Raw genomic sequence first — 141,829 nt, 5'->3', positions numbered from 1 at the left:
TTCCTTGTTGTAGCAGTGTCGCAGATGAAAGTATTGACACGGTAATGGTTTAGTAAAACATCTAGGTTTATTAATAACTAACAGCAATTTATTATTACAAAATAATTCAGAAATACTGAAAGAAAGAAAAGCGACTTATTCACAGATTCTAAAATGACAAGATTCGCACTAACTTACTTAAGGGTACCTTAATTTATATATATATATATATGCACATACACAAAGGGGACAAACACACGGCAACAGAGGTGTTTGGATTCAGTAGAATAAACACACAAGAGTTTCAATTCCAAAAGGAATTTTAAGCTGTCTCAGGGAAACAATGTTGACAAAGACTGAATATGAAGGAACTCGAGCTACTTGTGGTGGGGCAATTCTTACCCCCCCCCCGCCCCTCCTTGTTGTGCTGCTGGGTGCTCCGTGTGATTGCACTCACAGCCCCGAGCTCCACCCCAGTCTGTGGAGATAAGGACTGATAACGGTAACGAGCCGGCTCTGCCCTCCCTTGTTCCAGCCTTATCTCTCTGTGCTCGGAATTGATGCCTTTCTGTAGCACTGAAAATAAAAATGTCCGCCCCCCTGTTCCAGCCCCGCACAAAGCCACCAGTGCTGTGATTGCTCCTGTGGCACTTTGCTGGAGGCACCAATGGCATGTAGCACTGTGGGGAGAGGTGACTGCACTCTGCGACAGGCCGGAGGAGCGGAGGGAGCTGTAACCCAGCGGGGACAGGGCTGGTGTTCAGAAGCTGTCTGGGCACAGTCCTGGGCAGGAGCTCGAGGGAGCCCTTCTTGAGCAGGGGGTTGGCCAAGATGATTTCCTGAGGTCCCTTCCAGCCTCCACCATTCTGTGTTTCTGTGGCGTGCCAGAGTCTTACATGTGTACGGGGGCCTCTGAACACAGAGGAGAGGGAGAGCTCAGGGAGCATTTCGGGAGAAAGTACCAGCTTCTCAGGATTTCTCCTGCAGACCAGGAATGCCTGTGCTGCAAAGTGACAGTGATGTGGCCGTGCAGCCCTCGCACCAGCTCATCCAAGCAGGCCGTCCGTGGCTCCATTCTTTGGCGTGAGCTGTTCCCAGGACTGCGCAGGCTTGGAGAAGTTCTGAAGCACCAACTGCTCGGGCATCTGCCATGGGGCACAGGTAGGACCAGGCTGGCGTTGAGCTCAGCCTCATAGGAAGGCTTTGCAGTTAAGAATGCACAACAAGAGTGAGACCCTTTGCACTCAGATCTGTGGGGTGGTTCCTGCTGCACTGTGGTGTCTCCCGAGCCCCAAGGACTCTGTAACCACGGTGGAACTGCAGCGATTTGGTGGTTTCTATCACTGCCTCCTTTTGCATTCCAGCACACAGAGTACATGACCTGCTTTACTTTGTGCAGCAAAGTTTAAACAGTAATAGTGTGTGGTACATCTTCACTGATCAGCGGGACTGATGTTTGAGAGAGAGTCTGGCTCCTGTGATGACAGCAGAGAACCTGCTGTGCTGAGGTTCCCTGAGGTGATTCCCCTGTGAGATCCGTACGGGAGCAGGATGCCTTGTGTGTTGTATGTGTGTGTGTCTGTATCTGTGCGTGTATTTGCAGGCTCTAGCTGTGGACAGCCCTTAATGCTACCAAGATTTTTCTAGTATGAAGATGTTATAAATGTTCTTGAACATCACTGAGATTTTAAAATTAACACTCGCAGCTTAAGTTCTTATGCGGGTTTTATAAGTTCTGTGGCATCACTGAGCAGGAAAAGGCTTCTTAGCTGTGTGTTTAGATGCCCACGGACAGTGAATGAGGAGATGAAATTAGCAAATATCCTTTTAGTCTTCATTAATTGTTATCCTGATTCTTCATGTTGTGCACAAGCTGATCCTGGTTTTAAGATGTGGAAGAGATAATGTAGCCCCTGTTGTATCATGAGGCAGTTTTCTTAGTTGTAAAATTTGTGCATGTGTTACCGAAAAACTCGGAATAAAACTTATCAACACCAATTTGATGTAGATAAGCAGACACTTCTTTATTGACGGCCGGGTGCGCGGGTGAATCACCAACGACGCACACCATGCACCAAAATCATACATCTTATATAGAACTCATTCATACATACTTATTATGTATTCATGCATAAACATAACAATTCCTGGAAATCATTATCATACTCTCCTCCTATTTCCGATTCTGCGCCGTAGAGTCCAGAAACACCTGGAAATGGGTCTGGGGTGTAATGTGAGTCGGTGGGTAATGAGTCGGTGGTCGCGATCTCCCCCTGTCGGAATTACCTATTGCCTGAGGACACTGTTTCTTGGCTTAAACTTACATGTTGCTTCAGCCGATTTCCCCATTTTTCCATTAATTTAGATTCTGACATCTCTCTGCATTCTTTCAGGTTATTAAATACCTTATAAGTAAAAGTTATATATATAAATCATCTTGAATCTTAAGCCTGTTATCTAGTTCTAAATGTTCCTACTAGGTGATTCTGACCAATTCTTTCGGCCTTGGTACAGGGCTGTACAAGGGAGTTCGTAGTAGCCTTGGTTCCTGTATAGAGTGCAAATGCAGCATAGGATTTTTACTAAATATCTTCTATATTCCTATTAAAACTAAACAAATTAATACTAATCTATATTAAATCAATAACATATCAAATCAGTAACATTTCCCCCCTTTGAAAGTGTTGAAAATCATTTCAATACTTTCACATCATCTTGCAGCACTCTAAACTGCAGTATTTGCTTCAGTATACCTTGGTGGTGGACTAGGACTATATTCTGGTAGAATAGTCGGAACCTCTCTCATGATCATGCGATTAACTGCAATTTTATTGGCAAACTGTTTCTTTAAGCAGTTATAAAGCAGCATGATCATCAGAAAGACAATTAGTAACAGAAACAGGGTTTTAATTATAGATTGTAGCCAATAACTCAGATTCCATCCTAGCCCTTTAAAAAGTTTTCCCAGCCAATCTTCTGACATATCTTCTCGGATCTTTTCTGCTTCCTTTTCAATTTTACCTAGCAAATCTAAATCGTGTTCTACATCCTGAGTGACATTTGGGATGTGAATACAGCAGTGGTCTACAGTGTCCTTGAGATATCCACATACTCCATGTTCTTTAAGTAAGAGCATGTCTAGTGCCATCCTATTTTGTAAAGTCATTCTAGAAGTTGCCTGCAGCTGCATGTTTAATTCCTTGAACCCCTTCCTTGTAACATTTGCCAATTTTTCTACCTGTCCTGTCAATTGATACAGCCATTCCCTATTTCTATACGAGGCTATGGGATTCGAAAGAGATTCAAGAGCCCAACCAATTCTTACTCCTGTTGATGGCTCATTCTATACATCATCATCATCTGTCTCAGATCTCTTGGTTCGTTTTAATTTTAGATTTTCCAAGGGTCCCCTAAATGGTGATTTCTTCCAAATTGGGCACAAGGTAGGCATGCCTAAAGTAACCTGTCTCACCTTACCATCTAATGGTAGCTGAGTTGTCCAGGTTCCGTCACTCAATGCCCAAACTAGATGTCCCGGACTTTGAAGGGTAGTTTTCCTGCAACTGAACAAGGTTCCTCTTCTAGGTGTGTATGCACTGGTTAAATTAAGATTATTTTTAAGACCTCGACAATAACAGCCAAATTTTAAAGCCGCTGCCAAAGGAGGAATTCTCTGAATTAGTGAATTAGTACTGCTGCAATCATACACCTTTTCACACTTCCACCATGACACTAGTTTGTCTTCTCTTGTCCTCAGTGAAGTGCTTTTATCGTTCACTGAGGGTAGGACTGCGAATTCTTTTCCCTCCCAAATAAAACACCAAGGGGTTCTAGCCATATACTGAAACTGAGAAAATATAGACATAGACCATACCAAGTCCCACTGCTCCTCCTTCTGTGTATCTTGTCCCGGTTTGTTACACTGCCATTCCATAATACTTTTGCTTTCATTGGTTTTAATCTGTACGTCATAAGAGCACCACCCTAACAACCCCTGCTCTGGACCTACTCTCAACCCTAATCCTAAAAGAGACATTGGTGTAAACCGATGATTCAATAATTTTAGGCACTCTGCCTCTCTACCTATTGTTTTCCATTGTTTTCTGATAACCTTTATTTGCTCAGACCATTGAGTCACTGGCCTTTGCTCACAGTAAGTGGATTCGTTTTTATGTTCCAGGTTGGTCAAATTCATAGTTAAGATTCCCCAAGGAATAGATTCACCTGCCGCTCTCGGTATTGGTAAACAAGCAGTAATCTGTGTGACATTCTGCAAATTGGCAAATCCCTTAATCAATCCTAACATCAAATTTTCTTCAGGGGTTTTTCTGGGAACATTAATCAATTGTTCTGTTTCTATTTGTCTTTTGTTCCTCACCACCAAACCAGTCCACACCAGTACTACCTGCCAAGCTAATACAAAGAGAATAATCACAAACTGATATGAAAAATTAGACATTCTTCAGAGTCAGCTTTAAAGTCTCTGGGTCGCGGTTAATAACCCTCCATGAAGTAGGTGCCGCCTTCACCCGAGTATAGTGTATCCAAGCATCTGATTCTGCAATCTTAACAGCAGTAAAGGTAGTCAACAGTATCTGGAAAGGTCCCTTCCAGCGTTCTTGCAGAGGTTCGGAAGTCCACGTCTTCACATAGACATAGTCTCCTGGTTGAAAGTCATGCACAGGATTTTCAAGAGATAATGGTCTGTTCCACACTATCGCGCTCCGAATTGCGGTCAAAGTTTTTCCTAAGGAAAGTAAATAGTTATACACATCTTGTTTCCCTTTTACATGCATGTTTGGATTTGGTTCTGGGGATTCATAAGGCTTTCCATACAATAATTCATAAGGACTGACTGAGGTACCACTCTTTGGTTGTACCCTAATTCGCAATAATGCCAATGGAAGTGCCTGAGGCCATTTCAAATTAGTTTCTTGACAGATTTTACTTATTTGTCTCTTTAAGGTCTGATTCATTCTTTCTACTTTTCCACTGGATTGTGGCCTCCATGAAGTATGTAAGTCCCAAGTGATACCCAAAAGTTTGCTAACATTTTGAACTATTTCAGCAACAAAGTGTGGTCCTCTGTCAGAGGAAATTCCAATGGGAACCCCAAACCTTGGAATTATTTCTCGTAGTAACCACTTTACTACCTCTTTTGCTTGTGTGGTGCGACAGGGAAAAGCTTCCGGCCATCCTGTAAAAGTGTCAACCCCCACCAGAATGTATCGATATCCGTTCTGCTTGGGTAATTCTGAAAAATCCACTTGCCAATAATCTCCAGGTTCAGTACCAGATCTTAGTCTACCCATTTGAACCCTTTTCTTGACCACTGGATTATTTTTCAAACACACCTCACATTTTGCAGTTATCATTTTAGCCAAACTTAACATCTTAACTGATACCACTTGTTTTTGTAAAGAAGTCACTAATGCTTCTGCTCCCCAATGACATTCTTGATGTCTGGTTTGAACTATTTCTCTCATTAGAAAGGGTGGAACTACTACTTGTCTAGTAGGGGTTACCCACCACCCAGCTAAATTTTTCTTAGCATTTAATAATTGACCCAACCTGTCATCTTCCTCCGAATATTTTGGTTGTTCCCTAGGAAGGGTTATTGTTTTGGACGGAATTAGTGCCATCTGAAATGCTCGCTCCTTTGCTATTTTTCTTGCTGTTCGATCGGCAAAATTATTTCCGGCAATTTCCTTCGTGTTTCCAACTTGATGTGCTTTACAGTGCATGATTGCTACCTGTTCTGGTTTTTGAACTGCTTGTAATAATTGTAAGATTTCATTTTGGTGCTTAATATTTGATCCCTGAGAGGACAATAATCCTCTTTCTTTCCACAGAGCTCCATGGACATGTACTACCCCAAAAGCATATTTAGAGTCTGTCCAAATATTTACTTTCTTTTCTTCACTTAGTTCTAGAGCTCGAATTAAAGCAATAAGTTCTGCTTTCTGAGCTGATGTAGTACTAGCCAATGCTCTTGCTTCTATAACTGTGGTGTCTGTTGTTACCGCATATCCAGCGTATCGGACTCCTTGTTCCATAAAGCTGCTGCCGTCTGTAAACAATTCCCAGTCTGGTTGTTCCAATGGTACATCCTTCAAATCTTCTCGGCTGGAATAAACATACTCGATAGTAGCCAAGCAGTCATGTTCCAGCTGTCCTTCTTCCTGTGTGGAACTTAAAAACACTGCAGGATTTACCAGGTTAGTTGTTTTTAAGATCACGTCATCTTGTTCAGTCAGCACTACCTGGTATTTCATCATCCGGCTCGGAGATAACCAATGTCCCCCCTTTTGTTCTAAAACAGTTATCACCATGTGTGGGACATAGACTGTTATCGTTCTTCCCAAAGTCAATTTCCGAGCTTCTTGTATGAGCATTACTGCTGCAGCTACTGCTCGGAGGCAGTTTGGCCCCCCTTTACTCACTGTGTCCAGTTGTTTGGAAAAGTATCCGACTGGTCATTTCCAGCTTCCTATCTTCTGAGTTAGCACCCCCAGTGCTAGGCGTTGTCTCTCGTGAACAAACAACTGAAAATCTTTGGTTAGGTCCGGGAGTCCTAAAGCAGGTGCAGACATTAAGGCACGCTTTAACTCTGTAAAAGCCCTTTGTTGTTGTGGGCCCCACACAAAAGGAGAGTTCTTTTGGGCCTCATACAACAGCTTAGCTATTAGTCCATTGTTCAGGATCCAGAGACGACACCACCCTGTCATTCCTAAAAATGCTCTGAGCTCATGGCTATTTTTCGGCTCAGGTATACTGCAAATGGCTTCTTTACGATCTTTTCCTAATTGCCGCTGTCCTTTTGAAACCTCAAAGCCCAAGTATATGACAGTCTGGCATGCTATTTGGGCTTTCTTTCTGGATACTTTGTACCCATTCAGTCCCAGAAAATTCAAAAGGTCAATAGTTACCTGTATGCAGGTAAACCTCTCTTCTGTAGCAATCAGTATGTCATCCACATATTGTAGAAGTAAATATCCAGGCCTTGGTTTGTCCTGTTTCCAGATCTCAAGCTCTCTTGCCAGCTGATTTCCAAAGATTGTAGGGCTATTTTTAAATCCTTGGGGTAGTCTTGTCCATGTTAACTGCATCTTTCGCCCAGTTTGTGGATTCTCCCATTCAAAGGCAAACAGTTTTCTGCTTTCCTTCTCCAAAGGTATACAAAAGAAGGCATCTTTCAAATCAAGCACTGTAAACCACTGATGAGTCTCCTTTAATGCTGTTAACAAGGTATAAGGATTTGCCACTACAGGATATATGTCCTTGACTATTTGATTTACTGCTCTCAAGTCTTGCACCAATCTATATTCACCTGAGGGTTTTCTGATTGGTAAAATAGGAGTGTTATACTCAGATTCACACTCCTCCAAAATTTTATACTCTAAAAATTTATCAATCAGCTTCTTCAGCTCCTGTCTAACCTCTGGTTTGATTGGATATTGTTTAATTTTTACTGTCCCTGCATCTTCCTTTAAATCTATTTTTACAGGCTCTGCTAATTTTGATTTACCAGGGATGCCTGTGTCCCATACTGTAGGGATTACTGCCGAATCCACCTCTGGTGGAATTTCTTGCTCCTTCACCTTTTCTTGTATCATTAAGATCTCTCCTGTTTTCGACTCAGGTATTTTCAAGAAAAGTTCTCCTTCCTCAAAAACAATTTGTGCATTCAATTTAGATAACAAATCCCGTCCTAACAAGGGTATCGGACATTCTGGTACATACAGGAATTCATGTGTAATTATTTTATTTCCAAACTTCAAATCCAGGGGTTGCAGGAATGGCCTATTTTCTTCTCTCCCTGTTGCTCCTACTATATTTGCTGTTTTGGTTCCAATTTTTCCTTTACAAGTATTAAGCACCGAGAACGTCGCTCCCGTATCCACTAAAAATTTAACTTCTTTTTCTCCCAGCTTTATTACAACCAGAGGTTCAGCTGGGCTCCCCTCCAGTCCCCGTCAGTCGTCTAAAACCATTGTCCTGGCTATCTCCTGGTGAATATTCCCATTTTTAGGACACTCTCTTTTCCAATGTCCTTCCTCTCTGCACAAGGCACATTGATTCACTCCCAAGGGGGTGTTAAAATTCCGATTGCCAAAATTCATAAATCCTCCCCTTCCACTGGCTCCTCGTCCTCTCCTTCTACCTCTTCCTCTGCCTGCTGTTCCTGTCATTACAGCCAATAATCTATTTTCTCTGGTTTTTCTTTCCTCTTTTTCCCTGTTGTTATATACTTTCCATGCTGCCTCAAGCATTTTATTCAGACTTCTCGAGTCCTCTCCCTCAAGCTTTTGAAGTTTCTTTCTTATATCTGGTGCCGATTGTCCCATAAAGATCAGAGCCAGTTGTATTTGAGCTGCCTCTGTCTCTACCCTCAAATCAGTGTATTTTCTGGCTGCCTCTTTCAGTCTCTCCAGGAATGCAGAGGGAGATTCATTCTTATCTTGTCTCACCTCATATAATTTGGACCAGTTCAAAGATTTAGGCATAGCATGTTTAACCCCATATAAAACCCATTTCTGATACCGGCTCAGTCTTTCTCTGTGTTCCACAAGATTTGGATTCCACTGCGGGTCCCCAGACGGAAAATTCTGCTCTTAACAGCCACTTCTGCCTGTGCTTTGCCAGCCTTTAATACCATTTGTTTTTCTGTATCATCCAGCAAGTTATCCAGGATCACCTGCAAATCACTCCAATCTGGATTCTGCGTCCTAATTATAGTGTCTACCACTCTGCCTACCCGTTCAGGATCTTCTCGATATATCCCTGCTGCCTGCTTCCAAGCCATCAAGTCTGTGACCGAAAAAGGCACTTTCACATATACTGGCCCATCATTTCCAACTCCCTGCCGCAGAGGAGCGATTGTTTGTGTTTGTTGTCGGGTCCTCCGAGAAATAGGGGTATACATTACAATGTCTGACGGTCCTTCCCCCACATCCTCTATTCCGCTACTATCTGGTTCCCCCACCTGTTCCCTATTCTCTTGGCTCTGATTCCTTTCTCTCTTAAGAGGGGATATATCTAACTCTGGTCCTTCATCCTCTCTGGGAGTTATTTTCTTTAAACACTCCTTTTCATGGGTACATTCAGAACAACACTTTTTCACCTTCTTATTATCAGAAGTCATGGACATTACCAAATTATCTTTACTAGTTATCTTACATTCTTCCTGCCAATCTATTCTTCGCCTTAAATAAAAGAATAAATCTACATATGGTACTTCACTCCATTTTCCTTCTTTCCTGCAAAACAGCATTAACTGCAGAATGGTGTCATAATTCAATGTCCCATGCACAGGCCATTTCTCCTGACTTTCCAGTGTATACAAAGGCCACCAATGATTACAATATTCAATCATCTGACTTTTTCGTAAATCCTCATGTAAATCTCCCCAGTGTGCCAATAAACATCCTAACGGGGAGTTTTTTGGAATTTTATCATTTACAGCCAAATTGCCCACACTTTTACTCTTAAACAAATGAGTTAACTTAGATGCCATGGTTACTCACTTCACAGTATAATATACAATCACTCAAATCTGCCGCTTCGTTCTTCTCCAGCTGCACCTCTCACAGGATAACAAAACCGCAGATCCGAACTCCACACTCGCTCCGTACTTATTTGTCCGTCTCAAGCTCACACACACCCCCTCACAATTATTACTTTAAACACAGGAATATAACATACCACTATACAACCATTAATCTTAACCCGGTATACTATTAAACAAACATAAAATTCCGCAACTCGAGTCCTTATCATATCATCGAAAACACTATAGCATATAGGTTTTCATTACTCCAAATCCCATATATTCCACTATTGTCCGACCCTGCAATAGCTTTCGCTTATGTCTTACGGGCAGACGCCTAGGCTTCCAATTCCACTAGGATCCTTTAGTCCAACCCTGCGCAGGTTTCACTGCGTCTGACAGGCAGACTTATACAGTGGGACTCTAACCCACTCCCGAGTGGGACTCTAACCCACTTTCCAAGGGTGGGACTCTAACCCACTCCTAGTACAAAAGAAGTGTCTTACCAAAATCCAGGGAACGTCGCGAAGAGCCTTACGGATCGGGGATCGATGGGTATCCCCGAGAAATCCTCGGTGCCGGCTGGAACCAATCAGGTCCCCGACTCCTCCGGTCTCTCTCAGCGAGGTCCCATCTGGGTCGCCAGAAACTGTTACCGAAAAACTCGGAATAAAACTTATCAACACCAATTTGATGTAGATAAGCAGACACTTCTTTATTGACGGCCGGGTGCGCGGGTGAATCCTTTCACCAACGACGCACACCATGCACCAAAATCATACATCTTATATAGAACTCTTTCATACATACTCATTATGTATTCATGCATAAACATAACAATTCCTGGAAATCATTATCATACTCTCCTCCTATTTCCGATTCTGCGCCGTAGAGTCCAGAAACACCTGGAAATGGGTCTGGGGTGTAATGTGAGTCGGTGGGTAATGAGTCGGTGGTCGCGATCTCCCCCTGTCGGAATTACCTATTGCCTGAGGACACTGTTTCTTGGCTTAAACTTACATGTTGCTTCAGCCGATTTCCCCATTTTCCCATTAATTTGGATTCTGACATCTCTCTGCATTCTTTCAGGTTATTAAATACCTTATAAGTAAAAGTTATATATATAAATCATCTTGAATCTTAAGCCTGTTATCTAGTTCTAAATGTTCCTACTAGGTGATTCTGACCAATTCTTTCGGCCTTGGTACAGGGCTGTACAAGGGAGTTCGTAGTAGCCTTGGTTCCTGTATAGAGTGCAAATGCAGCATAGGATTTTTACTAAATATCTTCTATATTCCTATTAAAACTAAACAAATTAATACTAATCTATATTAAATCAATAACATATCAAATCAGTAACACATGGAGGAAAAAACCATGGCACAGCTAGCACAGGGCACAAATGGGGCCAACCCAGTGTGGTGCACGGCACTGCCTGCAGGGCATGGCTGGCTTGCTGCCTTTGGGGAGTTGAAGGATGGCACTGACTTTTTTCCCAGTGTGCTTTTTCTTCAGCTACTTCAAGTGCAGTAATGATTACGTAGCATGTTTTTAATGCCCTTGTGGAGAAAAGCAGACATAATTGCATGGCCCAAAAGAGCTTAGCATGTACGTACTGATGAGTAATAATATCTCTTGGCTCAGAACTGATTTTCTGGGGGGGGCATTGTCAAGAGGAAGAGGGCAACATGTGCTTCAAGCCACACTCAAACACAGTGGCTTCTGAAATATGACATAGAAGGATCTGGTCCCTAGTTACCTCCCCTCTTTCTTGGGATAAAATTATGTACTTTAAATCCTTTTCTCTTGTACTCCAAAACTGGCCTAAATGAAGGAACTGAGGCAGAGGTCTTCTTATTCCTTCCTCATGCTTGGAGTCCCATGGAAGTGACTCTAACCAGATGGAGAAATAGTGGTTCCCCCTACACCTCTACTGCCACACATAGACAAATGTTCATGCCTGGACCTGTGTAAAGAATTCTGACAACTTTGAAAAACATGCTTGGGATGGTGATGGACTTTTCCCTCTGAGTGGTGAAGTATCACATGGATTCACTATAGATTCCTGGTGCTGTTCAGGCTTTCTTGTAGTGCAGGCAATAGTGTCTTCACAATTGCAGAATTTAAGAACTGTACTTTCTTCCTTTGCTTAGCTGATTAGAAAAATGTAAAAGCGGCCGACAGCTGCAGAAGGCAGACAGCCTGTCAGCCACCAGACGCTTACTCTTATTATCGAGCTGTGGCTACGTAGCAAGGGATGAAGCATTCGAATGTACAGACAATGTTTTCTCACTAACAAGGTGCAGAAGAGATCTTAATTCTGTTTAAGCATTTGATTTTCTGTCTTGTCTTCCTGATGCAGTCTCCCAGAAAATGGATCCTGAGAAGAGATGCAAGTGGCTCTGAACTCAGGTGTTGCGGCTGACATGACGAATCTCATTTACTGACGTTATTTCAAGTCCAGTCCTGATGCATTTGGCTATTTCAGTTCATGTTTTCATACTAGTGGAGCTGTGGGATTCTGAGTGCCCTGAAAGGGCTTTTCACTTACAAGAATGTCTGGGAACTTGCATGTCACTTTGAAGGCCAGCTTGCTTGATGTCAGTGAGCATTGCCGTTTGCAATTGCCTGCTGAGCCAAGGATACATCTTTATTACTTACTCTAGTAGAGGCACTAGGAGAAGCCCTGATTGCTTTCCAACGGCTTTTACTTGGATTTCTCTAAATGATTTCTTTTGAGCCTGCTTTTGGTATAGCTGTGTTAAAAGGGCTGAGACTCATCCCACCTCCCTGAGGCATTTCAGTTGGGACTAGAGCTGCCCCAGATACAGTGCGCTCCTGTGTTAATGCCAGAGGGCTGAACTGAGAAATGGAGACTCTGTTACACTGGGCAATGTCAGAGGAATGGTTTCACTAGGAGAAGGAACTTGTTACCTAGGTAAATGCAGCAATATGATTTAGCTGCTTAGGCATTCCTATCTTGGACAGCTTGCATGCATTTAGCACAGCTCCGCTGCCTCTGCCTACTTGTCAGAACAGCTTGGAAAGCTGCCCTAGCAACATTTTGTACCTATGGCAGACATGTAATCCTCTTGTACAGACTGGGTGAACGCTGAGTATATTGTTCTTCAATCAAAGAAAGCTTAACAGAATTTTGGACGAAGCTACGGCAGTGGTGGGGTATATGCACGTATCAGCTGATCTAATTAGTGCTAATATTTTGCCAGACATGTCAAAGTCACTTTCCTAAAGCATTACTAAAAAATAGAAATCCGCTTCTGTTGCATTCATTTCGTTTGCTGGATTTGCATCATCTGTAAGCTAAATCGGATGCCTCAGCTGTGCCACTTTAATCTTTGAGGAAAAGCAGTGTTCAACCGTGTGCCCACCAAAGCAAGAGAGACATCCATTTGGAACTGATACAGCTGAGGCACTGCTGAAGAATTCTGTATTAATGCTTAGCCTGTCATAGCCACAGCGTGTCTGGAGGCTGTAAGTCGGTCAAGCAGTGCTCTGTTTGAAAATAATGTCCTAAAATCAGGTACTGCTAAAAAGCAGTTCTGTAACGTTCCAGAATCAGACAGTTGAAGGAAGGACACAAGCTGAATAGGGAGCTCTTCTCCCTCGACCCTGCTGATGTGATTGTTCAGACTGATCTGTGAGTGAGAGACTGTATTGAGAACAAGGTGGAGCTGCTGTTAGACAAAATTCAACTTCCATTGCAGCAAGAATAGCACAGTTGGAATTGAACTTTCTTACCAGCAAAACCCATATTGATCATTGTCTTGAATATAATTGTAAATACCTTTGAGCAGCTGTGAAGGGCCAGTGAAGCAATGGGCACTTGTTTTGCTCTAATGCGAAAATGCAGAAAGTGATATTTGATATCCCTTGAGACTTAAAATGCGACAGAAACTGAAAATAAAGAATTCCTTAGGAATAGTTGCAGTACAGGGTTGTCTTTAATTTACAATTAGCAAAGTGTTCTTTAGTAAAGGCAGTTTTCTGGAGCAGTCTGGTATTCAGCTGAGTTTGCCAGTGTATCCCTACCGTGTGGTGTTACCAAGGTAAAAGCCAGCACTGCAGTGCTGTGCTAGGGCCCCTGCACAAGGCACAGTCACTCGGTTGAACGCTGCTGAAATGAACACAGCTTAGGGAGGCGTGTAAAGCGATGGCCACGCTGGGGCCACAACTGCATCGCTTGGAAATGCCTGGAGCTGGGCTGCCTTGTGACTGTGTTTTGATGACTGTCGTGTGAATAAGTGATGAAAAGAGTGGTGGACCAGATAGGTTGAGTCTTCAGTCAGTGCTTTCACATGAAGGGGAGTTCCCAAAGCTTTTTTCCTGCAGGAGGAGTTGGGTTGGAATGACCTACTCCTCTTTGAATTTCCTGTCCTTTGTATTTATCATACTCAAATATAATTTGCCAAACAGTAACCCGAGGTCTCGGTATCGGTGTGATACTGTGCTCCAGACTGTTTAAACTTCGCTTTTCCATTTTTAGCTGCCCATCTCTTCTCTCTACAGTTCTTTACGACTGATGCCAAGTGACACCCTATGAGCCATGAGGCAATTTTGAAATAGAAATTTATTGTTGGGATTGACAAGGGCCTGTTCTTGCTGCTTTGTGGTTTTTTTTGACTTCTGATAATGTCAAGAATCAATTCAGCTTGGAACCTGGAAATAGCTTGTATGACTGTGGGTAACTTGTTTTAGCTGGCTTTTTGCTTCTGCTTTCTATCTTCTCCCTTTGGGGCAGCTGATGATGGGAACCACAACTGGAAACTGGGAATCACAGTAATATCCATCATCCAATGACATTCATCTTGCAGAAAGTACCAGGAAGAGTAATGTCAGAAATAAATTCAGTTTCATATCACCTGAAGGACAGTTAGAAGCTTCATTATGATTTAAAAGGACATCTTTTTTTACTGGAATCTTTTTGCACTCTATTCTTTTGTAGTCAGTGGTGGTTTCTTTTGATACAGTCAGTAGTGGTTTCTTCTGATAGTATCGTGTCTTATTCTCTGGGATGGGAATGCATTAGGGGATGTGGTATCCCATGGCAGTCAGCTCCAGGTAATAGGCACACTAACTTCGGAAGTCCTTGTTAATTAACAGAGTCTTGCTGCGGAAGCTGAGGAAAGCTGTTCCTGTGGATTGTACTGCAGTGCACAGCAGGCCTCTTGCTGGCCCTTACTGCAGTGTGCTGGTGACAGCTGCTGCTGGAGTTGCTTTTCCAAGTTTAGCTTCATGTTCGGGAATGTCATGCATGTGCGTGACATCAAAGCAGCCTGTAGGAGTGACTGCTGAAGGCTACATGCATCACACCGTTATTCACACTAGAGGTGAGACCTCGTGTGAAAGCTGTTTCAGTCAGTTAGCCAGGTGAGAGCTGGTGGACTTTTTAACCCTTGCTGGCAGTTTTTGGGCAGAACTGGGAGTTAACAGTTCATGGGACATGGAAAAATTATAAACCAAGTCTCTCCTATGAACTTGGTAATATCAGTTGTGCTGGTATTGTAGGAGTTACTAGGAGACTATGGAAACACTCAAATGCCTGCACTACGCTGTTGTTCCTTTGCTTGCAGCATCAGCTTGTCTTGTTCAGCTGCCGTTCACCAGCTTCAGCTGCTGAATTCCACTACACCTCGAGCTAAGTGCTTGGCTGCCTGTTTTATTTTTCTTGTGTTTGGGTCAACTATAGAAAAGATGTCTGAAGACATGACATATGCAGGAAACAGCGGCACAGAAGGATGATGTAAGTTGCATATAAAATCTGAGAGCTGAACCTTTAGCAGGTCACATCATCACAGGGTGCTCGAGGTCCGCTGCAGCCATTTGTACGGCCGTTAGGAAATACCATGGAATGGGTCTAGAACATTGGAGACTTGGTGTGATTTGCCTCAAGGTTGCATTTTCTAGTGTCTTTTCCTTTCCTGCACCTTCCTGACATAATGCGTTGTGCCAGGGCTGCAGTGTCTTCTTTGTAGTGCTGCTCTTAGGAGAGCACTGAATTGCTTTTAATTTGTGTCCTGATGAAAGGTGCCAGACAGGTAGTTCTGGAAGGAGAAGTTACTTTTTAAGTAGGGGAAATTCCCTGTCTATCCCAAAGGCACCCTAGACAGAGAGCTACCCCCAAGTTGTTCTACACGTGTCCTCATTTTCTTGCTTTCTTTCCTGCCTTTCCTTTGCAGTTGCTTGGGTCTTGTACACTGAACTGACACTCATGAGGTTCTGGGTTTTGTGCATATAAATTTTTCTTAATACCTGTTCCTATTTTCCACGATAGTCGTTGTCTCTCTGTCTGCCTCTTTACGGTGGAGTTTCATGTTGCCAAGGCACGTGGCCTGTTTGACTACTCTGCACTGGAGACTTCATCCAGCCTCACAGTGTGCTGGACACTCGAGACCAGAGGTGGATTTATATGCCTGATGGTGTGACCTCTCTGCTCCTGCCAGGCTGATGCTCAGCCCTGTCTGGTGAGAGGTAGGTGCCATCTGCTGCAGCTGCTTAAGTGGGATGTGGGAGTGATGTGGAAGACTTCTGACACGTACTGGATTGTCTCCAGTTAATGCTAGTGTCTTTGAGAATACTTGTCTTCTGGGATCTGGCCTAGGATTCCAGCACTCACTCTGCACAGCATGCTAGAGAGACAGCAGATGGTGATGCCTTCTGTGCCATTCTAATCTGCTGTGAGCTTGGGCCAGTGACCTAGAAGGGATGGGCTCTGGGATGGTTTGCCTGCTGTCTGTGGCAATCTACCCACAAGTGCCCTTCTATCGCTGTGGAGAAAGTCTCATTGAAGAGATTACATGGATTTCACAATGGGTGATACCTGATACAGTGTTACTGGCCTAAGAGGGAGAGGGTTTAGACTGCTTTGAAACGAGCAGGCTTTGAAGGCAAACCATCTGTGTGTCTGCATAGCTCTAACCTTCCCAACTGCAGCTTAGTTTCTAGTATATACACAAGCTTTCAAAAGCATCTTTGATTAATACATTAAACATCCTGGGGACCTGTCCAAATTCAAACTATTTAATGGCAACTATCATCACAGGGCTTCTTCCTCCTTTTTTTCCTTCCAGTTTACCCCTCAACTTTCCCCTGGGGCGTAAAGCAGAGCTGGCAAGCTTTGGAGAGGCTGGAACAGTGGCAGGTTCTCCTTGCAGCACAACCTGCTGCTGTTGGCATGAAACTTGGAAGTAGATGTGGCTCTGATATGGCTGCAGGATCACGTTACTACTTGGGTTCATTTGTAGTGTATCAGCCCTTGGCTGCTTATCAGCTTCATGCTTTAAAATGTTGGAGACACAGAGGGAAGGAAAAACAAATACTGCAAAGTGTGTTGCAATAACTGTGTAAAGAATAGCTGGTCACACACAGGAAATAAAACAAGTTGTCTGATCCAGTTAAGCCTCTGGTTGGTTGCCACATCTGCAGTGACTTATAGTGCTAAGGGACATGATTAGGTGTTTAGAAATACTCGCTTTAAAGTCACTAGAGCAGAAAATAAAAGGATTTTACTAGAATTGCACAGATTCATGCACCTTGTCCCTCTACATTCCTTTTAGCTGCCCAGGCGCAGGAGTAATGCCTTGTAAGGATGCAAAGCAGCATTGCCCAGAGGCCGCCTCTGTGACTACCCGGAGGTTTAGTTCTGCTTGCTGCAATTGTGCAGGCAGTCTGGGGAGCTGCTGCGTGATGCCTCGGTCTGCGTTATCCCCACAGTGGGTGTGCAGGCTAGTTTGTGCCAAAGAACAGCCATGAGTCCAGGCCTAGGAACAGGTTTCCCCTTAGCAGTGAAGCCAAGTGGGTACATTTGAATGTCTGTCTGAAACCAGCAGGCTTACAGGTTTGTGTGCACATATTAGTGGGTTTCCTCCTCCTTCCATTGAACTCTTTGAACGATTGGGTGGCGGAAAGGAAAAGTGGAGAGGGCACTGCACCTTGGGTGGGAGGGGAAAAAAAATCCAAGGCATCCTTGTTTTCTGATGCTCAATCAGTATAAATCATGATCTGCCAATGCTCTGGCCCTGTGTACATTAGTTTCGAACTCAACTCACCTTCAAGGTTAAGCACGAAGATGAACACACGGAAAAGATAGATAGCATGCTGAGTAACAAACATGCTTCTGGTAGGGGTATTCAGATCATGCTATCGGACAAAATGTTGTTGTCAGTGTTTCTCAGCATATGAATGCTGCTCAGTATAAAGAGCAGCTCGTACTGTTACTGGTGGTGTGATATGGGAACCACTGGTGCAAGTTCTGGTAAACAGCAGCAGAATTGGTGTTAAAGACTAAGGCAAGGAACGAGACTTTGGTTAGGCGTGCAAGATACAGATACTGTAAAACTACATGCTTTTTGTGATTGCCTGTGCCTTCTGACTCAGAAATAGGGAACTGGATAGTAGCAGTGAAAGAGTTCTGCAATGGATCTCTCTTGTGGGGTCAATAGGCTGTAAGGTCTGTGTTCCACTGCTTGGCAAGGCAGCGACACGGAATGCTGAGAAAGCAGGAGGGAGCTGAGCACTGCAGAGCTGAGCTTCAGGGACTTCTCTGCTGGCATACAAGGCGTAGGGCTGGCAGGTTTGTCTGGGTGGTGACAGGAAGGCTGGGATCCGAGAGCAGCAGTGGCTGTGCTGGCTGTTAGATGGCATTTGCCTCTGTTACAGCAGTGTCCCAGGTTTGAAGGGATGGATGCCTTCCTGACAGACCTTGTTCTCCCTGCTTTAACAAAAGCGAGTTGCCTGCTCCTTTCTGGCTATAAAAGATATTGGGGCTGCTGTTTGTACCTACTTAAAGTTTATCTTGTGCTTTTAGTCTCATCACATTAGTAAGTTGTTAGAGCAAGGCACAGAAGAAAAGAGGGGGAGGGGGAGGTCTGTGGAAAGAGAAGTAAGTAGGAAACAGCCAGAATTCCATTTCAGTTCTTTAGCTAAAAGTTTTGTGGGCCTGGTAGTTTGGAATGAGCTTCTGATCCATGTGAGCAGTCGCTGTGTTAGTCGTAGTGCCAGAGGGCTGAGCAGTGCTTCCTGCTGCTGAGGCCTGGACAAACAGACCGGTGGAACTCCTGCCAGCCAGTGGCTTGGAGCGCTTTGTGCTTGCTGCAGGACCTCAGCCAGGTCAGAGCTCACCGGTGCTTTGAGTGGGGACACTGGGAAACTGAATACCATCATGTTGTTTTTCTGTGTTGGGATATCTAAAACAAATTCAGATCTGGGGGAAAAAAGTCTCAATGGGCTACTTGAAACATCATCCTCTCTTTTTGGGTAAAGCATTTTGGCTTTGAAATAAGGCCTTAGTATAGTAGTTTACGTACGCATAGCTGGAGGAGGTTTGTCCCAGGGCGAGGAGTGCTGGCCATAGATAGATAGATAGATAGCAGTGTTTGTAGAAGGATGTGAGTGCACGTATGTCAGTAGTTAATTTCACTTTGGTTTTAACCTGTTTTTTTGATACTTAAGAGCATAAATCCCCCAGAAAGTCTTACCTGGAGGTCTTTCAGGGCTGAGCAGGACACACTGTATTAAATTTACTGCTGGAACTTTCTTAGATGTTTCTCCTGAATGGTGTTTGCTGATTTTACTGGGTACCTACTGTGACAAACACATCAGGCTGCCTTGATATTCCACAAGTTTGGCTTGTGTGTTCTTTTTCTGCTCTAGGCCCATGGCCAAAAGAGCTAACATTTGTGTTGTGCCCAAGTGGAAAATCAGTACCCTTAAGGCAATGGTTCAACTATGCTGTGGCATAACTCATCCTGCAGAGAGAACAGCCCGCTGGAATGATTCCCGGACTTCCTGACAGGTTGGCAGTGGCCTCAGGGCGTCTTGTAATCACTGATCTCTCTCCTTGCTGCCAGAGGGGTGAATTTCTGGATGAATGGCCACCTTTTCAGTGAAACCCTGTCCCACCCACCATGGGAACACGACATTTCTGCAGTGACTTAGCTCTCACCGCTGTGCTGATCTCTTGCCAAACAAATCACCTGCAAGTGGAATTGCCTGGGGTTGGCACCTACCAGGCACAGAGAGAAGGTTTTTCTGCGCTGGCTTTTTTTCTGTTTGACAAGTGTTAATACTTAAGTTTGTATGCTCTACACAAAGCACAAGTATCCCTAGCATTAAAGTATTTCTTGAAGGTCCATACTCAGTGTTTATGGTGAAATAATCTTTTGGCTACCCTGTTTGACAGGGAAAAGTATAAACATTCTTTAGGATGCCTGCTGTCATCAAACACTCAGCACGCTTCTAACAAGTTATTCAAGTACATCTTTTCCTAAGAAGTTATAAGAACAGAAGATGCATTAAGACAATAAAGGAGGTGAAGAGGTAAGGGATTAGTTTATCAAAGAGACTTGGGAGAGAGGTGTTGCTATTAATTGTCATTATTGCTTGTATTGCTGAAGAAAACTCAGAAATCGAATGAGTCCTGTGTGTTAAACTCTTTTTGATGATGAGGCTTGTTTTACTTGCTATGTTCAAAATGAAGTTCTGAAGAAATTAAAGCCTAAGAAAATGCTGATGTCAGTTGTAAATCCTGTTCTTAGGGCTGTTTGCTTGCTGTGTAAGAGTTGTGTGGTTTGAGTCGTGCTGCAGGCAAGCATGCTAGAAAGCTAGGTATTTATAGATAATTTGCCAACATGCAAAGTGTCTTCCTGTTCAGTCTGTTGGGTGAGCATGAAGGTCAGGATGAGAGGGCCTGTGGAGTTTCCTAGTGCAAGGATGGGAAGAAGAGAAATCTGCAGATGACAGTGGTGCAGGAAGTGCTAATGGAGAACTCAGTTCAGCAAAGTCCTCCCCAGAGTAGGCAGGACATGTGCCAAGAAGGGAGGGAATAGGGGTGGAAAGCGACTCTACCTAGAAGGTCATTACAGAAGCAGGTGAAGATAATAGTTGTGTACTGAAGAGTTTTGAAGAGAGGAATCTAAGAAGATTCACTTCACTTTCAGAAGTGAAATGAGTTCTTCATGCGCTATAAAACTGGAAAGGCTGTAACCTAGTCTGTAGAGCGTGTGGGCCAAAAGATACCTGGAAATTAATTTGTTTTTACAGTAGCATTTTTAGTTTAGAAAGCCATCTAATCTTCACCGTATCTTTTGGCAGTGGTGGGCGTTCACGTTATTCGAGTTTTAAGTTGTGCTGCTGTAAACCCAGTGAAATCTAGACCCAGGGCATTTGTATGTCTTAGTTCCAAAGTCCATCAAGGAAATTCATGGTGACAAAACCTGGACACAGGTAGATTGGGCAAAATTAGATGGATCTTTGGTCTCCTGGCCAAAGGTATGAGACTTTGAGCACTTGGACCTATGAACAGAAGCAAATGAGGTTCTGTTCCTACTGACCCCTTTGTTGTTATTGCTGTGTTTGTGATAAACCGGTGGCTTCTTTTGCCAGAAGGGTGGTGGTGATCTGATTTCTGTGGTGGGCAACTGATGTTGCAGGGCTGCACAGGGAAATATGTTCAGTGTTTGTGTGCAGTTTGCCTCTAGGCAATGGTGTGGGGTTTTTTCTTGAACTGCTTTAAGAACTGTAAACATCTGTTGTACTGTGAAAATGCATGTAGGAAGTAAACTTGAAATCCTTGTGATCTTCACTTTTTTCCTTGTGTCTGGAAAATTTGTTGCTCATATGGACGTGGTGGTTAAATACCATTTACATCCTACTGTGACAGTAACATAAGTATCATGGCAACAAAATGTGCTCCGGGCATATTAAGGGAACGGTATAAAGGTGGCAAACTTTAGAAAATAACGGATCTTCTGTGCACTATTTCTGCTTGCTGTTTAACTGTTGCAAGGCAATCCATAGCTTTGGAGTCATTGCTTTGGTCAATAGTCGAGAGCCATGCGAGGGCCTGGTGGTAAAAAAAAAAAAAAAAAAAAACAAAAACAAAAAACAACAAACCAATTCTGTTAGCTCAGCCAGCTCCTCATGAGCACTTTGTGCCCTGCTTTCCACTCGCTCTTCATGGCTGTATTGCTACTGGGGAGAAGGGGTATGTGAAAGATGTCTTTGAAAACAACCCACAAACTTAGTAAAGCTGCGGCTGCTTCCCAGCAGTGAAGTGGGGCAGGTTGTTGGGAGCAGAAGAGGGTTCGTTTTGGTTCTCTGCTCTTTTATTGTTCTTTCAGCAGTCTGGTTTCAATGCATCACTTACATTACTTCACTCCTGTTGTGACCAGGAACTGGTGCTTCAGTGGCAATCACAAATACTGGATCTTTTCGATCTGTTTGCACAATAAATTGTGCCGGGTTGAATAGGCAGTGTTAGAATTGGTGCTTGGGAGAATCAACTTGAAAATGAAGTTTATTGCATGTGTGAGTATCTGAACAGTCAATTCTTGCTCAGTTTGAACAAAAGCGTATTTTGTTTTCTACTTGGAAGTTCAAAGCATGGAGCCTTGGAGTTCAGCACTAGAGTCACTGAAGCTGCTTCCCCTGCCCCAAGCCCCTGTATGTGTTTTTACCTGGATCTTTCATCCCTGCTTGGAAGCTTGTGGGCTTACAGGTGAGAAATCTAGCCTTATGCTCTGACAGCCCTCTGGGTTTTGAACGGAGCTGAACAAGTCCAGATGCAGAGCATTTGCTTACAGCAGAGGGAGTAGACTGCCAATTAATGCAAAACTTGCCTGGTGTGGTCAGTAGTCTACTGTTATGCAAAGCATAGTTATGCTTGGGGGCATCCCTTTGTTTGAATGAATGTTGTTTGAGTAACCAAAGAGGTAAGGGATGGTGTATGCTAAAGGGGATTTATGAGACTGTAAGACTCAGGAATGAGTTCAGGTGCTGAATTCGGACAGCCATACATTGGGAGGTAGCCAGGGTGCAGTTTTACTTGCCCTCTCTTAGGTGAGATGGTGCGTGCACCCTTAAACCCACTGTAGTGTTGTGCTATGGAATGTGTTTTGTAGATAATATTTTCCTGACGGAACCAGTTAGGAAAGATGGAAGGAAAAAAGCTTCTACATGATTCTTTTCTGTTCCATCTGCTGTTTCACTGTGTATATGGCCAAAATGGTTTGTACTGATGTTAGAGACTTCTCTCGTGAGCCACTGGTGATAGAGGATGGGTCAGCGAACCAAGCTAACAGCTGGTCCTGCAGCTGGTACTGCAGCATCACTATTACTGGCTTTGTAATTCTTATTACTATTTTTTATTTGGTAATATAATGGGCATGTATGAACCCTGACTGAGATCAGGCATGTTCTCCAAACGGACGGTGGAGAATTAGCCCTCAGTTTAGATAAGACAACAGCTTTCAGCAGAGGCTGCCTTTAGTTGCTTTGGAACTTGGCAAATTTGAAGGCTGAAATTTTTCTTGCTAAATGTCCAGATTATCTTAAAATTTATATTTTCTAACTCTGGAAGTTTAACTTTGTGTCTTTGTTCTTATTTATTGTAGCTTCTAAGTATCATTTCTGTGTAGTGCTTGAGTGGTATCTGAGGGCCTGTGTCAGGTACTGTCATATTCTATGCAGTGCTGTAGGTCAGGGGTTACAGGTGCTTCTTTGGAGAAGTAGTGGCGGAATGAACAGTGATTTATAAAAATAAGGGAGATCAAATTGTTCACTAAGTTGGGTGATCTGAACAGCTCACAGATGTTAAACTCTTTTGCGGCAGTTTACAAATCAGTACATTAATTAACACAATGTTGTTTGTCTAATTTTTAAGAATCTCTAGATTCATTCTGAATGCCCAGAGATGATTTCCTGTGCAGCCACTTGGAGCTTTCCATTTTGTAACTGCTGTTCAAAGGGAAGCTAATTGAAGAGGTGACTGAAATTGCTCCCATTCCTCTTTACACAAATGAGTTTTATAAAGTATGTGCTACTTATTATATTTTCTCAGCATGAAGACGTTAGAGAGACATTTCCTCCCTGGATAAGAAGGTCCGTTATATAAACCTCACTTACTACCTGAACTGTAGAAGGGTTTACATTTTTAATAGAAAAGTTATTGAACCTTTGTCTCAAATGACAGAACAGACTCTGCTGATTACTTATTTCTTTACAGCAGGTGTTGCAGAGTGTTCCCAGAAGTCATCTGTTGAAAAATCGCTGCCATACCGAAGGGAAATCTGGCCTGATTTCTGTGCTCTTGGCTGCTCTCCTCGGACTTCTGTGTCCTTCCTGCCAAAGCACTTACCCCAGGGTACAGTGAATTAGGTTTGGATATTGCTTATTTTTACTTTTGGGACGTCCTGGATTGTGACCGGCTTTTGCGTTGAACCATCGGTGTGCAGTCTGCTTCCAAGATGAGCACACAGCACACACTTGATTGCATTGTGAGGTGCCTGTTGTCTTAAAAGTACTTGTTTTCACATGCTCCGTGAAAATACTGATAGAAAGGTCTGATGCCTCTGAAGAACCCAACTGCAAATACTGCTGGTTCCAGTGTATTGGGAGCACCCACGGAGGGAGTTGCTGCTCTGGTTAAGGTGAGGTGCAGCAGCCTGAGAAGGGCTGGGGCAGGCAAGTAGTCAGGTGCTAATGAAGGTCCATTTCTTCCTTTGATTAAACCCTTTATGCCATCTCTCCCTTCTCCTGAGCAATGCTGTTGAACCACAGATAAGCAGGAACGGGGCAGGTACTTTGTTTTGTAAGCAGCTTGTATGGTTTTGTCCTCTGCTCCTGGTTGTCCCCTGTGTTTGGTTTTTTCTCAGTTGTGATTTATCTCTCTGACACTCCCCCACCTCCCTGCCTTCCCCCGAGTGGCAAATAGCAGTGTCACTGGTTGGATCACCTAGGCAGCATTTCAGGGAGCAGAACTCTTGTACCTGAATACTGCATTCAGGTTAAGCACCAAGGGCTGTTCCCAGGTACAGTTTATGAGGCATCTAAAGGAGGAGCCTGCTCAGGCTCCTTGTTAAAAAGGAGACTGTGGTTCAGCTCAGAGCTACAGCCTCTCTCTGACCTCTGGGTGTGTCATCTTGTTACAGTTCAACATATAACTGAGTTTCTGAAACAACACTTGTGAATGCTGGGAAGTGAGTTCTCTCTTTAGTCTTCTGAGCTTTCTGTTACAGGGCTGCATCCTGGTTTTAGTGCTGAGGAGCGCTCTGGCTCATGGGACAGGCTGTTTCCCTACATGTGTGCATTTCTGAATTCATACATTCTTCAGTGTTGACACTGATTCTTACCAGTGGTCTCTCGGACAGCTTTTTGATGCCAGCAGTAAATGATGGAAAAGCCCCAGTATTTTTGCTCCCAGTTGATATTCCTTTAAAAGACCACTTACAGCGGGAGTCCTCTTCACCCCATTCTTGGCTAAAGCCCTGCTTTTATTTTTGCTCATCAGGGCATTGAAAACAGGGCAGGAGTTGCTGTCTTGAGCAGTGTTTCTCACTGAAGAGGTTAACCTGAGCAGCTTTTTTTTGAAAAAGAGCTTAAAGCTGAGGGGTCCTACATACAACAGCAGCCTCCTGAATGGTGTTGACAAAATCGGGCTATTAAGTCTGGTTCTGAAAACTTCAGCTTCTCATGTGATTATTGCTTGGAATAATCCTGAAATAATAATCTCGCTTGGAAATCCTGCAGGTTCAACAGTGAAAAGAGAGTGGGACAGGGATCCTGTACTTGTACACATATTCCAAATCCATACAGTTCTAAAGATCACTGTACAAATTTTGTGGAGGAAGTAACTTGTTAGGATGAGTGAGATCAGGTTTGGGAATACTGTTTTATTTGTCAGACCCTTTTTAGTATGCCCTGTAGATGCACAGAGGTATCTCTGATGTAAATGGACAGGGTGAGGGGCTGGTGGCATACAGTGCTAGGAAAGAGCACTGAAGTTCATGGGCTAACGCTTCTCTAAAAAACTATTAGAAAGCATTTATAGTTGGCTTGATGTAGGCGTCTGGTTGTGGACGAGTTGCTGGTGCTGGCACTAGGGCATTAGTTTCCTGCTTTTTTTCTTTAAGGAAGTGGGGCTGCTCTCTGGGTGTTAGAATATCATATAAACACAAGGAGAGAAGATGTGAAATGGCACGAGATGTGGGAAAACCCTGGACAAGTAATAAACTTTGCAATTTCCTGGGCAAGCCTGTATCTGCTTTTTGGCTCCAATTCAGAAGGAAGGGATCTGGAGTCTGGGAGCTTTGTAATATTATATAATGCTCAAGAGTAAAATGCTGAGGCTCAGATTTCTGTCTCTCTTGTGGTTAAAATGGTTTAGGAGGCTTTGGCCCTGATTCAGCAAAGCACTTAAGTCTATGTGCTGCCTTATCTTATTAGTCTCAGTGGAACTATTCATGTGAATCGGACTAAGCCAGAGCTTGCTGACCTTTCTGGACCAGAGGCTTTATGATAGGTGTGGAGATGAAATGGTCAATCCTAAAACAGCTGTTGATGTAATAGTTGTACAGAAATTGAAGTATAAGCAGCGCTGAAAGCCTGGAGAGAGGATATGGTTTGATCTGTCTTGTGTGTCACCCTAGGCTAGCTTTAGAAACTTCTGACAAATGTATTTCTTGAGTTCTTAATGCTCTCTATAGAGGGAAGACAGCATAGACTCCTCCTCCAAAGTGGTGAGAAGTCAGTGCTCCAGCACTGAATCTGTTTCTAAGCACATGAAGTGACACTGTGTAGAGGAAGATCAAGTTCTCAGTTGGAGATACCGTGTGGGCTGCTGCATCTCTGGCAATGGTGTTGCCAACTTTGCTACCAGGAGTTGCCCAGTGTTAGACAACTGAATGCACTGTTGGTACCTGACCAAGAGTTTGGCTGTACTGGGTGGCCGCGTGTCTGCAGACAGCACTATTTCATACTGAGGAACGGAATGTGCATCTCCTGGTTGTGCTGGACAGTCTGCATTGAGGCTCGTGTGTTACTCAGGAGCCCCCCAAGCTCAGGGTGAATAAACTCCTGTGCTAGGTGCTAAGGGCAGCAAAACCAGCCTGCATTGTCTCCTCGAGGAAATGGGTAACTGAATTCAACGATTTATTTGGTAACTGCTTGTCATCTTTTACATGTATTTCTGCTGATGGACTCTCTGGGAAAATCATAAAAAGACCTATTTAAAATGGCAACTCACAAGACCCGTGCTTTTTTCCTAATTTGTGCTACTGATGGTATCAGAGCAACAAATGAAGAGCATCTTAGCAGTTCATGAAATGAGTGCTTTCACCTACAGAAACAGTATAGTTTTTCAAAGCAGTTACTTAACTATCAGCTTGCAGCCTGACAACAGAAGTATCTTGGTTGAGCTTTCCAACCTGTCACATGGAAACTTTCAACTGCTGTTGCTTTCCAGCTCGCTTTCCGGGGTGCTCTGGGCAAGCATGTTCTGCCGCAGGTTCCCCATGGTCAGTGTCTGCCCTCATGGATAGCAACATGTGTCTGAGGGCAGAAATGCTGCCTGCCTTCAACCCTTTCACTCAAAATCCTGTGCCTTGGATTCCTCCCTTTGAAGGTGCGGCCCTGCTTAATCTGTTTATTTAAGAGGTAGGGCATTTAGCTCTGAATTCAGATTCAGAATGGGAAAAGATGTGCTGTTCTGCCTTTTCCAGATGTATCAGGAAGCTAAGGAAAGGAGAAGAGGTGCAGCTCTGTATTCTTGTGTATTCCAGCATCCTTCTTCTTGTCTTTATAGCTGATGAGTAACAATTACTGCCCTAGTGCTCAAACTACCACATCTGTCTCCAAATGCTGTTCTTTATTTCAAGGGGTCTGACAGCACTGACAATGCAGTTGAAACCTTCATTATGCAGAAGAGCAAAGCAGATGTTAGACTTGACTTGCCCAAAGCAGTGTTTTGAACCAAAGAGAGTCGAATGATCCCAGTGAACAATTAGTCTTATTTATTGTGTATTCAAGAATAGGGCAAAAATTACTTCACTGATGTCTGCCAGCAAGTAAATGGCTGGTATGGAATTGACTTTATAGAAGGGGATAACCATTTTGGAGAGGGAAGTAGCAGCAGATGATACTACAGCAGTTACTTGTTTTGTTGTCATTCTGCTGATGTCTGGCTTGGACTGGCAGCTTTACAGCAGCCTAGCTCATTGCCAGATGCCATTATACTGCTGTAATAGTGAGGTGCAGCAGTGGTGAGGTGAGACCTCCGTGTTTCTTTAATGGCCATGGCAGGGGTGTTTTAGTACATTGGAGTTGGGAAATGACCCATTTTGAAGCCGTCTTGTCTTGGCATCCCTTCTTTCCTTCTGAGATCCTTATTTATGGCTTGCTTTGACATATGCTCATTGTAGACATAATCTGATTTTTGTAAATAAATTGTAAATCAGAGGTCTGATTGGATTGTCTCTGCTTGGAAACCCCATGGGATTAAGCATTCACCTGCCTGAACTGCTTCTTAGGTTCTTGGTTGTGTGGCACAGCTCTAAAGTTAGGTTTGGAAAACGCGTCTCTGGTTGTAGCACCTGTCATCAGACCTTCACCTACCTCACGGTAACACTGAGGCCTAGAGCACAGTAACAATTTACAGGTTCTGTCTGGATTCTCCTTGTGTCCTGGGGTTACTCACCCGTTCCAAGGCCTGAACTACATGTTCCCCTGGACAAGGAAGAAAGGGAAAGAGGAAGGAGTCTGCCCATGCTTTTTGAGTGCCAGAAGTGTGGTGTCAGGTGTGTCGCTAATCCTGATCTGGGAACGTGAAAGAAGTAGGTTGTACTCTTCTTCCAAGATCAGATTGAATTTGCAGTCCTTGAGTACTGAACTGCCATGAGACTGAGAAACCGTGTCAAGCTGATGTGAAAACTGAAGAGATTAATAAGGAACTCCAGGAGACGTGTGTTCCATTTCTCTGGATGGGAAGGCACTATGCTTTCTGAGTGCCAAAGGCGATATAAATCAGACCCAGTGGGCTGTTAAATGGTGGAGGCATGGTACAGCAGAAGAACATAACAAGTTAAATCAGCTTCCTCTTCCCTCCACCCGTTAATGCTGTTCCTTGTATCTGTATATGATGCCATCTACAGCACTCAGCTTTGTTTCTGTAAATCAGCATAACTTCTGTGCATTTTATAAATGGATTGAAAAGGTGTGCCTCTTGACAGGGTGTTTATATATCCAAAGTGAAGGACCAGTGTTACCCCTGTCCTTTTTTCGAGTAAGGTACTGTAGCTTTCCTGGTAACTTGGCTTGTGCACTGCCCTCTGCATCTGGAAGGCCTGAAAGGAACGTGCACTGAAAGCGTAGCTGGGCTTACAGCTGTTTGAGAGCTGGGAAGATCATATTGACTGATTTAGATCTATAGAGTGATATGAAGTACATGTTTTAGGTACTGGATACTAAAGGAAGTAGTCAGTACAGCAAAAACTATGAAATCTTCTGTGTAAAATAATAATGAAAGTAAACCTTTACTCAGACGTATCTTCCCAGTGTTATTTGTAATTTATCAGGTCTTAAGTCATAGAATCATAGAATGGTTTGGGCTGGAACCTTAAAAATCATCTAGTTCCAACCCCCCTGCCCTGAGCAGGGACACCTTGCACTAGCCCAGGTTGCCCAAATCCCCGTCCAACCTGGCCTTGAACCCTTCCAGGGAGGGGGCAGCCACAGCTTCTCTGGGCAACCTGTGCCAGGGCCTCCCCACCCTCACAGGGAAGAATTTCTTCCTTAGATCTAACCTAAATCTGCCCTCTTTCAGTTTAAATATGATACCCCTCACCCTATCCCTACACTCCGTGACAAAGTCCCTCCCCATCTTTCCTGTAGCCCCTTTAAGTCCTGGAAGGCCACTATCAGGTGTCCCCGAGCCTTCTCTTCTCCAGCTGAACCCCCCCAACTCTCTCAGCCTGTCCTCACAGGGGGGTGCTCCAACCCCCCGAGCATCTTCGTGGCCTCCTCTGGCCCCACTCGAGCAGGTCCGTGTCCTTCTGATGTGGAGGCCCCAGAGCTGGGCCCAGCACTGCAGGGGTGGGGTCTCACAAGAGTGCATCCCCTCGCCTGACCTGATGGTCATGCTTCTTTTCATGCAGCCCAGGATACAGTTGGCTTTCTGGGCTGCGAGCACATTTAGAATGCACTTTGATTTCAGACGTCTCATGTAAGATTTTGTAAGATGACCATCTCTGCTGCTTTAAAGTAACTTTTCTTTACGCTTGTTTCTTGGGCTTTAACAGGCCTTAAGAGCTACCACTGCTTATCCCAGGATTTAGTAATAGTATGTGGGAAATGAGGGTAACCCTGTCAAACTGAGACACTGTTGTCACGTTGGGGTGACGTGGGAGGGTGTTTATTCTGTCAGGTACCTTCCTGTGAATGTCACTTCTGAAAACACCACCACACCCGTTGGGCTGAGCTTTTCTTTAGTTTTGACCATTAAGATAATCCTCTAAAGCCCATTCCCTTCTAAATTACTGTCTCCCTGGCTAACAAGAAATGCAGAAAGCTGCTACAGTCTAGGGGAAGCTGATGCCATTCCTTCTGCACGGTCTGTGGGGTCTGTGTACATGGCACTGATACCACAAAACTGAAGAACTCAAATTACCTTTTTTTGTACTAGTTTATGCTGAGGCTTGGTAACTACCATTTTTAAATGATGTATTTTAGAGAATGGTTATTGGGTGAGTAATAAGGAAAAACAAGACCACAGGGTTCTGACAGCTCACCTTAAGAAAGTAATGGGAAAGCCTTGCTCTGAAAACGCTGCTGCAATTGTGCTTCTAGGTTATACTCTGAAGCACTGCGTGTTACCGACGGGAATTACTTGAGACCCCTAGTTTAGGTTTGACAAGGTCAGTGTCACCCACACAAAAGACAGGATTTGAGCTTTCCTTCCGTGTAAGATAAGCAGAGAACAGTACTAAAGCTACAAAAGTAATAAAGCTACTCGAAAATAAACCACTAATTTTTCTTGATTAGTCTGGCATGTTCTTGGGTAAAGGTCGTTGCCTGCTCTTTTTTTGAACCAGAGAAGACAGTTCTGAGTAGTTACAGGTTTCTTGCCTATAAGCAGTGCCTTTTGCATGTCTGGTTTGTCTTTCCACATGTCACAGATTTCCTGTTTATCTTGTGTTCTGCTGTTGCAGTGGGAAGGAAATCCAAATTCTAAAGATTTTTTTCTTTGACATGAGCTATCAAAGTTAGGACTAGAAGTCAAAACAATGAACTGTTCTTCATCTGCTAGTTATTGATAAACAGAAGAGGTCAACAGCAATGGGGCAGAATTTGCAAGTGACATGCCATTATATGTTAGCAAAAACTAGAAAAGAGTTTGCAGTGCGTTGGCAGGACCTTGTGGAGCTGCAGAGATTTGAAGAATCAGAGCAGATGAGGTTAAATTCAAACCAGTACCAGACTGCACATGTTGGAAGTAAGAATTATAGCACTGATGTGGTTGACTTTATTGTGAGCAGCCAGGAAGAAGAGCAAGGTTTTAATGTTAACAGTTCAATGAAAACAGATGTGCATTGCATAGCAGGAGTTAGAAAATTGCATATTTATACAGTTCAAAAGATGGTCCCCAGTTCCAAAGCATGAGGTGCTCTAGGGATGTGTAAAGAAGTTGTGCACTTAGGTTTCTGGCAGTAGAGATCCTTCTAGGGACCCAGCTGTGCTTTCTTAACTTGGGCAGGTTATTCCTCTGACACACGACAAGAGTACAAGGTCATCAGACTGGGAGCATCACCATCGGACCCAGAGTTGGCAAATCCTGTGTCTTCGTCTGAAATCGTACGACGTGCTACCTGCAGTGGTTAGGACAGAGTCATGGCAAGAAAAGATTTGGTTTCTGAATAGAGGAGCAAAGAGTTTGGTGTTAAAATCTTCCTTGAAGTTTAGAGCAGCAACATGCAAACAAGCTGAGGTCTGGACATGGCTGAGATGAAAGGAAGAGAGGAGGGAATCCTAAACTTTGCAGTTGACCTGGTTGGTTTGTTTTAAACGCTTTCTCCTAGTATTGGCAGTATAGCGCCACCTATGTATCAGGCACTTGGGTCACTGGACTAAATTGTGCAATGCTTGCTTTCTCTTTTGGTGCACAGTACTGTGTGTGCAGGATGAGATAGTGGCTGAGGCCTATTTCTGGAGGATCAGCGTGTATAATTTCTGTAGTGGATGATGTTGTTATCCTTCTGCTGGCAAACCAGTAGAAAAGCATTATGTAGGCAATAAATACCTGTTTGACTTGATGTCTTGCTTCACTGGTTGGTGATTTCCAGCTAATTCTTAAGTATAAGATCAGTTTTCATCCTCCTGCTTCCTTGGATTCATAATAACTCTTCTAAAACTTCTGCATCTTGTCTTGGAAGTTTTCTGTGTTAGGTGAGATTGTTGTTGAACTTGCTGAGAGGAGGGGGCCTTGGAATGTAGGGCTGAGCTTCAGAGAACTGAGTTTGTGGTGTTTTGTAGCATGAGCTACTGTTTTTGTAAACAGTGAAACTGCTCCTTGCTCCCAAAGAATAACTACCCATCCTCTGCCATGTGTGTGGTTCAGCAGCATGTGTTTAAAGGCATAAAATCCCAGTTTTTCCGTTCAGCCTATTAACAAGGGAGATGGGGAAGAGGGGAGAGGACTGATGGAGCTCTGAGCGTTGTTTGTGTTCAAAGTATATCAGACTAGGACACGGGGGGAGAAGAAGGGGAGACAGGAGGAGAGGCAGCTGAATGAGAACAGAAAGGGGAGATGTACAGGAGCAGCATATAAGGAATGTGAAATGCAAAATAATTAGAAATGTGGCAAATACTTGACATGAGTTTATATTCTTACTAGGGAGTATTTATTGCTGTGACCCTCTTCAGGTCACCTCTCTTCCGGAGAGAGACAAAGGTGAATGCTTGGGTCATTCCCACCTGCAGGGAGGGCTGGTGGGAGGTAGGACCTGTCCAGCCAAGGCAGTAGCTCCTTGTCCAGTCACATTCCTTACCCTGAACCCCCTTGCTTCCACCGCTGCCTTCCCCTGCCCTGCTCTCACAGTAGCCCAGCTCCAGGCTATGGGCATGTAGGAGCTGGTGACTAGTACAATCCAAGACAAGGCACATTAATGATGGCTGAGCGAGACAGGAGATGCATTACATGAAAAAGAAGAATCCCCGCAGTACAGCTCTTAGGTTGCCCTCACTAAGCATCACACTTTCAGTTAAACTTCCGTAGTGTCCTGAGCTGCCATTCATCTCCAGGTTTTATTAACTGGCAGATTCCCAAAGAGCCAGACAACCCTGGTGACTGAAACAGGCTTTCTGACCTCCCACACTTACGTGGCAGGTGTTTGCTGATTTATCTTGCTGTTCTGATATATATTCCCCACCCAGAGGGCAGGTTGTTTGAAGAAAAGTCCCAGCTTGCTTGGGAGTCCTCTTTTTTGCAGTGTTACCAGTGTCGTGTGTGTTTGGTGGTGTCTGCTGGGCTTCTCTTGAACAGCTGCAGGTTGCTGTGGCACAGCTCTGCTTGGCCTCCGACTGCCCCAGAGCTCGGGCAGCTGCTGCGAGGGTGAAGGGCTAAGGGGCTGTTGAGGGGCAATTTAATTTTTTTTTTCCCCCTCCTCCAACTCTTTTCAAACATGGACTTTCAAGCCCAAGTCCAGGCCAGGTTTCCACACTCTCTGGCAGATGTAGCGGAGCTCTTAGAAACCATTGTCTGCTTCTGAGGAGTTGGCAGTTCTGTGCATGTAGCATAAAGCTCTGAACTCATGATTGAGTTATTTTTTTTATTGTAAAAAAATCTGGTGTTTCAGTTGAAAAGAGATATACCTAGTAATGGAAACTGGCAAAACATTAGTACAGTAGCCCAGGGTCCAGGTCCACTCATTTAACCCAAAATGCTGCACACTTCCACTTCAGCTGCTTTTTATCACATACCATAGTTTTATGCCTAGAGCTCTTACTGTAATTGATATTTATTCCTGCTAAGTTCATTTCAGTTCATACATTGATTAATGCTAGAATTGGTTTTCAACTGTTAAGTTTCAAAGGAAAATATTCAGGTTTTACGTTCAGTTTTATACGGGTACAGTACAGGTTTCCAGTTTCACCCTTCGCATTCTGAGTAAACGTATGAGCTCCCTCCTGGCAGGTGGCCTGGATCAGCTGGAGCTGCAGAAGCTGTTGGTCTGATTGCCACCTTAGATGGTATCTCTGTAGCAGTTGGAGTGCCTAGGCAGAGGGAGGGAATACAGCTTACACATTCAGCTCATAACCTTTTGTGGCAGTACTGAGGCTACAATTCTTCTTTTGTAACATCTGATTGACTTTGTGGATCCATGTGAACACCGCTGATGGGTAAAGGTAGGGTTTGAGTGTTGTGGCTCCTCATATTCAATGTCCTTCACGCTTTCATGCATGGAATTTGCATTCCCCAACTGGTCTGACATCCCTCCCCACCCCTCTTTCCCTTCTAGATGTCCTGAGGGTATATTATAGAGAGAGTTTTGGTGATTATATTAAATGTGATATGAAGCTGTTAAAGTCAAGGCAAACCACTTCCAAGGTGTTGATGTTCAGATTCTATGGCAGTGAGGCCTGGTGATTTCTCCTTCTTGCTCTGTGTGCACTGTGAGAAGAAGTGGAATCATTTCTTTCACTAGTTACTTTCTGAATGGTTTTTGGTAGCAAAGCTATTGCACACCTACACACTTTGCACGGGAGCAAAATGACAGCTGTCCTGATCGTGGGGCTGCTGAGGCCAACCCAACAGGGAATGCATGAACCATGAAAATTGCCTTTCCAGATTATATCTCTGTGTTCTCAGGAACACCAGGAAAATGTGCACTGAAGTCTGACTTTATTCTGTTTGCATAACCCATTATTTAGCAACATGTAGATGTGACCTTTCTCTCATTTCAAGTTACCCCGTGTTTGTGTGGTGACACAGGCAGCCTTGCCCTTTTCTTCTATGAGTAATTTGGGATGTTTGCATATGTCCAGAACAGTCATTTGTTTTACGTGAATCTTCATTGCTTGTAGGGAAGCATAGGAAAGAATTGTACGTGCAGACAAGAGCAGCTGTGATGGACACAGCACATGGTATGGGTGTAGAGTCTGGATCAGTACAAAAAAATGTATCTGATCGAGATGGTCTTTCTCCATACAGGGGCAGACCCAAGATGGCTGTAGTCCACAGCCTGTCCACTAACCATTTAGTGGCCAACATATACACACACAGAGAGCGATAAAAATGGGGCATGCTTAGGCGAGACTTGCCCCAACTGCTTTCTGCTCTTTGAAGTATATTCAGTATGTGGCTTTTTCTCAGCTAGATGTGGATTTCTCTTCCATGAAATTGTTCACTCTCCTTTTGAACTTAGGTCAGCTTTTAGGACCCACAGTCATCTTCTACAGTGAATTCCACACGTGTCATGTTCTGTTGATTTTCAACCTGGCTCCTGGTAGTTTGATTGACAGCCCAGTAGTTCTTGTTTGTGAACAGTCTAACCAGCCAGATCTGCTGGTTGGATCTGCTGTCTCACATAGCTGCAGTCTTTGAGGTTCCTGCACAGAAAACCTGTACAGGCAGTCTCTTGAGGACAAACCTAGTGACTTAGAGGGGGCATGCAGTTTTGGAAGGGTCCATTCAGCTGGGTGGATTTGTAGGAGGAGCCTTTAAATACACTCTGGCTCTTTGGCTCATTTCAAACTGCTCTTCTTACTCCGTCATCAGCAATTCTGATTTTTTTTTTTTTTTCTAAAAATCTGATTCGAATACATTTTTTCCTGCTCTCCAAATGTGATAATGATAAGTTTCAGTGTAAATGTGCAGCTCTTTTCTGAAAATATCTTTATAAAGTTGTAGCTTTTTAGTCCTCTGATAACTTGATTGTATGTTCAGGTGTAGTACTCAGTGTTGGCTTGGCAGAACTTGGAGACCATGACCTGACCTTTCTACTTTCTGATGGCTGTTAAGTAAAAGCCTGATTCAAACCCACTGAAATAAACGTGTTGCCTTTGGATCCAATCCATGGTTCCTGACTTCATGCATAACCTCTTTATGGTACCCAAGAGATGATCCCCAGTCTCATGAATCTTAGTGTGACCTCAGTCACAGAAACCTCCCGCTTAACAAAGAGGAGGGAGGAAAGAGGTGGGACAGCACTGAGTTTGTGTGATGGACTTGAAGAAGTAACCTCAGTTCTTGTAACCCCTCATTATGACCAACATCATGAAATGCACAATTATGTGGTGAACACAGAAGTACCTCTGTTGTTCAGATACCAAGTCATCCGCTACGGTACTGCAGTAGTGTTGTGTCTCTTATTTCAGTCTCAGTAATACCTGACAAATCGATTTGGGTTTTTTGTTCATGGCCAATAGTCTTGTGATGTGAGAGCTCATACTAAAAATCTGAGCAGTCACTCAGCTGTGGAACCCCCTTTCTGCAATAACAATTTTAATCAAACAGGCCACTTGAGAAGGTTACCAGAGGTCAAAGCGTCACAGTGGTTTGTTTTCAGAAGGGCCGTGCATCTGGCAGCTGCCGCTGACATCAGAGGAAGCTTCCTGGTGCTCAGATCTCTTGAATACATTGTGTAAGTGTCACCCTGTCAGGAGAGTGACTTCTTAATGTTGTTTCAAATGCCTGGTATCTCTCAGGTCCCAGAGACAGCTGCAGCTGTCAAGAGGCTGTATTTGCTTTCTTAATTTCTGTGCAGTTATCGCTAGTTTTTAATAACTGCGTGTGCCTTGAATTTCATTTGAACATCTCAAGACCTCTAAAATAAGATATTAATGAAGATAAAGTTGGAGATTTATTGGGTTTTCCTACAGGGTCAGTGAATGAATGATGGTTTTGAATGGACTGCAGCAGGATTCTGTCCTTTATGGAGTTGAAGACTGATGGGGATATTTAGCTCAGGAAGTTTCCTGGGAACTGAATACTCTGGAATACAGACGAATAGGTTGTTACCCGAACACACAAATACGGACGCATGATTTTAGGAGACATAGGGTTATGTTTGTTGGGTTCAACTAAGAATTATCAGGATGTTGCTGGGGTCGTGTGGGAAGGGGAGAAAATGATTTATCAGGCCAGGAACAAGGAGGGATCGATGGACTTAGGACAGCTGAAAAATGCGTAGGAATTGTTGTCAACTGAATTTCCTTTGGGATGTTGTGGTGGTTTAGCCCCTGCCGGGGTCTGAGACCACGCGGCCGCTACCCCTCCCCCACAAAGGGAGTGAAATACAAAGCCCCAAGACTGAAATAAGGAAAGGTTTAATACAACAATGCAATAGCAACACAACAAATAACAACAATAACAGTAACAGTAATAGTGATAGCAATGAACAGAGCAAAATAGCTACCAAATACAGCAGTTTGAAGCGCGATGTACAAAACCACGAGTGCACCGCGCTCCGCGCCAGGAAAATGTGACCTGCCAGGATGTGACCTCCGCATGGTATCTGAATAACCCGGCTAGAGCTCCCCCCCAATGCTGGGGAAACTTAACCCTATCCTGGTTAAACCAGGACAGATGTTCAGCAAGCAGAGTGAAAAGGCACGTGTTTGGGGATGGTGTGGTTTCCTCTGTTCTGAGTTTTCCCACAGACTTGTAGGCCTGAGGCAGCACAGTCAAGGTTCAGATTGCCCCAGAGCTTTTAAATGTGGAGTATGCAGAGAAGGAATTTCATATCTTGCATTCGCGTCTGCAGCTTGGAATGGCTCCTGTGAAGACGAAAAAGGTGAAGTTGTTCTTGGACACGTAACCAGTTTCACGGAGGACGAGAAGTTGTGGCCTCTCCAGAGGTTGTCAGAATCGGGCTGTGTGTGTTTCTCAAATGGCATTTCACATTTTCTCTGCTTTATTGATCAGAAGCCCTGGTTTCCCTCTCTGCATAATACCCCAGGCTCTTAGGGCAAACAACGCTGTATCTTTGCTCTACCTTCCTTTCTGTTTTAGCCTCATTCTGCAGTGATTGGAAAGGAGACCAAAACTCTCATCCTCTTCCTCTGTTGGTCTGTTTTTCCCCTCCCTGCTGTATTCCTGACTCCTGAATACAGGATGCTAGCAGTCTTACTCAAGTAGGTTGTAGGCACAGGAGTAACCATATATATATAATTTTTTTTTTATTGGGGGGTAGGTTGTGTCCTGGTTTCAGCTGGGATAGAGCTAATTTTTTTTTCCTTCTGAGTAGCTAGAATAGTGCTGTGTTTTGGATTCAGTATGGGATTTGATATGAGAAGAATGTTAGTTGTAGCTAAGGAATCAAGGACTTTTCAACTTCCCATGTCCTGCTAATGCACAGGTACACAACAAGCTGGGAGAGAGCATAGCAAAGCGACAGACCCAAACTGGCCAATGGAATATTCCACGTCATATAACGTCACGCTCAGTATATAGATAAGGGTTAATCAGGAAGCTCACTCTGGCTTCTGGGGTTGTGCTTTCAGGATTCACTCTTCTCTGGGATCGCTGCTGGGAAGGGGCTGGGCATGGGTCAGTGGGTGGTGAGCAATCACATGGTGCATTACTCGTATTTCCTAGTATTGCTATTATTATTATCATTATTATTTTAATTTTATTTCAATTATTAAATTGTTTTTATCTCACTCTACAACTCTCCTTACTCTTACCCCTCCAATTCTAGTTCCAACCCCCCTGCCATGGGCAGGGACACCTTCCACTAGCCCAGATTGCTCAAAGGCCCGTCCAGCCTGGCCTTGAACCCTTCCAGGGAGGGAACAACTTCTCTGGGCAGCTTGTTCTAGTGTCTCACATTACCTTCACATTAAAGAATTTCTTCCTTATATCTAATCTAAATCTTCCCTCTTTCAGTTTAAAACCATTACCCCTCATCCTATCCCTACACTCCCTGATAGTCCCTCCCCACCTTTCCTGTAGCCCCTTTAAGCCCTGGGAGACTGCTCTAAGGTCTCCCCGGAGCCTTCTCTTCTCCAGCTGAACCCCCCCAACTCTCCCAGTCTGTCCTCACAGGGGGGTGCTCCAGCCCCCTGATCATCTTCGTGGCCTCCTCTGGACCTGCTTGAACAGGTCTGTGTCCTTCTGATGTTGGTGCCCCCAGAGCTGGACCCAGCACTGCAGGGGGGTCTCAGGAGGGCAGAGTAGAGGGGGAGAATCCCCTCTCTCACCCTGCTGCCCACACTGCTCTGGATGCAGCCCAGCACACGGTTGGCTTTTTGGGCTGCGAGCGCACATTGCTGGCTCACATCAGTTTTCCATTCACCATCACCCCCCAAGTCCTTCTCTGCAGGGCTGCTCTCCATCCACTCCTCACCCAGCCTGTATTTGTGCTTGGGATTGCCCTGACCCATGTGCAGGACCTTGCACTTGGCCTTGTTGAACTTCATGAGGTTTGCCCAGCCCCACCTCTCCAGCCTGCCCAGGTCCCTCTGGATGGCACATCCCTGCCCTCCAGCGTGTGACCGCACCACACAGCTTGGTGTTGTTGGCAAACTTGCTGAGGGTGCCTCGATCCCAGTGTCCATGTCACCGACAAAGATGTTTAACAGCACCAGTCCCAGCACCCACCCCTGAGGAATGCCACTCATCGCTTCTCTCCGCTTGGACATGGAGCCCTAAACACACACTTTGTGACACATTCCGTGTTAGTGTCACATTGCTAAACTGTGTCATGGAATAAAGGTGAAATTTTACAAGGAGTACCATGAAGCCACATAAATGTACTTAGAGCTCTTAGATGCTCCGAGCTGAACAGTTTTTTCTCAAACTCCTCCATATAAGCTCAATTTATTGGATCACTAGAAAGTTTCCTGCTGGCTCTCCAGTTGGTGAAACTACTTATGTCTCTACATGATTTTTTTTTCTGAACGTGTTAAGAGACCACAGGCAGGCATTAAGTAGGAAAGTGTGAATGACGGAAGATCTGCTGAATTTTCATTTCCTTCACTGAGTACTTGCCTTAATTCCCAATTCTAGCTCCATCTTCCTCTGGCGATGCTCATACTTGTATTTTCTGCAAAGTTTTTGGAGCTCTATTGTATATGATCTATCTTCTCCATGTTAGGCTTTAACTTCTGTGCTTCCCAGAAATTTTGGGAACTGAATTCACAACCAGAAGTTTCTAATCTGATTTTAGGTTGCTGTCTTCCGAACAATGCCAAAGGTTTTCTTTACCTTCATATTTTGAATGGTCATCCATCTAATTTGTTCCGTTTGATCTGAACGGAGCCTTTCAGACAAATTTCCACACTTTCAATACTTCAAACCAAGGTGAAAGTCTGAAATCTTTCACGTCAAAGAGCCTTTGACAGAGCATTGCCTGTCAAGCATGTATTTCTGAGGCCTAACTCAAGCATTATTTTCAAGCCTGCAGTAGTTTTTACCAGGTGAGAACTTGCTTCTGATCTGTGTTACTGCTTTAAACTGCGACTTGAAGTGTAAGACTTGCAAAAGATATCTTTTCATCGGGGGATTTTGTCTGTCTGTCTTCATATATGCCCTCATCCATCAGAATTTTGCATAGTGTTAAAGATGGTTATCCTCCGAAGGTCACCTGGGAATGGTTTCAGTTAAACCATGCTGACACATCCTATAGACATAGGCCAAGCTGAGGTCGTTCATTTGGACACTCATTCCAACGTTGGGATGCCTTAATGAAACCAGTTAAACAATCTCACACCCTTCATATTTGGATTGGGTTTGGTGTGCAGAATGTCCCTTCGTGGATCCTTTTTAACCTCTAATGAGGAAAACAATAGGTTTATAACCAACAATGTGATAGAAGTTTGTGAATATAACTTGAAATGTAAAATGGAACTGTATTTCTGTGTACAATAAATACAGTGAATATTGAAAACGTTCTTTTATTAGGCTCAAGAGTGAACAAGAGTTCAGCAGACAATTTAATTTTGTAATTTTTCACTTAAGAAAGATGATGCAAAAGTTTCCCAGGTGACTGTGCCACATGCGTGTCCTCACCACACCCTGATGACTTCTGTATGGCAGAGCTCAGCCTCCTGGCCATTCCAGGCAGGAAAGTGGCCCTTTGGTCAGAGAGGGCATTGAAGAGCCAACCCAGCCCAAGCTTCCTCTGTTGTTTCTGTCTCTCTCAGCTTTATAGGCTGGACTGCTGCTCAGTGTTTAATAACCAACTAACCCACCCTGGCAGTTAATTTATGCTGTAATTGATACGCTGATGCTTAAATGAGAGTGAGTGGGAGGATTGGGTCATCAGGCAGCAGGCTCAGGTCCCCTCTGTCACATCTGGCTGCTGCTGCTGGAGCTTTTTTCTTTTTCCCTGAGGTTCTTACATAAACTAAATGACAGTTCCCAGACTTCTGAGCTGTGGGACATATGTCACTGTGTGTTGTAGAGTAGTGAAGGGTGGTGGTTGAGTTGGTTTGTTGAAACCTCCCTTGTTGGGTAAGGCAGAAGACAAGAAGAGTTGGTCTGTTTTCTCAAGCGTGCTGCCTGGTCATGTTTTCCTGTTCGCAGGGGCCCTCAGGAGAGAGGTCAAGTCCTGTGTACATCTGCAGTCAAAAAGAGGGATGGGTCTGAAGGAGATTTGTGGAACAACAGGATCTAAGAAAATATTCTGTCTTTGATGACCCCGAGGTTGTAATTGGGGTGGAAAGACATGCATTTTAAGTGCCAAAAGGGCAAAACACAGAGCTTGTGTCAGTAGGTGACACGTGCAATCTTAGCCAGGCAGCGTAATATTTGTGTTTATGTAAGAGGAAGAGAGTTTGTGTTACTTGATTTTAGCTGGTTTCTGACATTTTCCAGATCCATATGGGATCTCTCTGGTCACCCAAATCACATGGCATAGAGTGGAAAGCTTCCTGCTGACTATGGCAGAGCAGCAATCTGACCGTGAACTCTCACCTTGTTAGCCCAGGTCAGAGCTGAAGCCCGTTCAGTGCTGTTTCAGCATGGCAACTAAGCTATAGCAGCCACAAATGCTCCCAAGGATAGGGACAGGAGCCTGACAGTTTGTGACAGCTGTTACATAAAGCTGTTGTATTATCTTTGATCTATGGAATTGCTCTCACAGGGCAAAAATGCCTAGAGGGATGACATAAACCTGCATGCTTTACTCTTCAGCAGCAGCTGCACAGAACATACTAATTCCCTCTTGAGTCTCATCCTGAAATCAAGTCATTGATTGTAAAGGACTTAGAACAGTCAATCTGTCATGTAGCACCTACTCTACTCTCCAGTGATACTCCACAGCGGTTCAGCTGAGAGACACTGTTGAGTTACACATATTCCATGCGGGGAATGGGCCCTGCAAGAGGTAACATGAGCTTGGGGAGAGCAACACTGCAGTGGCTGACTCTGGTACAGAGAGCGGTGCTGACCTTTGCCAGCTGAAAAACTTGGGTGATTTTCCAGATGATTAAGTCCACTTGAATAGATCAGTTCCCTCAGAAAAGGTCACTTCTGACACAACTCCGTTTTCTAACAGGAGTAATGTTTTGATAGAAATTACAAAAAAGAAAAAATAGCCTTTTCTTCTAAATCAGCCAGCATTAGCATCTCTAGGCTTATCCTTATGAAAAGCATTGCTGGCATGAAAGATAGAAAGTTCCTGTGCTAATGAGGATTCAAAACCAGAGTTTAGCTTGGAGCTAAATCCTGAAAGCTGACAAGCATGTGAGTCTTGTGCTAAACTGAACAGAAGGTGCTCAGCAGGTCTCAGTATCTGGCCTTTAATGCACAGCAGGAGACAGGCCTGACTGACATAAGGTGGGCTGAGGGTGCTCCAAAGGGCTTTGTGCACCACTTGATGGGCTTGTAAAGCTCTGGCATTGGCCACTGGCAGCACTATTCAGAGACCGTTCCTGTAACAGTGAAGTGAAGCTGTGCAGATATTGGAAGGTGATGATTGGGCAGTAGTGAAAAGGACTTTCCTGCAGCCACTGCCCCAGAAAAGTACTGATTGATGCTTTCTTTATAATTACAGAGTAAGCTGCCTGGGGTGGTATGCATTCAGTCACTGCTTTTACCCAGACTTCACACCTACGTGTCAGTTCCGATCCCATACCAGGACTACAGAGCAGTGTGTTCATTATTCCATGGATGCTCCCTTGCTCCAGAACTATAAAACACAACCTCTTGGGACAGATGCTCACAGATGATGAGAACTTGTCAACTTCCTTTGAAGTCAGTTGGTGGTTGTGTACTGCACTGTCTGAGCATTTGGCCTAATAAAACTGAATTTATAGTGGAATCGAGACTCTCTTGGTACTGAGCCCCTTTAAGAGTTTACAGGCTGACCTGGCCAACAGCCTCAGGAGCTCTTCTTTTACTGGTTAAGATCTCTTCCACCTAGACTGCTCCACATGAAGCCCAGCGCCTGGGAGAACAAAGACCATTTCAGGAATGCTAGTTGCAACACTGCAGACGTGTTTTTGTATCAGGACAATCTCTACTGAGAGGAGATAGACTTTCTCAGTCCACACACGTCCACAACTGCTTTTCAGTTTTCTTGTTACATTCCCTATACTAGTTAAAATTAGTGTCTAGTTAATCTACAACTGTTGACTCATAGCTCTGACCGTGCAGTTCTAGTACTAGTTCACTTCTTTGGGGGAAAGTATATTGTCTAGGTTAGTGCAGATGAAGTTACCTTTTTCTGTCAGATCTTCTCTCTAGGCATAAAATGGCAGGGAGTATATGCAGTATTATTACTTCCTCTGCCTGTAATTGTTTTTCCTGTTGTTACACCCCCACTCTGTGCTGTACTGCCTTTGGAAAGTCCCCAAGTTGTTACAGAAAATACTGTGTGTGGGCTGTGTTACAGGATTAACTGTGGCAATAATAGAGTTTGATGGCAAGGCTCTCCAAGCAAGAATGAGAAAAGGGGTTTTCAAAGATGGTCTGGAAATGGTTATTCTTACAGAATCAGTCTTGGCATTGGCCTCACTGGTGACATTGCTTACTCCCTTGGACTTGGATGTTAGGTGACAGCTGCCTGTTTCCAAAAGCACCAGCTCTGTTCACAGGGGATGTGTTAGTGTGGAGATACCTGAATGGTGCAGATGTCCTCCAGCTTGTCAGACGAGTGGGCAGGCATCTTAGAGTTGCTGTTCTCTGACATTACTGACTGCATCTCATTCACATGTGGTTGGTTTTGGCACAGTGGTGGTGGGGGTGGCTCATAAAAGCTCAGATTAAAATTTAATTTCAGCCACACAGGCCCAAGAGACAGCAGTTGGCAGGTTCTGGTGCCTGCCTCCGCCAGGACATCCAGTTGTGTACACCTGAATGGTGTCCTGCAGTTCTACCCATCAGACAGCTGTGAAATGGTTGGTGGGGTGAACGTGTTCACTGTGTAGCTAGGGAGTAGTGACCTTTCAAGATGTGGATGCTACCTACAGTACTCGATATTTTTGAAGGACTTTGCCCTGATTACTCAACTTAAATAAATTTCCCTAATGTTTGCTGTATGCTCTGGTTGTTAAGGGGGATTTCTTTCAGGATTTCAGGTTGGTCTCTTTATTAAGGAAAAGTCTTTCAAAGACTTGCTGGATTTGGGTGCAACTTCTGTGCAAACTTGAACATGTTTTATGTAACAGCCATACTGGTGGTGTCTCCTTTCAGCCTGTTTTTCTAGGGAAATGAGATTTTTTTTTTTCTTTTTTCATGCTTATAACATGTTTGTGATTTTTCTCCCCACCCCGTTGCCACTGTTGACGTTACAAATTTGTAGAACACAGGGTTGAAGGAAATTCAGCCTCTGCATGAGTAAAGCAGCTGAAGAGAAGAGAATCCCCAAGGAAAGGCTGTGGTATGATATCTCCTTTTATTAGACATCAAAGGATCCCCATGGGAACACAGCCTCTTGAAATTAATCCAGGTAACTTGTTCTCTGCTTAGAGAGTTACTTAACGTTATTGCATGGCAGGACAGCTTCTCGCAAGGGACAGTTCTTTTCTGCAAAGACATAGCTGAGAAGACCATTCAGTTCTGAGTTTCTGTTTTGGTTTTGTGTTTTCTACACTATCAGAAATGGCATGTAGGACATGTGGGTTTAGCTTCTGATTATGCCCCAAACTCATTCTGGACCTAGGGCCGGTCACCAAATGCCTCTGGGACTTGAGACATTACTTCTCATCAAAGCCAGGGATAAAGCTGTGCTCTTTGTATCTCTTGCCTCATCAGAACTTGGTTTTCTCTGGAATTTCATAGCACACCTTGGCCTGCAGGAGTAAAGTGTTTGCGTTGTAATGTAGCAGGTCAATAGCAAACACATCTCAGCAACAGCAGAGTCAGATGAATTAAAACGCTTGTTTTCCAGCACATGCAGGCTGTCAGCCAGTTCTGGCATTCAAGATGTCTTTGAAGTGCTTTGGCTGTCATTTGTCTGTTTGGATTAATTTGTTAAATAGTGCATGTGACACAGACTTGAGTGCAGAGGGAGACACGGTGAGTGTCCGTAAGAGGGAAGACACCAGGGCAGTAACAGGCAGTGCAAGAAAAAACTGGCAGTGCATAGGTAGGGTGCTGTGAGGTTTGGAGAGAGGATTACCAGAAAGCTCCCATGTGGTGGTTGTGGGCATTTATCCATTGCCAGTTTTCTGAGGGGACTCATGCTCGTAATGAGGTATGGCTGGCAGAGCCCTGTTTGCCCTGGATAGACAAACATGATCATAGTGGAGTCCTGAGAGGGAATTATTTTCAAAGATCAGCTTAATTGTGTTTGGCCTTCCTTTATAAACACAAGTACTGTTTTCTTGTGGAAATCAGGAGGAATACGGGTTGGATGGAAGATGTAGCTCTACGGTTTCTGCAATTGCTTGCTACGCTAGAGAGGGTTAGTAAAGAGGCTGAAGTTCCTCAAACCTCCTTTTATACGATCAAGTTCATACCTGATAGTACATTAGTAACCCTGGGACTTCCATCTGGCCCTGCTATAAATGGAGTTCCTCAAAATCAGAGATCAGGCCAAGCAGACTCTGTTGCCCTATTCCATTTCAAGAGATACATTGAGAGATCCAAGATGGTGATAGTGCAAATTAAGACCTTTTTTTGCTCTTTTTGCTTTAACTTTCAAAAATTAGCTAAATTTAGCTCACTCTTTTGAATTACATAGAGTACTTATCAGGACAGGCTCAAGAACAAAGTCAGTGATGGTTCTGCCCCAGAGACGTGAAAGCAGAAGCCCAGCTGCAGTGCAGTGAACACGTTAGCTCATTGCCTGCCCAGATAACATAGCGCCTGCACCATAAAACAGCTTAAAGTGAAATTGGTCCTTCACAGTGATGAAAAATCTCAGTCTAGTTTAATGAGATCAGGAAAATAAAAAGGAAAGGGGAAGCTGAAGCAGTGACAGCAAGAGAAGGAAGGGGAGAAACCAACGGGGTTTTGCTTGCAGTATAACGTGTACTTACAGCTGCAGAACTCCGTACGTTTCCTCAAGAGATTTTATGGGTAAGCTGGAGGCAATTTACTTCTGAGAGTCCCAAACACTACTGACCACAGGGATATTATTAATTTCTTTTGAACTCTACTGTTGTAAGGGAGTTGAGTTGTTGGGATTTCTGCAAGGGCTACGGAAAACCGAAGGAATTGCTGAATCCAGCACAAGAAACATTCAAGCAGCTATAAAACAACAGAAAAACCTGTACAGAGAGTTAGAGCCACAGTGTATTTATAGTGGTCTACTGTGCTACTTGAAGGGTTTTAACAGACCAGAATAAGAGATTGTGTTAAAGGTGGTGGTTTTAAGCAAGTAGGTGGTGTGTTCTGCAGAGAAATAGCATGACTGGGATTGTCATGCGTGAGTGTGTTCTTACACCTTGTGTGGGGGGGGAGAGGTCATACAAGCAGCTATATAGTGCAAGTGTCTCTGTCCAAAAAAGCTGATCACTCCACGTGGCAGTGGGAAGAACAGCATGTCTGTGACAGCTGGGGGATTCAGGGCTGTGCTACTCTCCCATCTTGCTTTCTTTGCCTACGGATTCCCCCTTTTCCTCTCCTTCCATCTGCCTGGCTTGTAGAGTTGCAAACTCCACCAGAGAGGCCAAGATGGAAGCACCAACATCAGCACAAACCCTGGCACACACAGGCAGCTACAGGGAGTGTCTGTTGCCCCCTCTGTCCCTTTTGCCTTTCCTTTTAGTATTTCTTGCCCTGTAGTAAGGAGTTCTTATCACGCTGGGCTCATTACTTTCGGAGTCTGTCCCCCCATAGAAGATTTTCCAGCAGCTCCCTGGTCACCCCGCCAGCCTTGCCTTTCTGTTCCAGCCCCTCTTGGTACTTGGCTCTTTTCCCCTCCAGGGCTGGTAGGGAGATGAAGCTTCTCTCTTACCTGTGGTTAACTCCTTGCAGCATTTGCCTATGTCGGACGGGCTCCCTTTCACCATTTATAGTTGTTAAGCCCCTGCTGTTTGTTTGTTCTGAGCAGTACCAGTCCCCACACCTCCCCATCGTGCTTACGGAGTGCCGGAGCTCTGTTTCAGTGTCCCTGTGGCAAGGGTGCTTTGTGGCAGCGAGGAGAAACCGATTGGTGTGTTTTTTCAGCAACTCTGACACGCAAAAAAAAATTCTGCTTCTGTCGCTTCGACACCTCTTCCCCGTGAAATGTGCCAGAAGATGGTGCTAACCTAGAGAGTATGGAGTCATGCCTAGCTGTGGTTGCTGAAAAGCTGGTTTGTGGTGTAGACTGGCTTGGTCTTTCACTAGGTTTTAGTAGTAATGCAGCATGTTGCTACACTAAGAAAAGAACCGAGCCATCAGTTTGAGATGCATTAGATTCACGTGGAACTGTTTTTCACCAAGTATTTCAGGCCTTGTGGTTAAAAAAAAAAAAAAGAGAGAGAAATCCAAATAAAAATGGTAGAATTGGATCCAGGCTCAGACTAGTGTTGGTAGTTTGCACTTGATCTTCTGTTTTTCAAAATATATAAACAGCCTGAGATTCAGGAGAGTGTGCCTCTGCAAACATTCCGGTAATGCAGAGAAGTTACACTTGGGTTCCTTCAAGAGGCTTTTGAAATGAGTGTAGGACCTAAACCTCTAGCATAATCAGTTAAAGCTTTGAGACCCAGCATCAGCTGATTTATGCTTGATTCTGGTTCAGGTTGTTATTTATGGGGCAGCAGAATCATCCCAAGGGGAGACAACATCCCTGGCTGCAGGGCCTTACTGGTTCAGTGTGTAAGTAGCAAGTTTGAGGAAACCTTATGGTCTTGACTGTTGTTCAGGGTTAGGAGTTCAAACCCAGCTGAGGTTTGTTTAGTCACTGATTTTTGTTGAACATATTTTGCTTAGTTCAGATGTCAGCAAACAAGCTTGGCTCTGGAGGAAGAGCCCTTTTGACTCATGAATATTTTGAGTGCCACCAACTTCAAAGCCTAACATGAATTTCTGCTCTGACTGGCCAAGTTACAGTTTTAACCATATAAAGCATATTTTGCTTGGTGACCAGCCTCTGGCAAGCATGTTCTCTTCCCTTGAGAGAACTTGCCATGTTCCTTAGACCATCCATCACATGGCTTTTCATCAGCCGTCACAGTCTAAAGACTTTACTCTCTTTTTCGTAAATATAATTATTTCAAATTCCCAAGCGAACACGAGTGTCCATGTAGTGTGAGTGCGGCGCACCCCAGGTGTACTGGGTGAGGCTCAAGGTGCAGCAGTCCCCGTCTCTGTGTTCCTGGCAGCGGTTGGTACAGTGCTGAGGGGAGGCTGCGAGGAGCAGGGCGATGACCCGGTGACGCGTCCGGCCCCGGGCACCCTCTCAGCGCTTTGAGACCGCGTGGAACGGTTTGTGGGTAAGTCAGTGATGGACTGGGGGTTTTCAAGGAACGTCTGCGGTGAGATAAATAGGCTGAGGCTGGGGATATATCTGAAATTAGCCTGAGCAAATTACCCTCGCTCATAATCTGGAATTCTTTTATGTCAAAATGGTCACATTTTGCACTGAGGCTGCAGAGCGTTCCTCGAAGCAGTGAAGGTGGCCCCTCCCGAGGCTGCTTTGTGACAGCAGGGTCACTCACCTTGGGTGTTAGCAAACTAAACACTAATGTCCAGGTCTGAGCACGCTGCCTCCCCTGCACTCCTGCCTTCAGGTTCCCCAGGGCCCCCTTTGAACACGTCCTGCATGTTTACCTGCATTTAGATGCCCTTTGCTTTAAGCGTGAGTTTATTCTGTAAGATAATCGCCCCGTCCTTACCTGTACCCTCAGCACGGTGCTTTTAGTTTCTTCAGAGAATGTTCTCTCTAAGGGTCATCTTCTACCCTCTGATTTGAAGGCAGAGTTACTTATTCAAGGGGAGCCTCGCTACAGATTTATAATTATATTTCACCACCCCCACCACGAAATGCAGTTAGAAATGCAATCTGGTCTCGAGCAGTGGTGTGGGTCCAAAGTTAGTGTCTTGTCATCTACTTTATGTTTCACTTCATGAAGTATTTTTCAGAGCATGTTTCAAGCAGCAAGATACTTGCAGTATGGAAATATTACATTCCTCTGCTGATGAAAGTAAGTATGAATTCCAACTAAACGTGTAGTTAAAATAATTAAGCCTGGGTGCTAAGAGCTGGAGTACAGTGGCAAAAAAAAAAAAGGACTGACTTTACAGTGACTCTAAGCTTGTATAGTTTTCCATATTGTCTAAGGAGAGCTAACTCTGCTCAACATATTGAGGGGAAAGAAGCAGAACGCTTTTAGTTACATGCCTGTTTAAATCAGAAACAATCAGTTTCATGGTAGTGCTTCATGATTTTTAATCCACACTAGAAAGACTTTGTGGCATCTTTCCAGAAACAGCTCAAGTCATATGTATTTCCTTTAGATTCTGCTTGCTGGATTGCTCCTGTTGTGTTGTTTCCTGACATGGATGCCGTCAGTCTCCTGTCTTTCAAGGCTATTTGTTATGTCTATTGGCTGTAGTCATCTCTTGGTGCTGCTTGCTAAAATGCCCAGAAAGCTTTGGGCAAGACTGAGGTTTTCCTATTTTTAAGAAGCAGCTTTGAATTTTTGTTTGTGTGCCCAGTGTGACCCTCTCAGACTCTTGTTAACCAACTGATAGAGGAAATAATTTTTTTTCCTGCATGTAAACAGTTTGGAACAAATAAATAAACATTCTTAAATGGGTGCTTTATTTAGTCTTAATTTACCCAAGGACTTCAAGTGTGTTTAGTTTAAAACAAACATTCTGCAATGCATCATCCTATCAGAAGATGTTGTTTACTGAAAGTCACAGGAGGAGTTTGTTTATCCTTCTCCTCCCAAACCCGTGCCCAAGGTTCTGCTTTTCCAACATTCACCGTAGTTGCAAGAACAGGGCTGTGGAGAATATACACAAGCCCTCAAGGAATAAAGTACCTCATGCAGCTGATACTCTGTTTCTTTTGGGATGGGATGGACAAAGCCTTTTCTCTTTTAGAGATTAATTAAACATTCATTAATTAAAACCTTCACAGGTTTATTTTAGGCCCTCATTCAAGGAAGGTTTAACTGCTTTTATGAAACAAGTTGAAAGAAATAAGCTAGCACAATCCCTTCCTCAGGCCAAAGCGTGGGGTTTTGGGGTGTTATTGTCGTTTAGGGATGGCTCAGGAGGTTTGTGAGGAAGATGGAGCTTTTCAGCTTCAGGTCAGTACTGTGGTGTTCCGAGGTCCTAGAGAGTGTGAAGCTGTAAACCCACTTTAATCTTACTGATAACTATCTAGCTAGTGTTATAAATGCCGAGGCAGAGGCGAAAATATCTTTAATAAATTTATTTGCAATAAGAACAAGCAAAAAAAAAACTAGGCACGCCGGGGGGCAGGGGGGGCTTCCCACTCCACACCGACGAGCACCGGGTGGTGCTACGTCACTCTCTTTTATAGTCCCTCCTTCACATGCGCAGCAGGGTCCCTCAAACTTTCCCGGGCTTTCTGATGTTGCTGGGGCTCCTGGCAGGGATTCCTCCAATCATATTTCACCTGCGCAATCCGGTGTTGCTGGGGACTTCTGACAGGGGTCCCGCCAGTAATTTTCCACCTGCTTAGCATCTGTCACTGAGGGGAAAAAAACCTCCAAATTCCTTTCAACAATAAAACCATGACAAATCTCCTTTAACTTATGTACATGGCAAATTCTTAACAAAGTCATCATATTTTAACACGAATCACCACCCTATTCTTCACACTAGGTTTATATCTGCTATTTCGGTCCAAAGCAGCATGCCTTGCTGGGGCTGTTTGTAGATTAATTGATTTGCTGGATCAGAGCTCTAAGGGACCAATTTCTGTATCAGTGAAAAGCCTAGAACTGGTAACACCTCTTCCACCTTCTTCATTTGAACAAAAACATGCCAATGGAACGGTCCCCATTTATTTGATTTTCAGTATCTTAATTCTGAAATACCAGTTACTCTTACAATCAACTGTAAAACACTCCAAAACGACCAGAGGACTTTGTGAGCCTGAGGCAACCCTGTTGTGGCAGACACTGCTTGTCCCGGCTCCGCAGCCTCCTGTGCCCTCTCGTGTGGGGGACACGCAGCAGCTGCAGAGCAAGCTTGGGGAAGGGGACTTGGCAGCCCACAGCTGGCCTGAATGGAGAATCCATCCAATTTAAGGGTATTTTTTAAGCTTCTGTGTTTTTCTCCAGACCTACAAGATCAACATGTGAAGAGCTATTTTTAATCATGGTTGGGGTTTTACTTATATTTTCGCTAAAATTATCAAGGCCAAAAAATTTGGGCATTTGTCTTCTTTAGGGACGATGTTTGCAGCAGCAGGAATTGCTGCTTACAGTACACCTCGTAAAGACCAGAGCTAATGAGCACTTCTTAGCTGCTATTGAAGACCCTTCTTGCTTTTTTGGCTCACTGTCAGGTGCACGGCATGAGCTGGGATTTCACAGGAGGGGTGTGTGTGTAGGTGAATGCATGTGTCCATGCGAGAGAGAAATCTCAGGCCCTCTCCTGTCAAGGCTGTCGACACTTTGCACGTGTAATGGCAGAGCTGCCTTGGCACTGTTTTTTGTGCTCTGAACAGTGAGTGTCTGCACTTTGGGGTATTCACTTAGAGCACTGTTGAAGAGCAGATCATCTGGAGTTGATATAAATAACAAACCAAGCCCTTCCAAGGGCACAAAATATGCTGGCAGCCTCTTCTGCAAGGACATAATTCTCCCCATCTGTGGTTTTGTTTACAAGAGGATTCTAAATGTATCTCTCATCTCCTGATGATGATTAGGAATAAGCCTACTCCTGCATCATAGGGTTAGAAGACAATGGACTCCTGAAACTGGTTTTTCTTAGAGTACACTGGGTGCAGTGTTGCTCCCTGACTTTAGTTACGTGTTCAATAATAATGAATGCTATTACTGAAATCATGTGAGGAAGAGTTGTATCTGTAGAGCTCCCTGCTATAGTTGTCCCCTTCTGTGGTAGGATATAGGTCTGGCTGCTGGGAGGAAATGTGAGACAGTTGTTATGGATTAGAGTTATCCTGAAAGCCCTGTGTTTACTCTTCTCTGCCACAGGTTCAGCAGCATTACGACAAGAGAACCCTGTGAGAAATTACGTAGTCTTTTTCCAGGTCTTTCTGTAGATTTCATTAGAATAGATTTTTGGAAATTTGGAGGTAGGATCAACAAAAACCACATTTCTCACCATCAGGAAGAGGTAAAGCAAATACTTCCCAGACACTTGATTTGTTACCAGAATTGTAGTCCTGCTTTTGATGTGCGTTTTCAGGAAGAGAAGTTGCCCTTGGGGGTGTTGGTCTCAAGCCTACCTGTTGAAGTTGTTTGATTTGCAGATGTCATTTGCGTGTGGACTGGATGAATAAAGCGGCATACAGACAAAAGCTTTTCAGGCAAAGAGGCTGTGCAGGTAGTGCACACTTACTCCGTGTATATTTAAGGTCTGCGTTGTAATTGCAGACTAAAAATAACGACCATTTCTCCCCCAGCAGTACTGCTGCTTGGTCAGTAACGGTGCAGACCTGTGCCTTTTCCCTGGCTCAGATACAAACGTCACTTAGCGGCATGTTCAGCAGGGACTGGCACCAGGATCTCTCCCAGCACATAAAACATGCAGACAGATCCCAGGGCTTGATGACGTCTCTGTTAGGGCGCAGCGATCACAGGGTTTGTGTCAGCTCACTGTACGTGTTCTGCATGAGTGGTGTTCCACGTGCTTCCTCAGTGGGTTGTCGTCTCTGACAGTGGGAAATCCAGAGCAGGTGAGATTTAGCTCTACTCTCTGAAGCACAGGATGGAGAAGAGGAAGGCCCTAGAGACTAGAAAAAGTTTCTTTGGAAACTACTGTTCCAATGCTGCAACTCATGCAAGAGAGAGTGCAAGTATTTGAGGAGAAATACCCAAATAAGCAAGGAGGAAGAAAGAGAATGCAAGCACCTGGCACAGAGTAAATTAGAGAGAGAATCTGGAAAAGAAAAGGCAAGCATGTTTGAAAAACTCCAGTTCTGTTTTAACCCATAACTAAAGTGAGTATTTGAAATTTTCTTTAATAAAAGGAATTGGTTTCTGAAATACAGCTTTAGGGAACTGGATAGGAAACTGTTTTTCCCTTTCTTGATCTAAATTGCATGATTATCAGAGATGAACTTCTCAAAGCAGTGTCAGATTTGAATGCACTCTTCTATTTGTGAGCCACTTCACAGCAATTACTCTTGATGTGTGCTGGTGCCACTTGGCAGGAAAGCAGACTTCACTCCCTTTACCTGTGTTCTGTGGCTATAACGCAGCAATCCATACCTCAGCTAGTGTCTAGACCACCCCTGCGTTTGGTGAAGGGGCACTTTGAAGGTGCCATTTGTCTCATCTATTTTAGAAGTCTGCCTTCAAAGGCAGTTGCTCACACCTGAGGAGCGCATGTCTCTCCATGGACGACCAGGGGAGTCTCAAAGATGAGCTCCAGCATTCATATGGAACATGTTTATGTTGAGGTGAGAGGAATCCTACTTCATTTCAGCAGTGAGGCGCAGTCTTAGGAATCTCCCTGTTCTGTCGCTTGAACTGCGTTGTTCTTTTCTCATTTCAAAAGCTCTTACTTTTTGATTTTTTTCTTCCGTTTCGAAACCCTGGCTTGCAAGTTGTGATGCTCAGCCAGGCCCAAAAGCATGACAGCGAGTGAGGAGGTTGTGTACCTAAAAAGCCTTCTGCTTCGTTTGTGGCTCGGTCCTTTGAGATTGCTTTGTAGACCTCAAACACAGCTGCTGAGAGTGGAAGTTCATATGAACCAGAAATTTCTGAGCAGAGCCCTTTTTTAACTTTTAAAAGCCTATTTTATGCTCTTGGCATGTAAATTTGCCTAAAATTGACATATACAGGACATACAACTCAGGAAACCCTTTGTTTTCCATAGGGAATAAACATTTGTAGTGACTAGTTAAGGAGCAGTTTTCTCAAGGAGTTATTTCTTTAGGATGCTGATAATATGTCAGTCAAGTTACATAGTGCTTGGATGAAAAAAGCCTTTTTTGTGAATTCAACATGCCATTTGGGGCCAAATGTAAGCTTCAAGTGTGGCTGTTCTGAGCTTGAGCCAACTGTGTGTGTTGTCGGAAATGAACACGGTCTGTGTGCAAGTCAGTTCAAAAGGAACTGAAGTCTGATAGATGTGGTGCTGGCAGTTAGTTTTTCAGAGTGCTTTCTGATTCAAACACCTGATTTCCTTCTTGCTTTGCCCCGGACGGTGGTTTTGCTCTATGCAAATTATGTCTATTTGTAAACCATTTCACAGTCTCTGTGCTGAGGTGCAAACAGCTATGCTGAGGCCAAGGGGAGAGCAATCTCTCTTGGAAGCTCCTTCCTTCAGTGCACTGCTTTTAAACCTCAAGGACCTTCACGCACCAGAAGGACAGACCTGGAACAAAATGGCCAAGCTAGGAATGTCACACTCTTTTCACTTTTTCAGGTGTTGAGCTCTCACCTTGACACCTCACAAAGAGGGTTAGATTTAAGGAGGTTACAGTGCAATACTCTCTGGACATCTCTTGGAAGGTACCACGTAGTGACTATCAAAAGCTAAAGAGCACAAGAACATCAGTCCCTCAAGAAAACCTTTGCCAGGATTGCTGTGAATGGGCAAGACAGATGGAATTTCATACTCTGGGAACCAGATCATTCTGAGTAGAAGAGGATAGGAGGAGTATTGCACGTGGTAGTGCAGTGTGAGAAGTAATTTTGTACTACTTTCAAGGGATCTTAATCATCAGGTTTTGTCACTTACTACTATTCTGTTCTGCCATTTGGAGTGGAAGAACAGAGGCATTATGCTATCTTAGTACAAAAAGACTCAGCATTAAACCCTAGAAAAATCAGTATGTTGCTACCGTGCATTTCAAAGGTTGGAGTGCGGAAAGAGAAAAGACTTTCCTCGTAGCAGAGGAAGAGGAGTCAGCTGGATCTGTAGATTCTTTAGAGAGAGAAAGAGAAGCAAACTAGTGGTATTGAAACAGATCGTTTTTGGCTTACATAAATTTATTTTGTTGTATAATGGATCAAATAGAAGGTGACCCAGCTGAAAAAGCAGCAGCAACTAGAATTGGTATTGAACGAAAGGAGCTTTCAGAAGAGAAGCCCTGTAAAGGAAAGTTCTGTGCTAACGGCTAAAATGGACTCCTGATAGAGAAAACAGTTGGCCTTTGCTTTGTTTGCCTGCAACAGAGGCTGAGAGAGTGTGGCTGATGCTGTGAGTGTGTCTGTGCCCACACCTGCATGACAGCACATCGCCGTGTGGGTGAGGGGGGGGTGCCTACGTAGTGCCTGCACACGTGGAGTTGTACAGCAGATTTCAATGGAGGCGTTTTCAAATGGCAGTACAAATGTTTCAGGTATGAAAAAAGGTAAATCAGTTCAGCCAAGCAGAAGCGTATTTAGTTTTCAAATGCTGTGGTTTGACTTTGTTTTTTAAATGACCTTTCTTCTCGTATTGTTCTTCAAAACATTTTATTGAAATAATAGGTGAAGTGCTGTATAGGTGTTTTTCTCTTGTGTTTACAAAGGGACAGATGTGGTCATCGCTATTATTTATTTGTATATTACTGAGGTGTGCCGAAGGTTGTGAACCAAAGTATAATTAAAGCTGCAGAAGATGCTGAAGTGGCTATTGTGGGGTAGCCAGAAGCCATTTATGTCCTTATCGATTTTTTTCTTTCAGTTTTGAATTGTAGCAAGTTGAGGGGTTTGTTATGGTGTTATGTAAACTGAATGTGTCACCTTTTTTTTTTTTTTTTTTTTTTCCATTCTGCATGCAGTGCAAGTTATTTCTAGGACTGTTCTTAAACATAATTATCCAAGTGCTGGCTAATCCTTGCAGTAGTTCTGTAGAGCAGGAAAGATGTCCCTTGTCCAAATCCCAGTGCCTTCCATAAGGTGAATAGTCTTCCTTTCCCAGTTTCTGGTCTAGACTTTAAATTACACATCTGCCCCCAGGATGCTTTCCCAGATACTTATGTCAAAAAACTAACCAGAGGTTCTCCATCATGTGAGTGCGTGTATAGTGCCTGTACCATGCTGTGGACGTGCACAGGTGCCTCGCAGCCTCCCTTGTCTGAATTGTTTCACAATATTACCATCCCAACAGCCTGTCTTGAGATTTTCAGAATGCATGTTACAATTACTTTCAATCAGTTCTAGCAGTCTCAAGTGATTGAGTCAAAATGGAAGTGGAAGGGACCCGCACACGCTTAAGCTACATAAATTGATGTGAAGGATGAGGCTACTGTGCGAGCAGTGCTGGTAATAAAGTTAGTGGTCAAACGTATTTTTTCTAGCTGCTCTTTTCTGGAGCTCCGAGGCCTCCTCACACCCTCTAAGAAGTGACTGTGTGCTTGTTAAAGCTGATCCCTGAGGTACTGTAGGTCGGCCTTGAGAGGCACTGGCAGAGCTTTGTGTAAAGCATCTCACCTACTCTTTCCACGGTGTGTGCTGCTGTTTCCAGAGAGCCATTTTCAGAGCAGAGTGCAGACACTACCCATGATATTTCAGTGTGTTGCTCTTCGTTGCATGTCAAGGACAAAGAGCCCTCCTTGGCTGTCAGGCCTTCCTTTACTTTCCCTTTGTCTCTGGTGTCTCGGTGTAGCCCTTCAGGACTTGGGTCTGAGAGGAGGTGGTGAGGGTCTGTGTGTGACCGGTGCTGTGCCAGTATCTGCTGCCACAGATGGACACTGGGAAGTAAGAGTATTTGGTATGACGAGCCCATTTCAGAATCTGCCTGATCGTCAGAGGCTGTAAGGATGATTTGTTTTTCATAATCAAGCAAATTAAAACTCAGCTTTTATGTAAAATGAGTAATGCTTTGGATTTCTCTGAACTGATGTGGACACAAGTGCACCGATGTGTGTCTTGGCCTTCTTGTGTTCTCACCTATTAGCTGGTTATAGGACAGATAATTAAGGTAGTAAGATAAGTGTGACTGAGGTGTTGTACTTGGAGAGAGCCCTTTCTGCCAAGGACCAGCCATACTCCGTGAGCTGTGGGTGTGTGTCTGGTGTGCAGGGGCTGATCCCCTTGTTCTTCAGTGGGAACAGAAGTGTTGAGCACCTGTGCAGGCTGCTCCCCAGAGGAGAGGGGCTGGCGTCCTCAAGATGAGCAGTTTGGGATTTTTGCCTTCAGACAGGCAAGTTCAGAGGAGAGAGGGGTGAGACCCTGCTTTCTAGTGCATTACAGACACTCCAGCCTCATCCTTCTGTGGCTGTCAGTTAGGATGAATTCCAGTGCAGACTGGTGGAAGAAAGAGAAAGGACTTGGCTTTTCCAAGCGCAGTAGTTCCATGGCTTTGCAGAAATCCACATATCATTGCTGCCTCTGGAAACCCTACCTGGATTTTCATCCTCCTTCCTCCACAGGTGTCCATATTGAGATAAGCTTTGTTCCCAGACCATAATAATAAATGTGGTGTCCAGAATGCACAGAGCCTGCATTGTCCAGTGCAGCAGAAAGCAGGTAATTGCCTCTCTCAGCAGGTTGGGTGCAGACCAGCTTCACTGCTGGGATGAAGTGCGGCAGCCCTTGCTGTGAGCTGCTGGCGCTGCACCTGCATCTGCCGCTGCTGCAGTTGTACCTCAGCACACTTCTGTTCTGGATGGAGCCGTCAGGATTCATCACGTAGTCAGTCCCTATTCTCCAGAGAAACTCTTTAACGTACTTGTAAGATACCGTGTTTCATGGGATAGTGTCTGAGTATCACTTTGGGTTGAAAAAGCTCTTCTCTGGAAAGCTGTTGTTTTCTCCTGGAGGAAGCTGAAGAAGCTTTTTTGGGAACATTTATTCTTCACTTTCCATACACTGCCTTTCTTAATTACATAAAGAAGAGACACATTAACTGAAAGGCAGCATGTGTATTTAGCTCTACTCAGCATAGATCTCTGCTATTTTAACTTAGGGAAGTGCATCTACTTATCTGTATTGAATAACCCGATACGATGGTTCAGAGAAGACAGCCTCTGCTTTTGTCACTACAGCTGCATGTTTTGCTTTCTTCCCTCTTTCTCTCTCCCTGTCAAAGTTCTTGGCAGGAAAACCTCTCCCCTGCCACTGAGGAAGGCTCTTGAAATGCAAATAGAAAAAGCTAGCAAGAAACCCTGGAGAGAAAAATGGGCAGCAGGCACTGGGCACACGCACAGCTGGGCACGTGACTGCTAATCCCGCGGTGATAGAAAGGAAAGGTGTGTACCGGAGCTGCTTCCTCTCCTTCGGAGCATCAGTCCAGTTCCCTTCCCAACAGGAATGGGTGTCCTGTTGGAAAGAGAGAACTCCCAAAGATCTGAGTCACTGCTGTTAAACAAAAACAAAGGGCCCAGGTGAAATCCTGTTTTCCCTGGTGGTTAGTCTCCTGCCTGGAGGACTGGGAGGTGTGGGCTTGTGTAACACAAGTTACAAAGGCCCCAGCCCTGTTAGCGCAGCCTGCGTGTGGTTGTGTCTGCGATGTCTGGGAATGGCTGCAGAGCAGAGCATTTGAAAGATGCTGTGACAGCATCTTGTGCTCGGGTAGCATGAGTGGGAGACCCGTCAGATCGAGTGTAATGGAGGGGACATCATTCATTCTTCATCCTGTATGATCTTTCCTAAAGCTTGTGATGCCTTAGCCAAAAGATGAAATGCTATTGTTTGCTAATCTAACTGTTCCCATCAGATATAACCAAGAAATCTGGGTTAATGCCCCTTATTAGATAAACAGCAATCTTCCCAGACAGCAGGGTGCCTACTTTGGAAACTGTAAGCAGATTTACTTTCCCCGTAACTTCTCCGGGGGTATAATTATTTCTGATTTCCCCATCCCTGCTGCTGTTTCCATTAGCTTTTTGAGAATGGCTTTAGGCAGAACGATAGGAATGTATCTTATATTGCCATAAGTTTCTTCTCCTAAAATCCACGTGAAAAAGCTCTGTGGTTTAATTGGGTTTGTGCTATCAGGTAGTGGTGCTGCTTTATCTTCGTATATGGTTAAGCTTGCACTGCTGAAGCTATACGAAGGATGCATATTGTCTGTCAGAGTATGAAGTTTTACAAAATAGCATACCCTAAGCATCCCTCTGGGTTGTGGACAGCTTTAGCAGAGGTGATGGTGTTATGAGAGGATTGTGCTGCCAAGTCAGAGGAGAGCAAATTAGGACTTTGAAGTGAATCCTTACTGAAGTTGCAGGCCCACAGTGGACGTAAGGGAGTCTTTAAACGTCAGGCTGTGTTTCAGCTGTTGTTCTTCAAACAAAAATCTGGTGAAAACATTTTCCTGTAGATATCAGTGATACATTCTTACTGATGCTAGTGGGGTCACTTTCACTTTATTTATTTTAGTGACAACCTGAAAAACTAGTGACAAGCAGGAGGGAGTTTATTCTCTGCTACACAGCATAAGGTAACCTGTTGGAGTGGGTTGCTTGCCACAAAAGCATATTGCTGGGAGGCAAGTCCCTCGACCTGATGGCTCTGCAGCCTGAAAAATGGAACAAGCTCTGGGATTCTGTAAGTGCAGTTAGAGAGTGTAAAGGAGCTTGCGTGGTAACAGCTTCATCACAGTTTATTGTGATAGACAAAGACATGGTAAAAGAGGGCACCACTGACAGAATACAGATGAGGAACTTCAGCTGTTCATGTCAGGGATGCTGAACAGTGGGCTTGGAGGGGAGTGTAAATGGAAACAAACAGGGAAGATGGATTTCATTCAGCTTGACAGGCTGTATTTTATCTATCAGATTTGTAATGATGCTGTTGCTGCTCTTCCACATAAGAAAGCTGACCTGAAAAGCCAGGGGTACCTAGCGACCTGCTATCTTCAGGCTAGACGTTTTCAGAAAGCAAAAGGTCTTGAATCAAACCTGCAAATGGAGGATTTAAATCAAGTAAGCAAACAGATTGTTAGGCAGAATCACTTGCAGAGGAATACTCTGTGAGAAATTAGCCATTGCTGAAAATGAATGAGTGTAACTGGCTAGTTTGTATGTGACCGTTAGAGAAAATAACACAGCTTTTGATTCTAAGGGGATGAGAGAATTCTGTGTCTGCCCTGAGAATTTAATAGCATAGATCCTAAAAGGAGGAGGTAGTAATCTGTAAAATAGGGGCATACTAGTGTCATAGTTTAAGCCCAGAGGGCAACTGAGCACCAACCACACAGCCACTCACTCACTCCTTCCCCCTCAGGGATGGGGAGAAGTAAATAAAAAAAAAAGGCTTGGGAATCGAGACAAGAACAGGCAGGGATGACTCACCCATTATGGTCATGTGCAAAAGACAGACTTGTTAGGGGGAGAAAAAGAACAACAATTTAATTTAAACACCACACCAACAACACTTAATCTAACAGTCAAACAGAGTAGGACAGTGAGAAGTATAACCACATCTTAAAAACACCTTCCCCCCACCTCTTCCTAATTCCCAGGCTCAGCTTTGCTCACGATTTCTCTACCTTCTCCCCCACAGCAGCGCAGGGGGCAGGAAATGGGGGTTGTGGTCAGTTCATCACCCCTTGTTTCTGCCACTCCTTCCTCCTCAGGGGGAGGACTCCTCACGCTCTTGCCCTGCTCCAGCGTGGGCTCTCTCTCACGAGGAACAGTCCTCCACAAAGTTTCTCCAACATGAGTCCTTCCCACGGGCTGCAGCTCTTCCCAAACTGCTCCAGCGTGGGTCCCCGCCATGGGCTGCCGCCCTCCCAGCAACTGACTGCCCCAGCACGGGCTGCCCTCAGAGTCCTGCCCTTCTCCGGGCACAGCCCCCTGCTCTGGCGTGGGGTCCTCCACGGGCTGCAGGTGGCATCTGCTCCACCGGTGACCTCCATGGGTGCAGGGCACAGCCGGCCCTCTCCCCACGGGCTGCAGGGGTCTCTGCACCGGCACACTTCCCCGTCCTCCTCCTTTCTTCCACTGACCTCAGTGTTTGCAGAGGTGTCTCCCTCACAACTCTTCTCCAGTTCCCCTTCTTAAACACGTTATGGCAGAGGTGCAGCCACCGTCGCTAATTGGCTCAGCTTTGGCCAGAGGTGGGTCCGACTTGGAGCTGGGGGAGCTGCGAGAAGCTTCACACAGAGGCCACCTCTGTAGCCCCCTCCTGTGCTACCAAGACCCTGCCACACAAACCCAACACAACTAGCATAGCCTAATGCTAAACTGAACAGAGCGGTGGGTTCTACCTAAGCAAGAAAGGCACAAGTGTGTCGTTACACTACTGCAGCAGGAGCAGGACAGAAGTGAACTTGAGTCGCAGCCACCATTTCTCCTTTGCTTGCCCTTTGTCCGCACGTAGAAGTAACTTCCCCATCATTGCACAATCACTGCCCAGGGTACCTGGGGCAACAAGGAGTTGGGGGGGGGGACACCCGACTTCACTCATTGCAGCAAGATACAGGGAAGTGCTCCCTGCTGTAGGTGCTCACAGTGGGACCAAGCAGAGGGAGGTGAGCAGGCTCCTCTGCCTGTGCTGCTCAGCCAAGAACAGCCTAACCCTGAGAGAAGTGAAATATCACTGCAGTGTCAAAGCTACCATGACATTTGACCTTGAGCCTCAACTGTGATGCAAAAGAAATGTGACTGGAGTGGCTTGGGAGCAGTAGTTGGCTGTCACCGATGCAGGTGTACTGGCCCGCTTGGGAGCTGCAGCCTGAAAGAACTGTGAATTTGGAAAGTATTATGGGAAGTTCTCACAGGCTGGAACTGAAGCTGCAAGTTTTGACCAAGCATGCTTAAAGAAAGAAGATGATCAGACAAACTCCCGTGTGCCTCATGATTGATGAGATGAAGTGGTGAACAGAAAGGCCATTCAGCAGGAAAAAAACCACATGGAGAGCTATTTTTCCTGTTTCTCCATAAAAAAGGCCATCTGCGTGTAGCAGAAGGTCACTTAGCTAAACAGAGGGAGAAGAAATTTGCCTCCATCCATAGGAAACTGGAGAAATAATAGGAAAAAATTGTGAAGCAGAACTATGTCACTCCAGAGGCTGATACAGAAGGGCACTGTCTGCCCACTGCCACAGAAACAGGGTGGCTCTCGTCTTACCAGGAGGTTGTCCGGCCCTGTTTTCCTGGGATATCTCTTGCTTCCCATGGCTGATTAATCTCAAAAGGAAAAATAGTTATTAGTAATTTTCAGAGATTCCATTTCCTTTTCTCAGTTTTGTGTGGCTCCCCGTCTGTCATTATCCTCAGTAGTAGCCTTAGACTTTTCTAGAAATGCTTTTTCTGCACTTTTGTGTTCTTCAGCCTGGGCAGGGGGAGGTGGCATTGGTCAGAATTTCTGTTGTGGACCACCTCGTCCATGGTCAAAGCTCTTCAAGGACAGAGGAGAAGATGGTGTGCCACAACAAAATACTATTTTTGGTAGACAAGATGGTAGACAAAGGATGGGAAATCTGTGTGTTATTCTTCCTGTTTTGTTGGTCAGGAGCTATTGTTAGTGGGGTTAAATTTGCTGAGAATTGACTGCAGGTGCTCTCATTTCACATGCAGATTGGTGACTGCAGGGCCATTCTTCCTAGGTTCCCCTCAGATCTGCCTTAGCCAGAAAAAGAAAGCCCCCAAAACGATCACATTCTTCAGAGAAGTATCTTCATTTTGTCACCAAAATAGGGAATAAACCTCTTAACAGCAACGTAGCATTAGGAAGCAGGCCTTCTCTTTATTACAGCACTGGGTGCACGGGGATCGCTCCACCTAACGTGTTTACAATAAAATAAAAGTTCATCCTTTAATACTTTAAAGACATGAATATTCATACATTTTCCAAGAAGTCTCCACCTCTCTGCCTATCTACTACATTTACATAATGTTGGCATTGCAAAGCTACACCACGCGTGCGCGGGGGTCTCACGTGGTCCTCGATGGTCGTTCGGGGAGTCACCCCCGTGCTCCTTTTTCCCTTTTACGGTCATGAGCCTTTTGAGGACAATTTCTTCTCCTTGGATGTGTCCCAACTCTGTTGTCTGGCCAAGTTGTTCTTCTCCGCCTTGTTTGAGCAGTTCTGCCAGGATGTGTCTCTTCTCAAGGTTAGGATTTCTTCTCTGTGCACTTTAATCACTCAGGCCTCGTTAACTACAAAGTTAAACATTGTTTGGTAAAAGAATTTCTCGACAATTTCACCCCACCAGCAGGAAGCTTTGTCACTGTAGGATGGGGAAGAACATGATGGGATATCATAAAATTAGCTGCCTCAAAAAAAAACCAAACCCCAAACTGAAAAACAAAATGTGGAAAATATGGTACAAAGTTCTCAGGGTGCCTCCCACATGGACTGTTAGCACTAGGTTCATTCTGAGCACCAATTTATTGATTTTGAATTTACTGTGAGCAAGCCAACAGCTGAGGTGCAGATCCTGCATGGTTTGCACATAGATCCCCTTTGACTTCACTTATGATTAACTTGCTTTAAATTCTCAGTGAGAGAGAACAGAAAAACTTCATCTTTCCTGATGGCAGAAGTGGCTGTTGGTGGTGCTGCCTTTGAGTATGAATCTCTCAGTCTTCGTATTCATCTTGCTGTTCTATGCTATGAAGTATGAAGCCAGTGAGTGCACTTCTCATATTTTTTTGAGGTAATTCAGATGTTGAGTGGGATATTTATGGGCTGAAGGACTCGATGTTACTCTTGTGAGACTTCACAGCAGTGAGCTGTAACAGAAGCACTCCTCCAGCTCTCCTCCCCCGGCTTCTGAAAGTATTCATACTAGGTGAAAACAAGCTGTTTCCTTTCTCACTGATGTAGAAATACAGAGAAATGCTTGCACTCTCTCAAATCAGAGCATATCCCCAACAATATTACCTGCATTAATGGTATTATACATACCCTGAAGTGGATAGTACCCAGCAGAAATGGAGCTGCTTGAGAAGTAGACACAAGAAGTCCCGAGCAGCCACCTGGAAAAAGCCGTGTCAGTCCCTTTGGAAGGACATAAAGGGCTGGACTTTCCTGCACCAGGATTGTCTGTAGGTGGGATTTGGCAGTTAGCTGAGGAGCTGGCACAGTTGGCAGATCTTGTGCTCTGACCAGTCTGGTGCTACTCTGAAAAGGGTCTTTAGCATTACTGGTCATTGATAGGGAGCAAATGTTGTCCTTTGGAGCACTGGCAAATATCAAAACACAGCCCTAATGTAGGAGTAAAACAAGAAAAAAGAATTTGGACTGCTGCTAGCTCAGCTGCTTAGGGAAACTTTTGGCTAGCTTACACAAATTCTTGGTCTGTGTGTGTGTCTTTAGGTAAGGATTGTGTCAAAGTTTCCCTGACACCAGGAATGTGAAGCGCCCCAGCCCAGAAGGCTTAGGTTTGGTTAGGTGGTTTTGTTTTCTGGATTAGGGAGGGCACGGCTACTCAGTTGATTAAGCTGGTGAGCTATACTGTATTTACAGCGTGTCTATTGGAGCAGAATGAAGTTTCTGGGATTTTCTTCCCCCCCCTGTTTGTAGGCATTTCTGGAGAAAAGGTACTACTCTCATTTCCTCTGTGGTAATCCCCCTCCCATAATTTTTACAAGCTTAATCCTGTGGTTTTCAGGGAATTTCGAGAGAACCCAGTTTGGATTCTACTGAAGTGAGTGGCGGAGCTCCAGCCTGCTCTGTGAGAGAGCTGAGACAGATCCTCTAGCTTCTGTAGAAATCCCCAAACACACAATTCTTTTTACCGCTTGTACTTTCTTGCTTAACAATTTAAAATGAGTTAACTCGTGGTGTGAAGTAGGCTCTTAGCACTGTGGTAGCCTCACTGGCAAATCGCAAGATGTTCTGCAACCATAGTCCCCCCAGAGCTGAGTGAATCTGGTTTTCACCTCTTAGCACTGATAACAACTCCGAAGCCTCAGTTCGGTGTGAGAAGTTTTCATGTGAACAGGGCCGTGCACCAGCAGACCATGTACATGACTGGCTCAGGCAAAACCACGCCTGGTTTGATGCCAAACACTCACCTGCTGCTGGTTTTTTTCATCCCTTTGCTGTATTTTCCTGTTGTATGTCTGCCACGCACCCGGGCCATAATGACCCCGAGGTCTCCCCTCACAGCAGTGAACCTTTCTGCTGTCGGCTGCAGCCCTGGCCTGGGGAGTGGTGCTTCGCTGGCCTGGGGAAAGCCCCCCCCTCCAGAGCCCCCGTGGGATGTGCCTCGGTGGCCTGGCAGGGTCCTCCTAGCCCTGGAAGTGTCTTGTCACGCTAATTTGGGGCCAGATCCTCTGGGAGTTGCTGGGGGGCTGATGTAGCCCTTTATGGCCTTGCAGTTGTTGTTCACAGAATCGCAGAATCGTCTCGGTTGGAAAAGACCTTGAAGATCATCCAGTCCAACCACCAACCATATTGTGAGTTTATTGACCTGGCTGGGAGCTTCCGAGTGAGGAGAGCTAATGTACAGTAAATAACCAGCAAACGGGCCAAAGCTAAAACTCTGAAGGACAGAGCTTCCTGAATTCGTTGCTAGTTCAGGAATGATGGTACTTAATGACACGGTCAGAAGGAGCTGCAGGCTCTTGAGTGCTTTAAAAATTATTCAAAGTCAGGATGGGCTTTTAACTCCTCGGATTTTGGTAACACCATTTAAATTAATGTCTAGCATAGGTCATTCTGTCTGAAAGGTCTCTGCAAATTTTGGCTTGGAGACCTGGAGCATAATGGGTCCTTAAGGGATAAAAGGAGCACGGGGTCTTTCTGACAAGCTGTATTTATAATACCCCCTGGGTGAGTGCTGAGTAAAAGATACTGTGTGGCAGCAAGCGGCTCTGAAGTGGAAGTACTGGCATAGCTGGTGTCTGGTTTGTGGTTTTCCACAGCATCAGACTGTTCCAGCCTCTTGTCAGTAAACTTGCGTGTACCGACTGTATCGGTCAGTTTTATCATTAGCCGAGGGTTAGTCGTGGGCACTGGATATTTACAGAGCCAAGTAAATACGTCACAAAAGGAGACATCAAGCATAACTCCTAATGGGTGTGCATTTGAGATGTGCTTTTTCACTAAACCTCGTTCTAACAGGGTTTCAGAGCACGCTGCATTCGGCACATGGAAGTGACTGAGAAGGTGCACGAAGTGGAGCGGTCGTGTTTGAGGAGAAGGTGGCATTTTGAGTGCTGGTTTGTTCCATTCCAGGAAAAGGTCCCAGGGGACCTCTGAGTCTCAGCCTGGATCTCTGTAGGAACTTGTAAGACCCCAAGGCACTCTTGGCATCTAAGTTTTAAGATGACCTCCGCTATAGACAGCGCCATCACGTGATGTTGAGGAAACATTTGAAATGCTGCAAAAGGCAGGGACAGCCCGGTTTGTATTGGAATCGCAGCCAAGGAGATGTTCAGCTCCCGAGTCACTCTCCATGCAGTAGATTGTATTCTGTCAAAAATTCCTCTGGGCCTCAGGATTTCAGCATATCCCCAAAGACTTGGTACATGCCAGAGATCTCTGGCCTCTGTGGAAGCATTTCTTCTGGGTCCATCTCCAGCAATACTAGCTACCCACCAGGGCTGTGCAGTTGGCACCATGTAACGTCCTGTCACTCCTTGGTTGTTTGGAAGTGCAGCATTGCAGGAGCTTTCCGCCAGCCTCGCTCACAGATGTGGTTCAAGGCCTTCCCTTGAGTAATGTTTTGATATTACCAATGACCTTGCAGTGATCTTAATTCAAACTAGATCAAATACAGATTAAAAGTATTTAATTAAAGTGTAGAAAGCCTACTGGAAAAAAAAGCAAAGAAATAAAGGCACGTTTTATCTGCTGATACCAGGATAACACCTACAAACTGTCCCTCCTGTATTTGGCTGTTGTGTTGCAGGTGCTTTCTGGTCCTACAGCCCTGGAAGCCGATGGCCTGGCTGTAGTCTAGTTAGATTTCTCAGAGAAGACTGTTTCCTGGTGCAGCATGTTTGCTTTGTAGTCCTTCTGCCTTTCAGAAGTTTTCCAGAGGTTCCATTCACATTCAGTCCGTTTTCAGCAGACCTTGTTCACTCCTGACAGCTGATGACTGTGATACCTCCTGGCAAATCTAGATAGTTCACTGGAATGTCATCTATCACTTTCTGTCTGTATTAAGCACTTTCTGACTCCACAAGGGGTTAAACTCTCTGTTTTACCCCCCACACCTACTCTCAGGAATATACAAACAGTGCGTGTATCCCTTGAACTGATCATCATGTCTCTATCAATATTGATATCATCTGTAAGACTAAATGCCAGAAACAAGAATGAATTAATGCAGCTCATTTCTGAGACTTGGATGTGATCAAACATGATAATGATCAAGCTTCCACCTGATTGACAGCTTGGGCAAGCACCCCCTTGCAGTCTGGCTTGGATGGCCGTTCTTTTAAATGCAGGAGTCTGTGCCCCCTCTACCTGTGGCACGTTGCCGTGTCCCGGGGTAGGACACACAGCGCTGGGTCCATGTTGGTTGGCTTGTGTTGCAGATTCTGGGTACGAGCGGTGGGAACTACGTAACTGTTTTCTGTCTGTACTTACGATCAGGAGTATTGGTTATAGTAAGATTGGCTTGGTGAGTCCCTGTATTCAGTTTTTAACTTAAATTTGCCAAAAACAATCACTTGATTGCAAAACAAACCCTCTAGTGTTTTGTACATTAAAAAACATCAAACAACAGACCCAAGCAAGAAACAGACCAATCCAACCCAAGGCTTATTCACCACCATCTCTCAGCAGAGGGGTAGATGTGTGAGGGAGAGCTGAGCTTTCATGTATAAACTTGGAAAAAGAAGCATAGCCAGCAGAGTACACAAGACTGTAATTTCCACTTAGAAACACGTAAAGGGGGGTAGGAACACTGTTAAAATACTGCTGTTGCATTTCTTAGGAACTTTGTGTAGGCTTTATTTCTGGGTTTGAATCATGTGAACTCCCAGTAGTTGAGCTTTGCTTTGCGTTTGGATGAAACCAAACCTTTCGAAACAGAACTCAGATTAAACTGCTCTTTTTCATCCTTTTTGTGGCTTGATTATATGAAGTTAACATATTTCCCATGGTTTCTAGCCAAAAACATTAATCTAAGGTTTATCTGAAACTCAGTAAAAGTTCATGTGGAATTGGGCTCAGGTTTTGAGGTGATTTCACTGAATCTGGACTGAATATCAGGGTTACAGCAGAACCACAGCACGCAGTGGAAAACACCTGTTTGGTTAAGTTCCCTGTCTGCCTCCCCGATATTTAACTTGACAATTTAACTAACATTTCTGTGCTTGGAAATAATAGTGAAATATTATTATGGCACCATCTGTTATCACCCTTTGAGCAAAGAGAAGCAAAGGGCAAACCAAAATCTTGTTCCACGAGAACATAAAGCAGTTGCTGTTTTTTTTCCTTCCCTGTGTTCTCTGGTGCTATGCTGTTTTCTGACTATAGGGGAAAGTTTCTGCAACCTAAAATGCACTTTGGTTCTATATTTTGAATATTAGGTGTTCAATACTATTCAGCTTTGAGTGTTGGATACTACTGGGCTGGAATGAATGGGATAGGCCGTCTTTGCTGTGAGTCGTCTCAAGGAAGCTTGGCATTGCAGGATCTGACCAGGCAAAAGGAGCCATTGCCCGGGAACGATTGTGTCAGGATCAGTCCCGCTAGGTGCTGGATGTTCTGGCCTCCATCCATCAAAGCACTCCAGGAATACACAAAATACCCAAGAGATCTCATTACAGACAGAAACCGTACTTCTAGGTTAGAAGGATATCCTTGGCTGGATTGAAGCTTGAATGCTGAATGACTTGGAGGACAAAACATTGATTCGTTTTATTTACGTGCACAGAGAAAAGGCAGAACAACTGCAAGTCCAGTTGAATAAGGGTGGAATAAGGACTTTTTTAAATGGAATTTTTAGAGGCACTTGGATACTTAATGCTGCAGCTCAGTGCCAAAAAGGCCCTTGAGCAGTGAGCTGAAGTGTTGAAGACTCATTTTTCCCTGCTCAGAGAGGAAGAATGAGTCAATCGAAGCGCTCATCTCCACTGTGCTCCTTCTCTGCCTGATTCCATTGCTTTGGCTCTGGTGCTCATCTGATCCTCTTGTGAGCTGGTTCACCCTGGCTGGTCTATCTGCTTTTCCTTTAAAAAAAAGTTTTAAAAAATGGACAGAGGAGTGCTAGATACAGAGTGAAAAGGAGGAGGGAGACCCTTCTGGGTCAGTAAATATTGTCAGCATGCATTTAACATACTTGATGTAAAGGTCTGAATTAAATATTTATAGGTCAGTGCTGTCTCTTGGCTGAAACCAAATGAAATTGGAATTAATTGCTTTAGGATGAGAAAAGGTTTGAGGAGACTGACCTGCCTATAGCAGTCTTCTCAGGATCTTTACCTTTAATCCAAGGATGCTTACTGTGGTCACGTTACTTTTCACTTCACATGAAACCCCTGAGAGCAAAATTTGCCTTTAGTTCACTGCCAGTTGCGTGTTTCTGCTAAGGTATTACTGCTGGGGAAAAAGAGTTTCTGGGGTCATACAGTTGAAAGTTTCCCCTGAGTGCAAATAAACAGAACATATCTGTCACCTACCTGTTGGTAACAGCTTTGCATCCTCCAGAATGACAGCGTGTGCAGTGGAGTTGCGTGTGGAGACTTTTTGGCTGTGTGTTTCTTCCTCAGAATAAACTGATGATACGAAAGGCTTCTCAAATCACAGCTGCTTCCCAGTGGGAATGAACTGAGCAGTTTCTTGTGCCAGAGCTTATGGTTTTGAGGGGAAAATCCTGCTCCTGCTGCAGTTATGTGCCCTGTATGCAGTGGGAATTTAACAAAAGTGCTTTAACTAGACTGGTACGCTCAGAGAAAAGTAAATCTGTGCTTTGAACCAATTCCATTCACTCCATCCTCTGCCAGTGCAGTCTGTGCTGCTAAAACTTCTCTTCTGACAGTGTAACTGTGCCTAAATAGGGGTTTCTCTCTACTGAGTGGGGGTGTCACCACCACACAGCTTTGGTAATTTAGCTGTATGGCAGAGATGTGTAGAGTAGCCAGCTGTACCAGGATGCTGGTCAGACATTGGGGAGATGTAAATGGCAGTTTGCAGCTTACTGGATATCAGGGAGAACATGCCCAGAACAAATTGTCCCCACATCCGTGCCACCGTTTTAAGTACGAATGTGCTTTCATGGCTGCCTTAAATTAGTCTGGATGTAGCTCTGGAGCTCTCAGTGGCTCTGCCAGCTTAAGTGGCTTCAGGCTGGTTGTTCATCCTCAGCTGTGGCAGTACAACTGTTCGTGAGACAAAAGGGTGAAAAGGCTCGGGCGGCTGACCCAGAAGTTTTCCTGTCAGTTCTCTTCCATGTCCGAGCCGTGTTCCCACAGCAGCTTCCCAGACAAGCTGTACTGGTACAACTGCAGCCCAGGGATGAGCTGGGAGTGAGCTGTTGGGGGCAGAAAGTCTTCAAGCTGGTGCTTACACTGAGAGAAGTGGCCACAGCAGCAAGGCTTTTGGCTCTTTTCATGAGCTTCAAGACAGGTTTTTTTCTCTGTACCTGCTGCATGTGCATAAATACAAGGCTGCTTGTTATATTGTTTACAGCATTTCTGTGCTGACCACCGCTGAGCTCATCCGAATGAGTGCAGATTCACTGTCATTTGTGAGAGTGCACGATCAAACAGCCACAGTAAATGTGATACCAACTGTCAGGAAGATTTAATCATCATATGAAGTGAAACATCTCCCACTAATGACACAGCCTAATCACAGGATGCTGTTTGGCATGCGTCACTGTCAAATGCTTTAATAGTGTTAGTCCAAAGGTATTTCAGAGATTACAAGATGCTTGTGATTAAAATTAGTACAATTACACTAAAGGAATGGGATTTGTGTAGTTGCCCAAAGACACTTTTTGAAAAATAGAACTAAATTCCTGTATAAAGGATGAAACAACGCTAAGACAAGGTTCATTTGAAAGCGTATGTCAGTGTTGGTCCCAGTGACCCATGTGTTTTCTCCGTCAGTTTGCTTCTCTTGTATGTTGTCAAAGAAAATCCTTCCCTTTGAAATACAGACTTCAAAACATAAAAATAGCATGCCTGCCAAGAAGACAGAGAATTTTTATTGGTGAAAACAACCAGAGAAGGATATGGAGCAGAGATGTGCATTTTTTTCCCACTCTAGTATTAAGAATGTGTTTATTTGTTTGTAGACTGAGTAAAACCATCTGTTTGGGTTAATGCCTAAACTCAAGTGACACGTTAATTTAGGATTGAACGTATTGCACTGATCTTCTAAGGAGGACCACTAAGCATTGGCTCTGTTGTGTAAGCCTGATGCTTGGTATAAGCGATGCAGGCCTTGTTAACGACTGTAGCCTTGAAGAGGAGCTAAAAGATTGGTAAGAGGGGAACATCCTGTCCCAGAAGGCATCAGAGGCTGGATGATTGCCTGAGAAGCGTGAAGTCAGCAAAAATCAGCAGTAACTGGGGAAAGGTAAAGGCAGCAGGGGGAGACCACCACCACCAACTCAATTTAAGACCAAGAAGATGTGCCCCCCCCCCCCCCCCCCTTCGAGTTTGCACAGAGTAATTAAAAGACACTGTAACTTTAAATTGTGATGAGGTCTGTTGTTAACCAATAAGGGACAAAGTGTTAAGAAACTAACCAATGGTGATTACAGTAAATGTGTATTGGTGAAGTTTGAAGTGTATAAGTACACTGAAGTTCCTTTGTGCGGTGTGCTGGCTCTGTGGAATTAGCACCCAGCACCCCTCTGTGCAAACCTGGAATAAATAAATATCTTGGCTCTGTGTAAGATCGGCTTGTTGCACACTGGGTACCGAACCCTGTTGGAGGGACAACATGTTGTTTTTTCTGGACAAAAGCAGAAAAAACTTCAATACTTTCCCCAACATCTGTAAATGCTTCTGAAACTTGGCAAGTTAATGGGGTCTGGACTGATTCAGACTAAGGCCACAGAGTTTAAGGGGCAGCATGATTCTGGGTGAACTCCTGCCTAGCTGATACTCTCCTGCCCAAATCCTGGGGGTGTTACCAGGTAGGAACCCCTGTCAGGTGGCAGCAGTGGATTGATCTTTGTAAACCTCACCCACCTGAGGTCAGGCAAGAAGTCTTGTCTTTTCATCAGCGCTAACTTCTCACTGTGTGTTCATTCCAACCACAACAGTAACAATAGTCAGGGGTAGAGAGGAACCATCTTCCTTCTAGTGCTGCTGAAAAGATGTTTGGGGGAGATGTCAAGGGTGCAGTCTCCTCAAGAGCAAGCAGCCTGGCAGAATGGAGGAGAGGAGCTGCTGCTGCTGCAGGAATGAGGACAGGGCGGCTTGAGACTGTCAGATGGAGCTGTTCTCACAGAAGAGCTCTGCAGAGCTTACTGCTCCCCTTGTACCTCTATCTGTAGAGGGTAATCTGTAGGGCTGGCAAGCTCTGACATGGAAGGGGTAGCAAAGCAGCCTATACATTTTTATTCAGTTCAGCTAAAGGCAAGAGTTTCAATGTCAAATAGTTGAGGGGATAAGAGAGAAAAACGGATTCTGGTCCTCTGGGATTCCACTTAAAAAGACGAGATACACAGCTCCTGGCCTCAATTCTTTGACTCAGTGTTGAGGCAGTGCAGGCTCTGTTGACTTCAATTTGAATTTCCTGGTAAATGGTATTTTTCTTGAAATCTTAGCTCCTGGAATCATAAACTTACATGAGAATCTTAGTTTACATTTTTGTTTTGTTTTTCTGGAGCAGCAAAGGCATTAAAAGTCTCCAAACTATTAGCTAGAAAACCTCAAAACTAGAGGTGACTAGATGACTAGGTGACTAGATGTATATTAAAAAAAAAGTAAGGAAAAGAAATAGTTTTGGGGTTTTTTTATCAGGCTCCAGCTTCTGCTTCTTGTGAATCTTCCTTAATCTTTTTGACTGATAGAAATGTTGTTTTAATTCTAGTTTTCTTGTACTGTGGAACATTTTGGCTGGTTTAGCTCTCTTTCTCTAAGGCGGTTGGCATTGTTGTTTCACAGTTAGTTTGTCATAAGTTTCAGCCTGTGTTGCTTTTGTATTTCTCAGAATCTGCTTTTCTTTTCAGTTCCTCTTCCTCCAAGTTTTGTTTTAACTCATTGAGGATTCCTCAGGACACAATCTTGCTTGCAGAAATAATTAGGAAATCAGCTGAAAGACTTCCCTCCCCAAACCATTTTGGGGAGTGCAGGATTATTAGTTCTTTCATAGGAGATTCTGAGGGCCAAGCATGTTTGTGTGGCCAGGGATAGATGGCAGGGGCATGGGCTGGGAAGTTGAGATGCAGGGCAGGGTTGCATGTAGTCATGTTTTGATTTATGAATAATCTTGCTTAATACTTTGCATTTTGGTAATTCTCATGCAGGGATAGTAATCAGAGCCTTTTCACTGACTTCCACAAAGTTATGCAAATTTATTCTAGCTGAAGACTTGACTCAACAGCTGGAAATCAAAATTCAGCTTATTTAGCTAGGAGATCAACTGCTGAGGTAGCTCTTGTACTGTCATCTGTTGCATCAGCTATTTGTTTTTTGGTGTTTGTTACTGTTCGTTGGTAGTTGGGGGGAGTTTGGTTTGGTTTTTTTATTTTTTACTTCACTATGAGTTCTCAAAAAGATTTCATTCAAGTTACCTCTGACATAAAGTTCAGTTCTCAAATGATGATAGTGGAGTGGGACCTGTTTTGGGATGGACTGCATGCTCCTGAGGACCTTTGCAGTCCAATTGTGTATGAAATTCATGGCACCTTCTTTGGTTAAAAATCCTGTTGGTTCATATCTCTCATGACATTTTGTAATTGCGCCTTTCTCAGGATAGCAGATGTCTTCAGTGTCCTGTGGCTTGTATGTCTGTGTGTGCTGTCCCTGAAGAAGCTTCTGCCTTGTGGATTAGGGGAAAAGGGATAATGCATTCTAATTCTCAAATTCTGGATTTAGAGCATAAAGTAAAGCAACCTGGAGGTTGCTCTTATTAGAGCCACTGACTCTGACAAGTGAATATTCTCAATACGTGCAGCGTAGGGGCACAGCTGGATAGAAGGTGATTCTCTGTTCAGCGCGTTGTTAACTAGGCAGAGCTGAATTGAGACTTTACTCCACCGTTTGTGATCCACTTCAGTGGCTTTGGGGAGCTGCTCCTGCCTTGCATACTAACATCATGAAGTTACAAGGGGAGACCAAAGTGTGTTAGTTGGGTAGCATATAGCCTCACCTCTGTTTCTTAAGCCAGGGCAGTTATTTAGCGGGGAGAAGGCCTTCGGAGTGTTCTGTTGCTGATATGGGAGGCACCTGCAGAAATTCAAGATTATGAGCAACCTATTGCGAGGGTTATCATCAGTGTGACCTCATCAGAGGGACTTTTTTAATACCTCAGGTTAAGGATCCAATAAGACAAGCAAGGGTTTTCTTCCCCTAGGAAGACACACAATTACTTCATTCCATGGCAGCGGCCCATCAGTGGAATGAGCAGGGCGCTCCGGATCCATCAAGTATTCCAGTAGTAATCCAGAGCCTTTTATTAGTGTTTTGCCTAACACAGGGGAAAATCATCACTTTAGTGTCTTATAAAATGAAAACTAAGTGCTGTTTGAATACTTAGAAAGCTGCTGTAGTAAAAATACAGAACAAATTAGCAAACAGAAGTTTGATGGCTGAAGCAACACGTCAGGTACCATTTAGGTTTTGTCTTTGCTACAGGACAGAATTGCCTGTGACATGAGGGATACCTAAGTGTAGCCTGGCATCCAATTTTAGAAACTTCTAGCTGCTGAGCTAAATTAAGGCAGCCCACAAGCCACATGGAAGTCTTAATTTTTCACCTAGTTTAGACCCCAAATGACACCACTTTTCTTGACAGCTCTCCTGTAAGAATGAATGTTTCTACTGTGTCACGAGTGTGGATGGTGCTAAATATTGCCAGCCTGGAAAAACCCTCGCTGCTTCTGGAATGTCTTGTAGTGCTTCAGATTTCTGCAGGTAGAGCTCTTGTTACTGTTATTAATTGGAACCTTATTTTCTGCATTTCTTTGCATCGTGGTTCATGACACGATGGTGCTCAGAACGGTATGAACATAGTTCTTGCCCTGGGGAACTTATGATCTGAATCAATGCAGAATAAACTGATCCACCAGTCAGTACCAGCTACAGCCGTCTGTGCACATCAGGGCACACCAGTGGCCTGAGCACTTCTGAATTTCCTTTACTCGTCACTGCAAAGAAGAGTTTTGAGGTGGGTTTGAAGAAGAGTAATACATTAGTTCTGAAGGAGTTCAGAAGGAGCTTTTCCCATGCCTGAATTACAGCTCAGGAAAGAACCTGTCTGCGTGTGTTAATAAAGGCAAAAGGAAAAGATGGAGGTGAGCTGGGTGTCAGGGCCTGACACTCACCTGGAGAAACGGAGGGGCACCAAGGTGGATTTCTTCAATGAAAAGGATTTTTGTCTGTTTAGACGTAAATCATTTCAATGGTTTATCATTTCCCTTTGCATATTATCAGTAATGAAATTTCAATAAATAATACAGAAATATTACTTCCTCTGCCTTACTTACCTGAGGGAAAAGTATAGGGAAAGAGGATCATAGAGGTTGGCATTTCAGCTCTCTCCCATGATCCAGGAACTTCCTTTACTTTCATTCAGTAGGTTGGGGAAAGGAGGTATGTTGAGGTGAAGATGAAGCAAGCTCCTCTTTGCTTTGTATCTCTAAAAGCACACTGGCTTTAAAAAAGAGAAAATCTCACATTTGTTGCTGTAACAGAAATACTGAGAGGGTGTGTGGTGGTGGTGGGTGTCAAAATAGTCCATGTTCTTCAATAATAAGTCATCTAACCCAAAACACCCATTCTAAATCCAGGAAGAAAAACCATTTTGTCTTTCAGCCACTTAAATAATTTTCAGTGAGAAGTTTAGTCTGTATGAGACAACAAAGAAGGACGCAAGCACAGTCTGCTCTCAGGGTGCTGTTAGCACGTAGTGGACCAGTTTAGCAGCTGTTCTACTCGATGGCACAGGCAACAGAGTCTTGAAACCATCATTTGTGATGCAAACCCAAGTTGCAGTTTAGTTAGAAGCACTGAGCGTGGGTATATTCGGTGGGTGTGGTGTTGGTCGTGCACGGTTCTGTGTAGAGATCCTGAGTGCTGGATGAAACACGTGCGGTTGACAAGTAAAGGAGCAGCTTTCAAATCTTCAGCCTTGAGAACTTCAGAGTGGGGTCTTCCTGAAATGCCAGACAGACTCCTTCCCGATTCCCTATCCGCACCACTAGTTACAGGGTTCTGCGTGCCCAGTCTGTGTCAGGGCACGGCTCCTGTGCCCTAGCTGAGTTCTTCACGGTGATGTAAATACACATTCAAAACCTATCTGCTAAGTGTTTTGCCAAGTTTTCTTTGTGGAAGAAAATGAATGTAAAAAACTACTTAGAGTTTGTTAGCAAACCTGCACTGGTGTATAATCTCCCTTCAGCCATGGGAGTCTTAGCAAACTCCACTGCAAGGCATGTATTCCATTGATCCCTCTCCCCCCCAGCCTCATTACTGCCATTTGTATCATTTGACTAGAATAATAACGTGAAACGGATTTTTTTTCCAATAGATACTAGTAATTAGATAAAGCTTTTCCTTTGCTGTCAGAGTTTGTCCAAAATACCAGCTTTCAAAAACCAAATATTCTTTCGGAGAAGAAGAAATTTCTTCTGTTTAAACTGTGTTTGGGGAATTTCAGTTGAGGAGGAGAATGGGCAAAATGGTTGCCTTTGTAATAAGGTTTTGTTTTTTCCTGGTTACTGCCGATGTTATCCTTCGACTTGTGGCTGCATAGTCTATTTATTATTGCATTTGGTCTGCGCACAATTCTTTCCAGCTTTATAGAGGCCTGGTCAACAATTGGTGCTGATGGAAGTTCTCTATGAACATATGTATATCAACTTCCCTGCCAAAGTAATTCTCAGAGTTACTACACCATAACAAGGCTGTGCTGCCTGCACTGGGGTGGGAATGCCTGGGTGTATTGTCAGTTTGCAGGGTGGGATGCTGAACGCTGGGTTATCCCTCGCTGCAGCTCACAGAGGAATGGGTTGCACTTCACTGCTTTCAGAGTCATCAGGTAACTTGACCAAAAGGGGCAGGAACTTGCACTAGGAAGAACTCAGCCTTCCCCCCACAGATACTCTGCACCCACGCTGTGATCTCATGCAGATTTCAGGTCAGTGGTGGGTTGCATCCCACCTACTGCTGTTGCAGTGTTTCAAGAATGTGTTGGGATAACTTAGAAGATACCCAGCGTGTCAAAGTCTTTGTTCCCTCTCACAAGCCTGCACTGGAAGTCTTTAGTATGGGCATTACTGCAGCTCTTCAGCACTCCACATAGGTATGTTCCCTTTGTGAAAAGGTCTCATTGTCTCTGAGAAACTCTTTTATTTGCCAGATGCCTCATAGCAAAGAATTATTCTCCATTTATGAAATGTGACTGTTTTCCACGCTCTGAAGATGCATATCAGAGCACACCTATGCAAATGGATTCCCTTCAGAAACTTGATCCTGAGCTCTCTGAAACAAGTATAAATAAAAAAGGAGGGCCTCTCAGATTCAGGATTTGAGCAGCAAGACCCGCTCATGGTTAGCATTCCTGCGCTCAGTTCAGCTTTTGGGACTCCAAGGAGTTTTCAAACCTGTTTTTCCACAAACGCCGCATACAGCTAGACTTGGCTGTTATTTCTAAGTTCTGGTCTCCAGAATCTCCTGATCATGGGGGCTGATGTAAAGCTCCTTACCTTTTGTCCACAGGCATTATTGTGGAATAACAAGTGGAGAACTCTGCAGGCTGTCTTACTTGGTGGTACAGTTCCCTCACACATGCATGGGTGTGTATGTACTGCAAGGACACTGCTCTGAGCATCTGAAGATTGCTTGAGAGCATTTCTTTATTTGTTGCAACACAGTTCTAGATGTCATCAAATTCAAATCATATTTGAACGTTCCTCTAAGCATTTAGCTTCTCTTTGAAATGCAAAAGGACATATCATGGCCCCATTCCATAAAAGCTAGCAACAGTGTCTTTAGAGGCTCGGGGCTAAACTCATGTGGAAGCACTGATACCTTTGGAACAGTCTCCTTCATTTCAGCTACTGCAAAAGGGCCTGCCAAATTCGATATTTGGAGAGGACAATTAATAAAATCTTATTAAAGAAAATTAGTAATGGATATTCCAATAGTCATGTGAAGAGTTACAGATAAGGTGGTGCTCTGAAAGGTGAAGGCTGTCATATTAAACCAGCTGGGTGACTTCTGTTTGCATTTATCCTCTTGGTAGAGGAGACCGCATGACATAGAATCATAGAATAGTTTGGGTTGGAAGGGACCTTTAAACCTCATCTAGTCCAACACGATCTTCAACTAGATCAGGTTGCTCAAAGCCCCATCCAACCTGAACTTGAATGTTTCCAGGGAGGGGGCATCTACCACCTCTCTGGGCAACCTATTCCAGTATTTTACCACCTTCATCATAAAAAATTTATTCCTTATATCTAGTCTAAATCTACACTCTTTTCGTTTAAAACCATTACCTCTTGTCTTATCGCAACAGGCCCTACTAAAAAGTCTGTTCCCATCTTTCTTATAAGCTCCCTTTAAGTACTGGAAGGCTGCAATAAGATCTCCCCGGAGCCTTCTCTTCTCCAGGCTGAACAACCCCAACTCTCTCAGCCTGTCCTCATAGGAGAGGTGTTCCATCCCTCCGATCATTTCGTGGCCCTCCTCTGGACCTGCTCCAACAGGTACATGTCTTTCCTTTACTGAGGACTCCAGAGTTGGACATAGGTGGGGTCTCATGAGGGTGAAGCAGAGGGGCAGAATCACTTTTCTCGACCTGCTGGCCACACTTGCTCTTATGCAGCTCAGGATACGGTTGGCTTTCTGGGCTGTGAGTGCACGCTGCCGGCTTATGTCCAGCTTTTCATCCACGAGTACCCCCAAGTCCTTCTCCGCAGGGCTGCTCTCAATCCCTTCATCCTCCAGCCTTTATTGATACCGAGGGCTGCCCTGACCCATGTGCAGGACCTTGCACTTGGCCTTGTTGAACCTCATGAGGTTCACATGGGCCCACTTCTCAAGTTTGTCCAGGTCCCTCTGGATGGCATCCCATCTCTCAGGTGTGTCAATGGCACCACTCAGCTTGGTTTGGTCTGCAAAATTGCTGAGGGTGCACTCAATCCCACTGTCTATGTCACTGATGAAGACATTAAACAGTAGTGGTCCCAAAATGGACCCCTGCAGGTCACCACTCATCTCTGATCTCCGTCTGGGCATTGAGCCATTGACCACTACCCTCTGGATGCAACCATCCAGCCAGTTCCTCATCTACTGAGCCGTCCATCCATCAAATCCATCTCTCTCGAATTTAGAGAGAAGGATATTGTGGGGTACTATGTCAAAGGCATTACAGAAGCCCAGACAGATGATATCCGTAGCTCTTCCCTTGTCAACTGATGCAGTCATTCCATCACAGAAGGCCACTAGGTTGGTCAGGCAAGACTTACCCTTGGTGAAGCCATGCTGACTGTCTTGAATCACCTCCCTGTCCTCCATGTGCCTTAGCACAGCTTCTAGGAGGATCTGTTCCATGATCTTCCCAGGCACAGAGGTGAGGCTGACAGGTCAGTAGTTCTCAGGGTCCTTCTTTCTACTCTTTTTAAAAATGGGTGCAATGTTTCCCTGTTTCCAGTCACTGGGGACTTCACCTGACTGCCATGACTTTTCAAATATCATGAAGAGTGTTTTGGCAACTATGTCAACCAGTTCCCTCAGGACTCTGGGATGCATCTCGTCAGGTCCCGTAGACTTATGTATGTTCAGGTTCCTCAGGTGGTCATGAACCACCTTCTCTGAAATTGGAAGGACTTTGCTCCCCCAGTCCCTGTCTTGTGGTCCATCCACTCAAGAGGTATAGAAAGAGAGGTTGTCAGTGAAGACTGAGGCAAAAATGTTGTTGAGTACCTCAGCCTTCTCCTCATCTGTTGATGTGAGTTTGCCAGTTATATTCATCAGGGGAGGTACACTTTATTTGACCTTCCTTTTCTGACTGACATACCTATAGAAGCCCTTCTTATCATTCTTTGCATCCCTTGCCAAGTTCAGCTCCAGCCTCACCTTGGCCTTCCTGACCCCATTCCTACACAACCGGGCAACATGCCTATACTCTTCCTGGGACACCTGTCCCTGCCTCCACTGCCTGTGCATTTTCATCTTGCTCTTCAGTTTGACCAGCAGGTCTCAACTCATCCATGCCAGTCTCTTGCCTTCTTCTCCTGATTTCTTACACCTGGGGATTGAGAGCTCTTGCACCCTATGGAAAGCATCCTTAAAGATCTACCAGCTCTGTTCTGCTTCCTTGTCCCTGAGGGCAGTTTCCCAGGGGGTCCTGTAGACTAACTCCTTGAACAACTGGAAGTTGTATTTCTTAAAATTCAGGGTCCTGACCTTACTCTTTGTCTGACCCATATCCCTCAGGACTATGAAATCCACCAGTGCATGATCACTGCAGCCCAGACTACCTCCAATCTTGACGTCATGGATTAGCTCACCTGCATTGGTGACCGTCAGGTCCAGTATTGCGTCCCCTCTGGTAGGGCTGTCTCTTACCTGGCTTAAGATGTTGTCCTCAACGCACCCTAGGAGTCTCCTGGATCGCCTGCAGCTTGCTGTGCTACTTTTCCACCAGATGTTGGGGTGGTTCAAGTCCCCCAGCAGTATGAGAGCCTGCAAGCGCAATGCCTCCTGTAGCTGGAGTAAGAATGCTTCGTCAATAGGCTCCCCTTGATTGGGCAGCCTGTAGTAAACATCAACCACAAGGTTCCCTTTGTTGCCTTGGTCTCTAATTCTTACCCATTATCTTTCAACCTGCTTGTGGCTGTTCTTCAGAGACAGCTCTTCACAATCTATCCCTTTCTTGACATAGAGGGCAACCCCTCTGCCCCTCCTTCCTTGCCTGTCCCTTCTGGACAACCTGTAGCCATCAATAGCCACACTTCATTCATGGGATTTTTCCAACCACATTTCAGTAATGGCAACTAGGTCGTAGCATTCTAACAGCATGCTGTCTTCCAACTCCTCCTATTTGTTGCCCATGCTGCATGCATTGGTGTAGAGGCACTTCAGCTGAGCTGTTGGCCGTGTCACCTTCTTAGAGGAGCACACCTTAATTCATTTGAGGTATTTCACCAGTGTTTCCCTGTTGGGTCCTATTACCTAAGGAGCCCCTGGCTCATCTCTGTAAGACTTCAGGTGTGCTCCAGTGTACCCAGCACATCTCAGAGCAACAGGCTGAGGGTCCTCTAACCTTGGTGTGTCATCCCACAGCTTGTCATGACCAGGCCTGATATTATCCTCTTCCCACTTCAAGTCTAGTTTAAAGCTCTGTCAGTGAGCCCCACTAGCTCATGAGCAAAGAATCTGTTCCCCCTTTGAGAAAGGTGAATCCCATTTGCTGCCAGCAGGCCTGGTGCCATGTAGACCATCCCATTATCAAAAAACCCAAAATTGTGGCAATGGCACCAGCCACAGAGCCATGTATTAATAGACCAGGTCCATCTGTTTCTTCCTGTATCACTGCCTGTAACTGGAAGAATAGAGGGAAAAAATGAATTGTGCTCCAGATTCCCCTACCAACCATCCCAAGGCCTGAAGTCTCTTCTGATTGCCCTTCAACTACTCTTTGCGGCTTCATTGCCACCCACATGGAAGAGCAATAATAGGTGGTAGTCTGAGGGCCATACCAGTCTAAGAAGTTTCCTAGTGATGTCCTTAACCTGGGCTGCAGCGAGGCAGCAGACTTCCCTAAGGGGAGGGTCTGTCCAGCATATCAGACCCTCTGTTTCCCTCAGAAGGGAGCCATCTACAACTATAAGCTGTCTTTTCTTCCTCGTGGAGGTGGTCTTGATACATGGGGTAGGCCTTTCTGACCTTGGCAACACCTCTGGGGTAGATGGACCATCATCCACATCATCTGTTGACTGGCCTTCCACATCCAAAGCCTCATACCTGTAGTACAGAGGCACCTAGGAGGGTGAGATAGGTAAGGAGGGGGTTCACCTGCTGCCTGTGACATGTGAGCACAGGCCCACAGTGGCTCTGTTTGCCAGCAGTTCTTTTCTTGGGAGGTTCTTCTTGTGACGTACAGTTCATTTACCATCATGAGTAAGGTGATGAAACACTGGCACAGGTTGCCCACAGAGGTGGTAGATGCCCCGTCCCTGGAAGTGTTCATGGTCAGGTTGGACGGGGCTTTGAGCAACCTGATCTAGTTGAAGATCTGCTGGACTAGATGACCTTTCATCCCAATTTGTAATTGGTGATAAGACCTACAGAGATAAAGGTCTTTCAGTTCTGTCTCTTATGTGGTTGTTCAATATAGAGCAGATGACACAAAACAAAGAATGATTTCCTGGTGAGGAGACTCATCCAGGACTTTTGCCCATGAAATTACTGGAGCGAACTCATTTTGATGATCTTGTTGATCGCTGGACTGACCTGGGTCTACTCAAGAAAGAAAATATGGACAGCAAAGAACTGTATAGATAGAGAAGCTCTCTGATGATAGTTGTAATGCAATGAATGTCAGCATGCAAGTGATGGGAAAGAGATAAAAACGTCCCTGTGGTAAGGATGTAGAATGTAATTTTTTGAGTTATATAGCTTAGTTTATTTGGGAGTTGAGACCACTCACGTTTGATTAAATTTAATTTTCTGACAAACTTTGCATTATTTACAATATGTTTAGTGGTCTCTGCTTGGAGGGAAGAAAATCAAACCTCTCGTCTCTTTTCCTTCCAAAGGCAGGAATAGTAGGTGAAAAATACATAGATGAGAAAGACTACCTGCCCAGCAGATGTGCTAGAGAGAGCCTAGGAACCACTAAGTACAGAAGGAATGAGAACTAAAGAATACTCTTTGCAGACTGGTTATTTTTCATTTGATCACTGGATTTACATGCCCGTAAGCCAGCTGGATCTGACAGGATCAGATAGGCTGTAGGTCCGAGTTTCATTCATCAGGTTGCGCTTTCCCAGTTTGAAACCCTTCCTTGGAAGGTGGGGATCCATAATCCAGCTGCCATCAGCTCACACATCATGCAGAGGTTTATGAAGCATCCTCAGACACTTATGTGCACAAATCCAGTTAGCTGTCGTAGTTGAACTCTGCAAAATAAGGTGAGGAGTGAAGAGTGTGAGAATGTGTTGTTGCACTTCAATCCCAAACAGCATTGAAGAGTTTTGGATGTATGCAAAGCAGTTAATTCCCAAATTCACTCTTTAACTTTCTGGATGCCTTATTACATTTCAAGAGTCCTGTGGATAGATGGAGCCTACGTGAACTCAAAACAGGAGCTCTAGTCTGCACTGTGGTAGTTACTGTCACAACGATAGTACAGAACAAAGGGAACCTGGGAGTTGGCACAGGTGGGTTTCCCTATAGTGTCTGACTGGACAGAGCTACAAGAGTGAGCTCTGCAAACTGCTGAATTTTCTTTGAAGCCCACATGTTAGTTGAAGGTGTTCCTAGCTGGTGAAGCACTTCAAGCCTGCCTGTGACGATCTGTATCCAGCCCGTATGTTGGCAGATACAGCTTTAAGCTCACAGGGGGAAATGAGGTCATTGCGTGCGGGAGGGGGGGGTGTTCTTTGCCCGGTAAAATTTTGGAAGTTGCCTTTGTGCTGTCTAGCAAATTTTTCTATGAGTGTCTTTTGTAACCAGTGTGCTGGTTCACCAGTTCCTCCTTCTGCTGTGAATAGCAGCGGCAGTCACTTGTGGCGCAGGCAGCTGGCACGGGACTTGCCGGGGTTACTGGGAGGCAATCGCAGAGTGAAGGCTGGAGAGAAACTGAGCTGGTGCTTTGGGACAAAGCACAGTTCACTGGGTGCTGACATACGTGCACTGTCACTAACAGCAGCTTTCCATGTCCACCCCTAAGCAGGGCTCAAGGTGTTGAGACTGAGCAGAGCAGAACCCCTCAGAGCTTACAGCTCTGGGCGTGACTCCTACAGCAGCAGGTTCATCTCCAGCTGTTGTTCCATTTCTTGCACGTCCAGACTGGCCCTTCGCATTGCTGAAGTAACCAGCCGCAGCTAAAGGACAGTGTTCATGCCTGAAGCTGAGTGTAAAATCTATAAAGCGTTAACGCCAGGACTCGGAGCCGTTAAGCCCCACCGTATCTCACATCCTGGGAACCGACTGATGTTGCAGCATCGCAGTGACAGAGTGTGTTGTCTGTTCAGTCTGGATCTGGGTTGCAGGAATAAAACTTCCCCTTTGTGCCCAGAGCGCAGACAGAGTTGGGGAACTATTAAACTGCAGGAAGTGAGCGATGGAGAGGGAGGCAGGCTTTCAAAGGAAGTGTGTGGTGGGACGGTGAAACTCCAGCAAAGCAAGTATGTGATATCCAGAAGGGATCAGGACACTGATTGGACCCACATGTCACAGCAAAGAGTGAGAGAAAGAAATCTGCTTAAATGTGGGCAGATTGAGCTGCAGCGTTAGGGAGACCCAGCATGTCTTCCACACAGATCCTCATCCCTCAGAAGCAGGAGTTCAGCTCCATCTCTCTGGGAGCTCCTGTAACTGCTCTGAAGCCTTCATAGAATCCCTTCGCCAGAAGTCTTCCCCAGGGTGTTCTGCAGATTACAGGCCCTTTGAGTTGGGGAGGAAGAGCTGATTGCCACAGACCTTAAACACCTCACTTCTAGTCAGGGTTCAGCTCCTTCCTGTTGTGGCTTTTCCTTGCTTTTTCTCTCTCATTACTTCTTCAGGGCTACACATGGTCTCCGAAAGTGGCTGGAGAGCGTGAGCCCGTTAGAAGCAGAGAAATCCCCTTTCCTGCTCCGTGGTACACTTTTAGCCAGGAATCAGAGAGTTCCCTTCCTGCACATCAGAGAGAGATTTTGTGAAGGACTCAGCATTCCGTTGCGCCGTACCCTACAGTTTTATAAGGAGATGTAACGTTTGGTGGCAGCTTCAGAATCTCATCCACACTTTTTTGTGCTTAAGGAGCGGTTTGTCTGTCTGCTTTGCCAAGGCAGCAAGGACTTTGTAAGGCATGAGGCAGAAGGGGGTTGGGACTTTGGTTTTATTGTGGAGCTTTCTCAGAAAAATGCTACTTAATTCACTTTGCTGATACTTGGTGGAGTAGAGGCCAACTTTTACGTTGTTAGTGTATATTAATGAAAAATACACCCCAAAGAATGTTGCATTTTACAAGCCCCTGCACCTCTCTCTGCCTAGTTGTGTGTATCACAGAAAACCAGTTAGCTCCATTTAGAGCTACTGGAAAGTACCACAGAGGAAAATATTGCAGATTTGGAAGTTGCTTCTATTATTCTTGAACAATTTGAATAGTATTATTTGTTCATGTGCTGCACGATTTTTAAACTCAGAACATCTATGTAACTTGAAATTTCATTGTCCTTATTACCATTTTCTCCAAAAAAAAAACCCTGGAAATGAAAATGTTTATAAGTACAGTCAGTGAAAGAAAGCTTTGAAAAATCCTAGCCAGCAGATTATTTTTAAAAAATTACTTTTGAATAGGCTATTGTGTTTCAATGAAAATAACTCCATAGAAGTCCACCACATGTAGTTGTGTATATTTTCTGCAGAATTTTTTTCTGAAGATTTTTCTTGTTTCTGAAACAGAAGCCGAATGACCACTAAGGTCCTAAAAATCAGAAACGCTGACATCAGTAAAATAATGATCATTAATATTATGCTGAATCTCTCATCAGTATAGCTATTCTGGACTTAACAAGTGGTGAAATATCAATTAAAAGGATGAGTTCTTCTCCTGTGTTGTTTTCTAAATCCCAGCGTGGTAAATTCTTCAAATTAGTACTTTTCGTCTGTTGAAAGCACTTTGAGAGATGGAAAATTTACACATTTATTGTTCAGCATCTCTGTATTAAAGTAATAGTCATTGTTACAGCAATGCCACAAACCAGAGGGGAGGAAAGCGATCTTGTAATTACAGCAAGCCTTCCCTGAGTGTCGTCTGGAACTTTAATGCTGGCATGAACAGGAGTCAATTGTTCTCCATGGGTTACAGATCTCTCCTGTTAAAGCCGCACACAAGAACCACAGAGGAAAAGGCAGTTTGGGACGGCAAAACAAAACTATTCTGGGCTTCCAGACCTTCTGTACTCAGCAACACAGCTTCCAGGCAGGAGCCAGTTCTCAGCTAGGAAGCCCCTACTGCTCTCAGCAACTTTTTTGGCCTGCCAGCTACTGAACTGAAAATGAAGAGTTGTTGTGTGGTGTTGCATCATTTTTCTTTCTGCTTCAGTTGCACTTTCCAATAAAACAATGAAATGGCTGGAAAGTGATTTTCAGAAATGCACTAGTAGCTCTTCCAAAGATGTACATTGATAACCCACGGTGGTGAGGGAAGGAGGGGTGGGGAAGGGTAGCACGTTATCCAAGGCAGGGTTGTAAACTCACATACTGGATGCAAGCCAGATTTGGAAATGAGGCAGAAGGAGAACTCCCAGGCATTTGGCCTGCCTTCTGTGAGCAGTAAGTTACCCGTTATCAGGTGGTGATGTAGAAACCAATGCTTCTTGTCTTGAGCTAGGCTCTCCTGTTCAGCACTTTGTGGTCTGTGACCCCAAGGGAAGATGACCTTGTCATTAGCAAGTCAGCCTTAGCGTTAGGAGACCAGAGCTTAAAAGTGCTTAAATGATTCACGGGAAGGTGTTTTCCTGATACAGATACCCAGCTCTGAGAGCTCCAGCTAGGAGAGTGTCTTACCTGAGCAATGATCTCTTGAGCAGGGTGTTTCTGAAGAAGCAGCTGGGACCCTCAGTGACTGCTGCTGCCAGGACCAAACCAACCACCCCTGGAGGAGAAGGGTGTGGGAGCCATGGGCTTCGTTCCCCCTGTGGATTATTAGTTTCTGACTGTGTTAACAGTGAGTTGTAATCTCTAAAGAGTGTTTGGAGAGGTGGGCTGGTTAATGTGCTGGATTAAACTTTAATTAAACTTTATCACCTATTTCTCATTGTTTGAGTAGGGCAGCTTGGGAAATTATGTCCCTCTGCTTCACCTGGGTATTTTTATCTCCTCTTTAAAGCAGATCAATTGGATAACTTCAGAGGGGTATAAAAAGAAACGTTTGTAAGGCCTTGACCAGAAAGGAACTGTTTGCATACCATGATATGACATGATTTTTATATTCCCCAGTAAAGATTTGTGATTACTGTTGAGTAAAAATTTTGAATAATTTTAAAGACATCAATATGAGTAGCAGTGCCCCTTTGAGGGTTTTGTTCCTTTGGCTGAAGCAAAACCCCTAAAGCTTCCTGGGTTGCTTCTGCTGGGTCTGATTATAATGTTTAGAGTCCATTGCTGCCTGATCCTACAGAGAGTAGAGCAGATCGGAGTGATGCTCCTGAGCCACAGGTGATGGAAAAGCCATCTCTGTAACGGGCGATGATGGGAGCCTTTCCACGTTCAATTTAGTTAAAACCAGGCACAGCTCTTTAGATGAGACGTGGAGTATGGGTTTGGTTTTTCTGCATTCCATAGAAGAACACACAAGGAGTCTCATGGCAGCTAGGACCAGCTGCTAGAGTCATGAATTTTTATGAAGAGCTTTCTGGCAACCACATTAAATCATCCACATACTGGCTCTCTGAAGTAATTTTTATATCAACCCTGCAGATGGGTGATTTGTTGCAGCACTGGCCACTATTCCTACAGCAAAAGGCTCTTCTGCTTGTCAAGATTGTCAAGTTTGCAGTTTCTCTTCCACTCAGGGTGATACTAGTGCCAGAAGAATTATGGAAGGGAAAGAAGAATGAAATATTATTTCACCCCCAAGACTCAGTTATAATATCAGTTTTAACACCAGTTGAATTTCTTTACATCTTACTACTGATCCTACCTTCCAGGTTATTGGAAATCTTCACACCTCTGACTTCTTTGAAATGGCCTCTAAAAATGAGTGTCACCAGGAGTTCACCCTTCAATGACTGATATCTCAGTCCAGATGGGCCCATATTATGTCATGCAGCAATGCAGAAGGACAAGTGCTGTTCACCTTTATGTGCATCACCTGCATGCCTTCAAGACTCATGATGGGAAAGCTCTAAGTGTTGTAGCAGAGGTTGTGTGCAGGTAAATGAAAGCAGAATCTATTCTGCAGAGTGCAGGGGAGGTCTATTGGTAAACACTTCTGGAAAGAAATCCCATAGGGCTCAAGCCAGTAGTTATTGTCATGCTATATTCTTCTCCATGATGTTTACTGAAATATGAGTTCCGTGGTTTTCACCTCAAAATCCACGGCATTGTAGAATACCAGAATCCAGAGTGAGTTCCTTCTCTAATCAAGTTAAATAATTAAAACCATTGGGGTGTCATTCACTGATGATATAACCACCACCCTGCTTTGCGAGCACTGTTTTTATTTCAGGAGGCAGCGTCCTACTGGTGCTCTGCAGCTGCTCTTGATTCCGTGATGTCCGGTGGTTGCAGTTGTAAAGGATGCTCGTAAACATTCTCCTAATTGTTAGAAACTGGTTTGGGAAGTGCTTTTCATTTCTCATTCTTTTTTTTGGAAGCACACCAAACTCTGTGTGCATGGTGATGCTCTTACTCTGGAGCTGTGGACTGTCTGACAGCTCCATGGAAATGACCCAGTTTTGCACTGAAGGTCTCATCCTGTAGGAAACAGAAAAAGAGAAACAGGGGCATAGAAGGGAAGTGATGCACGTGCGGCTACAGAAATCATCAGTGACAGAACCCAGAGAATAACTTTGCTCTTTGCTCTCTAGTTCATGGGAGCCATCAATACCCATTGGCAACATTATCTCCAAGGTTTCATGAAACATCTTTTCCTTTGGCTGTTTCCTGACACCTATTCAGTTGTGGTTTTCTGCCGTTCTGATTTATACCCTCTGCAGGCTGGACAAGGCCCGTGATGTTTATGAAACTAGAGTCCACTAATCTGTCATATACTCCAGGAAAGCAGCATGCAACCACCTATTGCCTTTGCTTTTGAAGATGCTTGGTACAGGCTTGGGGTTTCTCTGTGCGGACAACCGAGACACCTTTAGCAGGCTTTCCTGCACATCGGTGTCACACTGTTTGATTACAGCACGGCTGTGCAGATCTTAAACTGCAACAAAATGGTTTAGTGAAAACTGCACATAACAACCTCTGATTTCCTCTTAGGAACCACAATCCCCCTTAATTATCTTCTGCAGCACGGAGTTTTGTTGTTGCTTTTGTGGTTGGACTTCTTTATTAGCCAGTCCACCTTTGTTTATCCGAATGCGCCCCCTCTTTCCCTTCTCCAAAGGGAAATTTGAGGGAATTTCTTGAGAAGTGGGAACCTTCTTAGAGCTTTGTGCTGCCCTAGTCAGAATACTTGTCAGGATAACCTCTGATCTGTGTGAGCAAGTAGCGTGAAACAAGGCCCATATGTCCTTGGCCAGACACAGAGAGGGGAGGAAAGGGAAGGAGACCTTGGAATTGGGAGCCAGTGTTGACTCTTACGCAAAAGCAAAAACCCTTTTGGCTTTGATCACATCAAACATTTGTGTTTGCCAAGAGAGTCAGAATTGTGCATGACTGTGTGGAATGCCACCTGCTCATTTGGCATTACGAATTGTGACTAACCCTACTGTAAAATTAATCCTGTCCTGAAAGAATACTTGTTAAATTTGCAGGAGGAGGTACTCTCTTACCCAGATTATCCTCAGCAGTCTGTACGTATTTCTTAATCTGAACTTAGGTACATTCTCCCCTGTGCTGGAAAAAGGAAGGGATAGGCCAGGCTCTTGATCAAGACGATAATTCATGTTTATTCTTCAGAAATAGAGAGCTATGCTGGGATATAGTTGACTGTTTGACTAATGGGTAAAAATCAATGTTGTATTAAAATTCTCCAGCTGGAAGCAAATGGAAATAATTTTGTGAAAATACTTTATTTACTTCAAAATATGAAATAGAAATCACTTTTAAAGAAATCACTCAATCTTTTTCCTGCATGATCCAGACCAAACCAGAGTAGATGTGTTTGGCCGGCTGTGCTTCCCCATGCCCAAACCAAGGCCTACTGCCGAGGTTGTGAGAGGTGTGAGGGTGCCATGGATAATACCTAGAACCTCCCCCTCTGCCTTTGCTTTCTCCCAAACAATTGACAGATGAGCTGAAATACCTTGAGGTAAAAACAGGGTTATTTTTACATGGCTTTTTGAGCCTTAAAAATACATTTGGGTCATACATGCATGCTTCTTCCTACGGCCATGAAACTTAGGTAAAACCAAACAAAGGAAACAGATTTTTTGCTTTATAAAATTTCTTTCAATGCAAGGAAGCAAATATTTTCATGCCATAACATTTCTGATAAACTATTTGGAGCTGGCAAATTGAACTGAATTGCTGAAAAACGGCAGGACAATTCTGGCTTTTGTTGCAATATGAAAAGTGATCACAGTGTTACTCCAGTAACCCAGAGGGCTGAAACTGTGGCACTGCTGATTTCCAGAGACTTGTTTTCAGATACTTTCATAATCACTTCTGCATTTTACTATTGTTGTGTTTCTGAATTCTGACACTGTGGCTGTATCATTGTTTAGGTGCAAGAAAGAGGCAGGAGTTTATGTAAAAATACCCCAAACTAGACTCAAAGCCTCTTTTTTTTTTTTTTTTTTTTTTTTTTGTCTTCCGATTAAATTCTCCTAATTGCCTGTTGTGGTGTTCATCCCAGTGTTAAAGTCAGAGGTGATGAGAAATATCTTACTTGGCTGAGGTGATGCTCTCACATAGTACTGATGACAGTAAAGCAATCATATTTAAACACTGCTGTAAATCTGAGGAGGAAATTGCACTCTTTAGCATAAACATCCTTCCTCTCAGCCTGTCTCCTACATACCTGCACTCATGTGCTCTGTCTGAAGTACTGTGTGAATGTTTAATGAGACTCTCTCTCGGGTCAGCTCCTCTTAACGTTGAGCATGTGCATAACGGTTTGCAGAATCTGCACCTTGGTTTCTGGCGGAGTGCCTTTCCTTTCCATTGTGTTGTAAGAAGGTGAAGAAGCCAACTGCCATTGAGAGCTGGTGAACTGGCACAGCAGGCAAGAGTTTCAGCCTATCATGGGTGTAAAACTCTGCCTGCTAAACCATATTTAGACAAGAATTGAGGCGTTCACTATTTATTCCGTTTCAGGAATGGCTGTTTTGAAGCCATTTCTGTTGCATGAAGTAACATTTAAACAGTTTCAAATGACTGTTACTTGCTTAATAGAATGAAACACTGAAGAGTCACAGGGTGACAGGACAAGCTGCTAAACCTGCCTTGTTTCCCTTGAGACTTTTGTGTGTTCGCTTTCTGCCCATCAGAAGCATTGACTCGATGGCAAGTCTTTGCAGTGACAGAGAGTAACAGCAGAAAAAACATCAGTAGTAACCGTTCCTATCCTCTATCCCACCACTTTTTTTCAGGAAAGAAAAGCCTTAGCACATTTCTGCAAAGAGATGCCCATCCCAATAGAGAGATACACAGCCAGGGCTTCTACCCTGCAGCTGGAGAAGCTTTTGGGTTGTTCTCTGCCTTGCACGTGCTGCCAGGAGGACAGTACCTCTGGCAGTCTGTGAGCTCAGGAACTGTTGTTCCAGGACTTTTGGGAGACATACACCGGGCTAAAAAAGGGGCTGAAGGCTGAGCACCAGCTGGTTTTCTTGCTTTGGGTGTAGCAGCTGCTCCACTGTGTGTGTGTGTGTGGAGTCGAGGGCTCCAGGCAGGTTTTATTCTGCAGACCTTTGAAACCCTCTGCACTGGAAGCTGGAAGGGGACGGCTGGGGACACACAGGCGACCTTTCAACCAAGTGGAGAGAGTATGAAATTTCCCAGTGACGCTTTTTTCCCCTCGTGACCAGACAAATTTTCAAAACTGAAAACCATCAGGAAAAAGGGTAGTTTTTGAAAAAACAATCTGATAACCTTCTCACAGGGGGAGAATTGGAAAAGTTTTGAGATTTTCTACTTAGTTATTTCTGAATTTCAAAAATTGGGGTTTTTTAATTCAAGCCAACCTTTGTTTTCACACATTGGTTAATTTACTAAATAAGGTTTTAAATAATACAAAGCTTTGAATTTGAAATTTAATCTTTTCAAAAATATTTAAATAAAATTTTCAGTCTGAACTATGTTTGAGATTGTTGGTTCATGAACATGCATTTTTTGGGGTGATTTCAACATTTTTTGGGAGGGATTTTCAACATCTCACACATACTTGCAGAATAGGAAGGCTATTCCTCATGCAGCTGCTGGATGCTGTGGTGACAGTTTTGAAAATGTGGATCATTCCCTGGAACTTGAGAGCGGTCACACACCAGATTCTTTCATGTAGACTGTCAAACTGCTTTCATTCATAACAAATCTTCCTTTTTCTTCACTGACCTGCAACTGAACTAACACCTTAAAAGTAATAAAGGCATTATTTTCTTCATTTTCAGGACATCTTTTCATTTCCCTTGTCTTTTCTGTTGACCTATAAGCCTATTTTGCACCACATAACAGTGGAAAGAATGCCAGATCCCTTCACAAAATAGCAAGCACAGAGAAATGTGTGTGCATACTCTATCCATACTTCAAAACAACATTTGTTGGTTTTGAAGTCTTTTAATCCTTTGTGTACTGGTTGTGGGTAGAGATGTCTGAACTCTAGCCAAAGATTTTGAGAGATCACTGCCAAGTTTATTAAACATCTGGGAGGTGTATCAAGTTTCCTGCAAGTCATCTGGTACAGAAGCTTCTTACTATAACCAGTGCTTTGAGGTTTGTCTAAGAGCCATCACTGCTGCAGGTTAAAAGGATGAATTGCCTCCATGACATCGCCTGACGGGGTTGGTATGGTTAGAAGGGACAGAAGGGAATGTCTGTCAAGCTAATAGATCATCCGTTACACCAGAGCGCCAGACTGCCTGCGTGCTAGGCATACACACAAGAGAAATAAACCAAGGACTAGTATAAACCTCAAGCAAACATAGTAGGATCATTTTCTCATTTTGATAATCCATTCAAATGGGGACTGTTCTGCCCTCGTGATACTTGTGGTACAAGACTCTGCGCCCCAAAGGCAGTTCAAAGCTCTCCAGTTCCAGTTCAGCAGTTCAGGGAGGGTTTATGAACATTAGCAAATTCAGAAGAAGGGTTGGGTTTGGCTCTGGGAGGAGGTGGTTTATTTGTTTTCATTTGGAGCTTTGTTTTGTTTGTTGCATTTTTTGGTTTTGGTGGTTTGTTTTTTTTTTTTTCCTCCTGAAGACTCCCTTTGTTTCTGTTTACTCTTTCCTGTTATTTCCCCAAACCAGTGAGTCTGTTTCTGGTAGCCCAGGTCCCAATATACAATTGCAGTACAGGGAAAGACCTTCAAAGCCTCACTGGCCAGAGCTCAGGCCTTGTTGTCTGGAACAGCAAAAGGTGGCATTCACCCCCACAGCTAATCTGTCGCTGCAGTCTTGCCCAGCCCCAGGCATGGCAAAATTCAGTGCACAAGGGTTTTTTGGCTGCCTGTGTGGGTGTAGTGAGTCCACAGAACATTATTAACTTAATTATTAAATTATTAATTATTAAACCTTAAACCTGTGCCAGACTGTTAATGTCCTAATGCTTATTCAACTGCCATCAAGTGCTGGCAGATGGCGGAGTACAGGGCGCTGTCAGTAAGGACATCACCTGCCATTCCCAGGGGCATTGCTGCAGGCTGGCAGGGAGCTTTGAGAGGATGGCAGGCTGAAAGAACGGGGATGCAGGAGAAGTTGTAAATGTTTCCTTGTCTTGAGGGGGTGAGGAAGAAGCCTCCAGCAATAGCAACTGTAAATCAATAACTAAACAGAAATAAAGACCCCGACAGCCAGCTCTGGAATGGTGCTACTAAAGGAGGAGTTCAGGGCTGTTAAAGCTTAAGGCACGGGGCCCTGACACAGTCTAAAGCATTTGCAGTTCCCCACCAGCAGCAGAAGCCAGGTCACGTTCATCAGTTCTCCTGTAGTTGTACGTCACATGCACATCATCAGTCGAGGTCCCAAATGAGAGCTTTTACCCGTAGTTAAAGCCGGTAATTGTGCAGGGCTGTTATTTCTTCTGGACAGTCTGGTTTGCAGTGAGGCTACTTCCCATCGCCAGCGCTCTGACCTCCCAGGGCACAGAGGGCTTGGGACTCAGGGTTCAGCTCTGTTCTTGGGGCTGGCTGCTCATGTGCTACATCATCTGCCTTTGGAAATGCCTCATCTGCTTTGTCTTTACGACAATGTGGGATATTTTTCAAATTTGCAGGTAGCTGTAAAGATTTATTAGTTTGAATACTTTGGGGAAGTTTTATGTAAATAAACAGGAAACTTAATTATTGTGCTCTGGACAGTTTATTCCTTTGGGGACAGGTAAATAGAGGCCATCAATAATGCAAGTGATTGCAATGAATCAACAACATCCCTTAGAGATAAAAGTCAGGATTAAGCCATACTGAGTTGGGTTCGACTTTACTGTATCTCCCAGCTTGTAAGGGACGTCAGGAGCCAGTGAAACATCACGCATCCAGCTGCACTTCTTTTGATGGCTTTGAACTTGTAAAGTGCCCCAATAGTACTGGCAGTTATGTTTACTCAAAAGGACACAGCCATTTGCTCCTTACAAAAATACATTTTTAAGGTAGGCCAAATGCTGACACTTTTCACCATGGCTAGTGGTTCCACATGACATTGAAGGGTTCAGTGAGACTCTCAAGTAAACAGCAGCCTATAAACTGTCCTAAATGAAAGAGTTGCTGCTTGTCCTTGAGAGCTTAAAGGTGCTTTTCCAACATAACTTCAGCCTTATCTGGCTTGATTTATGCAACTTCACTCTCATGCTGGCCAGACCTGGGGAAGGGTCAAGATGATCCACAGCTAGATGAGATGAAAGAGAAACTGAAGCTGGTGTCCTCCTTAGGCCAGCCTGTGCTAAGCCATTGGTATGTGCTTGCCTCACACAGGGGCTTCACAGGAGAGAAGGCAGGGCTGTGTGACAGCTTACAGAGGACAGCCTCAGGACATGTGAGCAATGGTTCAGACTGGCTTGCTTTGTCATTTGGGAGAGAAAATAACACTATTCCAGGATGGCTGTCTTTCCCCTCTGTTCCCCACCCGCACCAGCGCTTGGCCTTGTCATTCTCCAGTGTCAGTGGCTTTAAAGATTCAATGTCTATTTTTACACATCGGTTGTCACCCACGTAAACGATGCCCTGTGGAGCTCAGGTGTGTGGAATGACTCAATGGAGTCCGTCCTCCTGTCAGCGTTCTCTGTCTCTGAAGCACTGGCGTATGGGCTGGGATTCAGAAGTTGCATGTTCCTCTTGCTGGCCTGCCAGATGACACAGAATTTGATATTTCTGTGCTTTGCTTTGCTCATCTGGGCAGTGCTTATCCTCCTTGGCAAGGGGTCTTGAGCTCCAGTGGAGATACCTCCGTGTGAGAGATGTCTCCTACAGTTTTAATTTCTTCTGTGAGGTTCCTCCTTAACTATATTATCACAATACGCAATTTCCTTTTCCCACCTTGTTTCTCCCCAACATATAGTATTTGATCCTTCCACAGTTTTGTCAATTTTCCCTCCCTTTCCCACTGTCTTGGTGTTAACACGGAGGGCACTGAGAATATAGAAGACTCTCTCCATCTCCTCAGCTCTGGAGCCCGCTGCGCAGAGGGGGGCCACTTCAGTGCAAGTCCAGCTCAGCTCCTGCCCGAGGCTGGCAGTCATGAGAAGGTCTGTGAGAATTCTGCTAATTCTCACATGTGCTTGTAAGGCAAACAGCTTTCGGAAGTTAAGAGCTTGCCTGAATTGGGGCATTAAAGGTAAATTACAAGGAGCGTATTCTTTCAATTTTCAAGCCCCTGTCCAAGGCTTTGTCACAGAATGTTTTCCTTCAATAGGTGACAGTAACAAATCAAAAAGATGTAGTCAACACAGGAACATGAGCAATAACAGTAGGTTTTTGTCCACCACCTTTTCAGAAGAGTATAAATAATTTTATTGAATTTTGCCCTAGCCTGAAGCAGACACCTGCCATCAACACTTTCAGCTCTGATTGCTTAAATTCTGACAAAGCTGTAAACAGCTAAAATCAAAGTCTCGTTACAAAAAATCTATTACAGGAAGTGCTGTCTGCTTACCAGTCAGGTGCCCTGAGTGCTTGTACATCCCTTCATCTCCACACAGAATCATTCCCTGTCATAGCCCTCCATCGAAACACTGAAGACTGCTTGCATCCTCTGCCAAATCACTGAAGTACGCTCTTAATTTCCAACTTGAAGCTAAGGCGAGGTTTAAGTGATCTGCTGGACTGATCCCTCTAATCTAAATGTTTACAGTGTAAATTGAATTTGAAGCAGTTTTTTGAAAATTCAAAGTGCTCAAGGGTTTTGGTATCTGGTTCTGCAAATAATTGCCCCTGTGCAGGTGTCTCAGTGATTTCAGCAGTCCTGTGCAGAGGTTTCAATGTGCTAATATTGCCAGGCCAATGCTTATTTTTGAATCTCAGAGAATTGACTTCAAACTCTAAATCCTTCCTTTCCGTCTGTTTGTGTCGAGTGCTCTTTGTGTGGGGGATTCTGCTGGGTACTTTTTGAAACGCCAGATAGTTGTGTGCTTTTTGTGTAACAGGACTTCTCCGCAGTGAAATGCTACTTTTCATTTAGTCTGACTTTGCTCTTATGTAAAACCACAGCTTAGTTTTGGCAAACATTAATAGCTCTTAAATGATTTGTAATCTATTTTTAATACGATCCTAGTTCAAGTTCAAAATGAATAAACATAGGTCTTAAAGGAAACCTCATGTCTTTCTGTTTTATGCAGGGAAGTGCTACAAACCACAGGGTAAGGCTTGATTTATTTGCACAGCAATGAGTATTATAATGAAAAAAGAATGGGTATTGGCTATTTGCTCTTAATTACTCTTCTTTGATGATTCTTTGGAGTTACAGGAGGCAGAGAGCAACCAGTTTAGGCAATTGTTTCACATTGCTCTGATGGAGAACTGTCCAGTTACTTGCTGAAACAAGTGTGTTCTCTCTTTATGCTTAACATCCAGCATCACTTAACTGTTGTACAGACCCTGCTTGCATGATCTGACAAGTAAAGATTACTGGGTAAACCGAGGGAAGTGGTTTCTGGTTTATCTCTTGGAAATTACGAGTATTTGGCTGGGGCACATAGCACAAGCAATGCTGCACGGGATCAGTATAAACCCAGAGCCTGGGGGCAGGGGGGAGGTTGTTTTGTCAGTAGACAGATTGTTCAGCCACGTAAGGGAAGTTAATCCACAACGGAGGCTGCATAGAGTTAACAACTCTGTTCTCAGTATTCCCAGGCTTGGTGATTTTTCTAAAGCTTAATTTCCTCAAGTCATCTGATGCCATTAAATATGCTTCTCACCCCCATTTTTTATAACTTCTAATTCTTATGTCTTGCAGAAACACTGGATAGTATGAATATGTTGATTTGAAGCTTATCAGCTCAGCTACCAGTCACCAGAAAAGTAAACAGAAATACCTTGAAAAAATACATTTTCCTTCTATGTAAATATTGACATTTTGGGAGTTAAACTCCTGCTTCTTCAGCGGTTAATACTGGCATTGGTGTTTCAACCCACCTTTTCTGGAGTGGGCCTGGAAGCCCAGGAGCCTGGTTACAATCAGCCAGAACTGTAGTTTGGTTGCACACGTGGGCCCACAGATTTCCTGTGTCTGTAGATACAAAAATCTCTTCTCTCCTAAAATCCAGTTTGTTTTGAAGTAACACATTCAGTTTTCATATTTGGATGAAAAAAAGCTTTTACAGTAATAATGGAGATAACATGGGGCTGTGGATGAAGTTTCCCACAGCTCAAACCCGCAGGCAAAGCGGAGGGCTGGTTTGCAGCCCAAGGTTGGGGTCTGTGTTTCTGCCACAGGAGAGGGTCCCATGTTAAAGCCCAGCCTAGATGCTGGGTTTCCTGCCAGCAGATCCAGCCATGGGACCCGGGCCTGGATTTTAGAACACTGCCCACAAAGAACTTGTTTAGTGAACATCAGTCTAATTGGTTTAATCAGCCCCCATCTAGTTTTTTAGTTTTTGTTTGTGCTTAATTCCCTTAATCTGCATCGCTGTTGTGAGCACTACCGTATCAGAAATGGGGAGGGTAAATAAGCAAAGCACCTGAGCAATGCAGACTGGGCACGTTCTGCGTTTGGGACGTTAGCTCACAGCTATACCTCTGACCTCCTTACAATTTTTGATCTCCTCTCAACTCTGGCCAAGTTATCCATAACCAATTGCACTGTTGAAGTGAGGCCTGAGCAATGCCAAGCGCACAGACAAATTACCTCGCTTGCTTAGCACGATCCTTGACTTACAGCCCTGAGCTGCAGCATGTGCCAGTCCTGCCGCAGTGCAGCGCTGCTGATTCACGCCCCGCGTGCCGTTCGCTGCACGCCTGGCACTGCTCTGCAGGAGAACACAGGCTGCCCTCCCTCTTGTCAGCCTGCACCAGGACAAACCAGGAGAACAGCACTTACTGTAGGAAAATATTTCTGCTTTAAACAAAGGTTGTGTCTGAGAATACGGGAGACATGGGGAGGGAAAAACATGTTTATCCTCGAATCTGAGAGGGGCGAAAGGAAAAGGTGGAAACACTTTATCTGGATGAAGTCTAAATCTTTTTTCTAGTAGATTTCTTGTAGGTATGGCGGCAAGAGTTGTCTGATGAAGAGAATTGTAGGGGTAAACAGGAATAGATAAAGTGAAATAGTTTATTGCATTGGGAAACCTGTCACAGAGAGGAGACATCACAGAGCAGAGCCTGGGGAAGATACGTCGCACCATCCTCTGACATACCCACCACAGTGGGAAAGGCCCAGGGTACGTGTGCAAGGGCTGTGGCTTCTGGCTCGGCATTGTGTCATCTTCCTCCAGAAATAACGCTGCAATGTCATTTGGTTATACTGCACATTATATGTGACACTGTGCAGACGGACAGAACGAGCTTTTGTGCGAATCCAGATCTTGAAGCCTTGCAAGTAATTTCTAAAATTCACAGTGAGATCACATGACCCTTTAAGTCCCAGTTCCAGAAAGGGAATTGTGTGGGCAAAGGCCCTTTGTGCTGGGGTCCCTTTCCTATTTGTTATCTTGACAGCTCAATTATTTTGAAAGTAAATTTTTAAAGCATTTCTTTCTAGAGACTGAATTTAAAGAAATGCAGGTAGGTAGGGTTGTGTGCCTGCCTCCAAAATAATCCTGGCCAAAGGAGCTCAGGTTTACATGCTCCTTGTATGCTTGTGTGCAGAAGTAGTAGCCAGAGGCTCCTGTCTTTCAAGCATTCCAACGCCCAACAACCCCTTCTGTGAATAATATCCTAAGAGCCAGTCTGACCCTGCCCTGGCGCAGCTTGAGGCCATTCCCTCTTGTCCTGGCGCTTGTACTTGGCTCAAGAGACTCATCCCCCCTCTCTGCACCCTCCTTTCAGGGAGTTGGAGAGGGCCATGAGGTCTCCCCTCAGCCTCCTCTTCTCCCAACTAAAGCCTTCCAGCCTGGAGAAGTGGTGACTGAGGATGCTGTGCAAGAAATGGAGAAAACTCAGAGTGCTCTGGAGCGAGTGCGTAGGAGTGAAATGTCATGGAAGAGAAGGGAACATGAGATGGAAGCTAGTAAGCTGAGTTCAAGAGAAATTTTTTAGACTGGCTCTTAGGAAGGATTTCTTTGCAGAAGGGGCTGTTGGGCGTTGGAATGGGCTGTCCAGGGCAGGGGGGGAGTCCCCATCCCTGGAGGGGTTGAAGAGTCGGGTTGACCCAGCGCTGAGGGATCTGGCGGAGTTGGGAACGGTCAGGGGGAGGTTCATGGTGGGGCTGGAGGAGCTTCAAGGGCTTTTCCAACCCAGATGGTTCTGGGGTTCTGTGAGATGAAGGACAGTGGCTCTCCGAGGAGTTCTGGTGGATCTGCGCGAGTCCTTTTTGAAGACTTTTGCGGATGGGCTGCGGGGGGAACTGGATGAGTACTGGAAAGAGAGATGTGCTGAGCGTCGCTGAACAGACGAACATCCCTGAGTTCGGGAAATCCTCAGTGCTGAAAACACAAGCTGGGAGGCTGCTGGGAGGAAGCGTCGTGTACGCGGGGCCTGTAAAGGTGCGGGGCCGCCTGGGCAGCGCCCGCTCCCGGGCAACCTCAGCCGCGTGCAGTCGCCCACGGGCTCAGCCCCGGGTTTCAAACCAGCGCCCGCGGCACCGGCCCGCCGGTGGCACCCGGGAACCGGCTGGGCAGCGGCGGCGGAGCCAGCTCAGCCCCTCCCGCGGCCCGGGGCGGGGCGGGCAGCGGCACCTCCCGGCGCTCCGCCTCCGCCCGGCAGTGCCGGGCAGGGCAACGGCGGCGTGGGGAGCCGAGCCCAGCCCAGCCGAGTCGAGCCGAGTCGAGCCGAGCCGAGCCCAGACGAGCCGAGCCGAGCCGAGCGAAGCCCAGCCGAGCCCAGCCCAGCCGAGTCGAGCCGAGCCGAGCCCAGACGAGCCGAGCCGAGCGAAGCCCAGCCGAGCCCAGCCCAGCCGAGTCGAGCCGAGCCGAGCCCAGACGAGCCGAGCCGAGCCGAGCGAAGCCCAGCCGAGCCCAGCCCAGCCGAGTCGAGCGGAGCCCAGCCGAGCGGAGCCCAGCCGAGCCCAGCCCAGCCCAGCCGAGTCGAGCCGAGCCGAGCGGAGCCCAGCCGAGCCCAGCCGAGCCCAGCCGAGGACGACGCGTACCTGCGGGCAGTAAAGCGCCTGCAGCCACTTCCAGGTACGGTCCGGGGCGTCTGCGGTGCTCGAGTGTCCGTCCGTCTGTCCGTCCATCCCTCCCTCCATCCCTCCCTCCCCTTCCTAGCCCCGGCAGCATGCTCGCTCTCTCCTGGTGTTTATGTCCTTTCTAGCTCCCCAGCTCTGTACAGCCCGAGCTTGCTCGTTTCTGGGGGATCAGGATGCTGGGGAGGGCAGAGAGACTTCAGCCCAGCAGAAAAAGCACCTGGTGGTGCGGTGGTTGGGTCCTTCTACCTGTTCCTTTCCCTATATAACGATGGAACAGGGTCCTAAAACTGCACGATGTCATCTTTCTGTGGCTGTAATCCCTCAGAGAAGCTTTCCCCGTTTTTGCTTAAGCCCATCGATTCAATTGATGGCTGGTTTTTTGGATGGGAGAGATGAAAAAGAACTAATTTGCCAGATTGTGGTTGTAGGGCTGCGTGAAACGGGGAGGTGGGCGGGGGGGGGTGTGTCACCCAGGTGTGTTTATGGGCTTCTCTTTTGCTGGGCATCTGCTGTGTGTGACTGGTGAAACTTCAGGCCCCTGTGCTGAGTGAGGTGGGAGCAGCTCAGGGGCAGAAGGAGCGAAACGGCTGTTAAATGACCCAAGACCGATGTGTTGTTCGTCAGCGATGTTTACTGTGTTGTGCTTAGGCCGGGCTGTAAACTAAGGCAGCTCTAACAACAAGCAGTGCCTCCCTGCCTGCCTGTGTGTAAAGCTAAATGTAGCACTGAGAGGTGAGGAAAACTTCAGGAGAGTTTTCCTGAATAAAACAGAGGAAGGCTGACTCCTCTTGGAGGGGAAATATGGCCTGAAAAATCTAAAGAGCTAGGAGCAAAGGGGTGCTCAGTACCTCACACAGTGCGAGGAGTGTTGGGGGGGTTGCTTTCAGTAAGATTACGGCTGCGGTGGGCTGAGATGATGTATCATCTGTGGGAAATGGGGACTTGTGCAGCCAGGACTGGGTCCCTCTCTGTGTCTTTGTTTTGAAAGCCAAGAACAATGTTTGAGGAATGAGTCCCTCAGGCTTGTCTTGCAGCTTCCAAATGAGATGTCTGGGAGAGAAGCTGGTAATCAGTTGAAAATCAATGCCAAGTACACTAAAGCCAAGTAGCTAACTGGGGGGCTGTGGTGCAGAGACCCCATAGGAAAGAGGAAAGAAAACGTTGGTTTATCAGGGGTTAAGTGCACAGCGGTGCCCCACACTAAGTAAAATGGTTTTTTGGATGGTAAAATGAATCCCCGTTGGTTCACATTCTTCGTGGTTTCTTCCTGCTGAGGTTTTTGGGAACAGCACGGTGTGTTGCTGCCTGTGCTGCAGTTGTATCTGAACAGTCCTTGGGGAATCAGTGAGTCACCGTACCTGTTGGTGGTCCGCAGGGTGAGCTGCTGTCACACCGTGTCAGAAATGACAGGCACAGTTCAACACTGGACTTGTCGGTGAAGGAACGCAAGCTGAAAAAGCTCAAAACATGGGAGCTTATTTTTATAACCCAGAGTAGATAAAAAGTGAGTTTTTCTTGGGGTGAGGATAGGAACGAGCTGTGTGAGGGTCATATCGCCAGTTTGTGCTACAGCGCTGGCATTATGACACCTACTAGAGCTGGCAAAATTGTGTGGTGGGATCTTTCTTGGCTACCTTTGACTACATGGCTGGTTGGACATTAACGCCTGTGAAATGATCATCTCTGAAAGGGTTAAGTGATGTTTGGGACCAAAGAGCTCAACACTCCTGGTAACAGGGATGCACTGTGGCTCTAAGCTTTTCTGACTATCAAGCTCTAGGGCTCTTGTGCAAAGAGAGGAGGTGTAAGAAGTATTGGGTCGTTCACACTCCAAAGATTTCCTACCATATCAAAGGGTTTAGAAGCTTTTCTTTCTCTGCAGGGCTGCAGTCAGTCAGCTAGTACTGAGTTTAACTGGAGTGTCATTATGCTTAGAAGTGGTGGGAGCTCAGTGAATGACTTGGAAGAGAGCAAGCTTGTGGTGCTCACTTCGCTCTTACACATCCTTCGTGTGGGTGTGTTGCTCTTTGAAGCTGTGTCCCTGCTCAGTTTGTAGAGCTCCTTCCATTAACTGTGATCCTTGTCACCGCTTTGGCGTGATTAGTGTCAGAGCTCCAGCACGGAGCCGGGTAGCTGTCACAGGAGAGTTAATTTAAAGCATAGTCTTCAGAAGACAGCCCTCAATTTCCTGAGGTAGAGGTGATTTGAACCGTTTATTTCCTTGTATCTTTATGCAGTGTTTCTGAATGAAAAGCTAGTTTTGCCTTTGTCTCAACATGTCTTCCTTTTCTTCAGTCATTTGAGCACTGTTCTGCTGTTCAGGAGATGTTGGGCAATACAGGAAGAAGCTGTGGGTTGGAATAGGATGCTTGTGTTTCAGTGAAGGAGACAAAATTTGTGTTTTCTCATGCTTAAGCATCTTTTCCCAAATGTTAGTAGATACACAGGTGTACTCTGCAAGCACTGACAAGTGCCCTTTGCTTGCTGTGGGTTTGTGGGACGGAGCCACATCATCTAATAAACACTTTGCTAGAAAATGAGCTTGCAAACAAAAGTTCCAGAGTGCATTTTGCAGCCACAGCAAGGACAATACAGAATTTGCAACAGGAGGCAAAGACTCTACCTCAAGCCGAAAGCTCTTGCTAATTCCTCCTCAATGATAGCTGCTGTGAGAAGCAGTATGAAAAAACCGAGATCACTGCAGTGAGGAACAGTGAGGATGGTGTTCAGTGTGGCTGTGTTTTTAATTAAAAAGTGAGCAGGATCGCGGAAACAATACAGCTCAGCCTTCCGAGGTGGCTCTGGAATAGCACTGCATGACTCAGATCCACGTATTCTGACTCGTTTGGGTTTGATTCATTAAAATGCACCTTCTCCCCACAGTAAAACGTTCCCCGGGTCACCTGCCCCTCCCATGGGGTCAGGTACTCTGCTTGCGTCTTGTCACATCTGGAAATAGGGGCCAGAAGTACCAGGTTACACACCAGTAGAGAGATGAGCCTGGGAAGCTGTGAGTCTGCATCAGCCAGCACAATGAGACGTTTAGATCCATAAGCAATAAGACAGAGGATAAATATGCTTGAGTCAGACGGGGGAGCAGGATATTTTCTGAGATAATTGCTCTCATTGATACAAGGCCAGGTGCTTTTCGCATGAAAGCAGCGTGCTGACCTGACAGTACCTGCCCGTGAGGGTTGATCCTCCCTTAAACATCCTGCAGGGACTCAGACACTCCTAGCCTGTGCTTACAATGATCCTTTCCCAATCCCAGACGGTATACGTTTGCTCAATACCATACCTACTGTGTGTTGACTTAAGAGATCGAATTGTTTCAAGGCGAGGAGACTTTGACCCATCGCTGCAGAGCCCAAGGGTCCACCTTCGGTTGAGCGTGGGAACTGCTGCTGGGTCTTAAAGGCTGACACGAACCAGCAGATGCAGCATGTGAGTGGAGGATATTTCTGCTAGGGCCCTGCCTAGACTAGGGAAAAAACCCTCTTCAGTCAGTTTGGCTACATTGTTCTTCTCCGTGATTTCCCAAGAAGCCAGCCAAGCTGGAGCCAAGTGCTGTACAAGTGCCCTGTACCTCCGACCCAGCCCTGGGCTGGCAACCACTGGCTGATATTCAGCCCAGGTGTAAATGGGTGTGAGGAAAGTATAACTGACCCAGGTACAGAGCTGTACTTGCTTTCTTAACTGCCAAAGTGGGACCATCCCTTTTTTTCTTCAACCAAAACAATAAAAAGTTTATTTTGTTGTTGTTGTGTTTTTTTAACGGAAGTATTTCTACCGCAGAAACTCTAAATATACTGCCTTCAACTTGCTGTACGTCTGCAAGGGCCAGTAAAAATTCTGTATTGTTCATGGAAACATAAGGTCTTGGTAAATGGAAAAACAGGTATTATGTGAACTGTTCGCCTTAAACCAGCATTTTTTCTGCGTCTTCTAAATAGAAGAGAGATGTCTGGCGATGACATTTTAGGTAGAACCAGCTAAATGAAATCAAGTACTGTTATTTAACAATGTTACAGCTTGCTGTTGTAAAGTATAACTTGCCTGTCTATTATGATCATGAAAGGGGATGGCTCTTTCTTCTGAAGTGCATCGTAGGTTTAAGCAGAAGGCCAAGCGTGGATGTCTGCAAAGAGCAACAGCTTTTGGATTCTGAAGGTGTCGTGCTTTGGTGAGGTTGAAGAAGGAACTGTGTCAAGAGAACTTCATGCTTAAGGCTTAGTACTGTGCTTCTGGCGTCAATATAGTGTGATACACCTACTTGTACCCCTTTTGAAAAAAGATCTTGGAACTTAATGAAAGGAAATAACCCCACACTAATCCCTCTTTGTACTGTCAAGCAGAGGAATGCAGTAATGAGAAACTGAGTGACTTGACTAACCCCACGTGAGGAGCTTGTAGCAGAGTCAGAAGCAGATCCAAGCTCCCACCTGCCAGGTCTAAGCACTGAAATGATGCTTCTGCTGTTGGCTGGGGACGAATGTGTGAACAGTTCTTGATGAAGCTGGTTATCACTGCGAACTAGTTCGGACCCACACTTACCTACTGACCATGCAGATAGAAAATGTGTATGGTTTGGCCTATGGTCACCTCAGATGGGTTAGGATTACAGAAGTTTATATCCCTGTCACATAAAATCACACAGAATCACCTAGGTTGGAAAGGACCTTGTAGATCATCCAGTCCAACCCTTAACCTCACCCTGACCGTTCCCAACTCCACCAGATCCCTCAGCGCTGGGTCAGTCCGACTCCTGAACCCCTCCAGGGATGGGGACTCCCCCCCTGCCCTGGGCAGCCCATTCCAATGCCCAACAGCCCCTTCTGCAAAGAAATCCTTCCTAAGAGCCAGTCTGACCCTGCCCTGGCGCAGCTTGAGGCCATTCCCTCTTGTCCTGGCGCTGGTTTCTTGGCTCAAGAGACTCATCCCCCCCCCTCTGCACCCTCCTTTCAGGGAGTTGTAGAGGGCGAAATGGATCATATTCCCCAAGGTTAGTGGGAGTCTGATACGACATTGAAATCAGTGGTACTGTTATGATGATAGCATGGGGGAAACTGCTCCTTTCTCTATTGACAGCGTCAATTTTGTATCAGTCTGAAGCACACAGGAGGCACAAAGCATGCTGCAGAAATGACAGAGTGCCAGGGTTCTGACTCACTGGTGGGGATGGCATAGCGTGGATGACATCGCAGGTCCACCCCGTTCCTGGACAGCTGAGCCACTGTGCGTCAGCTGCTGAATCACTTGGTTTACAGCGTGATGTTTTGAAGTAAATCATCACTGCTGTTCGCTTGCCTTAAAACTCCTGACTGCAAACCGCAGCAGTTCATCAGCTGATTGATGAGCAGCACTCAGCTGGCTGCTCAGCAGCGCGGGAGGCCGGGATGGAAACCTGCTTGGGTCTGCAGAGCTCTGTGCCTTGCTGGGGATGGGAGCCCTGACAGACTGAATAGAGAGGTGGCATTTTAGGGTTTGTAATATTTAAAAGACCTCTGTTCCCAACAGAACAGCTGGCAAAACTCTTCTGTATTTCACTCGGTGCAATTAGGGGAATGCTGTGTCCTTCTAAAAACCCCGTCCTGCTTCAGGGAGTTAAAAAAGCATAAGGCTTCAGTCGCGTGCCTGTGTTTTCTTTGCATTTAATACACTTGTACTCCTATTTCAAAGCTCTCGATTTTGCCATCAGCAGTTCCAGCCAATTTCTTAACACTCCGTGCTGGCCAGCCAGTAGCGGTCTGTCTTTCCTGGTGGTGTCTAATTTTGAATGAAATCTAATGCGTAGGACTGAGGAGATCATACTCAGCTTGTGCATTTGTTTGGTTTTAAACAAAGTGCTTGGAGGACGGACCATTTATGAATTTTTTAACAAAAATAGATCCAGGAAGGGGGTGGGGGGAAGTTGTTTCTTAATACGATCCCAGTATTAGTTGTCTATCAAAACTTCTTTTGCTTTCAGTCCAGCTGCCTGCTCATAAATTTTGGTAGAAAAGAGTCGCTACATGTGTTGTGTGTTGTTTAAGATGGATGGTACTTCACTGCAGGCTTTGGCTGGCCTGAGGCCTTTCTGCACCCTTTCCCATTCCATCCATTCTGTAAATCACTCGAGCTTTACAGGAGTTGCTATGGAGTGTGCAATGGACTGAACTTTTCTAGAATCTCTGATGGCTTGTGACATATAATCACTGCTGTGCTCATCCATCATGGCACTTAGGTACTTACCCTGTATGGCTCATTTTAAACTTCTCCTCTGAAACCAGGAAAAAAAAAAAAAAGTGGGATTATTAAAGAAATTTACAGGGTTAAAAAACCCCATGGGAGAACAGCCTTATTTTAACTGAAAATTTAATTAAAATGTTAAAAGGACATCATCCAGGTGAAGAAATTGCCCATAAATTAAAAAATAACTTACAAATGAACTTAATAAAAAGATTAATCAGTCAGTGACGGAGCACACTTCGTATAGTATCTTTTTTAATAATTGTGGCCGCCTCAGTTTTAACCTGCAGATAAAAATCTCCGCTGCGTTGTGATCAAGGTAAGGTACAAGTGTTGAGAAAGCGAATATATTACACACGTGGTCTTCTTTCCATGTTCTGTGCTTCCAGGCAGCTGCTTTTGTGTGTCCAGCAATACAGCTTGTTCCGTGTGTTTTGGTTGGGAGGAACATACGCCCTGCCCTCTCCCTTGGCCCAGGTCATTTCCCCGCAGTTGGGATTTTTGCAGTGGTGCAGTCTGCCCGTGTACTTGCGTCGCACTGCAGCATCGTTGTGGCACAGCCACCCTCAGCATCATCAGACCTGCGCCACTCTTCTGCCCCCCAGAAGAAGAGCACGGGGAAGGGGCAGAAGGGAGGTTGGTTCTTGGGGCTTAAGCAGGGGACATGGATTTACAGCACATCAGCAGCAAGAGGAACGTGTTTGTTTTCCTCCCTTTTTCCACCCTGACATGTTTTGAGAAATTCAAGGCATTCTTACACCCCCTGCACTTTTCCTAAGGCTCCCAAGCATACACACAAATGCATTCATATCCATCACGCTTTTGCAGTTCAGTAGCCAAGGTCTTTAGTTTCGGGTGATTCAGGATCTGCTTAATTACTGCGTCAGAGTTCTCCGATGTGAGTGATCAGTCAGCAGTGCTGCATCTGACCTTCCGCATCATCAGCGAGATCTGTCTATAGATCCAAGAAGGAGTTCCTTTGCACGTTCAGGAGGAAGATGCCTTTCATTGAAATTCAGTCCCTGGTCTGTTCTTTGCTTACTGGGGTTTTCCTTCTCCCTTTGCAGCCCATTGTTGCCTGGGGAATTTTTTGAGAACTTTACAAAATTGTTCCTCTGCTGGTTTCGTGAAAATGAAGAAGTCTCTCGAGGCTCAGTGGGGTTTGTTATGCCTGCCTCAGATCTTTGCCTTCCCTGCCAGGGACTGCACTTCACTGGTCTCTGCTGTGTGCAAGATGCGTTTCTGTTGCTATGTCGCTGTCTAGCAGTATCACCTGTGGATAGTTTTAGTGCTCCTGTTGCTCTGGGGTGGATTCCTTCTGAGTTGCTCTTAGTCTTGCTCTCAATTTCAGCCAGGAAAAAGCCTGTATCGCTCCTCTTTCAATCTCCTGTGTGAGTATGAAATACTGTTCTGTGCTCTGCCTCTTACAAGGTGCAGTTATGAAGAAGTATTTCTAGGAAGGACAATATATAGGAAGGAACTGTAAGTCAAAGTTGTGCTGAAGTCACACTGCTGGAATTGTGTGGCAAATTCTGCATGGAAGAATGGGAGCGGGAGGACTTGAGCTGGGATAGTTATAAGGTCTTCGTTTCTACAAGTAAGGCATATGAAACACCAACCTGGGAGTATTTCAGGTTTCTTCTCAATAGCTTGAGCTGTAGAATTTCACTTTACGTTTCAGTGCAGAAACAAATGCTTTTGCAAGCAAAGCAAACACACCCAGCTGTATGGAATGCAACCAGTGGTGGCCCCTGTGTCTGCTATGCTTTTGTTTTGGGTAGCCTGTGCCCTTGTCTAAAACACTCCACACTTTTCAGAAACACTCCAGAGAAAGCTGGGTGTTGCTGGCAAGCACCTAGTCCTTACTTCCTTTCTGTCTGTGAAAGCCGAGGCTCATTCTGACTTGCTCAGACTTTCCCAGGTTGGTGCAAGGCGTTAAGGTCTATAGTCCTTTCCCCAGCAGACTTTTGTTTTGCCATACCTCAGTTTTGTAATGGCATCCTTAAGAACAAGGCAGGATGGTAATCGCCTACTAAATGTGGTTTGGGGTTTCTGATTCGGCGGTGAAGCAGCTCTGAGGGGATGTAACTGCACACATGAGGTTTGTATCTTCTGTGAGGAGGTGTGACTTGGGACGCGTAACAAATTCAGTCACCGTTCCTCTGGCTGAGGGATGTAGGATGGGAGGTACCTGCACATAACCAAGGAGCTGAAAATGTTTGGCAGTTTTTAAAGGCACCTTCCGTGGCTACTACTGAAGCCCTCAGTGGGTGCTTCTGTAAAGGATACGAGCTGTCCCTATTGCTGGCTCTGTTTTATACACCCGACGGGCAGACTGAGCTCTCTAATATAAATGAAAAGAAAACAAACCAATGCAACCTTCCGCTGTTGCTAGTAGAACACAGATTTTTCTCCTATTGCTGAACACAGAGGTTTGGACAAGACCTTGGCGGCCTGGAAGCTACGTCTGATTCTTTTAGTTTTGCCAAACTGGAACTCATCTCCTGCAGGAACCGGTGGGGTTTTGAGCACGTTGTCTTTGGCTCTGGCTTTCCATTTACACTGCTGTTACTGGGAAGGTTGGGACTTCTTCCTTGTCAGAGGCTACTCAAAGCCAGAATCTGGACCTTAATGCCCAAGATCTCACGTTCTCCACAATGACACTAAATGCAGAAAAAATGTTTATTCCTCTTTGCACAAGGCAGGGAGTCACTGACTTCACTCTGTCATAGGAGAACATCACTGATAGAGCAAGGAAATTATCTAATTGCTCTGTCCTTCAAGTCAGGTCTTTAACAAAAAAAAAAAAAAAAAAGCCACTCTTTTCCTTCTTAAAAGAAAAAAAAGAAAAAAGAGAGGAGAGAGAAATGTTTTTCATGTTAGTGACAGCCAAATGTTTTCAAAGCCCAGTTAAAAAGTTGCAGTTTTAACTCTCAGCATGTTTTTCACTAAAATCAGATTTCCTGTCTTTTTTTCTAATTCCTGCTTGTCAGATATTGTGTTGCTGTGGTTTATCAATATTATTAGGTCCCAAGATACCTCTGCTCTATATGCTGAGGCTTTGTGGTCCAGATTCTGCTCAGTGACCAAATTTCAGTTCCACTCAAGTCGTTCTGAAGACACGGTTTAGTGTTCTGTATTTAGCTCCTGAGCTAGTTAGAACTGAGCATGCTGCTTTGTTTCTCCACCTCCATATAAAATACAACAGAAGAGTCAAGGTCGAGGTAATAAAGGAGTCCTGCTGGAAAAGCACATGTGTTGGATGAATCATCCTGTTGGCTATGCTGTATTTATCTCTGTCACACTTCGGTATCATCCCTTTTCATTGCATCGAGAACGTGTCCTGTGCCTTGTTGACAGTGTTTGAACGTGGAGCGTACAGAACATCTCTTAGCTTGGTGTCTCACTGAGCAGAACTGAACCATCTCTGTCAAGCAGCATCCAGAAATAGATAGCAAACAAGTGAGCCAATATGTACCTTTCGCAGCCAGAGTTTCGGGAATTTTATTTTATTGTTATGAATCAGTGTATCTATTAATGACCTGATGATTTTTTTCCTTTCCTCTTGAGGCTAGGAGGCTCTCTGTGTCTCAAATTTAGTTTTTTCTGAAGAAGGATCCACATGGTTGTGGGAGTAAGTGTTGTGCTGAGCGTTAGGGGACTGCAACTTCAAATTGAAAAGGAAAAATCCAGCCCCGTGTCTTCCAGCTTCAGATTTTCTTAATACTTAAGGAAAAATAAAGCAATTACTCATCAGTCTGCACCTCAGTGCCCGCGGAATAACCAATTTCCTTGCTCTTACCAAGGAAAAGATCAGCCGGAGCTGCAAACCCAAATTCCCTTTGGGAATTAGTTATTAGAGTTTAAGCACTGCCTGCAGACCTTCTGCCAAGTCTTGTGTTTTATCAGGCAGTAATACGTAGTATGCATGTGTGAAATACGTGGGAGGAAAACCCTGCTGTGATTCACACCTGTTTCAGTTCTTACGGTGACAGAAGTTGGTGGTGTGGTGGAAGTGGAGGTTTTTCCCCAAACATTGTATCACCCATGAAATGAGATACTGCCCGAGTCAGCTTTGTATTAACCAGAACAGCCCAGTTCAGGGTGAAACTGGAATCTATAGACGTTTTAGCGAGCCGAGCCAGCAATTAGTTGTGATTTCACATAACTCTCACCACCCAAAGCAAAAATCTGGAGTGAAACCACTGCTCGCCTTGGTTCTTTACAGTGACAATATTGACGTCAAGTTGCTTTGCAGACGCAGACTAGCCTTTCTCACTTTCCTTGTAGAGTATTATTCCCTTGTAGAGTATAAGGTTTGGTGGGTGGCAAGTGTTTACACACTGTCCACTGCCACTTGCCTCATGGCTGAGTAAACTTTGCTGCAGTAGCTGAAGAGACTTCTGAATTTGTGTGCAAACGGGACATCTTTCAGCGCCGTGGGCTGCAGAATATTTTGGATTTGTTCAAGTCTCTGTGATTAAAACATGGTGAGCTTTGAACAGTATGAAAACCTAGAAACTGCTGCAGAACGTTCCTGTCAGCTCCTTGGTAATGCTTTGTTTCCCAAACTTTGCCAGCCTTGCAAAGAGCCTGAAAGCCCAAGAGACTTCATGCATCAGGATGCTTTATCATTGCAGAGTGTGGCTGTGGTTGGATTGCTCCTCACTTGCCCAGTGATGTGAACTCTCTTGTACAGGAACCTTGTTTTGTTCAGTCCTGCCCCTCATGCTCTTACGCTGCAGCACAAGTATTGACTTTGTTGTTCTCCCAAATCGTTGGGCTGGATGGAATTCAGTCACTGGTGAACAGCTGCACAGAGTGACTCATGTCACTTTTCAGACACGGAGACTCCTCACTCTTTCCCGTTTGGATGCAGATATCTCTTGGCATCTCGCAAGGTGGGGTCAGCACCCATCACACAGGCCAAGAGGCTCTTTTCACTGTCCCTCTCTGTCTTTGCAACTGTTTTGGGCTTTCTCTTGCTGTTTATTTACTGAATCCCTCAGTCTTGTGCTGGTTTGAATGCCTCCACTGTCTGGACATGCTGCCAGCAGCATCAAGTCTGTGGTGTGTGTGGTGCTTCAGGTCCCCAGGAATCTAGCTAATAACTTAATAGCTCGTCATCCCCACCGAGCTCACTCTGAGCAGTTCTTTGTCGTGGGCTGCGGAGCACACAGATGGCAGCATGCTGTTTATCTCCAGGCTGTCACGTTGCCAGTTGTTCTCAAAACGGGGTGCCTTCACAGGCTGGTGTTTGCTGAAGTCTGTGGCTTTACAGAGCCTTTTCCCAAATAGGATTTGATACAATGGAGAGAAAAGCAACAGCATCTGCACTGACAATGGTGGCTTGGGGGCATTAATGCTTTTCTCAGGCACATGCACACGCTCTGTCAGCACACAGGCAGGGCAGCCTGGGCATACTATCTTCTCAATTTGATCCCCCTTGCCTCCCAAGGCGAGGGGAGGGGGGAAGCAGTGTGCAATACCTTTCTGCACTTGATCTGTCCACTCCCCGAATGTGGCTGCCCATTAGTACTCACGGTCCAGTAACTGCTGTAGTAGAGTTAAAACCAGCACATATTTGTGGTTAAAATTGAGCACAAACTTGGCTTGCAGTCAAGGCTGTAAAACCCAGGTTCCTTAAACTGACAAGAACCGCTACTCCCAAAAGGAAGGAGAGAGGGGAGGGGAGGGAAGGAGGGTAGAACTCAGCTCTCAGATAATCAGAGAGATTTTATCTTTTGGCCTTTGTCACCAAAAGAGCTCTTGGGTGCTCACAGCCCCCTTGCTGCCCACCCACTACTCTGGATGACTGAACAGCCGGCAGCACTGGCTGATCTTTTCCTTGGTAAGAGCAAGGAAATTGGTTATTCCACAGGCACTGAGGTGCAGACTGATGAGTAATTGCTTTATTTTTCCTTAAGTATTAAGAAAATCTGAAGCTGGAAGACACAGGGCTGGATTTTTCATATTGTCACAGAATTTGGAGAGAGCGTTTAACAGATGTCTGACTTTGCTCACATCTTTGATATCATTGGTGAGCTTGGACAACATTGATAAGCAACTATACACAGGCATATTTTTCCAAATTTCTGTGAAGCCACTCAGAGGGTAGGTGGAGACAGATGCCCTGAAGCGTCGGTCTTTAGCCTGAGTCACACCTGTCACGGTAGAATTGGAAAAACCCAGCACTGATTTACCAGGGTGGAGTTGGGAAATTGGAGCTTTCGATTGTAGTTACGTGGTTGTCGTGTTGCATAAGGAGACTGTCCTCACACGTGGCCTCTTCAGGGCTGGGCTTCGCTTCAGTCTCTCTCCCTCTGCGCTGACGGGGGCTGTGGCAGCCCATGACAGCCTGAACACGCTTCCCCATCAGAGCGCTGCTCTTAGGTAGCTGCTGTAAGGATTTGCCCAAAGTTGTCAATGAACGTTATGCCACGTCCCCAAAAGCTTTACAAAAAGTTTGAGTTCCCCAAACCTGTCAGGATTCTTGTACGCTCCTTCTAACTCTTAACCTTGACCCCTTATCTGTCATTTAATGAAGAAACAGCAAGATATAAAATAAGCACGTGGCAATTGCAGTAGACAGGCAGTGATGAGAGCCTGTGTTGCCCTTCCCTGAGAAATCTGCACGGGCTGGAAGACGGCACAATCTTTACTGCTGTGTGCAGGCAACCCAGGGTATGACACTGGGATTTCTTCCTCGTGCTCTAGTGCTTCCTATCTCTGCAGTGGAGAAAGCCTCTTACATTGTTGTGCCTTGTGGTAATTACCCCGTATCTTTTTGTGTGTCTCCTCAGGAAAGGATGCCCCAGACACCTCCCTTTGCAGCTGTGTTTGACAGCAGTGGCTACAACAGGAACCTGTATCAGTCAGAAGAAGACAACTGTGGAGGGCTCTGTTACCATGACAACAACCTCCTGTCGGGGTCTCTGGGAGCTCTGATCCAGCACTTGGTACCCAGGGTAGACTGCTATCCTGATGTAAGTCTGTACCCCAGTTAGCTGTATGGCTGGGCCTCACGCATCTCGTAAAGAGGAACTTCACATGTACAGCCAAAGCAGAACGTGTCACATCAGATTGCCAAGGAAGGGGTTCAAGTGACTGAGGTAGCAATGACAGGATAACTATTGCTTCATGTGACTGCAGCGTGCAGTAGCTCACCTGACCTAGGAAGTCTAATTCTTTATTACTCCTGTTGTGAGGTGCACAGCCCTGGTCTCATTTATAAAGTAAGTACCTAGTGTGGCTTACTGTTTGGTGGGTTGTATGTACCATTGACCCTTTAAAGTCTGTCAGGCAAGCTGAGGAGAAAGACGTGACCACCAGCGTGACAGTATGGATGTCTTTAGTTTAAAAACAGTTTTTAGTGGTTATTTCCCATTGCTCATGTGAGGTCCCCACATATCTTGCAATTAGCAACCGGTTGAACTAGTGCCACCCTGTTTGGAATCAACAGATGCTGGACGTGAGAGTGGAACATCTGTCATCTGAGAATTTTTGGCCTGTCTAGATGCATCTGTGCATTGAGACATTTTATATAATTCTTAGAGAAGAAGAATGATATCAAAAGGGGGGGGGGGGCAGTTGGGGATGACTGAGGGATGATGAAACTGCATCTGTGCTTGTTGAAAGGCTCTTGCTGAAGACATAACTCTGCTTATACTCAGTTTCTGTTGTTGTCGTAGATCTATTCATGTTTCCAAGACAGGATCTTTTTTAACTTGGGTCGGAGTTAGTAGCAGCACAGGACTGTGCTTAAGCTAGTGCTTATCCACTAATGCTTAAAATTCAAACATGTAGCAATTTAGACACCAGTTGGTCAAACATGATGTTTATTCCAAGTTCCTAGGACTGGAACATTGTAGAATCTTTCTTGTGGGTGCCACAGATACTTAACTACTGGCAGTGTGGAGAGTGGAGTGGCTATTTTGTATATCCATCTCACAGTGAGTTCAAATCATGATATATGGAAAATTAAAGCAAAATAAGGAGCCTCTTCTTGTAACCTCAGGATGAGTTACTAATTTTTGTTCTGTAAAATTAAGCTATGCAGTTCCCTCTGCTTTCACCCAGGAGACAAGCAATACTGTGGGAAATGAACAGTATGTGGAGATTCTTAAAGGAAGTACAAGGTCATAGTGTGCGGTTCACTGAGGTCAGACAGGCAAGCACAGCATGGTAAAGGTGGTGTACGTGGCAAAATTGAGTCAGCTCAGCGATCTGGTCAACTGGCATCTCTTTTTATTCTTTTTCTGAAGACTGTTTACTTTCACTATCAGTGTGGAAGCAGACAGGATTTCTCTGTTGGTATTCTAAGTATCTTGGACTTGCAGCATGAATTTTATTCCATTGTCAGCCTACAAAGAGTTATGTAACATGGTAATGGCTCTCACAAAGATTTACTGTAGAGCAAGAGAAGATGAGTTGAAATTTTATTCTGAGTAATTTTAGGTACTGAGCTTGCAATGAGGCTGTGTGCAATAGGAGAGCTACACCAGCCCTACTCTACCTTGTTCTGGTTAAATCTTGCATAGCTTGGCTCAAGCACGAATTTATAACACTGATTCTGGAGCAATGACAAGTGTTAAATTAAATGCTTATTGCTGTAGTAATAGCTCTTGTCACAGTCACATGCAGAGTTTTCTTCTGCAGATAGTAAAGTTTTAGGAATGGATTTGCCAGGAACACAGTTGGAGAAAATATAAAGCTGGTGGTTATTTATCCTCATCCCTTTCTCTGTCTTCCTCTTGTTTGCAGAGGACGTACATCTTCACCTTCCTTCTCAGTTCACACCTGTTCATGCACCCGCGTGAGCTCATGGCCAGAGTCTGCCATCTGTGCCCTGAGCAGCAGAGACTGAGTGAGCCTGGCCTGGACAAGGTGAGGTCCCTCGTTCTCAGGGACTCCTGTTACTTCCACTCAAATGTCTCCTCCCTGCCCGCGGAAAAATGTTCCTGCTCAAGAGAGTCCTCAGTAGGATTAAACAGATTGAAAACCTGATACGAGCACCTAGAATGTGACCCTTTCTTTGCTGACATTCATGTGGAATTTCCACACTGCTCAGCCTGTCTCTGTGAAGACTGTTGCTGCTGCTGCACTGTTTTACCAACATACGGCCCAGAAATGAAAGTGCTGCTGTTAATGACATATCCCGCACTGGCCCCGCAGTGGTTGCTTTTGTTTCAGGGCTCCGAATGTCTTGACATGTAATGCCAAAATGTTGGAAAGATGTAATGATGAATTGAGCATGTCAGTGGGGATTACACTGACCTGTCTCACATGTTTAAGCTGCGCTCTTGCTACAGTCTTTGCAGAGTGGCTTAGATCGCTGGCCCCTTTGCCTGTCATGGCTGGAGCTGAAAGGGGACGGGATGTGGATGTTTGGAGAGAACCTCCACGCCAGTAGAAAATGACACAAATTAAATTCAGATACTTGAATAATTCCATTGCTTTCTCCCTATAAGGTATAGTGTGTGTGTAAGTCCTGGCAGAACTGGACTTACCACTTTCATTGTTGACAGTTAGCCATAAGTTACAGAAACACTAATAAATGTCTTGCGCTGAGACACTCCTGATAATGGGGAAAATCATTCTAAGATTTCCACCTACCTGGGGCCTAATTCCCACGTCAGATAAGCCAATGAGAATCTCTTCATTGGCTTCATTGGGTATTGGCTCTGGCCTTTATTCCAATGCTGAATTAAGTTAAGCTTAAAAATTTAAGTGACCTTCATACCCTTATGCTCCACAGTATCCTATAGAAGGGAATTCTGTTTCCTTTGGGTTAGATATGTGCTGTACTGCTGTTACTTGTAACATTCCTCCTTGCCATTTTCCAATAGAATTGGATACGAAAAATTGCACCCAAAGTCCTACAGTTGTTGACTGAATGGACAGAGACGTTTCCTTATGATTTCCGAGATGAAAGAATGATGAGGAACTTAAAAGAGTTGGCACAAAGAATAGCCAGTGGTGATGAGGTGAGTTGTCTGTGTACAAAGTTAATTGATAAAAAGGCATTCCTTTAACGCTCTGATATTGTAGGTTTGTTGTTGGTACGGCTCTGGGTGGCTAAGCTAGCTTAGTATGAAGGTGCTGGTAGGCAAGAAGTTCTGCCTGCTACCTAGGCCTAGGAGGAAACCACGCAGCACAAGCAGAGCCTTTTCAAAGCACAGGTAAGGTTCACTCCATCCCTAAACCCGTAATATAATCGCATCTTGTGCAGATAGACACAGCTTGCTGGCTGGTGGTATTTTTCATTTTAGTGATTCTGCTTGGAAGCCTTGCATATCTGAGAAATCCCTACTGATGTTGATAATTTCTTCGATTTGTGTGAGTACAGTGTGCTGGCATTGGGCCTGGGTTTTCCAGCTACAGAAGCAGGTCAGTGGAAGAGTTATAGCAGGTTTGAAAAAAAGTTTCTAAAAAAAACTGGACCAGGAAGAATTGTCTTGAACTTAAAGCATCAGATATGGGCTGAGAGGGAGTCTGTCGTATTCATTCCTCTGGGTGGAGCACACAAGGAAATCACCTGACCTTTTTCTAAGTCCCATTCTCAGGTGGAAGTAAAGTTTCACAGAGGTATTATGAAATATTTTGATGCTTAACTGATGGTTGTCTTGTAAGTACTGAAATAAACTCAGCCAAAAGCCAAAAGTTAATATTCACTTAGTGGCAAGGCAATTACCAAGGTTTCAATGAGCAGATCATGCGTAGCTGCCATAATACTCACATTACAAAAGGCACTGGAGTGGCGTTTGGAAGAACTATAAACACAAAGAGCAGCTGCTAAATGGCATGGTGTTTGTAGCATTCCTCAGGGGCTGCTATTCCTTAGTACCTTATGCCAAGGGCATGTTAACAAGCATTTAGGTGAGCTTTACTGGGAGGGGTTGCAAGTGCTACCAAAGGCCTGGCAAGGTCTTGAGAGACTGTAAACAAGGCTGGAAAAGAACAAACCTAAACCGAGTTTGGAAGCTAAAATACATTGTGGTGTTGTGGAAATGGGGAGGGACAAAAGAAGATGGGACAAGAGAGTGAGGTGCAGTATGGAATAGAAATGAAAATGATACCGGATTTGATGAGCAAGCTTAGAACTGCTGCGAGATAGCTACAGGGGGCTCTGGGCTGTGGAGCTTTGCCTTCACTGTGGGGTGCCAGGAGGAACTTTTCCCTGTACAGCGCTCCTGCACCGTTGCTTTGTGTCTGGGTACTCTTCATAGGAAGACAGGGAACTGAAGTTCGGTTCAAGGAAAAGGAATAAGATTGAGGACTCACACCTGTTTGAAAAATACCCACTGGCACAAAAAGAGAGAGCGAGCTGTTCAGCCTGGGCCAGTTGGGCTGGTGGATACGAGAGTGAACTGGCAACAGGGAAGGGTTGTCTACAGTGAAGTTTCTGGCACTGCAGACAGTTTAAACAGTGAAATCATCTATTGAGGAGAAAGGCAAACGTACAAATTTCTAGAAAATGAGCGCTAGGGAGCAGTCTTACTCTGGCAGCCAGCTGTAGATCTTTTCTAGCTCTAGCTTTGAGCTTTTTTGGACTTTGAGGTTTCCTTTAGAAAGACAAAGGGAAAGCAAGCACTGCAGTGAATTGACTTGTGTTACTGTGAACTGCTTGGAACAGTAAGTGGCAACTTCCTTGACCTTGCTTTTCTACAGATTGCTTGGATTTGTGTGAGTCACCACCTTGAAGGACACAGAAGAGGCAGTGTTTGCTATTGCTGTCCACTACAGCTCTTCTACTTGTAGCTTCTTAATCCACTTCCCAAATTATCGTGCTCCACTGCTATTAAGAGCTGTCAGTAGGAGTACAACTAAAACCCTTCACCATGCTAACATCAGAAAATCGTCTTGGGAAAAACCTTGGTGGGGTTATTTTTGTCCCTCTTCTCCCTCAATTTAATTCCATTCCTTCCACTTTTTCCCTCTGTGTCCTGAGAGGTCATCATGCTCATGAGATATTTCTAGATTGTTCTGGTCCCTTTTACCACTTAACTGACCTTTGTTTCAAGGTATATCTGAAACCTTTCCCATCAGCCATTGCCCCCCATTTCCTGATTAGTTCCATATAAACGTTTAGCAGAGGCTTTTTCTGTGAAACACTTGATGGCTGTGTGCAGTCAGACCAAAGCCACATCCCGTAGCCTGATCTCTTTTTCATGTGCAGCCCAACATCATTGCACTGACCTCTCTTTTTGTTTTCCCCACCATGATATCACATAGTGAGATTGACTGTGGAAACTCATTTAACGTGTGGTATTCCAGATCTAGCAGGTAGTAATGGTACTTCCAATCACTATCCATGTGGGATGGACACAAAGGAGTGACCTTGAGGTGAAGTGTCCCATCACTTTCTCCCATGCTGTCCAATCCTCAGAGATTTTTAAATATAAATATCAGCATTGTCAGTGTGAAAATAGAATAAAAAATAAGACAAATAAGTGGAAAGGGTCAACCTAATTTAGATGAAGACTGTATGTTTAGGCTGACTGGGAGCCAGTCAAATTAGTATCTAAGAGACATATTCAGTGAGTTCATTGGTGTGTTGTTAAATATATATATCTCTCTATATATATGGAATTAAAGCAATGCCTGAGATGAAGTAATGGCCCAGCAGCAAATCCCTGTTATGTGTGCAAAGTGCAGTGCGTACTTATCCTCACACACAGTGCTTCGAGGTCACTGCCCCTTCGCTCAAGAGGAGGCTGAAGCTCAAAAGAGCAGAGGGGTGTTGGCTTTGTGGGCTCAGCTACATCTATGAGGTGTGAGAGGAAACTGGCATTTCCTTCTGCCTTTGTGCCAAGAGGGTTTTGCCTCATCACTGGGCAGAGGGATGTTTGTTATGCTGAACTGCTGTTAGACCAGATGTGGGTAACTACCCTGATTTCTTGTTCTGGTTTGGAGGGTATCTGCCAGTTTGCCTTTTCTCCCTGATTTTGTCAGTTCTGACATGAACCACAAATTAAGGCAAGGTTTGGGGTTTTTTTGCTTTGAAGCTAAACCCACTGGTATTACGTGATTTCCATCAGTAGCCAGAACTCATCCTGAGTATTTTAGATTTTTTTTTTCATTCTCAGGTGAGTACCAACTGGGCAAGAAAACGCTTCATAAAGTTCTCTTACATGAAATTTCAAAGAATTTGGGAGGGAATGGGTCAGTGAAGCAGGTCTGTGTGTGTGTCACCTAACACCTGGTGATGGAAGCGCAGCACTTGAAGTAATACTTCTGTGTCTTCCTGAGGAAAATGTAGATCCCCTTGTGCTCTTCCCACCCACCCTGGTGAAAAATTACGCCGTGTGTATTTGTCTAGAAAATCAAAATACATCTAAGCAGAAAGCAATTATTTACCAAGTAACAAGACAAATCCAGCCTTGGTTGAACATAACTGACTTCAAGAATGAATCTGACCCAAGATAGTGCTGTTGTATTTGAGTAAATTTGGAAATCCATGTAAATGGCAGCTTTGGAGGGAATGAGAATTTCATTAGAATATGGGAAACATTCCTGCCTTGGACCGATCACCCTGTGCTGTGCTGCCAGTAGGTTTTGGACACTCCTTTTTTCATCCACTTAGGTTTTGCTTTAACGGCTTTAGGATGGTATCTGGAATTTGGAATGGTAACCACCTTGGGGTCAGTTACACAGATCTATCTACTTAAGAGTCAAGTCCTGCTCCTACCTAAATTTGTCCCTCCTGTTAACTTAAACCGCCACATGGAAAGGCCTGCAAGGTGAAAGAGAGATGTTTGTATTATCTTCTCCTTTTTCTCATATTTACTGCAAGTTTTAATTCTGACTTCAATGAAATTGGTCTTGATTTACTCCAGAGAGAAGCAGGCCCTTTTTTCATCATTGAATGATCATATATTGTTTTTCCTGTGGTCTTAAGCAGGAGAAGATGGGAGTATTTTCATTTCTTGTGTTTTGTCTGGTGATTGTTGGTACTTTTCTTGCAGTAGGTTGTGCATGTCTTTTCTGCTTTTCCTTGAGCTAACCAGGTCACTGTTGAATCTGTGAGACAATCAGTGTTTAAATTCTTGGCTGGATTCCTTTTGGTCTGATGAAATGCTAATATTAGAAACCCACATAGTGGAACATATCTTAAGTTGGCAACAAGTACAGGTATCAGCATCAGTCTGTTTTGGTGTTATGCAGACTTTAATACTATCTTTGCACATTTCGAAAACGTCTCTGGATCGTTTCTGGTCGTGACAGATGTATCGGAAGAACGTACAGCAGCTCCTCCAGAACCTGATTCGGAAGCTCACCACTGTTAGCCAGTATGAGGAAGTACTTGCAAAAATTAATGCCACGTCCACAGATCGCCTCACAGTTCTAAAGACCAAGCCCCAGTCCATGCAGAGGGACATAATCACAGTCTGCAATGACCCCTACGTGTTAGCTCAGCAGCTGACACACACAGAGCTTGTGAGTTGTCATACTTCAACTACGATTGCATCCTTCCCCTCTTTCTGAAATGCAGGTTAACATAGCGTAGGACTTGGCTGCTTGTGTGCTTTGTTTAGGAGAGACTCAATTATATTGGACCAGAAGAATTTGTCCAGGCATTTGTGCAAAAGGATCCTTTGGATAATGACAAGGTAATTGGAGCAGATCTGGAGCAGCTCTGAAATGTGGTATTTAACATCCTGGAGCTCAGGTGCCCCATGACCTGGAAGCGAGGTCCGGCAGTAAATGAGAACCAGCAGGAATGAGCTTTATAGTGAAAGTGCTTCAGTATTCCTCTTAAAAATTTGGTTGATGCTTTTTGTTCCTGGAGGACAACTCCTGGTGCTCTAGAACTCAGCCAACAAGTTGACTTGAATTAACACATTTGCTTTTTTTCTGATTTAAGCTAAGTGAGAACTTAATCCTGTGAATGGTTTCTGCAGGCCACCTATGTGGTCGACAGCTGGAAAAAGCTGAGTTTAACTTTGGCTTTTGCATTACTCGTTCTCAACATCTGTTCTTCCTTTTAGTAAACTGCACTCTTGCAGCAAACTGGCAAGTGGGTCAATTTGCAGGTGAGCACACATCACAAGAAGGGGGGCTGTGAGCTCCAGATCTATGTGAGATGAAGGGCAAGGACGCAGGGTTTTTAGCTAACCGTGCTAGAGCTGTCATCTCCTTGAGTGCAGCTTTCAAGATGACTTATGCTCTGTAAATAAACTGTGCCAAAGCCAGGCAGTTAAAACTTGAATTACTGTCCTCCCTAAAACTGACAAACATAATAGAATGACTCAAGTTTACAATTTGATATTCAGTCAGACAGTCTCTGAAGATGGTTTTGTATGTCGAGATCACTAAAACCGCAGTCTACCCCTTTTTAGGCAATCCTGAGATGTGGTGTGGGAATCGTTCCAAGACACTACAGAACAAATAACACTGGTTAGGAAAGGGAGAATCTGAACATAATGTGCCAGTGGAGTGGGCTGGCCTCTGTTTTCCTTCTGCACTTGCAGAGAGCATAATGTTGTCTCCACCGTGTTAATGGGACAGGAGTGAGGACAGACACAGTGCTCATAGTCAAGGAAGCTTTAGCAGATACTTAGCTTGGATTGTTTGCATAAGTCTATCATAAATCCTGGTAGGATTCACAGCAGGCGATGGATTCTGCACACCTGCTGGAGTGCTTTACTGTGCCAACGGCTCAGGAAGGAGTTACACGTGCTCGAATACTGTCAATCCCACCCTTTTTCAGGCTTTTGTCGACTTACGAAATACTGTTAATCATCACACGCATCGGGTTTTATCATGCATATAAAGAGCCATACGAGGCTCCCTGGAGGTCTTGTAGAAGGCAACACTCGAGCTGATCAGTTGGTTGCCGCTTTAGCAGACACGCATAACATTGTTCCAGAAGCCTATAAATCTCATGCCTTTTTTCACCAGTCTGCAACTGCATTACGTAAGCAATTTAACATCCCTAAGACCCAAGCACGGGCGATAGTGGCTGCTTGTCCAGACTGTGCCACTCTCACACCGCTACAGGATGGTGGTGCGAATCCTCGTGGCTTACAGCCACGGGAAGTTTGGCAAACTGATATCACTGTATTTCCGCCTTTTGGGCGTCTTCGCTACTTACATGTGTCAGTGGATACCTGTTCCTCATTTATATGGGCCTCTGCTCGTGCTTCTGCCTCGGCAGCAGCAGCTTGTCAACATTGGACGCAAGCAATTGCGGTTATGGGGTGTCCAAAGAAAATTAAACCTGATAATGGTCCTGCATATCGGGCAGCCTCCACCACTGCCTTTTTACAACATTGGGGAATTCAGCTTCTCCACGGAGTACCACACAACTCTACTGGGCAAGCAATCGTTGAGCACGCCCATCGTATATTGAAACATCACCTTGTTATTTTGAAAAAACGGGGAGACAGGGGGTTCCCCTCATGAGATATTGGCAAAAACATTATTTGTTTTAAATTGGCTTAGTATACGTGGAGGGCAAGATGAACCGCCTGCGCGAATACATATGCAAACAAACAAGCATGATTATTCTTTTCAAAAAATTCCAGTGCAATTGTATTCCCCTCAATCTGGGCAATGGGAGGGATCTATGCAGTTGCTAACTTGGGGAAGAGGTTATGCTTGTGTTTCCACAGGTAGTGATCCACCCAAATGGGTCCCCGCAAAGTGGGTGAAACCATGGATCGCAAAGGATGACAACACCAACCCTGCATCCCGAGGCACTCCAGAGACACCAACATCGATTGAACTTGGTCCTGACGCCGTTGTTAACGGCACTACATCCAGCGAACAGTGAAGTTCTGTGTCTTTTACCGAATCTGTAGTCATTTTACACGGCTATTCGAACACAGCCGCTCACCATAAAACAGCTTGAAGAACATGACACAGCTAGTACAGAACATGGTCTAAACTGTCGACCTTGGGTTTTTATACATTGTGCATGGTGTGACAGGGGAACCTGGAGAGTCACGCGTGCGCATGATCGGGAAAGTGTGTATAAATGTCACTTGTGTGCTGACCAGATTATCTTTTACCAAAGCAGATTGGCTGTCTGATTTTATAGGTAGGTCAGTGTATCAGCCATTAGCTGTTAGTACAGAAGGACAGATTAGAGTTTTAGAGAACAACAGCAGTTTTCTAGGGCTTTAAGCCTAATTGAAGATCTTGGGCAAAGAGTTTTAGCAGAAATTAGTTTTGAGTTTTGTAAACGCTTAGCTTTGCAACGTATTAGGCAAAATAATAAGGTAGTGGATAGGAGCTGTGGTGTTGGAATAAACGTTCCTCGAAGTTGGCAGGTGCACAAGGATAAGATCACGCGGATCTGTTCGAACCTTTGACGACACGTGCAACGACAACGTGCGGCTACCTTCATTAGCCACTGTTATAGCTACTTCTTTCTTCTTTCCGCAAGGAATGGCTGCCATAAATGCAAAAATATATACGTAGATTAGCATGTTGGAGTGAAAAGCAATTTAATCTACCTTCGCAAACGCTGAGTGCGCTGCTTACTGATGTTGATAGTGTTAGGCATGCTGCTTTGCAAAATCATGCTGCTGTAGATTTTTATTATTGGCACATGGGCATAGATGTGAAGATTTTGAAGGAATGTGTTGCTTTAATTTGTCTGACCATTCACAGAGCATACACCAACGATTAGCGAAAATGCAACATAACATGAAACATATTACAGAGGGACATGGCCCCTTTTCAGATTGGCTCATTGGTCTCGGACTGAGAGGTTGGTTACAAACATTGGTCAAAGGAGCATTGATGGTATTGATGGTATTGCTGCTTTTGCTGTTGATTCTTCCTTGCTTGTTCCAATGTTTGCAGAGGATGCTGCAAAGTTTGGTTGAGCAAATAAAATAAAAAAAAAGGGGGGGAGATGTAGGAGTCTGGGCCGCGCTGGGAGAAAGTTAGTGCAGACAGAAGAATGCAAGGACGAAGACAAGGCCAGCAAAATAAGGCTGGCAAAAACACACAAGATAGCAGATAAGTGAGAAACACCTGTGGTCAGCAAAAGCACACAAGTCTGAGCAAAACAGGGTATGAGATAAGGGACTTTTGGCAAGTTTGGGGCTTTACGTGCTAATTGCAATTAGCCAATGCAAATGCTTGTAGAGGCGCGTGAACAGCGCGTGTAGATGACCTGTAGCCTATTAGAAGATAGATGAGTGCGTGTACGGAACTTAGTAGAGTATAAATGTAACCAGAAAAGGAATAGAATATGTAATAAAAAAGATGGACGACCTGATCATCACATTGGTGTTGCGTCGTTTCTGTTCCCGCAGAAATAAGGACCCCGGCTAATGGTGACCCCAATACGCGGCACGGGTGTCCGGTCTCGGGGTGGGCAGCGCCGTCGGGGTCCGGTGCCGGGGCAGGCAGGGAGGCACCGGGAGAGGTTCCTGGGCGGGCTGGGAGGCACTGGGGTCTGGTCCCGGGGCGGGCAGCGCGGCACCGGGGGCCAGTCCCTGGGCAGGCAGCGAGGTACCGGCGGCCGGTCCCGGGGCGGGCTGGGAGACACTGGGGTCTGGTCCCGGGGCGGGCAGCGAGGCACCGGGGGCGGTCCCGGGGTGGGCAGCGCCTTACCGGGGGCGGTCCCGAGACGGGCAGCGCGGCACCGGGGGTCGTTTCCGGGGCGGGGAGCGAGGCACCGAGGTCCAGAACCGGGGCGGGCAGCGAGGCACCGGGGGCCGGTGCCGGGACGGGCAGCGCCGTCGGTGTTCGGTCCCGGGGCGGGCAGCGAGGCACCGGGGGCCTGTCCCGGGGCGGGCAGGGCCGTCGAGGTCCGGTCCCGGGGCGGGCAGTGCGGCACCGGCGGCCGGTCCCGGGGCGCGCAGAGAGGCACCGGCGGCCGGTCCCGGGGCGGGCTGAGAGGCACCGGTGTCCGGTCCCGGGGCGTGATGGGAGACACCGGGGTTCGGTCCCGGGGCGCTCAGCGCCTTACCGGGGGCGGTCCCGAGACGGGCAGCGCGGTACCGGGGGTCGTTTCCGGGGCGGGCAGCGCGGCACCGGGGTCCAGAACCGAGGTGGGCAGCGAGGCACCGGGGGCCGGTGCCGGGACAGGCCGCGCCACCGGTGTCCGGTCTCGGGGCGGGCAGCGCCGTCGGGGTCCGGTGCCGGGGCAGGCAGGGAGGCACCGGGAGAGGTTCCTGGGCGGGCTGGGAGGCACTGGGGTCTGGTCCCGGGGCGGGCAACAAGGCACCGGGGGCCGGTCCCGGGGCGGGCAGCGAGGTACCGGCGGCCGGTCCCGGGGCGCGCAGAGAGGCAGCGGGGGCCGGTCCCGGGGCGGGCCGGGAGGCATCCTGGGTGGTCCCGGGGCGGGTAACAAGGCAGCGGGGGCCGGTCGCGGGGCGGGCTGGGTGGCACTGGAGGCCGCTGCCGGGACGGGCAGCGAGGCACCGGGGGCGGTCCCGGGCGGGCAACAAGGCAGCAGGGGTCGGTCACAGGGCGGGCTGGGAGGCACCGGGTGCCGGTTCCGGGGCGGGGAGCGCGGCACCGGGGTCCAGAACTGGGGCGGGCAGCGAGGCACCGGGGGCCGGTCCCGGGGCGGGCTGGGAGGCACTGGGGTCTGGTCCCGGGGCGGGCAGCGCGGCACCGGGGGCGGTCCCGGGGCGGGCTGGGAGGCAGCGGGGTTCGGTCCCGAGGCGGGCAACAAGGCACCGGGGGCCTGTCCCGGGGTGGGCAGCGCCGTCGGAGTCCGGTCCCGGGGCGGGCAGGGCCGTCGAGGTCCGGTCCCGAGGCGGGCAGCGCGGCACCGGTGTCCGGTCCCGGGGCGGGCATCGCCGTCGGGGTTCGGTGCCGGGGCGGGCAGCGCGGCACCGGGGGCCGGTCGCGGGGCGGGCAGGGAAGCATCCGGGGCGGTCCCGGAGCGGGCACCAAGGCAGCGGGTGCCGGTCACGGGACGGGCAGCTAGATACCGGCAGCCGGTCCCAGGGCGGGCAGCGAGGTACCAGGGGCCGGTCCCGGGGTGGCTTGGGAGGCACCGGGGACCGGTCCCGGGGCGGGTAGCGCGGCACCGGGGTCCAGAACCGGAGCGGGCAGAGAGGCACCGGGGGCGGTCCCGGGGCGGGCAGCGCGGTACCGGTGTCCAGTCCCGGGGTGTGATGGGAGTCACCGGGGTTCGGTCCCGGCGCGCTCAGAGCCTTACCGGGGGTGGTCCCGAGACGGGCAGCGCGGCACCGGAGGCCGGACCCGGGGCGGGCAGCGCGGCACCGGGGTCCTGTCCAGGGACAGGCAGCGCGGCACCGGGGTTAGATACCGGGGCGGGTAGCGCGGCATCGGGGGCCCGGCGTCCCCCCCGCCCCGCTCCCCCCTTCAGCAGGTCCTTGCCCACCATCTCGGGCCGCAGCTGCTGCAGACGCACTGGCCGGGGCCGCAGCCGGAGACCGAGGGCACGGACCGCGGCGAGCAGGAGGGCGACCGGGCGGCGGAGGAAGAGCAGGAGTCCTCGTCGGGGCGGGCTGCGGGAGGAGCGCGGGGAGAGCGCGGTCAGCGCCCGGCCCCCGCCGGCCTCGCCCGGGGGCTCCGCGCCAGCCCGGGCTGCCGGCACCCGGGGGGCTCCCGCCGCGGCTCCTCCGCGGGGCCGCCGGGCGCGGGCAGGTCGTTGTCCTCCAGCCGCAGAGCAGCAGCGGGTCGCGCTGCCACCCCACGGCCCGGCCCTACCGCATCCCCCGGGCGGCCCCGGGACCCCGCGCCGGGTCTCTGCTCCCAGCGCCGGCAGCGAAAGTTTCTGTTTCCCAGCGGGTGGCCCGGCGGCGCGGGGACCTGCCTCGGCGGCCTCACTCCCCGCGCAAAACCCGCCTGCGCGCCGCGGGAGCGTTATCGCCGGGGAGGGAGGAGGGGGGAAACACAGACGACAACAACAACAGCAGCGACAAAAAAAACGGGAACCCCCCCCCCCGTTCTCCTTCCCCTCTTGCCACAGCCTCCCCCCCCCGCCCCCGCCTAAACAAAGACCCGACCTACACCGCGGCCTGAGCAAACCCGGCGGAGGCGGCGGAGCGCGGGGGCCGCGGGAGCGGTTTGTCCGTCCTGCTGCCGCCCAGAGCCCGAGCGCGCCCCCCCGGAACCGCCACCCCCCGCCCTACAGCGGCCTCGCCGCTCCCCCCCCTGCGCCCCCGCGGTCCCGCCAGAAAACCTTCCTCATTCAGCTGAAAAAGGAGCATCGGAGCCGCCCGGGGCCCTTCTCCGGGGCCGAAATGGAGCCCGACACCCCCGGGCGGGGCTAATGAACCCCCGCGCCTCGGCCGCGCCGCGGGCAGAGGGTGCTCGGCGCCGGCTGCCCTCAGCTCCCCGCAGAGCCGGGACCATCCCCAGCCGGGGGGGCCGCAGGCTGCTGGCGCCTTCCCCCGCCAGCCCAGCCCTCCCCGCAGAGTTCCCGCACCCCAAACGCTGCTGCTGCCGCTCCCGGCACATCGCGGGGGAATAAAGCAACAGCGGGTCCGGCGCAGGGGCCGTAAATACCCGCGGTGGGGCTGCTTCTCGGCGCCTATTTATCTCGCCAGGTGTCTTTAAACTCGCCGTTGTGTTTCCATCTCCCCCCGCCCCCCCTTGTTTCAGCTCCGCCTGACGAGAGATGCGAGACGCGCCGCGGAGCCCCAGGAAAGCAAACGGAGACTGGTCCGTCCGTCCCTAAATACGGTCCGTTTGGGAAAAGGGAATTCTGCTCTCGAGCAGCTGCAGGAAAGGAGAAGCCCCGTGTTCTTCTCTCCCTAAAAGCCATGACCCTTGTTTCAAACCCTCGGAGCCGATTCTGCAGGACCGTCACTGAGCGAGGGGCGGGGCCGAGCCCCGGGAAACCCGTTTGTCCCGCGCTGAACCCGACCTAAGCCCGGACGACACCTCGCTGGAGTTTAGTCCTGACGCCCCCACAGCCGCTGCCGCGACGAGGCAAGCGGGGCTTGGGGGGGTTTTCTGGACGCGACCAGGCACGGCGCGACCGCCAGCCCAGCCGCGGCACGGCCCGGCACGGCGGGCAGAGCGGGGGGGCCGGGGACACCGCCGGACCGTCCGTGACCGGCGGAGCTGCGGCGCCGGAGCGGTCGTCGGTCCCCGGCGGCAGCGCGGAAGACGAGCCCCGGGGGGTGCGGAGGGAAGCGCGGCGGGGGGCGGGGGCCAGACCTCGGTAGGTGGGGGAGGCCGCGCTGCGACGGGCGGCAGCTGCGCGGGGTTTCTGGCTCCTCGGCCCTTTTTCCGCGCTGTCAACGAGTCCGTGCGGGGCGTTCGTGCGCGCTTCGCGGAGGCTGCGGGTTCGGTTTCTATCAAATCGCTCCCTTTCTGCACGCCCGCGCCTTTCCTCTCTGAACGACACAGCAGGAGGCGCCGACGAAGTCAGTCCGCGCGTTGTTCTCCGCGGAGATGGCGAGCGCGCAGCAGTAATTCACGGAGCGGCTGTTGGAGGGAAAACAGCGTGCGGGAGGTTTCTCCCCGTTTCTTCTTGTTTTCGGAGCCGGGCGACGGGCGGGCGCGGCGGGCACCGTGGCTGCGCTGGCGGCCAGGGGAAGGCGGCCCCCCCGCCGCCCCCCCGCGCCCTGCGGCGGAGCCTCCGCAGCGCGGAGCAGCCCGCGCGGTGCGAGGGTCTCTGCGGCGGAGAGGGAAGGGGGGGGGGGGGGCGTGGGGGGAAGGGGGGGGGAGGGGGGTGGTGCCACGCTTTGGGGGTGCGGGGCTTGGCCGGGGCCCCCCCGAGGGCTGCGCGGAGCCGAGGGCCGGGCGCGGGGGGACGGGGGACGGGTACCGCCGTGGCCGGGGGTGCTCCGCGAGAGGGGAGAGTTTTTGGGGGAGAGGCGCGTTATTCCCGGAGCGCGCGGGGCGGACGCGGAACGCGCAGGGGCTCGGCTCTGCGGCTGTGCGCTTCCGTCACCTCCCGCCACAGCCCGGCCTAAACGGCCCCGGTTCGGTTACGCGCCCGCGGTATCTCAGCGAGCGCCCCCAGCCCCGTGTTTTGGGGAGGGGAAGGCGGGCGGACACGCCGGCTGGGGGGAATTCCCGATTTCTGCGCTCCCCCGTCCCGCGGCCGCCGTCTCCCGGCGCACCGGAGGGTGCCCCCGGCTCGGACGCCGCTTTACTCCGCGCTGGGCCCTGCGGAACGGCCCCGCGGGGCGGAGGGGGGGTGTCCCTCGGCGGGGAGAGGCGGGAGGGAAGGGTGCTTCCGCAGGGCTGTCGGGGGGCGGTGCCGCTGTTCTCCCGGGCGGGATCCGCCGCGCCCCGCCGCCTGCCCCCCCTCCCCGCCCCTCTGCCCGCTCCGCGGAGGTGAAGTGCGGGTGCTGCCCGCTCTGGCGGACGCCCCGTCTCGCAGTTTCACCTCCCCGCTGGCTCACGGGCCGCCGCGTCCCTCCGTGCTCCCGCTCTCGCTCTCTGCACTTGACTCCGTGCGAACCGCGGGGCCCTGCGCCCCCCCCCGCGCCAGCAGCCGGCTGGGGACACACACACAGCTCGGAGGGGAGCGCCTGGCAGCCATCGCCACACAAAGTTCACCTCCAGGCGAACTCCCCCCTCGCGTCCAGCCGTCTTCTCACACGCCCTTTGGTGCCGGCGCACCTGCCCGAATCCTGCGGTTTTCCACCCGCGGGGCCCCGTGGGCTGTGGCAGACAGGCAGGAGTCGAGCCAGGACCCTCGGGCTCGCTCCTCGCCAGTTCGCATCCCCGCGGGCCCAGCCACGGGCAGAAGCTGCAGGGTTTGCACTAGCCCTGACTTCTTGCTTCTGGGCCGCTTTCAGGAGCGCTGAACGAACCCCGCGGGGTTATTAGTTAATAATAATTCGCCAGTGAGGCCAAGGACGAGCCTCCCGTCTGCCGGGGAGGGGCGCGGGGCCCTGCGGGGTGGAACCGCAACCGCCGCCGGGGACCCGGCCCCGCGGTGCCGTCGGAGCCGCCCGTCGAGCCGCTCCCGGCCCCTCTGCCACCCCCGTCCTCCCAGCGCCCGGGCTCACGGGGCAGCCGGCGGCGGAGGGGGGGGAGGGGGGGGCGGGCGCTCCCCGCGGGGTATGATGGCCCGAGGGGAGTGTGAAACCCGGCGGGGGCAGAGCTGGACGCGGGAGGATGGCGGTGGGGGGCCGGGGGGCAGTGGGGACCGTAGGAGAGCCCGGGGAAGGGGAGGGGGGGCAGTGCGGGTCGGCTCACGGTGCCAGGCGGACCGCAGGGCGCGGAGGATGCGCGCAGCAGCGCGGACACGCTGACCGCACCCCCCCGGGGCGGGACTTCGGCCCTACCGGGAGGGGGGCACCACGAAACGGGCTCCGCGGGGGCAGCCGGGAGGGTTTAGGGTCTCCGCACCGCCTGACCGATGTCCCGGTGCAGGCCGCCCGCCGGGCCCCGCTGCGTGCCGCAGGGCGATCTGCGAGGAACCGCCGGTGGTCCCCCGACCGCAGCGGGCCGCACCCCAATGGCCCCAGTAGAGCGGGGATGGGAGCGGCTGTGCAGCCCGCGGGGGGCACGGATCGCTCCCGGGGGGGACAGGGAGCGATCCCGGGGGGGGGACAGGGAGCGATCCCGGGGGGGGACCCCTCCCGCTGCCACAGCCCCTCGGATGTCTCGCCAAAGCCCATCCCAGGCGGGGGTTCCTGCGGTGCGGTCCCCCCGCAGCCCGCGGGGGTGAAGGGGGCTCAACGGGTCCCTGTCCTCATCGGCGGCGGCCCAAGGAGCTGAAAATCCGTCGAGCTGATGCGGCCGCGGCTCCTCCCCCCACCCCCGAACACGCGTTGCCGCCCGACGGCCCCGCTCCCCTGCCCGGTGTTTATTCACCGCATCGACAGCGGTGGAAGGAACTGAGCGGGCAGATGGCAACCGCTGAGGGGAACCCTTCGGGCCCCTCGCACGGGGTCACTGCGCTCACCCACCACAGGACACCCCTCCGGGTGCAAACGCACAGCGAGCTTTGGAGCTGGGTGGGTACGAACAACCCGCCGCGGTTCCCGGTCGGGGTTTGCCCTCCGGTACGCTGAAGGCAAAATGCTCTTTGACATCATTTGGTGGCAGCTTTCATCTCCCCTGTCCCCAGCTGAATGCAGCGTGGCACGGTTAGCGCAGGCGCTCAGAAAGTCACCTTCTCGACACAGTGCTGGCCGCCACCCCAGCGGTGCAACGCTTAATGCCAACACGGCCAGGTTTCACCCAGACAGTCTGTCCGCAGCGCAGGGACCAAGGGCTGCAGTGAGTGGAGCCGAGTCAATGAAGCAAGATTATTGCAGTTACACAGCGGGGTGCCGGAATGACTCCCTGCGCTGCCTCCCGCAGTGCACGGGCCAGTGCTCGGAGAAGATGCGGGGCTGCATCCCGCATCACTCCCTTCTTGCCCTCTGCCTCCCCGCCCCAGGCCCCAGTTTTCTTCCTGTAGGGGGAAAAAAAAAAGAAAAAAAAAGTCAAATTGCATCAAGTTCTGGCTGTTGGTGGGGGAACCACCGGCTCAGGAATCCAACTCGGAAATAGAAACTTTGGCTTTTAAGCGATCTGGTCATTCCCAGTGAAGCAGGGCAGAGCTCCGCGCTGGCGCAGCCGTGACCAAGCGCCACACGCGTGCGGCTTCGGGACATCCTGGAGCCACGAGAGGAGACAGAGCCCGGCCCGAGGGACGGGCAATGCGCTGCTTTGGGAAACGAGTCGTGCGGAGAGACGGGGTTCGTTCAGCGCTCCTGAAAGCGGCCCAGAAGCAAGAAGTCAGGGCTAGTGCAAACCCTGCAGCTTCTGCCCGTGGCTGGGCCCGCGGGGATGCGAACTGGCGAGGAGCGAGCCCGAGGGTCCTGGCTCGACTCCTGCCTGTCTGCCACAGCCCACGGGGCCCCGCGGGTGGAAAACCGCAGGATTCGGGCAGGTGCGCCGGCACCAAAGGGCGTGTGAGAAGACGGCTGGACGCGAGGGGGGAGTTCGCCTGGAGGTGAACTTTGTGTGGCGATGGCTGCCAGGCGCTCCCCTCCGAGCTGTGTGTGTGTCCCCAGCCGGCTGCTGGCGCGGGGGGGGGCGCAGGGCCCCGCGGTTCGCACGGAGTCAAGTGCAGAGAGCGAGAGCGGGAGCACGGAGGGACGCGGCGGCCCGTGAGCCAGCGGGGAGGTGAAACTGCGAGACGGGGCGTCCGCCAGAGCGGGCAGCACCCGCACTTCACCTCCGCGGAGCGGGCAGAGGGGCGGGGAGGGGGGGCAGGCGGCGGGGCGCGGCGGATCCCGCCCGGGAGAACAGCGGCACCGCCCCCCGACAGCCCTGCGGAAGCACCCTTCCCTCCCGCCTCTCCCCGCCGAGGGACACCCCCCCTCCGCCCCGCGGGGCCGTTCCGCAGGGCCCAGCGCGGAGTAAAGCGGCGTCCGAGCCGGGGGCACCCTCCGGTGCGCCGGGAGACGGCGGCCGCGGGACGGGGGAGCGCAGAAATCGGGAATTCCCCCCAGCCGGCGTGTCCGCCCGCCTTCCCCTCCCCAAAACACGGGGCTGGGGGCGCTCGCTGAGATACCGCGGGCGCGTAACCGAACCGGGGCCGTTTAGGCCGGGCTGTGGCGGGAGGTGACGGAAGCGCACAGCCGCAGAGCCGAGCCCCTGCGCGTTCCGCGTCCGCCCCGCGCGCTCCGGGAATAACGCGCCTCTCCCCCAAAAACTCTCCCCTCTCGCGGAGCACCCCCGGCCACGGCGGTACCCGTCCCCCGTCCCCCCGCGCCCGGCCCTCGGCTCCGCGCAGCCCTCGGGGGGGCCCCGGCCAAGCCCCGCACCCCCAAAGCGTGGCACCACCCCCCTCCCCCCCCTTCCCCCCACGCCCCCCCCCCCCCTTCCCTCTCCGCCGCAGAGACCCTCGCACCGCGCGGGCTGCTCCGCGCTGCGGAGGCTCCGCCGCAGGGCGCGGGGGGGCGGCGGGGGGGCCGCCTTCCCCTGGCCGCCAGCGCAGCCACGGTGCCCGCCGCGCCCGCCCGTCGCCCGGCTCCGAAAACAAGAAGAAACGGGGAGAAACCTCCCGCACGCTGTTTTCCCTCCAACAGCCGCTCCGTGAATTACTGCTGCGCGCTCGCCATCTCCGCGGAGAACAACGCGCGGACTGACTTCGTCGGCGCCTCCTGCTGTGTCGTTCAGAGAGGAAAGGCGCGGGCGTGCAGAAAGGGAGCGATTTGATAGAAACCGAACCCGCAGCCTCCGCGAAGCGCGCACGAACGCCCCGCACGGACTCGTTGACAGCGCGGAAAAAGGGCCGAGGAGCCAGAAACCCCGCGCAGCTGCCGCCCGTCGCAGCGCGGCCTCCCCCACCTACCGAGGTCTGGCCCCCGCCCCCCGCCGCGCTTCCCTCCGCACCCCCCGGGGCTCGTCTTCCGCGCTGCCGCCGGGGACCGACGACCGCTCCGGCGCCGCAGCTCCGCCGGTCACGGACGGTCCGGCGGTGTCCCCGGCCCCCCCGCTCTGCCCGCCGTGCCGGGCCGTGCCGCGGCTGGGCTGGCGGTCGCGCCGTGCCTGGTCGCGTCCAGAAAACCCCCCCAAGCCCCGCTTGCCTCGTCGCGGCAGCGGCTGTGGGGGCGTCAGGACTAAACTCCAGCGAGGTGTCGTCCGGGCTTAGGTCGGGTTCAGCGCGGGACAAACGGGTTTCCCGGGGCTCGGCCCCGCCCCTCGCTCAGTGACGGTCCTGCAGAATCGGCTCCGAGGGTTTGAAACAAGGGTCATGGCTTTTAGGGAGAGAAGAACACGGGGCTTCTCCTTTCCTGCAGCTGCTCGAGAGCAGAATTCCCTTTTCCCAAACGGACCGTATTTAGGGACGGACGGACCAGTCTCCGTTTGCTTTCCTGGGGCTCCGCGGCGCGTCTCGCATCTCTCGTCAGGCGGAGCTGAAACAAGGGGGGGCGGGGGGAGATGGAAACACAACGGCGAGTTTAAAGACACCTGGCGAGATAAATAGGCGCCGAGAAGCAGCCCCACCGCGGGTATTTACGGCCCCTGCGCCGGACCCGCTGTTGCTTTATTCCCCCGCGATGTGCCGGGAGCGGCAGCAGCAGCGTTTGGGGTGCGGGAACTCTGCGGGGAGGGCTGGGCTGGCGGGGGAAGGCGCCAGCAGCCTGCGGCCCCCCCGGCTGGGGATGGTCCCGGCTCTGCGGGGAGCTGAGGGCAGCCGGCGCCGAGCACCCTCTGCCCGCGGCGCGGCCGAGGCGCGGGGGTTCATTAGCCCCGCCCGGGGGTGTCGGGCTCCATTTCGGCCCCGGAGAAGGGCCCCGGGCGGCTCCGATGCTCCTTTTTCAGCTGAATGAGGAAGGTTTTCTGGCGGGACCGCGGGGGCGCAGGGGGGGGAGCGGCGAGGCCGCTGTAGGGCGGGGGGTGGCGGTTCCGGGGGGGCGCGCTCGGGCTCTGGGCGGCAGCAGGACGGACAAACCGCTCCCGCGGGCCCCGCGCTCCGCCGCCGAATCCCGGTGCCTCGCTGCCCGCCCCGGGACCGAACCCCCGTGCCGTGCTTCCGGGACCGGACCCCGACGGCGCTGCCTGTCCCGGGACCGGCCTCCGGTGACTCGCTGCCCGCCCCGGGACCGGCCTCCGGTCCCTTGTTGCCCGCCCCGGGACCGGACCCCGGTACCGCGGTCCCTGCCCCGGGACCGCCCCCGGACCGCCCCCGGTACGTCTGTGCCCGCCCCGGTTCTGGACACCGGTGCCGCGCTACCCGCCCCGGGACCGGTACCCGACGGACTTGCCCGCACCGGCACGGAACCCCGGTGCCTCCCAGCCCGCCTCGGGACTGGCCTCCGGTGCCGCGCTGCCGGGACCGGACCCCGACGGCGCTGCCTGTCCCAGGACCTGACCCCGGTGCCGCGGCCCCTCCGGCACGGGGAGGGCGGGGGCAGCCCGTCGGGACGGCTGGGGCCGTCGATGGCGCCGGCCGAGGCTGTCGGAGCCGGGCTCAGCGGGCTCGGGGAAGCTTGTTCCCCGCCCCCGGCACGGCCCTCCCGCCCCGCCGTCGCTCGCGCAGCCGGTGCCGCCGCACGCCCCGTCCGTGCCCTCGGTGCCGGCCGCGAGTGGAGGTGCCGCGGGGGGTACGAAGCTCGTTGCGAGCGTGTCTGTGAGTTCGGGGCCGGGGGGAACTGAACTGCTGCTCCCGCTCCGGGCAGCGCTTTCCCGGCGCTGGGGTTGGGTTTTCTTGCCCCGCTGCAGGAGAGAGTGGGGAGGGCAGCGGATGGTTGGAGCAGGGATCACTGCCCGGCCCTGCCCGCCCCCCCGGGTACGCGCGGCGGTGGGACCCCTTTGTTACCAGCTACCAGGAGTCTCTAGGGTGATGTCGTGAGCCTCAGAGCAAAAGTGCTTCTGGAGAACCGCGGCAATCAGTTACTGCTGTGAAAGGTGCTCTGGTGCTGTCTGAGGGGAACAAGCTGTGGGGTGCAGAGGGGTTTTGCTGGCCTGAGCGTTCAGACCTGAGTAGGATAATTTAAATCCAAACAACCCACGTGACTTTAAATATGAAGCGTTAATGTGGTTCGAAGGGGGCTATTTTCCTTCTGGTTACACCACCTGAATTACCCTGGATCAGCCTCTCGCCCTCTGTCCTTCCAAAAGCCAGGCAGAGCCCCACACCAGGAGTCCCTCGGTGCCATCAGACGCGGCTCACCCAAGGCCATGGCCCGTCCTGCAGAGGGACGGCGGTGACGCTGCTGGAAACATCGCAGTGCTGTTCCTGGGGCGCTGGCTGGGCTCTGCGCTGGGTGAGGAGCTCAGAGGAGCGGGTGTGCTGGGGCGGTGTTCACTGGGAGCAGGGAAGGGGCAGGGGTGGGGAGCTGCTCGATCCCGTTGGTCCGAGGGAATCCTCTGCAGCGGGGGGCTGGCGCAGGGACAGGGCACGGGGCTGGCAGAGAGCGCACTTGGACTTGGTGCCAGTGCCATGAGCTCCTGTGATGCTCCGGCAGCTCGTTTGTGACTGATTGTTGCTGTCTCCTGTCTCAACACTGGGATAACTGGGTGTGGGGGTGCAATTCTCACCCCTCCCCGCCCCTCCTGGTCGGGTGCTTGGTGCTGGGTGTGATTCCCCCCACCTCCCCCAGCTGTGCCCCGTCTGTGGAGATAAGGACTGAGAACGTCACCGAGCCTGGCTCCTGCCCTCCCGCCTGCTGGGGATCGGCTCTAACGGCCCCTTATCTCCTCAGGGCCGGGCACACCTGGGCCTGGGATGGGGCCAGATGGGAACAAGAACAGAGCTGCACCTTCATCAAGTTCTTGTGCAGCTGCTGGGCGGCACCAGAAGGGACCTGACAAAAGTCAATGATCTTGGACCCTCTAAACTGCGCCCCCCAGGGAGACCCTTGGAGCTCCCCTGGATCCCAGCGGCCTGTGACCAGCATCTCCCCTGAGCTGGAGCCTCGCTGGGACCAGACCCTGGAGGTGTCGTCTGCTGCCAGAGCTGAGGGCAGGCCGGGGCGAGGTGCCCCCGCTCGAGGCTCAGGGATGGCCCGCGGGGGAATGCCGAGGCCTCGGGAGGATTGGCTCTGCCCTCGAGAGGAGGGAAATGTTCTCTGAGCTCGCTGCTCTGTCACCCGCTCGGTCTCTGCTCATGGGGGGACGGACCCTCGTTTCCGGGTGTCTGTCCGTTGGTGGATGCGCAGGGATCGACGGGTCAGTGAAGGCACCGGTGAGGGAGGGAGTGTGAATCTGGGCAGTTCAGAGTCTGTGAATCAGTCGCTTTTCCTTCTTTCAGCATCTCGGAATTATTTTGTAATGATAAATTGCTGTTAGTTATTAATAAATCCAGATTTCCTGCTAAACCATCACCGCGTCAATACTATCAACCGTGACACCCAGTGCCCCCACTATGTACCACTGACCCTCTTAGTGCTCCCCAATATATCCCAGTATGTCCCAGTGCCCCCCAGTATGTCCCAATGACCCTCTTAGCACTCCCAGTACGTCCCAGTAACCACCCCAGTGCGTGCCAGTATGTCCCAGTGCCCTACAATACATCCCAGTAACACTCCCAATGCCCCCAGTATGTCCCAGTGACTATCCTACCACTCCCCAATATATCCCAGTATGTGCCAGTGCCCTGCACTATGTCCCAGTAACCATCCCAGTGGCCCCCAGTATATCCCAATAACTCTCCTAGCACTCCCCAATTATCCCAGTATGTCCCAGTGTCCTGCAATACATCCCAGTAACCCCCTCAGTGTGCCCCAGTATGTCTCAGTGCCCCCAGTACATATCAGAGACCCTCCCAGTGCCCCCCGCTATGTGCCAGTGATTCTAGCACTCCCCAATATATCCCAGTATGTCCCAGTAACCCTCCCAGTGTGCCCCAGTATGTCCCAGTGCCCCCCAGCACATCTCAGGGACCTGCCCAGTGCACCCCACTATGTGCCAGTGACTCTTCTAGTGCTCCCCAATATATCCCAGTATGTCCCAGTGTCCTGCAGTACATCCCAATAACCCTCCCAGTGCCCCCCACTATGACTCAGTGACCTTCCTAGTGCTCCCTAATATATCCCAGTATGTCCCAGTGCCCTGCAGTACGTCCCAGTAACCATCCCAGTGCCCCCCACTGTCATTGTTGAGACGGACACGACAAACACTGAATTGTGCAAAAGTGGCTACTTTATTGTTCTAACAAGCCTTTTTATAACTTTATGAAGAGTATGTGTCCATATCTGATTGGTTTAATTACAGACTAACAGTTCATGGTTGGATGAGCTCTTCTCTGCTGCAACCCCGATACCCTTCCTCTCCTTGCGGTCAGGCAGTTCCAGTCTGGCAGTTCCTTACTCTTGTTCACGCAGCTCCTCTCAGGACGTTCCAGCCTCTGAAGGGTACGTGGTTATCTGCTCAAGGTCAATATCAAACTTACATTCTGATCCCTCGGACCAGCCGAGGTCTCCCATAGTACCAGTACTGGTTCCCAGCTCCAAGCACGGAAGAGATGCTGGGCGGCTCAGGCCGCATGCTCTGCCCAAGCCAGAAGGTCACTGGGGCACAAGGGGCTGCCCTGGCTCTGAGCTCAGGGGGGAGCAGTGGGGGAGGCTCCCACGCCCCAGCCTTACCGTGGGTCCTGGCTGACGGTGGGATACAGGCAGGTACCCCTGCAGTGCACCTGGTACTGTCGCTTTGTCCCCAGGACCTCAAAATGCAGCGTCTGGTCAAACTGCCCCGGCACCGTGGAGCTGAACTGGACCTTCAGTTCCACCTCCCCGTGGGCAGGCACTATCCACCGGCAGCTGCTCAGCCTGGCAATTAAAGAGGAGGCTTCAGACATTGCTAACGAGCAAACGAGAGAAGGAGGAGGCTCATGGACTCGCCATCCCGTGGAGGCACCGGCAGAGGGTCCCTGCGGGGCTGGGGATGATGGAGCCCGTTTGGCAAGATGGACGTGAAGCAGAGGGATCACCTCCTCCCTCACAGCTCACCTGACGTATTTCCCCCGGGATGGGACCCTGTCCACGTCACTTTGGTGCCCCTCGGGGGGCCGCGTGGGTGCTCCCGTGCCCGGCTCCTGGAGACCTCTCCTGCCCCGGCTGGAGCTCCGCTTCTGCCTCACAGCCTCCCGCCTGCCCGCGGCTTTCTCCTTCCCCGACCGGCCCCTGCTTGGCGTGACCTGCTCCTCTGACACCTTCACACCAAGGGAGAGAGGAAAGGGAGAGAGGTGAGACCTGCCCCGAGACACCCCCACCCTGGAGAGAAAGCTGCAGGTTTGGTAACAGACAGGAGAGAGAATAAACCACCAACCCCCTCTGCCCATGGATTTGGTCTTCCTTATGGGACTTTGTTTCGCCTACAACACCCCTCCTTGCCCAGGACCCTCTCCTCAAGGGAAGTTGAAGGTTTTAGCTGATTTTTTTTTCTCTCATCTCACAGAACTGCCCGATGTCTCAAGCAGAGCTGTCTCTTTTAAACAGAGAGGAGGGATGCCTGCAGACACAGGGCCCCGTCATGTCTTCACTGCCCTTCCACAGTGATCCTTTTCCATCCCACCTCCCCCCATGGCCCCATCCAGCCTGGCCCCTGCCCTGGCACCTTCACTGCAGGCACAACGGGGACATCCAACAAACTTCTGGTTTTCTTCTTTCCTTCTTCTGCAGTGGCGCCTCCTGGCACCACAAAGGTGAAGTGCTCGAGGGCTTCTCCTGCTGCAGGGACCATCCGCTTCTCCGGGTAGCGGATCACAGAGTAAAAAGCAGTAGGTGGAATGGGAGGCCCCGAGGGACCCAGTCCCAGGTCATCCAGGATCTAAAGCATAAGAGAAAACCCTGTTTATAGTCCCGTCGCCTTCATCCTCACACTTCCTGAAAGGCACCGAGCTTTTGGCAATGGGTTTTTTTATTTAGATGGAGCACAGTGCTTTTTTATGCCCAGTGGGGTGGGCAGGCTCCAGAGCAGTGCCAGGACCTACAAGTGGGACCTAGAGAGAAATCTCAACTCTGAGTGACTCAGCTGAAGGAAACAATGACCAGGAGTTGCCCTGCCCTGGGACCATTTTTAATGATTTCCAGACTGGGAAACTCTCCAAACAGAGAGGATGTTCCAACAGAGAGCCCTCCCTCTTTCCATCCATCTGGGGGATGGCAAGAACTTCCCCAGCCACGTGGCTGCTGTGAAGCCATCGCGGAACATCATCAGTGGCCTGGACAAGGCTCTGTGCTGTTGTCACCTGGTGGGACACAATGCACCAGGGCCCAGACCACGGCAGGCTCAGCATCTGAGCCTCACAAGGGCTTTACCTGCTCTGCCGCTGGCAGCTTGCCGCTCTCCAGGATTGCCCTAGTCACATCTGCAGAGCTCAGCACCTGGATGTCCAAGCAGGGCACCCCGACGTCCTGGCCTTTGGCTGACCCTTCTGCACCTTCCCCTTCCAGCCCAGATAACTTGGAGTCCTCAAGAGCCTTCAGTTTTTCCAGATGCTCCTTCTCTCTGTCCTTTCGGCTCCTCCGCCTGGATAAATGCTGGCGCTGGCCTTGTACTTGGTGCTGCACCACCTCTTGGTTCAGAGGGGACAGCAGGATACCCTGAGCCCTGTCCCAGGATGACAAAATATGTGTGACATCCCTCTGCGATGCCTCGTAGCTCTTAAACCTCAGGGCCAAGTTCTTCTCGCTGTCACTCTGCGCCTCGGTTTTGGTTTCCCCCTGTTCTGGGTCTGCAGGTTGCACAACCTCCAGGGGGCAGGCCTCTGTCGGGGGAGCCTTGCTCTGCTTCTTCTCATCTTCCTTGTCACTTGCAAGAGAGTCTGGGTGCTCCTCTGCAGATCCCTTCTTCTCTCCCCCCTCGGTGACATTGGACAGGTTGCCAGTGGATGCGCTGGTGTTGCTAGTGGATGCGTTCGTGTTCTGGGCAGGAGGAGCAGGACAAAGCGGTGAGCATTTCAAAGCACCAACTCAAATGCTGTAGGACAGCGGCGATCTTTGCAATAGCACCCCACGCCTCATCTGAGACCTGTGCTAGGTGCTCTACAAATCCCAATTCAGAACGCAGCTGGTACCCAGTTGAGCTCAACTGAAACTAAACTCCCCAGCGCCAGACTGATGAGGAGTCCTGCAAACCAGCTGAGAAACAGAACAGCTTCCCCAACCCAAACAGGGAACTTAAGACACCCCCTTACTCTTGTGCAGTCCTCCGGGCACGTTTCTGGTGTGCTGAGCATCCATCCCTGTGTCTGGCTGACACTTTGGGAAGTCTGGCTGCTAATGAATTCCTAAAGGGCCTGGTGGTATCTCCTGCCAGACAGGTAGCAAAAGACACCACATCCCAGGCGGGTCATGGCTCAGAGGTGTAAGTCACATGCAGAACGGGGAGAAATGCTGGACTAAAACTATCTAGGGCTTGGAGTTACGTGAAGCCATGACTCAAAGGCAGCATGACCCTAGAAGAACAGCTCTACCCAACAAACCCATGTGAAAATACCCCTGGTGAAGCAGCAGCACGATCAAACACCGGCTGCTGTTTCCCAGCACAGCCCCGTGTGTTGCTGACGGCCAGGTACCCACCCCCAGCACTGCGGGGGGCTGCTGGCTTCGCCAGGAATGGTACGGCTCAGCAGGAGGGTCCCCAGGGCTTTCACTCATCTCTATAAACACAACCACCCACCTGCCTGACTCCAGGCTGGCTTTTCTTCCTTGAAGCATTTTCTTTGTCTTTTCCAAGCTTTCTCTTGGCCCACTTAGACAACATCTTCAGCAATT

At 47.5% G+C, this 141,829-nt stretch overlaps 3 protein-coding genes across 6 annotated transcripts in view; 2 read left to right on the top strand and 1 right to left on the bottom strand.

Moving 5' to 3' along the window:
- Positions 1-52,535: 52,535 nt before the first annotated feature.
- On the top strand, positions 52,536-124,997 carry LOC141936847 (ras-GEF domain-containing family member 1B-like). Of its 4 annotated transcripts, none has more exons than XM_074854183.1 (7): positions 52,536-52,803; positions 113,561-113,743; positions 115,521-115,643; positions 116,606-116,743; positions 120,984-121,196; positions 121,295-121,369; positions 123,374-124,997. In XM_074854183.1, exons 2-7 carry the CDS (start codon positions 113,567-113,569, stop codon positions 123,410-123,412), a joined length of 765 nt encoding a protein of 254 aa, XP_074710284.1. In that variant the 5' UTR covers positions 52,536-52,803; positions 113,561-113,566; the 3' UTR covers positions 123,413-124,997. The 4 variants fall into 4 exon arrangements, with proteins under 4 accessions (XP_074710284.1, XP_074710283.1, XP_074710285.1 ...); XM_074854182.1 differs by lacking the exon at positions 52,536-52,803 and adding an exon at positions 100,302-100,524; XM_074854184.1 differs by lacking the exon at positions 52,536-52,803 and adding an exon at positions 100,302-100,524 and having other exon boundaries at positions 121,267-121,369.
- A 50-nt stretch (positions 124,998-125,047) lies between these two features.
- On the top strand, positions 125,048-128,682 carry LOC141936828 (uncharacterized). Its single transcript, XM_074854150.1, has 3 exons — positions 125,048-125,110; positions 125,652-125,770; positions 127,093-128,682. Exons 1-3 carry the CDS (start codon positions 125,048-125,050, stop codon positions 127,970-127,972), a joined length of 1,062 nt encoding a protein of 353 aa, XP_074710251.1. The 3' UTR covers positions 127,973-128,682.
- A 5,973-nt stretch (positions 128,683-134,655) lies between these two features.
- LOC141936827 (hydrocephalus-inducing protein homolog) overlaps positions 134,656-141,829 on the bottom strand; it is a 99,689-nt gene continuing 92,515 nt past the window's right edge. Inside the window, exons 47-54 of the mRNA XM_074854149.1 lie at positions 141,735-141,829; positions 140,804-140,977; positions 140,372-140,626; positions 139,668-139,880; positions 139,061-139,263; positions 138,698-138,880; positions 135,622-135,739; positions 134,656-134,994 (exon numbers count right to left, since the gene is read on the bottom strand). The exon at positions 141,735-141,829 is cut by the window's right edge and continues 71 nt beyond it. Coding sequence (XP_074710250.1) covers positions 134,656-134,994; positions 135,622-135,739; positions 138,698-138,880; positions 139,061-139,263; positions 139,668-139,880; positions 140,372-140,626; positions 140,804-140,977; positions 141,735-141,829 — 1,580 coding nt within the window. The remainder of the gene's footprint in view (positions 134,995-135,621; positions 135,740-138,697; positions 138,881-139,060; positions 139,264-139,667; positions 139,881-140,371; positions 140,627-140,803; positions 140,978-141,734) is intronic.

This window comes from Strix uralensis, chromosome 34, assembly GCF_047716275.1.
Source record: "Strix uralensis isolate ZFMK-TIS-50842 chromosome 34, bStrUra1, whole genome shotgun sequence".
NCBI classification, from domain to species: Eukaryota; Metazoa; Chordata; class Aves; order Strigiformes; family Strigidae; genus Strix; species Strix uralensis.
This window is presented reverse-complemented; position numbering and strand designations above follow the sequence as displayed.

Excerpts from the sequence above, each read along its gene's own strand:
- LOC141936847 (XM_074854183.1), top strand. The coding sequence starts at position 113,567 with ATGCCCCAGACACCTCCCTTTGCAGCTGTGTTTGACAGCAGTGGCTAC. Across the intron at positions 113,744-115,520 it reads GGGTAGACTGCTATCCTGAT|AGGACGTACATCTTCACCTT; the intron begins GTAAGTCTGTAC and ends TCTTGTTTGCAG. Across the intron at positions 116,744-120,983 it reads GAATAGCCAGTGGTGATGAG|ATGTATCGGAAGAACGTACA; the intron begins GTGAGTTGTCTG and ends TGGTCGTGACAG.
- LOC141936828 (XM_074854150.1), top strand. The coding sequence starts at position 125,048 with ATGGTGACCCCAATACGCGGCACGGGTGTCCGGTCTCGGGGTGGGCAG. Across the intron at positions 125,111-125,651 it reads GGCAGCGCCGTCGGGGTCCG|ACACCGGGGTTCGGTCCCGG; the intron begins GTGCCGGGGCAG and ends GCGTGATGGGAG. Across the intron at positions 125,771-127,092 it reads CACCGGGGTCCAGAACCGAG|CTGCTGCAGACGCACTGGCC; the intron begins GTGGGCAGCGAG and ends CTCGGGCCGCAG.